Source organism: Plectropomus leopardus, chromosome 13 (assembly GCF_008729295.1).
Source record: "Plectropomus leopardus isolate mb chromosome 13, YSFRI_Pleo_2.0, whole genome shotgun sequence".
Classification (NCBI taxonomy): Eukaryota; Metazoa; Chordata; class Actinopteri; order Perciformes; family Serranidae; genus Plectropomus; species Plectropomus leopardus.
Window position 1 is genome coordinate 6,181,266 of NC_056475.1, and position 121,896 is coordinate 6,303,161.

Below are 121,896 nucleotides of genomic sequence, written 5' to 3' on the forward strand. Positions count from 1 at the left end.
CAGTGCGATTCTCCTTTTGGACACTAGATGGAGCTATTTAGTCATTTCTGCTTCTGAAAGGACTTGAGGACACTAAAATGTTCTGTGAAACAGAAAATCTGTATTAATTTTGTTGCAGCTGCTCCCTACATCCTACTGCAAATTTGATTTAAGCCATGTTGACTTTTTATAACACCCTAACATGATTTCCATGTTATTTTAATCTCATTTAAATGAAATATAAACAATAGGACAAGTGTGAAATAACTCCAGATATCTGATTTGAGCTGCATCTTTTTATTCTAGAGCAGTGGTTCCCAACTTATTTTTCCTTAAGACTACTTATAGTCCAAAAAAAACAAATGTAAACTGACCAAACTTTGGGAAATTTGTCATTTTTTGGGAGTAATTTGACAGTTTAATTTCTCAGATTGTCAAAATGGTTCTGAATTCAGATTCAGATATAAAATATTAAGTTTGTTTTTAAAAGTCCAGCATGCAGTACTCAGTAGTATAACTGGAAAATAAATAAGAAAATATCTAAAACACAATACAGTAATTAAAGTCCTGTTGATTTATTGTGTATATTTTTGGGGGGACTTTGTCCTTTTTCCCCCCTCAGATAGCATTTCTCCACATAACTGTTTCACCTTAAGGCATTTAACATTTGACCTCTAACATAACACAGCCATGTAAAGTCCCCCAACCGTCCACCCAGCACTCTCAAACTGACTCTTCATCACTCTCTAGTGGCATGAGCCACAAACTACATCTTCCTCCTCAGGAAGAATCAGAGCTGTTCAAACTTTTCAAGATCCCTCTTTTTTTTCTGAGCCCACATTTATTGCATTCAATGAGAGGACGAAGTTAAAACAATATCGGAAACTTTGAACATCCTACTGAGCACCATAAAATCCTTTATTACAAAAAGAGAAAAAAATGCAAACATCACAACAAAAACTCACAGACAAGGAGAGAAGGGAGAGAGACAACAAAGACACCAAAGATCCCCCTGAAGGAGTCCGACAGCTCCACAGTGGAGACTGGAGCGCCTGTGGCCAGAAAGTTAAATTTTAGTTCCATATGACCAGAGTGCCTTCTTCAATAAAGCTGGAAAGTCTCCTACAGGCTTTCCAATGAAGTCCAAACATGTTCTTATTGTTTTCTTTAAGTTTTTGGGGGTTTTTTTTGGCCACTCGTTTACAAAGCCAAGCTCTGTGGAGTGTACAGTTTAAAGATGTTCTATGGACAGATAATCCAGTCTCAGTTGTGGAGTGGAGCATGTTTTTATTATTATTATTATTATTATATTATTATTATTATTATTATTATTAATTGTATGGTTTACTTTTTGTAGTTAGAGAGTCTGGTGTGTAAAATTTGATACCAGAAAATGTTCAGTAAATTTCTATTAAACTTCCAAAACATTTTTTTCTCAGATCTTTTTATTGATTTTAAACAAGTATTGTGGACATCGAGCAAAGACATATCTGACATGGCAAAATAAGCTGGTCAAGGCATACAACAAGAACATGAGCTGAACCAATTCTATTGATTTGTACCCGAATTTTCACATACCCCACACTTACTCTAAATCCCTCTGGCTGTTTACAGACTTAAACAAATGAAATTGCAAAAAAAACCAAAAAAAAAACAAAACAGAAATTAATTCAATTTTTAATAAAATGTAAAATAAATGAACAAAAAAATAAAAAAAATGAATAAATAAAATAAATGAATATACTGCATCTACATCTATCACCTTTGGTGAGAACTGACACGCTGCTGCTGAGTCAGATCTGATCATTTAACATCAGTGCATGACTGCACTAATGTTCTTGCAGCTGAATGGAAGCAAATCCCTGCAGGTTCGGAAATCTTGTAGTAAGCTTTCCCGGAGGAGTAGATGTTATGTCAGCAAATCATTGCCCATGACTTTGGAATGACATGTTTAACAATTACATAGAGGATTCATGTGATGGTGTCAGCACATTTTTGGCCATATATTGCATGTTTTGGAGTACTTTACAAAGTTAGACCACCCAGAGTTTGCCGGATTTCGATGTGTTTTAGCTTGCTGTGATTGGCCCAGCAGCCAGTCACAACAGTGTGTAACAAAGAGTCACAGGCCAACCTGAGCTGCTCATTAGTATGCACTGTGTCCAGATAATGCCCCTCTGTGATTTATAATAATGGCTCAGTGTTTCTGAGTGTGTGGACGTTGCCCTCTCATTCTGCTTCTTAGGGGAAGTGACTGGATTACATGCTAATCCCATTATGATGCTGCTGCTGCAATGTGAGGGCCGGTTGGAAGGATTACAAGCCAAAGGCTCGAGCTTCAGGACAGGATCAGCAGCAAACTGGGCGACCGTAACCGCTGACACCGATAGAGACACTGATGGCACATGTAAACAGTTTAGATGGCACTGCCAATGAGCGACTGGGGAGGGCACATCAGGAGACACACTGACATGGTATGTATTATTTGTTGTTTTATAGCTCTCAGCATCAGCAGTGTTTCAAAAGGACAGCCCAGCAAACAGTTGATGGATGATGACGTGCAGCAGGCGGCCAAGTTTGGCGTCAGCTTAAATGAGCAGTAAATTCACAAGATGTTCTGGCAAGTTTTTGTATGGAGTCTGAAATGTGCCCAAAAAATAATATATATATATATATTCAATGACAATAAAATACTAATGATTAAAAAAAAAAAAGTCTCGTAAAAACTGATCAGAAATTAAATGTGCAAAAGCAAAGAATATTTTTTAAAAGTTTTAAAATGTTATTTATTTAATTTAGAAATTCTGCTGTCCTTCATATTCCATTTTGCACCTTATTTGTTGCTCACTTTAACATTCACACTTTACATTTTGTTATTGCTGAAATTAAAACAGCCCTTCTCTCCTTTCTAAACTGGTCACTTTGTATATCTGTTATTTTCATTTTTAAAATAATGCTAGTTTTCATTGATATTTTGTTAACATCCATATGATATTTTCTCATATTTACAATGATGCTCATTTTCTTTTAATATTTTGATAACATCAATAAAATGTACATTCTTTTTTAAAATAAAACTAATTTTCATTTAATGTTTTTGTTAACGTCAATAGATTATTTTCTCATTGAAAAAAATGCCAATTGTTATTGTGGTAAGTTCAAGCGTTAACATGGGGGGGGGGTCATCTCGTGTCAGTTGGATGAGTTGGTATAAAAACAACACTGATTATAAAAAGAAAATCTGTTTTTGAGTTCTGTATAATGCCAAAAACATACTGAGTCATCAGAACTGTACTAATTAACAACTTTACTCAATTATTTCAAATAAAACAACAATTAGTGAAAATGAACTGAATCTATGAACAAAGTAATAATTTCACTTAGTGGGTGAATAATAAGAGAGAATGAAGTAATAAAAGAAGGGAACAACAAATGAAAATTACAGTAACACATTGTTTACATTTCGCCAATTGTCTTTCTTCACCATCATGTGTCACACAGAGGTCTCTATCGAAAATCCCAAAATTAAAAAAAACAAAGTAAAATAAAACGCAAAACTAGATTAAATTAAATTATGATTCAAACAAATTATTTCAGAAGCATTATAATCACTCCCCATTTTCTTGCTTCGGGCTGGTTTATTCCTTTGCTGACTTTAATTAAAAGTAAAATGCTCACAAGCAATTTTTGGGGTTTCTGCAGACTGAACAGAGACATGAAAGGATAACAGTTTTTGAGCTCTTTTCATTGAAGTAATATGACACTTAAATCTTTTGCTGAATTAAACATTTTTCACTCAACTACAGAGAACTGATATTCTGAAATATTCATACTCTTACAGGCTGGACGGACCGAGCTGCTGCCGTCTGTGTACCACCTGTTTTGGAGAAATGACGGATGAGCGAATGATTAACCTGCCTGGCAGTGATGATGTATGTGTGTGTGTGTGTGTTTTTGTCAGTGTGTACATGACAGGAGGTGAAGGTCTGGATGAGGGACAGAGATCACACACTTCAACAGAGACCAGAGACGGTGACAGAGAGATAATGTGCAGGAGCTCACTCTAAAAGTGTCTGTTGTCCTGCATATTGGTATTTTAAGAGGAAAGATTTTTTGTGACGGGCATATGTTGAACTCAAAAGATTTTTTAAAAAGTGTAAAAGTGTTTTCTGGCTCTTTCGGTCCAATGCAGCCAGCAGAGTAAGTGCTCATTAAAAGTACAGCAGCGGCACAACAGCTGCGACGATGTCAAGGTCTGAGGAGGCAGTCAGAGTCTGATACAGCAAGCAAAAAAGAAAAAGACTTTTTTTTTTGGACTGGAGAAGCAGGGGCAGGTTCAACAGAATTAGCAGCAGTGGTGAACACAATCTGTAAAGGCTGCAGGCTCTGTTGTGTCTTCATCCTCTACCTCCTCATCCTCTGCTCCAGCTGCAACTTCAGCTCCTGCAGCAAACCAACATAATCAGATCCTCAAATTGTCCAGCGTCTGGCTCTCCCATCTGCAGCAGTATCAGGTATTGCATGAAAGTGTGTGTGTGTGTGTGTGTGTTGTGTGTGTGAGGTGTATATTATTGTATTTTCAGGTGTTAAGATGTTTTAAGCATACAAACAGTAGACGTAAGGACCTGAACTTTGAAATGATACATTTATACCATTAAAAAAAGAGGAATGTTTTTGGCTTAAATGCCAATTAGCATAATTTAAGGATGTCTGGCAATCAGCACTTGAGTTTTGAAATCAACATGGGACTTTTGGCAGTGATTTGAAGGAGCCAAATCATCAGCTGTATCTGTGTTTGTCCAAAACAAGGTATAATTCAGGGAACAAATCGTAAAATAATGTCATCTTGCACATCTTTGTGTGTGTTTGTGTGTGTGGTGTAAATTACTGTATTATGTAATTACATGTTAGGATGTTTTGACCGTACAAACAGTAGACGTTAAAATAATACATTTATACCATTAAAAAAGATGGATTTTTTTTTTGTTTTTAAAAGCACTACTAGCAGAGTTTTTAAGAGGCTATACCATGGACTGCAGCTGCATTTGTCTAAAACGATGCATAATTTGGGGAACATATCATAAAATAATGTGATTTTACACATCTCTGTGTTTGTGTGTGTGGTTTATATATTTTCAGGTGTCAGGATGTTTTGCACATACAAAGTGTAGACATAAGGACTTTGAAATAATACAGTTTTACCATTAAAAAAAAAAAAAAGAAAAATCTGTGTTTTTCGATTGAATGCCAATTAGCAGCATTTAAATAATTTCTGGCATCAGCACTTGAGTTTTCAAATCAACTTTGGACTACCAGCACATTTTCCAAAAAGCCAAATCATCAGCTGCAGCTGCACTGGTCCATTACAAAGATAATTAGCGGAATCAATCAGAAAAAAATTACATAAACTTACATCAAACACAAACTGTCAAAAAGTTAAGCTCACTGATGTGATATTTCACAACACATAGTGTGTATGCTGTACAAACAGAAGTGTTTTTCAGTGTTGCAAAGTTGAATTTGTTAATCACAGTTAGTTTTTCATTAAGTATTTATGTGAATTTGTCTACCCAGTCTCATTTACAAGTAATAACTGGTTTGATTTGCAACGTATTGTTGTCCTATCACTGTTTGTTGGAGTTGTTTTTAGCTTATTGTTAACTAGGTCAGTGCCAGTATCTGGACTTTGCTACATAGAAGTTTTTCAGAGTTTCCCAGACACACAGGTAATGCCACCTTAACGTCATATCCCGCAGACTGTCATCACGGATAGCCATGCAAAGACCTTTCAAATTAACTTCTTCATTGTAAACAGTAATTTTGAGTCAGAGATAATAGGGATTTCTAACGGCTCACGCTATCTACCGCTTGGCTCTTTTATAAGTATCAACAAACCAGACTGGCAAAATGGCCACTTAGGTGTAACTGCCACCTTGGCCGGCAGTAACACCTAAAACTTCACATCAACACTAATACAGCTGATTCAGCTGATTTAAAAGGAGCTACAGGTTATACTGTTTGTATGTGATTTCACTTGTTAACAGTTATCAGTGGAATATGCCAACGTAATTTTACTACGTACTGATAACTGTAGTTAGTTATGGCTAAATTAAAGGGACACTCCATCTCTAAATCAAAAAATACATATTTTTATTCTTACCTGCAGTGCTGTTTGTCTTGTTTTGGTGTGAGCTGCCGAGTGTTGGAGATATCGGCCACAGAGATGTCGGCCTTCTGTCCATGGCACTCAGCTTTCGGTGCTCAAAGCACTAAAAATGAATTTGTTCTTAATATTTTATAACTATATTTTCTCTTTAGTTGTCTGTCACCGGACAATATGGCCCATTAAATTTGGGTTTAATTACCTTGAACAACTGACTTTGGCTGATGTGAGGCATCCATATTTGTTTTTCTTCTTGTGGTAATTTTGATGTGGATGTTGAAACTCTAGAAACTCAAAGAAACAAACATAGCCTCTGCTACAGACAAAGTATTATTTTCGGGTTGCTCTCACTGGATCAGTTTATTCACCTCTTCTTTGTCTTTGCTTTTAGGTCTCCTCCATCACAGTTGTTGGGATGGCGTCAGCAGCTCTGGAGCTGATGGGCTTCTTCCTGGGCCTGCTGGGGATGCTGGGCACCATGGTTGCCACAGTGCTACCATACTGGCAGATTTCTGCCCACATCGGCTCCAACATAGTCACAGCTGTGGCCAACATGAGGGGCCTGTGGATGGAGTGTGTCTACCAGAGCACAGGGGCCTTCCAGTGCGAGACCTACAACTCCATGCTGGCCCTGCCCTCCGACCTGCAGGCCTCTCGTGCTCTCATGGTCATCTCCATTGTACTGTCTATCCTCGCCATAGCCATGGCAGCCCTGGGAATGCAGTGCACTCTCTGCTTGGAGGGCTCGGGTACAGTTAAAAGTCGTGTGGCAGGTGCCAGTGGGGGTTTATTTCTCGCTGCAGGCTTCCTGTCACTCATACCGGTGTCATGGACCACACACGAGGTCGTGCAGACCTTCTACCAACCCAGTGTACCTACCAGCATGAAGTTTGAGCTCGGGGAGTGTCTGTATGTCGGTCTGGCCTCTGCGCTTATCACCATGATGGGTGGAGCGATGCTGTGTGTGTCATGCTGCGATGAGCAGAACGGCGGCCGCGGGAGACGGCACGGCGGAGGGTATCCATACCCAGTAGGAGGCGGCATGCCAGGAACAGGGGTACGGACAACCTCACAGACCTACCACAACCCCACAATGCAGGTGGGGGGCATCAACGCAGCCAGCAGGAGGCAGACGCTGGTCCGCAGTACCAGTCACAGCTCCCAGTCCAGTGCACATGGAGTCCAGGGGCCCAAAAAGCCCACTGCGGCAGGATATGACATCACAGGATATGTCTGAGGTGACTGTCACTCCATCACACCTTTATATGACAACTTACTTTCAGTTACATGTATTTATGTAGTATATTTAATCAAATGTTGTCACTGTGTGCTTGACGGAGCAACAGGACAAATTAAATACACAACATAAAAAATGAGTCAAGAACCCAGCTTTTCACAGTGTGATTGATGGCCTTTGTGTAGCCTGAGGTGGGTCATTTTTTTATGGAAAGGTTGTCGATTTAAGTGGAACTGTGGCGTTTCAGTGGAGGACAGTTTCAGTAAACTATGACAACCAAAAACACAATTAGACTGTTGCAGTTTTACAGTTTTACTTTTCTCCGTAAAAGTCTGATCTTCTTGTAGGATGTTGCACATTACCTTGATGCAACTCTTGTTATGCAGAAAAGTCACATTAAGTAAAAAGCTACACACATGCACACTGATGAAAAATTAAACTACCCTTTGATCATATTGTTTTATTGTTTTCATAAAGCATGGCTGGCTCTGTCTGTGATAACCGGGAGTTTTGTGTGCGTGCAGGACTGAAACTGTTGCAGCAAAGTGTGAAAAATGAAACTCATTTGAGGGTGCTCACAGCCTCACTGCTGCATATTCCAACTTTAAATGTTCATAATAGTTTAGTAGCACTTGGTCTCTATTTGCAAAGTAAACAATGTTTTAATGTAAAGAATACAGTTCTACATTACACAAATACATTTCCAAAGATTTATATAGCGCTGCAGAAATTTGCTGCAACATGAATCTCTGCCCGCTGTTTTTTCTATATGTCAAGCCAACAAATGCAGTTATTGTTTTTTGCTGCATGATGGCAATTAGTATTTTAAGAAAATACAAATAATTAGCAAAAATTTTGAAACTATTGTGTGTTTAAAATCAATTATAAGCATGTCAAAATTCTTTTCAATTTGGTCTCATGGATTTTTGGGTAGCCTAAACATGTTAGTATATCTAAGAACCATTTTGACTTTCAATGGATTTTTATTAAGTTTTCATTATTTGAACAGTTCAATGTTGATACTCAACTATTTGTTGCATTTGTGAATATTCGTCCTCGTTTTTCAGTGTAAAACCTGAACCGAACATTTCTCACCGTACTGTACCACCTAAAACGCAGACACTGGACAAAATTTAATTGTCCTCCTAATTACAATTCAGAAACAATAAGTTTTAATGCTGTTTTCATACCAAATTATATTGTGCCTTATTGTAGTGTGAAGATGTTGTGTGTGTTTGGGTTGATGTGCAGTTTAGCATTTGCAGGCTGAAATATGAATAATGTTTTCTGGGTGTTGGTGCTCAGCAGTGGGGGTTTTGCCTGAACTTGGCATGTTTTGGACGTATATTTATATGTATATTGTCAGAAGTGTGAAAATCCATTTGAAAATTTTTTTTTTTTAACCAGTCTGAGGATCTGTGTGCACCTGCAAAGTTGCCTGCAAACACTTCATATGTTCACAGTGCAAAATGCATTTCACTATATTGAATACATTGCTAAAAAATCAAAATCATTGTGGTGTGTTTGATGTTTTCTGCTGATTATCAGGGATATATTCACAGAACATAAAGCATTTTTTTTTGTAAACAAAGCACCACAAAAATTAATTTTTAATTGGAAATAAATTGTAACTTTTGTTATTGTCATTTATTGTCATTTTTTACATTATGTCACACCTTGAAGGGTTATAAATATACTTGGAAATAGCTGCATTAAAAAGTGTGACCCATATATTAAAAGTAGAGCAGAGAATAACCAGTTTCTGCAGCATATACCTGATGTAGGATTTGCATGTACTGGAAACGTAACAAAATGATGATTTTTGAGTTTGATATATTGACAGAAACTATTGTCGCAACAGAGAAACTGCTCGCAGACTTTTAAACTGCAGATTTTGGCAAGATAGCTGAAGGAATATATAAAAACAGGACGTGCTTCAGTATAGACATTTTTGTTTTTGTATTTTATAAAATGATGACCTTATGAACCAAAAAAGCACTTTTATAGAGCAACTGTTAAATATAGAGTGTTGGTGTTAGAGTTGAGTCTCTGCTGGTGTTTATAATGGGGAAAAGATCACAGCCCTGAACTGAGGGCAAACAGAGGATCGACACAAACAAACCTAAACAAACAAAGCCACAAGTTTAGTCTAATCAATACACAGTTTCAGGAAGATCGTGAGACCAAAATGCACGTCTTCTGGGTTAGTTTACAGTCCGAAACTGTGATAACGCATTTGAGATTTGTGGCTTGAAAGGCCATTCTCATAAGATAATCATTCCTCTTTTAACTTACAATCTGTGGCACAGGCTCTATTTGAAACTGTGCAGTTCCTGAGTGAAATTTTTTATTGGGTCTTAAGAGGACTTGAGAACAGTGATCACATGAGCCGCAGATTATGTACTGTTTTAGGCTTCGTCATATCAGAGTATAGCATTGCAGAACTCCATATAGGCCTATATGAATATATCTGTGTAGTCTTTATGTGCATTACTGTCAGGAAAAAAAAACAATAAATGAGACTAAGTTTTGATTTATTTGATACAGAAATTGAAATTTTAAAGTACCTACCAGTTAATTTTAAACTTCTGATTTTCCCCAACTGCAAGTACAATGCAGTCCGCATGAGCTTTGATAAATTAGAGGCACTACAATATTTAATGGCTGTTAGATTTGTTAAAGTCGACTCAGTGAACGGGCCAATAGTGGAGGAATAGTTAAGGTGCAGTTTGACAGAGCCCAGAGGGCAACTGGAATCCTGTCAGGAGCTGAACCGGTTCAGCTAACACATATTGACCAAAAGAACACAAGCGATAAGTGGACTAAGGACACACACACACACACACACACACACACACACACACACACACACACACACTAAAGACTGTGGGAAAGACAAACACAATCTCAAAAACATACAGTCTGATCCAGAGCATCTTTTAGGACACATACAGTCTGTGCAACTTCGACAAATTAGGTTAGACAAATAAGTACATATACAGTGTGTACTTACTTGTACATACAGTATGCCTATACAGCAGGCCTATATTTAGCATCTTATTAATTTCTGTGAAGAAAACTTAATGAAATTGTTATTTTTAAAGTTGCTGTGTTTTTTTTTTATTATGTATTGAATAATAATTTAATGTCATGGGGCAGAGTGAAGACCTGAAGCATCGAGTCTTATAATAACCAAAGAGCAAATAGAACAATGGACCAAGCAAAAGGAAGAAGATACATTGACTTTCTCAAAATAAAATAAGCCTTTTAAGTATGTTTGATTGCTAAAAATTAAAAATGAATACATACCACAGAGATTCCTACAAATATCAGGAAAACTCATCAGTGATGCAATATTTGTTCTGCTTATAATTATTATAAATTCATAATTGCTCATTTTACACAAACGTCCTGCAGTGGTTTGGATTAATTGCACAGTTTATCAGGTGTTCTGCTCTGTTATTGTTATGCACTGAATATAATATTAATAAAATATGTCACTAAGTCAGGGGTCCTCAGCCTATTCAATGAGAGAAAAAGAGTGCCTTAGTGATGTGAAATGTTTTGTCATTTGAAAAGCCAGGAAAAGGAATCACAGTTATTGATATTTTGTTGTATTAATGGCAAAATACAGAGATGATTTTATTTACCTTGTGTGTCTGTGACAGAAGTTGAGCATAAATAATATACTGTTATTAATTTATATTCAGAACTTGAGTGACCTCTAGTGGTCAACACAAAAGCTGCAACATTTCACAGCTGTTTGACAGTTATTGTGGACAGACTCAAATTTGGTTTACAAACCCATTCACTCTTTTTAATCTTTCAACAAACTGCTTAACATTTATTTCTAGATTGTGTCCAAAATATCATCTGTTGTCATTCCTGCCACATTTGAGAGTGAGAGTATGTTGCCACTACCTGTAAAGATATACGAGGCTGTGGGAACGATGTTAAAAGACTTCTTTGTTCCCTCCAAATTTATGCACATCAGTGTCAATTTTGGCAGCAATCTCAGATTTAGTCTTTGGATCGAAAAAAAAATCCTTATTAGTTTTAGTCATATTTTAGTCATTTTTATTCTTTATAGTTTTAGTTGACGAAAATTCATGACGTTTTCGTCAAGATGTTTTTTTCTGTTTTTAACTAATCCCATTAGGTTAATACAGGTCCCAGAAATTAGAATCAGTGTGACATTCAGAAGTAATGTGGCAAAAAATGGGTCTGAAATTTAATATGAAAAGCTCAAAATCTCTCTATTTATGGTCCAAACACCACAAATAACAAATTTGATTGTGCCTATTCATTGTAAACTCTGACTTATTGATCTCACTGTGAAGAAGCAGAAAAAACAATTTAATTTCAGCCTGACTTCTTTCTGAAACTGCAACATGTTAATCTGGAAGTTGAAACTGAGGTCCTCTCACAGAGTTTGTGTTTCAATCTAAACTTTCGGCTGTCAGTGCATGACCACGAAGGCTCGGCTGATATGATAAAGGTCACAAACACATCTAGCACACAAACATTAGTTATCGTGTCTGTGGTTACCTGATCAATGAACAGCTAACTTTGTCTGTCTTCTTTATTGTACTGGATGGGTAGCATACAAAGGGATTATCAAAGCTTTTTCACTGAAAACAGCAACCTCATGTGGCTGGAAATGGAGCTGACGGGAGCAGTGAACAGTATGCTTACATGCTGGAAACTGCAGAGTTTATGATAATTCTCTGTGGTTGCCCACCTTTAATAATAGAATAGGGTAATAACATAATAGTATTGATTAGTGCAACTTTAAGATCCCCATGATCAAAACACGTTTACAGGAGCAGTTGCCAGACAACCATCAACCCCGACTCCAAGGAAAACTCCAGGAAGCTGCAAGGAAAAGTTGCATTGCAGTGTAAGACATTAATTAACTCTTAGCAAGAACAGAGTAACGGTATTTCCCAAAACTGTGGAACTGGTCCCTAAATTTTACACTAGTACATGAAGCCTATGAAACGTGTATAGGCTACAAAGCTACCAGAAAATGTGCAAAGCACATTGCAAGGTAAAGAATCAAAACAAATGGTGTTATTTTGGAACAAATAACATTTTTTAAAATCAATCAGTGAATCCAGTGCAGCTCTAGAGGTCTCTATTTCGCGGCACAGCTGTCAAACTGGGGCACTCCCAGTAGCAGACAATCTGACCAATCACAGTGTTCTCCAGTGTGGACTTTTTGGGGTGACCAATCCGAACGTTTCAAATCGATCCGGAAAAGGCGAGGTGATCCATATACACGGCTTTGACCCCACCCACAGTATCAGAGAAAACGAGAATGAATCGCCCACGCGTTTAAAAGGGTTCACGTGCTGGCAACTGAGTGTTAGCTGTTAAATTGGCCCTATCATTCTTCCATATACACCTTTTGTTTCTGTCTCAAATCTGTCTGTAACCAATCTACAATTTGCCTGTGTTCGGTATCAAAGAGAGTCTCACACCAAACTCCAGTCAGAATTTTCGCTATTTAATGTTTCCTTACTTATTACTGTATGTGCATGAGCAGTTTTGTAAAGTATAATGGTATTATGGGATATTAGAATTTATATTTAAATTCGGCATGCCTAGAATTTTTATATTGCGCTGCTTTTGTTTAAAAATGTGACTTTAATCATTAGGACGTCAGATGTTTTCCGATTAAGGACGCGCTGTCGAAGGCGGATAAAGAACAGAGGGAGCCTATCATAAGTGTGGCATGTTTTTGCAAAAACAATGTTGTTTTTTCGATTTTACTAAAGCCGAACTAAGATATAGCACCAATGATTTGACATGGCGTTGAGTCATGCTCTATGAGTCATGTATTTTGACCGATAATAACACGCGAGTTAAAAACCCCGTATTTCCAAACGGAGTACGTCACTGCGAGGAGCTAGACTGTAGTTGACTCTCATCTTTCCCCCAGGAGGCTCTGCTTCCCCAGCCCCTTTGTTCAGTCTAGCCGGTGGGTTGAGTCACAGGGAGGCTGTGCTAACCCAACAAACCCAAACCACCGTGGGAACACCAAGAGACAAGAGTGAGAAGAGGCCGAAAAAATAGTGAGCCGGGAGTCCAGACTGGAGCTGTTTAATCAGAGCCAGACAACAAAAAAGTTGTTTTTGAGTGTTGCTGATGCTGCGTGTCGTTTCGGGGGGAAACCGTCAAGACCCGTGTGCCAGTTTTCGGCTACTAAAACAGCGATATATGTCGACTATCTCCGCTCTTTGGCTTTAGCTGAAAAAATGAACCGGCAGGCTAACTGCTAAAGCCATCACCGGTCTGTTGCTGACACCGTGCAGTTGTTGCCATCATCCACGCTGACTCTCCCTTTCAGTTTCTGCTCAGCATCCATATTTGCATCCCAGGGAGTGGCAACCACTAATCCCCCTCTCCTGGCAAGAAAATTGAAAGTTGGCCGGTGGTCGGACACCCCTCGGACGCTCTAATTTCACACAGAAAGGTGAGTATTTTCCTGCATGAATGTGCTTTTGTGTCATTTTTGTTGCTGGGGGGGACTGTAAGTGAAGGGCAGTCTGGACCACGTTGCCGCAGTAGCTACAACAATGGATCAAACTGGCGTTGTGTTACATTTTGTGGAGGTGCGCATTATCATCCCATCGCTTTCATCTCGCTTTCACCAAAATCAGGTTAGAAAATGAATTCAAGCCTATATGAATAGCTTAGCCTTTATTAAAACCACAGCAGTCGATACTCCAGGGCCTTATTGTAGACTTCACTTATACCAAAAGCATCATTCTCGACACCTTTAATAGCACTGATTGCTCTAAAATGGAAATACCTCTCCTTTTTTATTATCTAAATGAGGCTAAATATTATAGAAAATGATTAAAAAAGCCTAAAATCTGCTTGCTGTCTTTCCTAATAAACAGTATTCAGCTAAAAGCCTCAACCAGATGTGTTGTTTATTGTAGGCTATAACAGCATTATATCTTCTCAATGGCCTTTGGGCCATGATTTGTAGGCCATGCTCCACTTGGGCACCGGCCTACATTAACTCTCAGTCTTATCATTAAATTTATTAGTTGATCATTAAAGAATATAAAGGAATGAGGTGTTATTAGCAGTGATCAATTTACTGTGACAAATGTAATCATAATCACAATAGTAATAGGCCTATCGTGATAAGATGTTATCATTGGATTTCCAGGTGTTAAATAGTTAACCTGGATATATAAAAACTGTCAAAAATAGATTTTAAAGGTGCAGTGTGAAGGATTTAGGTGAATATATTGGCAGAAATGGAATATGATGTAATACTTTTTTTTAGTGTATAATCACCTGAAAATAAGAGTAGTTTTGTTTTCGTAACTGTAGAATGAGCCGTTTATATTTAAACATGGAGCAGGTAACTCGTCTACGGTCTGCCATATTGCCATCTTTCTACAGTAGCCCAGAATGGACAAAACAAGCATTGGCTTTAGACAATCGACAGCCACCGTGCAGCCCCTTCACACAAGCCGACAATGTTGGAATAACACGGATTGTTACTGTAAAAGTACTGTAAAAGTAAAAGTTACTGTATTCGTTGTTTTTAATGGTTTTAGTCACCTGGTCTGTTTGTTCTGCGGGTAATTAAGCTCCAGGTAAAAACTTCCTGGACGTCTGGATCTTAAGTTATTCGAGAAAAACGGGGAGCAGACATTAGCAGGTGCTGGACCGGCGGTCCATCTGCAATGTACCAAACAACATTAGAGAAACACAGATTTGTAATGTGAAACTGATTTATTCGGTGCTCACCGTGTCTGCTTGTTTTGGAGAGGACGAGACCTCTGTGGATAATTCGGCTCCTGGTAAAAACCTCCTGAACACTGAAGAAAATCTAACCAGGAGACGTTTTGACTGGTTGCATTCTGCAGATCTCACTCCTAAATCCTCCTGAATCTGACACTCTGTTCCTTTAACGTAGGTAACATATAAATAGAAAAACTTAAAACACACCAGCTTTGATGTGTAGGAGTTTCTTTGTGCTACTACAGCATTTGGTTGTTCATTAATGAGATGCTCCAGCTGAGGACTCCTTGCCTTGCTCAGGGGCATTACAGTGGTACTTAAATATTTTGGAATAGAGCCTACATCTCATTAATTTCAACTTTTAGCTTTGCTATAAGGATCAACAAGAGTGTGAATATATATGCAGCCAGAAATAAGCTGCTTAGATATTATTCTGACTCAACAGTGACAGTGAAACCGAACACAACTTGTCAAATACTGACGTGTGTCCCATAGGTACTCCTCCTGTGCCAATTTTGGATGTTCAGGGACGGTGTGTCAATGTCCGATTGTTACGTGCATCATCTTTTTTTCAAAATAAGCTTTAAAAGCATAGTCTTTTTGACTGCCTTAGGTTTAGCCAAGAAAAGAAAATTGTTAGGCTTTTACTAAAGTAAGGTAACCTCATGTGACATACGTCACTTGCATAATATGCTAAAAATATTAGCACGCCACATTGTTATTAAAACAACTCATTTAACTTTTGCTTTTACACAGGAAACTGCGGCCTCCTGAGTGAAAGTGCAGAGTTTTTGCAGAGATATTTGCCCTGAGCATAAACAAATGCCGCCTGGCTTATCTCACACTGATGTTAAAGGGTGCATCTGTGCGTCTGTGTCTGATGCGGACGAGCTGCTGACCAAGTGTCGGTATTTGACGAGTTCGCTTGAGACCAGATCGTGAAGCCTTTTACATTATTGGTGCCAGCTGAGCATGGTCTGGAGGAGTATTTTTAGACTCCTAAATGGAAACAAATTTCATAATAATTCCTATTTTTTTGTCATTTATGTTTTAGAGTAAAGTAGAAATAAAAATATAAATGAAACTGTAAAAACCAAAGAGGACCATGGTTTCTTTAACTGGAGACCCCTTATCATGATTTATGGCCAATAGTGTGCAAAGTTTCCTTATCAAGTTGTGTCATTTGAAGGATTTCAGAAGCCTGAAAAGAAAAATGAGTGCACTTTTCTTTCCATCTTATCGATCATGAGCCCTCAGATTTATGTACTGACTCCTCAGTTGGCCCTGACCCCCATTTTGCTCCCCAAAAGTGATCCTCAAGGCAGTAAACCATGTGTCCCTGCACAGATCTGAGGTATGCACAAAATAGTCAAGTCATGATAAGAGTAGAAATTGTGCAATTTTTAAAAAACATTTTGAAAAAGACCCTTTCATTGTTCATTGTCACATTTTATGCACCTTGATATCTCACATGCTGTAGTTGACAACCAGCTTTAACCCTTTAAAACCTAGTTCAACATCAGTTTTCATGTGCTGTGTTTAGACGCCTCTCACAAGCTGTTAAACTTTTGAAACCTGAACTCATTGGTTGGACTTCTTTCAAAAACATGGGGAAAAACCGCAATGACCAACATGGCAAAAGATGTCCCACTTATTGCCATAAACTGGCAAAAGGCGATGAAGGAAATTACCTAAAAAAATGTTTTTAATAGGGGCCAATTTTTCGAATATTATCAAAAACTAGGGAAAATCTTAAAATTATCTTACAGAAAAAAGGAATATATTTTTTAAATTTTCTGCATTTCTTGCTATTTTTAACCATGTGTTGATAAGTTTCTCATTGCCTTTTCACCATGTTTTTGAAAGAAAACAAACCGATTTGCTTATGTTTGACCTAGAATTAGATTTCTTTTAAAGGGGGAAAATTATTAGAAAATTCCAGAAAAGTATATTTTAATCATTCTAATTCTGTTTTTTAAAATTATGTGACAGAAAAAACATGCATTTTTGGGGGATTTTCTGCATTTTTTGGGTCATTTTTTGCTTGTTTTTTATTACTTTTCTTTTGTGGCTTATTTCCAGGCAATTTTCTTGAAACCTTTTAAATAATCTCTTGCTATATTTTCTTGTTAAGTTTCTCATTGTCCTCTCACCTTTTTTTTTAAAGAAAACAAACAAATAAGCTCAGGTTTGAAAGGGTTACGTTGTTCGACTTTAACAGTCTGGTCCGTTCCTACAGGTTTGGAGGTTAGAGGACACATGAGTTTACACTTAAAGCATGCATCTTCTAGATCACCCCTCAATCTGCCCATTTACCTGTTATATCATTTACCTGTTCCTATAATTATGGCTGTCTTATCCCAGCAGCTAACATGGAGAGCGACAGCCACCACTCCCACATCTAGTGCCTGAGCCACAAGCCTTCATCACCCAGGGAGGAGCTCTCAGGTCCCGGCCGTCTCCCTGCTTCTGTAGAATGAATATGCTCAAGTCCAGTGGACTGAAAATCCCTGGCCGGGGGCCCAAGCATTCCAGCCCAGTGGGAAGGACCTCAGCGGGTGGAACCTCCAGCCCTGTCGTCCCTAAAGACAGTAAGTTACTTCCTGCTTCTGACATGTGGAAAGTATAATAATTTCTTTCTCCCAGCTATTCCCTCCCATCACCGGAAATGGCTTAGATCATTTATTTGTGTTAATGACTCAGTAAAGTGCAGCTGCATTAGATTTCACACACACAGAAGCTGTTTTCTTAAACTTAATCATCCAGTGGATCCCAAGTGCAACTTTTTTTCTTGTTAGCTTTCAGCAGTTTGAGTAGGTGCCATATATATTCAGCCAGAGAGACTATACACTCAGTCTCAGTCCAACTTGGCCAAAAATGCGTCTCGCTGTTTTGTGTGGGGACTGTTCTTTTCATACTTTGTGGTTTTATGCAGCTTTTCTTTTATGTGGTGATTTTTTTCAAAGCTGCTCTAGATTTTGTTGTTTTTTTTTTTGGTTAAATAGATTTGAAATAAGTTGTTATTTCACTGTGATTAACCCCCACTGAATTGTCACATTACTCTGCCGTTGCCTTCACCTCTATGGAGCGCTTATGTGTCTTTCAGGGTGTTTTTTGTACTTCTGTACCTCACATATCCAGCACAATTCATTTCTGCGTTGGGTCGCACACATAACTCAGCATCAAAACATCACACCCGTCCAGCCCGTGTCACGTCCTGCTGGCTGCCCCTTTTACCCAGAAATAGTTTGGACATTGTTACTACCTCCACAGGTGAGACAACTCCCCATCCTGCAGTTATGTCGGTTATACATAGAGAGGCAAGACATGCAATATTCCCGCCTTGAGCAGGCAGTGTAAAAGGGACAATTGAAAACAACAGATTTGAAGGCGTAAAAAATGTGGCATGTGTATAAGCCACTTTGTGCTAATACGTTGGAATTAACTTATTTATGAGATCAATATCACTGTTTACTGCTTGTTTTTGCTTTAAACTCAATAAGACTTTCGCTTATTTATATTCAGACAGCATTTTTTTGTGTGGAAGGGAAAAGAATATAAAAAAATACCTTTTCAATTTTAAGTAATTTGTAATTTATTTATTTAAGAGGGGAGAATAAACATGAAGCCACATTTAAACAAACTGATATGTACCCGAGTAAGCTGGGGAGCTACTTTTCATTGGTTGTCCCTTGCCTGATGTTAATAGGCATCTTAAAATAATACAAAAAAACAAAACAATGTGAAGATAAAATATGCACACAAGTAAAGACAAACATTGCATTCAGATACAATTTGACAATATGAGTGGAAAATATCCAAAAAGCAGTATGAGGATTGTTAATAAGATGCCTTTTAGGGAAATATGTTTTATGACCCAAAGTACCAAAACAGAAGACTTGATTTTATGTGTTTCCAAAGCATACTGCAGCTTCTTCTTCTGTGCTACAGAGCTCAATTGTTGTCCAAAAAACTATTAAAAACACATAAACAAGGCACACAGTTGCACTGGGTGACATGTTCCTTCACTGAGAAAGTCATAAAGTATTGAAAGACAGACTCTCTTTGTTTCTTTTGGTCTCTTTATGGTGTTTGTTAACAATAATAAAAATATAAATCGTCACCTCTCAAGCCATATTCTTAATCAGAAATGAAAAGGTGAATTGTTGACACTTGACTTTTGCACAACTTTGACCTTACAGCCACGGAAAAACTGAGTACTAACAAAAAATTGTCCTTCTCCGAAAAACGCTCCAAATCTAAATGACAACCCCCCCGCCTCCCAAAAGTAATCACAGCTGTTCTCACTCTTAAATGCAGCCGCGCTGTTTATCCTCCCCGGTTTTTAGCTCACATGACAGCGCCATCCCACCAACCTCACACGCACACGTTAGTTCTGTTTCTGCTAAATTACAGCCTCGGTCCCAGCGAGCAGCAGAACAGCCAGCCTTCTTTGGCTGATAGTATTCTTGTGTCTCATTAGCATCAGTAGTAGGGGAGGCTTTCTTATCAGACGCAGCTACCAGTGTGTCACGGTTCGTGGTGACTGTGGAATTTCATGAGAGCGAGGGGAGGAAAAAAAACAGAGCTGCTGCTATTTAAGTCGTTCCAACACAGGAAGTGTTTAGTTTACTGAATTTTACACCGTTTATAATTATTTTAGTGCGCAGTCAGCAGAGTTATTTGATATTATGTTAATAGTTTCTTTAGTTTTAACTGTAACAGTGGCCAACCTAAGCTGGATAGATGCATATTAAGACTGCTTGCAAAGAGCTTCTTTCCTTCTATGTGCTGTGATGTAAGATTAACCCTTTGAAGCCCGAGCAACTTGGTTTGATCTCTTTCAAAAACATGGTGAGAAGGCAACAAGCAACTTAGCAAGACATGGCCCAAAAATGTGCAAAAAATTTGTAAAAAGTTAAAATTACCTACAAATGAGCAAACCTACGGGGGCAAAAAGACAAAAAAAAAAAACATATATATATATATATTATTATATTTTTTATGTAGCACCAGTTAAGTCATTATTATGAAAAATATAATTTCCTGGACATTTTTCTATATTGCTTGGATGATTTTCTAATAATCCTCCCTTCTTTTTGTCAAGCTAATTTTAGGTAATTTTCTTGTCACCTTTTACTAATTTCTTGCAACTTGTGGGAGATATTTTGCCAAGCTGGTTATTGCCTTTTTCCCGCTTGTTTTTAAAACCAATTTGATCAGGTTTCAAAGATTCAAATAGCTCATGAGAGGCGTCTGAACGCAGCACAAGAAAACTGTTGTCAATCCAGGTTTCAGATGGTTAAAGAAACATTTTAAATATGAAGAAGAAAATACAAAAAAACTACATATTCCCAGCTTTAATATGACTTTGAAAATTGTTTAGATATTGTAAAATAATAATAAAATATGAATACGTGTCCAAAATTGCGCCTTACAACATCAGCAATCACTGTAAATCTGAAAGACTTGATGTAAAAAGCAATTTGAATATTCTAAAAAAACATCTCTAAGCATAATTGTTTTCCTTCTCTCTGTGTGGAAGACGCTTCAGCTCAAATTGTGTATGAAATCATCCTGAGCTCGGCCATTACCAGCTCAAAAAGATAATCCCTTAATGTTGCATCAGGGCTCGTCAGCTGTTAGGTGGATGTCCTAATGTGACCAGCAGTGCTCATCGAAATTCTTGCGTGCAGTTTAAACAGTTTGTCTCTACCACACATGTACTCATTACGTTGCTCACATCCTGTTTATCCAGAAAAGAAAATACACAGTCATGATGCATAAAGAGCTGCTTTCATTTCCCAGTACCGTCCTTTTTGCATGTTATTTCATCAGATTTTAAGATTATGTCACGATTTCATGGACATCATCGACACCATTAGTATTAGATTATTGAGAAATACACATTACAGATGTCCGCAATTAATTTATGACTAAATACAATTTATTTTGGGAATTAATGTTCTGAATTGCAAGAATGCAGTTGCAGATAATATCTAATATCTAATCTCCCTCATTTTAATTTTCACTGGTCATATTGTAGGTATGAAAAGTCAGAGTTTGTATTTATTTGTAGATATATGAACCATAAGTAAGGATAATCACCCATACTTTTTCTTTTGGATTCACTTACGTAAATAACTTTTTTTAGGATACCCAAAATGTCTTTGTAGATATCTTAAAGGAGCTGTATGCAACATTCAGAACTTTAATGCAGCAGCAAACCACTATTTGCTAGGTAAAGATATAGTGGTGTTACAGCGTCCTGCGCAGATAACTAAGTCTTGCTACCTCTGTATGTGTTGTAATCCAAGCTTCTCTAGCCGATGTTGTGATAGACTGTCTGGCTGTGCGTGCATGTCAGTGCATCTGAATCCTTTTGAGTGTCTCCCACTGGTTTTCTCTGCAGTGTGCTCTTACAGCGGTCACGGCTGATATTGGGACTCTTTTGTTGTGGAAGCATAACACCTATAGCACCATTAGCTGCTACCTGGTGGTGCAGGTGTAGAGTGGTGTAGGAATGAGTCCTAAAACCCAGAGATGAGTTAGCAGCTTTGCATTTTCAGTTCCCTTGTCTTGAAATCAATGGGTTTTTGGGATGGGTTTTTGGTTAGAAGCCAGTCAGCCCACCTCTGTGTAATAGGAGGATGACTTATACCCCTCATTATGATGATTAATTTATCATTTTTCAATGATATCCCTCTTGTCACCCCAAGCTGTCTATAATACACTATTTAGATAGCAGAGGGACGATACTGATGCCTCAGTGAGTAGATGAAGGATTAGTTTTCTGCCCCAGATAGTCTTAACACTGACCTGGCCTCGTACTCCAAATCTAAACCTCCTGTTTGTTGGTTTTAGCCGGAAACATTGTGAGAGGGGGCCACTGTGTCGGAAGTTGGCAGTGTTTACTCTGCTGAATCTAAAGAACTGTTTCAGCCTCCAGAAGAAGCTGCAGTCAATGAGCGAACACAAGAAAAGTATCAGTCTTTTTTTCTAGCTGTTTTTGATGTGAAAATAACAGAGCTGTGCCGGCGCTTGTGATGCCACGTCTCCTGTGACCTTGGAAGAGAGTTTTCTCAGCAGAAATATCTCTGTCACAGTCGTGGGCTGTTGCCTTTTTTTGAGAAATACAGCTTACTCCATTTGTTTGTGTAGCTCACCGTCTCCATACAGTATACACCTGCACCTTCTCCACCTCAAATCAATCTGTAATTCCACTAGTTTGTTTGGTTGCGTGTGACTTGTGCTTTGAAGCCGCAATAACAGCTCTGATGTTTACAGTCCTTTGGGTGCGTCCTATAATATATAACAGGGCAGTACAGTCTCTCTAAATCAGTGGTTCCCAACTGGTCCAGTGACGTGGTCCAGATTAGTTCAAGGTCCACACATTAGATAAATTACCACATATTCTATTTAATTTCACAAAATATCAATAAAACTTTGGCTTAGAACACAAATAAATAAACATGTTACAAAAATAAACAGACACGGCACTTCGAAATTAAAGCTTTGTGCTGGAAATTCATTGCAATTCAAAATAAAGTTTGTTTTTACAAACTTTATATGGTTATAAGTCTATTGTGGTTCATTCAGAATGGACCCATGACCCACTTTTGGACCGCAACCCACCAGTTGGGAACCACTGCTCTAAATTATGCTACAAAAGACAAATTCACTAACTTGATAATGGTAGAGCCATTTACACAACAGCATCTATGAACCTTTGGCTCTGGTGAGCAGCAACATTTTCACTCCATCTCTGAAACACTTTGCCAGTAAACAAAACAGAACGTGTGCCAATATTGACACAGGTTTTATTTTGTTTATTGCCAGACTTTATTTTTAGACTCTTGTTTTGATAAGTCCGTCTTTCTCTTTTGGTTGTTTTGCGGTGTAGGCAGTGAGCAATAGCAACTTTCTCTGAAGGATTCTCCATCATTGAACAGATATACACACATATCTGCATTTATAAAGTAGCCAATAGGAGCGCCCTCTTACTAAAATGACTTGTGACTGGCTACAGTTTACTGTCACAGCCTAGATTTTTAAAAAGCCCGACAACACAGTCAATAGGAGGGGCAGAAGTCTATTTTTCTCTTAGTCCACTTGAATTACAATATGTTCAAAAGGATTTTTTGCGCAGTGATGCTAAAATGAATCTTCCTAGCCCAGCTTTAACTGAATGTCAAAGAAGATAAATCAGGGTGCAGAACTCATACCTGTGACGTGACAGAGATTACAGTCAGTTTTGTTTTGATCCCTCTTGCTTGCTCTACCACTCATCTGCAACCACCGAAGCCAAATTCTCTTAAACTCTGTTGTTACAGGCTTGTAGGCGACCCATGTGAGTCCATGTGAAGCTCTCGCTCTCTCGTAACTTGGCAGCATGAGACAAAATTAACCAAAATACAAAGACTGGAAATACAGAAAAATAAAGCAAATACAGAAAAGTAGACCTAACAAATATGATTGTAAGAGATAATAACACTGTTAAAAATAAGAAATTGTGTTAAATGTAGGACATGAAAGTTTAGATCTGGATTTCCTGTGTATCTTTTGACCTTGACACAGTACATTTGAAAGCAACTAATGGATCAAAAGTCAAAAAGGAGCTCAGCCCCCTCCATCTGTTAGTGTCTGCGCTGCTCGGCCTTACACAGCTGCCACAACCACTGCTGACGACAACAAGACAATATCAGCCTTGATAAGTCCCATTTAAGACAAAAAGAACAAGCTGCAGGGAGATGATAGCCATTGTGGAACATGATCATAAAGAGGACAGAGAAAGAGGTGTGTGTGTGTGTGTGTGTGTGTACCAAAGTAGGGAGAGATCGGAGGGGGTGATTGGGAGGGAGGAGGAGGGACGGGAGGAAGCTGTGGAGGTTTCATTGTGCAGAGCTGATGAATAGTGGGATTCAGATGGTGGTGGGAGGTGGCCAAGCACAATAGTGAAAGTAAGGGCTGTGTTTCCAGTCTTCCTTCTGCTGAGGATCCTTTTGCCCTCGCTCTCCTGTTGCCCCAGCAACCCAAAATCATGGGTTAGCTCAGGTTTGAGACGCCGCTCTGGGCATGCTGGCCACGATCACATGTCGCGACGCTTGATCCGATGTTTCCACTCACAAAAACATAACTGTACGTCTTCTGCCCTCACTGTGTGTGAAGGTGCACAGGCATGCAGTGAGCTAAACACACTTCAAATAAATGATGATTCCTTTTAACTATATACTTGAGGCAACTGTGAAACTGTGAAAGACTTTAAAGACAACAACTACTGTAGTAGTGTAGTGTAAACATACAGTAGAAGTACAGTAGAAAGGAAAAAAACTTGATTCACAAATTTATAAGCTGAGTGTTAGTTGCGTTTTGCTTCATCCTTAGGTCCTGACAGGAAGTAAAGCACAGTAATTAATGTTGTAAACAATCAAAGTCCATTAAAGTAAAGACAAAAAAAACAGGAAATACAAAACAGCTATTTCAACCTTAATTCAAGAGTTACTCAGAATGTTGTATTAGCAACACAGATGAATTTAATAAAGAATAGCTACAGATAAGGCTTGAATATCCAAAATCACTCATTCCCCTATGCAATGGACACTCATTCCTTGCTAAAAAAGTAAGCAGTAAGTTTAGATTTTCTTACACTGACTTGTCATCATTTTGCATCATCACTGACAGATGTTGCAACTGTAATTTTCTTGTCAGGAGAAAGTATGCTGCATGCCACGAACGCTACTTAATTCGTTCCACTGGAATATATGGTGTTGGCACAATATAGTGGATTCCTGCTCACAATTAGTGTGCAGTACAGTACACTATACAATATCAACAGAACATCCAACTGAAAACCATCTGCTGGGTTGTGTCAGTATTAAACAGTAGTTAACGGACGGCGACAGTGAGACATAGATTTAAAAAAACAACAACCATTGCAATGTCAGCAAATTGGTCCCGAAAATTGTAAAAATGCACATGCAAGAGAGAATTTCATTTCAAAATGATCAAAAAACTAGGGAAAAATATCAAGAAAACTATGTCAGCATTATAATTCTGAAAATCAGGTTTCAGAATATAATAATTGCATTTATTATTATTATTACTATTATTATTATTATTATTATTTCTATGTATTTATTTATTTTAGGTTATTTTCTTGTGACTTACTCATTTTTTTGTAACATTTAATATCCTCATACTGTGTGCGTTGGAACACCTGTATTCACCTTCTGTGTGCAATTCTCTGTTTCAGTGTCTGTCTCTTTAAACCCCCATCCCCAAAAAGCTCACTGTGCTCTGACTGGTTAGCCTTTCCAGGTCTTCTGTATCTCTGCATCTCTGCACCATCATTGCCGCCTGGGAATTACTGTAATCGAATATACCGACACTTTCTACTGTGAAAAACTCACCAATAAATGCTTCTAAACACAACCAAACATGTTCCAGCTGGATATGATCCGAAATTGTGGAGAAATGTACAACATTTGCATCCAAGATACTATGTTTCACTGATGTTTGCATGTAGCCACATGTAGCACACACCTGCAGTAGTGTGCCTGGAGCAGATGACAATATAAAGAAATTCGGCAAACTATGGTGTTATACTGCAGCCAGAGAAGAAAAAAAACTGTTTGAAACAGAGTGTTCAGAAGGGCCAGAATGCTGAGATTTTTGCTCACAGGGATATTTTTACTATGATTAAGCTCATAATTTAAAACTTTGGCAATATTTACGATGAATATCCATCATTATAAAACTATATTTAAGACACAAAATTCAGAAAGACATAATAGGTCGCCTTTAATAAAAGTGAAGTCAAACTGAATCTTGACCAAACATGTTAGACCATGACCTTGTTAGCAGGATGCTCTCTCAGATACATTTCCAAACCATCTCTGGTGCTTAGGATGGATTTTATAATCCAGCTGTGGTTCCAGCTGCAGATATGGGTCAAACACAGAGTGACCTCTGGCTGATGTTGATGCAGTATGTCAGTTTGCTCTGGGCAACATTCATTTTCACACATTACTGATCAATATAGGACCTGAGTACTCTCGTGCTCTGATCATCAATATCTTTGGGTCAGCTGATGCGTTTGTTGTTAACAGTGCCAACTGTTCCTCACCTTTTAAAATGTTTCAGACTGCCTCTCCGAAATACCAGGCAGCGTATTGCAGTTGTGCAGTTCATCTTTAAGATGTGCAAAATTTTCAGCAACAGTTTTTCCCCCCAAATAAACATCTACTGGAAGCAGCACATTCCTAAAAACTCCCAAACTGTATCATGAAGTTAAAACCCCTTTGAAGTTCCACCCATTTGCATTTCTGCCGAATGCGTCTCACATCACAACATATGGGAGCAATTGAGGCATAAAGCCCAACCGTTGGGGCCCACAAAGCCCCGGGCCCTCTCTCAGGGTGTCGGGGAGACAGCCCTGGCACCAACAATTCCTGCACGCACACACACACACACACACATACAGATAAACACAGACTTTTACTGGCAGTGCGGTGCAGCAGACCGCGTGCTAATGGTGCCCTGCTCAGTTTACAGGCTGCTGTGGAAAAACACCGAGAACCAGCTCATCTATGTGTCAAACAGGCAATATCACAGGGCTGCATGGCAGGGTTAATCACCGGCACATCACAGATACCGTCTCTCTGACCCACTTTTCAGGAGGAATTAGAGTAACGCCTAATCTTGCACAAACTGCACCGTTGTGCTGGATGCTGCCACACAAGCAGTTTTTTTCTGTCTTTTTTTTTTTTTTTGGCCGAAATGACATGGTCAAACGGGATGAATAGTGTGAAGACAATTCTGCCGGACTGTGAATGAGGATGATCTCACAATGTAGGCAGTGTTACAACTTGACCCTCCAATAAAGAGGGTTTTAGTTAAGAGAATGTGATTACAATAAGAAGTACTGATGTAATCTCAGCACACGTTTTACTACAGTAGTTTTTTTTACAGTAATGCTCATGTTTCTTGCATTTTTTTCCTGTTTTCATTTTTGTTCCTGCTCTGCAATATGCTAAATATTATGTTTTTCTTTTTCTCCAGATGCTCCACTCAAGCCCACCACGCCAACGAAAATCTCTGAGGAAGGCGACGATGTTTTGGGGGATTACACAGTGGGCGAGCAGGTCTGGGTCAACGGTGTCAAACTCGGAGTAATCGCCTACCTTGGGGAGACCCAGTTTGCCCCCGGACAGTGGGCAGGCGTGATTCTGAATGACCTAGTTGGCAAGAACGATGGGTCAGTGGGTGGCGTGCGCTACTTTGAGTGCCAGCCCCTCCAGGGCATCTTCACGCGACCCTCCAAGCTCACCCGACAGCCGGTCGGAGAGGGAAGTGACAGCCACTCCACTGACTCCATCTCTGCCCAGAATCAGACTCAGCAGGGCGGCAGCGGCGCCCCCCCTGGCCAGCGGGTGGTAGTGCCACTGAGGGAGGGCCTGCTCAACAGTGCAGTGAAAACGGGCAACGAGTCGGGGTCCAACATGTCTGACAGCGGTTCGGTTAAGAAAGCTGGGGATAAGGATCTCCGAGTTGGAGATCGAGTTTTGGTGAGTAATTCTCTGTTGTGTTTTTTTATTTTTTCTATAGACTAGGTTCCTTCTTGGGATTTAATTAAAAGATTTAATATCAGACGCAAATGTCTGTAAACCTGTACATATAGCAGAATATATTTTTCAGACTATTTATCATAGGAGCCACGGTGTTTACATGTCAGCAGTCCAGGATGAAAGAACACATTCACACTATGTGACTTTTCCTGAACTAATGCTTGTGGAAAAGTCGTGGAAAATACACATGTTCCATGACGGGAAGTTTGAGTACCATACATCCATCGCTAGCCGTGTTTCCATTCAGTTGTCAAGCAAATTTTCAAGATCCAGTGTGTAGGATTTTGGGGGATATATTGGCAGGAATACAATATAATATTCATCGCTTTGTTTTCACACGTGTATTATCACCTGTAACTAAAAATCATTATGTTTTTGTAACCTTGAGCCGTCTGTATCTTCATACAGAGCGGGTCCTCCTCCACTGAGCTCGCCATGTTTCTACAGTAACTCAGAAGGGACAATCGAACATTGTCTCTAGATAGGACCTTTTCGTTTTTGCGTCGACCGCTGTAGTTTTCTTTCACACTTTGGAGGAGTTTCAGTTGGTTAAAATGTTGTAACCTCACTGCTAGATGCTGCTAAATCCTGAGAATTTGACCTTTAAGTGAACTTTTGAAATGTCCCAAAAATGAAAGAATGATTAAATATAAATAATTTTACTTTTATAGTTAACTTTATTTTCTGAAAACACTCAAAACCGCCATAATGATCTGTAGGAGTTTAAAGTATTTAGATGAGCGTCCCAGTGGATGGCTAATTACAGTTTTGTGAGGCCCTCAGTAAAGATGGATTTATGCGGTGTAATGTGATACATGTTTGATCCCCACAGGGAAGTTCTGCCTTTCCTTTTTTTGTCTGTTAGTTGAATTTGGCCTTCATCCGTCCTCTTTATTTGCTTTTATTTTTTAATCTACCATTGCCAATCAAATGATGGTCAAAGTGTCCACGTCAGGAAGAATATTTTTATCTTCCTTTCTGCTTTTGACCCCATATTGGTGTATACGATGTCCACTGCATGGAATTATTGGCCTTGGGTCACATTGCTTTCCATTTACTGATGGGCACAAGGGATCGTTACATCAGATCCTGTGCAGTTTGAAAACGGGGAGCAGGAGATGCCTTCCTCCTGGTCAATATTGTAAATCACTCCGGATTACTTTCAGCACTTACGAGAGAAGAGACCACTGCTGACACATTGATCAGTGAATCCATCTATTTCCTAAGCCTCTCCTGTGTAATCTATCTCACTGATGCTGCCGCGCAGTTGTGTCACGCCCCTCCACTGCTGCTGCTGGAAATAAAACACCGCCTCAAAAAATCTGGTGAAACGAGCACAAAGTGTGAAACTCAGATTACGCTTTGTGGACATAAAACGAAGACTATTTTTCTCCGCTTGGTATTGAATTATGTGAGAGTGTGACACTGTTTTTACACACATTTAGCTGAACTGGAGGCATCTTTGGCACTTTTAACAGCAGCCAGGTCCTTTTGCAGAGGAGTAATCTTGAACTAAGGTCAAACTTTGCCAATGCTGCTGACTAAATAGCAGCCATCTAGAGATTGCGTAAAAGAGAATTTTATGCAGTTTATTTCAAAGAATGAATTGCAGAAATGTTTCCCAATAGAGAGACAGCCTCAGAGGCCAAACACATGATTTGCTTTGGCACCTTTTGAAGTCTGAGCAGCCACAGGAAGAACAGAACTGCCTCCCCTCTGCTGGCTTTAGTGTTTAACCAGAGGCCGTCTCTGCTACTGGAGCGTTTGGTGCAGGCTGAATGACTGTTCTCTTTCGGTGCATGTGTTTATTTGGATAGTCTGAAAGCCACTTACTTGCCTGCTAGTTGATGAAATTGTTCCTTAATGCAAACATAAGAGGACTGTAATAGTATCAACTGGGTGTACATGGAGTCTGAATGCTTTTATTAAAGAGGATAAGAGAGAAATTAAAATGTTATCGTGTCCCTTTCCAAATTTAATTTCATGCAGTACGAGATTAGAACAAGCAAACAAGATTACACTGGCTGATAATTTTTTATTATAACTTTATTCAAAACAAGTCTTTTTCAACACTAATCCTTATGACATGCTTTGTTATAAAGATCACGACCCCTATTTTAACAATCTATAGCGCATGGTCGAAAGAGCTTAGCGTAAGTGCATTTCAGCCACGTCCAGCTCCACTTTTGCAAGTTAAATGATGCATAATGTTGGCGCAAAGTAAGATGCAAGAAGCAATGGGGTTTAATTTAGCCCCTTAATTAGTCATAATTGTGTCGTTGGTGTAATGTAAATTAAATCATTTACAGTATTGTCTTCCATTCCTGTTAAAAGTCAAGTATTCGCATGGTACATTTGACAAATTGGACAAGTGAGCTGCAGCTGAGACTAGTGCAATAAGTCACTGCAGCAAATTTCATGGGACATTTAACCAGCCGAACTAAAAACTGTAGTTATTAACTTGACAGAGGAAACAGGACTAATCTTTTAGCTTCTGAAATAATCATTTAGTTACAGCATCTCTCTGTATGAGAGGACTGACTGACAACCCTGAAGCCATGACGCTAGCAAGGCTACAAAACACGCCATCAGAGCGTCAAATATCAAAGCAAAGTTTCCATTCAGAGTCACAAGAAATTCACAAAGGAGATGCTCCACATGTTAGGAGTTCATCTTCAGTGTAACATTTTTATAAAAGTATGGATATTTCGAGCCAAAGATAACCCTAAGACAAAGTGCTTTGTGCCACTTTTGGAGTCCAGCTTTAACATGAGATTGGCACCAACAGGAGCCAAGACGGGGCTTGTGCTGACTGGCTGTCTTAGCACTGCGAGCACTTTGACACTGAGTCAGTGAGACATCACGCAGTCATGCTGACAGCAGACCACCTCAGTTTAATGTCTCGTGACACCGCAGTGTTTCTTCACACATTTTCCTCAGTGATTCAGGAGAAGGACAGTCAGAGGAATATTACTTTGACAATAAAAAGATGAAGAGCGACTCACCACACCCCTTTATGGTTTATCTTTGTATCCAGTAGTGAGTCAGATTTATAGATGATGCGTTTTTGAAACGTCATGGTTCTTAAAAAAAAAAAAAAAGCAGATGTGGTGCTGAAACATCTGCACTGCTCTTTGCATTTTCCCACGGTCTGTACATTCTGCTCATATTAATTTGACAACTGCCTGTAAACAGGATTACGGTAGTGGAGTTAGAGTTGCAGGCGAAAAAAAATACATCTTAAATAATGAGGCGGCAAATATTTGAGTAATCAATTACAGTAATCACACGAGAAAAAATGTGTTTCCAGATTCTCCCATGTGATGTTTTTGCTACTTTTCTCATTCTTATATAATTAACAATGAAATATTTTGCTGTTTCGGACTGTTGTTGAAACAAGACAGCAAAAAGGTTATTGGTTAATTGTTGAATTATGAATAAAGAAAGGGCACATTTTTCTTTGTCACAAAGACAATTTTTATAATTGATCAGTGAAGTCAAATGTACTCAAAGCAATACCTTATGTGTTCTGTTTGTATTAGTTGGCCTGCTTTGGTATTTCTTTTATGCTAAGCGTTTCCCTTCGTCATTTTAGGAAATAGTGACCAGTGAGACATTTCGATGAGTTTTTGTGTCTCATACATGTGGTCACCACGTGTGAATCCCATTCAGCAGCTGTACTTGTCAGTTTTGCATGTTGGCTGACCCCAGTGGCAGCGTGTGTGGATTTTAGACCGTCTTCCTGACAGGAAACCGGTGTTCCTGACTGCACAGAGCTGCAAGACGTGGCACCCTAAATATACCACAGCGGGCAGATGATTTTTTCCTTTTTGCTCGTTGTGCACACTTCTTGAAACCTGAAAAATTCAGGCATTACAAATTCAAGTTTTTAGTTGTCGTTGCTGCTCTATGCCTTCATAGGACCAAATGTTTTGGGAAATCTCTGTTTTTGCTTTTATATAGTAAACTGCTGGGTGTGTATTATACTGGAAGAAGTCATGGATGTATAAAGAGAGCTGGATACAATCTTACATGGCATTTTTTATCATGTGGCTCTTCTAGACTACAAAATGACTCATTTCACTATTGCGATACGATCCACTCAGTCAGATAAAATTTCGGAAATTTAGAAGAGCCACACAATTAAGTAATTTTATCCCCATTCAAGTTGGCAGAGATCTAAACCAGTTAGCTGCTCGGCTCATGAAAATCTGTTGTATGCTCGCTCCATGCGCCCAAAGATGTGAAAGATTCAGGTCGCTTTATACCTGGGAAGTCAACATTTTTGGCTTCATGAGCTGAACAACTTTCACAGGAATGAACATGGTCCCACCTTTAACGCCTATGCGATTCTCTGTGTATATCCATGCCCTGCAGAAAGCGCAGCGTTATACCATTATAACGCTGTGCTTATTTCATTTTACTTTAACCTGTTTTATTTTATTTTAATTATGTTAAACACTTTGAGTCACACTTGCTGTATAAACTGTGCCACACAAGTAGAGTTGTTGTTGTTCCCATTATTACTATAATAATAATGATTATTATTATTATTATTATAAGCAACCTCCTTTTTGCTACAGAGATAAAGGCGATCATGAGAACTGTGGTGCAGAATTTTGCAAAATGCTAGCCTATGCAATGTAAAAAAAATATGGCATTAAAGCTGCCAATCTCAATCAAAACTGTTTGTTCAATCACGTTTTCATTAACTAAACACATCCTACTTTGATGTCCCTTTTATGGAATATAAAAGTTTCTAAGAACTAATCGTTTCAGTAAGAGCTTTCAGTCAGACCTTCTCTGCTGCAGGTGGGAGGCTCTAAAATGGGAGTCATACGCTACATGGGAGAGACGGACTTCGCCAAGGGTGAATGGTGCGGGGTCGAGCTGGATGAGCCTCTGGGGAAGAATGATGGTGCAGTGGCTGGTACAAGGTACACACACACACACACACACACACACACACACACACACACACACACATACATATTATGTATGCTTCAAGCTCTCCAAATTCCTTCGCTTTTACCCTTTAAAGGGAAATTGGGGGGAAGACTGTGGCTCCATCTGTTCAGCTGTTTGTTCTTTGTTCTTTCATCTGTTTGTCCATGAAATTACACTGACTGACCCACGAGCCCTGAGCTGGTCTGGGGTTTTATTTTATACTTTACATTTATTACATTTATCACATTTATGATTTGCATTTGCTCACCTCACAAAATCCAACAACATTTTTCATAGCACAGCACACATAGCACACTACCCTCCAACAAATGAAGACTGCTTAAAATAGAGAAAATGTGGCTGCAGACATTTTGGAGTACTGCTTAAACTTTAAAGCCATCGGGGGACAAAAAGTCTGTGAAGTAGCCTCGTCACTGATACATCTCTCATGAAGAAAGCCCAGACTCAGAAGCAGATGTTTATTTATTTATTTATCTAAAGATTTGCTCCAACATTTGGTCTCGTATGTGACTTTCCCTTCCAGTATATTTGTAGAAAAGTTTAGGATTCAAAGTTTATTTTTTCAACTTTGTATAAAAACAAAATTTGAACAACAGGCTACAGTGTTCAAAAAGGGAACAAAACCAGAGGGGCTTCATTACTTCTTAGTATGTTCACAATATGAAAAATCGATGTCGATAAGGAAGAGAAAGAAAACAGCAAAACAAAGAGAAACAGAAGTAAAACTTAACATGTTTTGTTTAAAAAAACTGTTAAGTTAAATAAAAAAAGAAAACATGGTCATAACGGTAACTTTTAAACTATTTATGTAATGACAATGTTATGCTGCATCAAAATACAACGGATCCATGAAATAACTGATAGTTAGATGTTTCTTTAGACATTAATTAATCCAAGTTTTGTGTTGCTGCAGCTAAAGCTTACTCTCATTATTAGTTAATCTGCTGGTTATGTTGTTGATTAGTGAACTTTAGTGAATTAATAATGAATTGTTTCGTCAGTAAAATGTTGGCAAATTGGGAAAAATGCCTCTCACAATGTCCCTGGCCTGGAGGTGACTTACTCAGATGACTTGTTTTGTTTGTTCATCAGTCCCAAAACCAAAGATACTTTATTGTCACTCGTATATGACAACAACAAAAAGCAGCACATCCCTACATTTTAGAGGCTGGAAACAGCAAATTTCAGCCATTTTTTCTTGTAAAACTACTAAGAAGCTCAGTCATTTATCGGCGTATTTGACAATTAATTTTCTGTTGAGTGACTGATTATTCAACTAGTCATTTCAGCTCTGTGTATGAGCAACTAGTAATGCTGTAGCTAACAATTATCTTTAAATATTTATTGTTGTTATTCTTTTCTCCATGTACAATATTGGGCATTTAAAGTCACCATAATGGCTATTTTAAATTGGTTTCTTGATCTATAGTGCCACAGCTGACTTGCATTTGCTATACTGGATTTTGTTTTAGTATTTTTTTGAGCAGTTTAAAGTTTTCTATTTAATTAGTTACGAAGCAGAGTGTTAAGATAAATTTGGACCTGTTTTGAAAAGAAAATACTTTTTTCCTTCAGACTGTGAGCATTTTTTTCATGCTTAGAAATGTCAGCGTTAGTACCTAGTAACAATCTTTTCTGAATCCCCAAACTAAACACAAAGAGGCACAATATGAAAAACACATATCGTATTGGTAATGTATTTGTAAAGCAGTTGCATCTCCTCTCTCTCCCTCTCATCCTTCAGATACTTTCAGTGTCTTCCCAAGTTCGGCCTGTTTGCTCCGATCCACAAGGTGATCCGCATCGGCTTCCCCTCCACCAGCCCGGCCAAGGCCAAGAAGAGCAAGCGCATGGCCATGGGGGTTTCCTCTCTGGCCCACAGCCCCAGCAGCTCCTCCATCAGTTCAGTCAGCTCGGTGGCCTCCTCTGTGGGTGGACGACCGAGCCGAACTGGACTGGTAAGATGACGGCAGTGTGAGCAGCTGGATGAGTAGATTGATATCACCGTTATATATCTGAGAGTCGTATCAATCCTCTCATCTGCAAGTTACTCCTAAAGCAAATAGCTGTTTTCCCCAAATTTTCCTTTAAAGAAATAAGTCAGTAAGTAAACTTTATATCTATAGTGCCTTTCAAAACCAGAGTTAGAAACTGCAATACCATAAAATAAAACAAGAATGGGGAATGACCTGAGCATAAAAACATGAGTTAAAATAAAAAATGTCCCCAAAAAATGAAGAAAATAATAGACATGAAAGACTTTTAGTGCTTCTATCCTTGAAGATAAGTTTTTAAAAAGAAAAAAATCTTGAACATAATTAAAGTATCAAGTAAAAAAGTTAAGAAAAAATGTTTCCAATATTTTGATCACCAAGAATAGTTACTAATATATATATTGGGTTTTTTTTATTCATTTTTATTTATAAAAAGTCTATTACAGTGTCTGATTTTAGGTAACTTTCTTTGAATTCACATTGAGAAATTATTCTGTCTACAAATTCAAACAGCAGGATAATAAATTGGGTCATTGTATTGAGATGCTCCCTTATCTGCTGAGCAGTTAATAATTTGCATGTTGCTGCTGTGCAGCGTGAAGCTCTGATTCACTGACTTTGCATTTTGTTACAAAGAGCTTGAGTATCTCTTTCTAACACATGGTGTCTTTAAGTCTAATAACCGTAGGAACAGTTGGCAACAAACTTAAATGAATGGGACATCAGGATATCTCATTGATTTTAGCTCCTGGTTGCAGGCCAGATCTTGGATGGACAACCCTCCCCTTTACTTCCCTTAATTGTTGGCAGCAGTGTCAGACGGCGCTGAGAGCAGCCACTCTGAATTATCAAGCTAATCACGCTGCACAAAATATTCTGACTCACTGTCAGTCCTAAAGATCTTTGGTGCACCGCAGCTCATGTTGTTAAATAATAAGAAAGTAGGATCTTTAATACTAACAACAGCCATCGAAGTATAAAAGACTTGCCTGCAGTCCTGGCTGCAGTACACAATAGAGGTGTGTTCACAAAAACAAGAATTCATGATGTTTTCAACATGCAGCAGCCATGCATGTTGAAGCCTCTGAAGCTTCTGAGTTTTTCACCTGTTTTCTTCAAAATCTCTGTAACAGAAACGCTGCAGAGAAAAACTAATCAGGGTTATTTGTGACACATTATTGATTTTTTATGTACACAACATTATCACTAAGAACTACTTTGGCTTTTAACCAGCATGTTTGTGTTAAAGAAAACTCCATTTTTAATATGATTCTGTTATAAAATAAATGCTAAATAAACTGTATTGAATTGATTTCATACAGTAGGTCAGGCAGGAATCCTGTCAATGAGTGGCCTCTAGTGGTCAAAAGAAATGTTACATCTTTGAGGATTTGATTAACTTATTCCCAAGAACTCAAATATTCCCTGGGAGGATGAAAGGGGTAAAAAAAATCAAACCAGCAGTTTTTAAAGGTTAATAAACACTTGTGTAGCCCATATTATAGAAAATAAGTCTAAAAAGTTCACTTCAGTGTTTACCCAAGATCTTATGCTGCAAAATATGAATTAATAAAACGTTTATTACCATCAAACAAACATTTACTTTTGTCTGCCATGTTCCTACATATATGACATCAACTAGACAACTCACGTACCAAAATTTTGCCAACTTTCTAGTCGTTTTTTATGCAGTCACCACATGAATGCAGTGTTACTCTTGTGTGGACAGCAGAGCTACTCATACAGAAGAATGCGCATTTGCAATTTTATGTGCATAATGACAGTGAAATCACATGAATTTTAACGTAACACATTTTTCTCTTGGGGGTAGCAAGCTTTGCCTTTTCATGAACAACTTACATGAAAGCAGTTGTTATGTCAGGCTCAGTAAATAGGTGTTTTTGATGATGAAGCCTGTGTTTGACTTTACGTTTTCTCATAATCATGAAATATTACCTGCATATCAAAAGGAGGCAAAGCCTGTGACAGTGAGATCAAAGCTGTTTGCCCTTCATCATTAAATAATGATATTATTATCTAAAAAAAAAAACAGTTTGTGTCAGAGAAATAAACATTTCAATCTCAACCAGATGTGATCTGAGGGGAAAATATGAAGCTGATTAATTTGTGTCCAATATTTCTAAATTATAAATATAATCTGATCTTATTCCTACTTCATCAATTTTTCTGCCAACATTTTGATCTCTCCACATTTCATACCTTTTTTAACCCTCTCTACCCTTTTCCTCCTGGTTCCCTCATATTCTTTTCTTTCCCTCACCCGCTTTGAGTTATTCTCCATTCTTCTGTTCACCTTTCCTACTGTTTTATGTCTTTTCTCTTTCCAGCTGACAGAGACATCATCACGCTACGCCCGCAAGATCTCTGGCACCACCGCGCTCCAGGAAGCCCTGAAGGAGAAGCAGCAGCACATCGAGCAGCTGCTGGCCGAGAGGGACCTGGAGCGAGCCGAGATGGCCAAGGCCACCAGCCACATCTGTGAGGTGGAGAAGGAGCTGAGCGTCCTCAAGGCGCAGCATGTGCAGGTAGGAGACGGACACAGTGACGATATATCACAATAAAAGCCCTAAACTGAGCCATATACCCTTCTGGTATTCGGTCGTTGCTCAGTGACTTATGCAACACCAATCTGTTGTTTGTCTCATGAACGCCTTTCGTCTTCCGATCCACAGTATGTAACGGAGAATGAGGGCAACCTCCAGCAAGTCAGAGCCATGTTGGCCAGCACACAGAAAGACAAACAGGAACTGGCCAATCAGCTTGAAGAGGAGAAAAGGTAATATCATAGAGTTGTGTTACTTTAACCCTCAGAGATGCTACTTAAATCTAAATATGAATCATTGTTCTGTGTGTATTTAAAATTAAATAAACTCAAATTAGTTTTCATTAAATTGTAGGTTTTTGTTCTCCTTATCTTAGATGTCAAACTTAGTTTTCACATTTTCAGAATTTTACATAATTTGAAATATGGATCATGATCTCTTTCAGACGTTCTTCATTCCACTATAGAGTCTCTAGAATGTATTTTAAATAAACAATTCAACATTTCAGGGGGAAAAAAACTGGACCGAATTTCATTAGGTAAAGAATTAAGGTTTAGGACACGGTTAGCCTGGCTTCGTCCAAGTGAACAAAGCCCAGCAACACATGAGGGATGGATGTTGTAAAAAAATAAATGCCCATCAGTGAAATCTGGGCTCGATTTCCTTCACCCGTGTTACAAAAACAAACATGGGGCTTCCATTGCCATCTCTCACCATGGATGCAGATTCACACGATTTGGATGAAATGACTCTGAAGAACAAAGTGAAGAAAATCTAGTCCAAATATCAGTGATGGGTGTGGTGTATGATTGACAGATAGAGGCTACAAATCAAAGTTATATTGCATTAAAGTACAGTGCATTGATATTTTAAAGAAATGCACGATAACATCAGTTTGTCATCGGCATCGGCAGATATTGGTTTTAAAATGAAATATTGCAAGTGCTTAATATGCTGATTTCTGCTGATATGGCGAACCAATATATATTTATTTATTAATTTTTATCGACAAAGTGAACATGTACAAAACATCAACCCTAAGTTGAAGTATTTTTTCTTATTTTGCACAATGAATGAATATTACTGACACTAAAAAGCATTGTGTTTTATGTCTCCATCTGCTGGTGAGCATGTATGCATGGTATGATGTTCATTTCACTACAGAAGAGACATGATAATTACTAAAATTAGGCAGGGGAAAAAAATTGATGTATCGGTACCAGTTATTGGCCAAATTAGTTGTTGTATATGGGCCTATCAGGTTTAAAAAATCTAATTATCTACATCCCTAATATTTCATCTGAAATTAAGTATATTTTATGTATCAAATGTTACACTTTATTTAATACCCATAAAATTATATCTTATTTAAAAAGTAAAAATATACAACTTCTCACCATTAGTTTTCATTAAAAAACATTTTTATAACATCCACCCCTCATAAGCAACATATCTAAAGCAGATTCATTAACATGTATGTTTCTTTTTTATCTGTACATAAACAGAAATACAGAAAGGGAAATTCATTACACTGAGGTTGCCAGTTTTGGTACCGTTGTGCCTTTATAGATACCAAAATTTGTGCTCACCATGCGAATTTGGCAGGCTGTAATATAACCAGAGATAGTGAACAAAAGCACTGAGTGAAAAGATAAACTACTGTTTGTCAAGAAATACTTTTAGCACTAATCTTTCTGTGAAATCAGAGCTTGTTTTACATTTCTGTTTGTGTACAGATTAAACTGAGACACATTGTGTAACTGAAACAGTTAGAGTCACGTTTAGTTACATTTGACAGAGCCAAAAACAGATCCAGTCTGTAAAGCAAGCTTACTTATTTGCTCCAGCTCTCGCAAATAAGCCTTTTTCCCAGAATATTGACTTATTCCTGTAAAGGAATGCAGACAGCCGCATTGCCTCTCATGACTGTTGGGGCAAAATTTCGGCAGTAGAAACCACAAACAAACCACAAGACAGTGTGAGGTTGAGAGATAAATGTTGTCAAGCTGTACTTTATTAGAGCCTGATGAAAACTGCACAGCTTTACGTTTCTGATGTTTTCATCCTCGATCTCACATAACTTTTTTACAGGAAAGTGGAGGACCTCCAGTTCAGAGTAGAGGAGGAATCCATCACCAAAGGAGACCTGGAGGTATTTTTTGCATTATTAATAGCCATAAACAGTTGTGTGGTGGTAGCTGATCAGATGGATGCACTTCTAGTTAGATGGATAGGTTACTAAGGAGGATTTGGGTATACTCTTATATATATTTCATTGGCTTTTGAGCTGATAGGTGGGTATACTGTAAACTACGAGACCTGCATACCCGCGTATATCCTCCACTCCACCACTATCTATAAACTCTATCAGTAATGGAATATATGTCCTTTCACATACTCAGATCCAGTGCATCCTTAAATGTCATGATCACTGTGAAGTTAGAAAGATGATTCGTAAGGGGTTTATGCATGCAGAGAAATATTATAATGTCATCATTTCTGAAGACCACACACACAAACATTTTAAAAGTTTTAATGAGAGGACGATCTGGTTTTGAACCCCTCTACATTGCTGATTGTCAGCTTCTCCTGCAGTGCAGATATTTCATGAAAAGAGAGCAGCAGCTCTCAGTTGCAGCATATTTCAGGATGCAAAAGTCCAGCAGAGGGAGAGGATTTAAAAACTATAAATAATTGTCTGACTTCAGTGAAGGTATCAATTGCAACTTATTTTTAAGCTATAGAAAAGTCTGAAATCCATTAAGTGAGGAACACCGTCTGTCCTTTGTCCTGAGTGTCTCTATAGAAAGAACCTGAGTCGAAGGTGAATGAAATTCGTTCACTTGGATGTGCTCTTGGCTGTCCACTCAAATGTCTGTTTGCTCAGTCTATAGTGACTGAAGTATTCTCAAGACATTTTTTAACAAGTCCTTTAGACAAGAGGCTTGAGACAAAACATGAAAACACAATTTTTTAAAAACTTTAATACTAGAACATTCATTGGCTTCTTTATTAAGGAGCATAATTTTCCAACATGAGTGGAGACCATCGTTACACAAGGAGACGATCTCACTTAAAAATAATGTTTTGTAATGAGAATAAATTAATTAATTAAATGTTAAGTATATCAATGCTGTGCCCATCCACAAATTGATGGTTAATTTTTACCATAAAACCTTGTATATGAGTGCACATTGTACTTCATTCATGCAGGGCTCACAAGGTTTGAACAGTAAAGAGTTACATGTTTTAAGCAGAGTTGTCCCTCCCTGACACTTCCTAACTGCAAAATGAACATCAGCTCAGAGTCTGAAGATTAACTGACCTAAATCTTCAGCGTCCTCTCGGCAAGGCTCCTCGTCATATGATCAGCTCATTTCAGAGTCTGCGCTCTGATCATATGTTGACTGTCGTTCTGATCTCTATCACTCCCACTTGGATCTGTATGAGTCTCTCTCCCTTTGAGTCTTCTCCTTTTCTATCAGTCTTTTGTTCCTTCCTGCCTCTTTCTTTGTCTCTCTCTGTAGACTCAGAGGAAATTGGAGCGCGCCCATATTCGTCAGCTCGAGCAGAGCCTGCTCCACGAAAAGTCGAGAGTAGAGTTGCTTCAGAAAGACTTAGAGAAGAGGAGGGTAAAGAGCACGAGCCCTCTGCCTGTAGCCTGTGTGGTTCTGCTCCCGTTTGCTTCTTTGTCGATATAACATAAGCAACTCATACTCCACCTGTCTTTGGTGTGCAAAGGCACATCTCATCAAACTATATTTTTATCTAGAATAACTTAGAATCAACACACATTCATTTGTCAGTCTGACCTGCTGTGTCAGTTTGCAGTTTCCAAAGAGCAGTACAGTTACAGTCACACCTGGTGGGGACAATCAGCCTCGGGGCTAATTCTGGCATCTTTACAGTAATGTTTATTATTATCCACTGCCAATGAGGAATAAACTGAATAAAAAACAAATTCAGATTTGATTTAAGGATGCCAACTGCAAGAATGTCCGCATTGTACCCCAGCTGGCCACCAATGTAACTAGATGTTGATACTTTGGTTTTAACATCAGGTGACCAAAATTCAATGTCAGGACAATGTCCAATGGCAACATCAATGTGACACAGAATACTGCAACAGATGATGTTGATATTTTGTTGGTTAAAAGTCTCATGCAAATATCATGATATGTAGGATCACGACATTTAACTGTAATGTTTAATCCACACAACCTGAAATTACATTGGATACATCATCAACCCAATTTTCATTCCAAACAAAATGTACGTGTCTGACGTAAGAGTCCGGCATCTTTCGGATGTCATATTGATGTCTGGTGCTAGCTGGGTTGTTTCTGCAAAACAGGGGTATGTTACATTTGCATGTAAATTTGTATTAGACATGTTGAAACTTAAAGTTTCTCAACAACGCTGCGGTGAAGGTGTGATAAGGTTTAGGCACAAAATCCACTTGGCGAGGAAGGGGTCATTTTTTGGCTGTAAGCACCCACATTTGGTGGCACAAATGCCACCAGGAAATGCCATGCTGTGCCAGTGAAAAAACACCCATATTTATGCAAACTTTGATGGAAACACAGCAAAAAAAGAAAGACAATGACCAGTGTTGTTTATTGGTCTCAAACGGTGGTCTGCAGCTTGGCAGCCATCTCAAATAGGTGACATACCATCCAGCAGTTTTATGTCACTCTAGAGACATTGATGGGATAAATATGAAATGTGCAAGTATAACGTTTTTTTCTGGTGACTGGGTTGGGCTTTGGTTACACAGACCAGGATCAGTTTATTATTGGTTCTAGGCCTTTTCTTTCACTAGATTTGTTAAAATAAGAAAAACATAGAATATTATTAGTTTTATCCTTTAAAATATATATATGAAATCTGTTGGTTTGTAAAGTGTTGGGTGCCCCATGTTCTGCACTTTTGCAAAAATAATAACAGTCAGAAAAAGCCTAAATGTCAGTAGTGGCTCTAGATATCCAACATGTCACTTATAGACACATTATTTTTACCTTTTACACTATGAAATCTGACAAGTTGATCCTACATAAAATAATCTAGGAAACTGATTTCCTCAAAAAAATGTAAGTAAATATAACTATAAGTATTCATTTATTTAAGATCAACTTGTCAGATTGTACAGTGTATGAGGGCAGAAGAATAAAACAGAAAAATAATGCTAAATCACATGAACATGTATGCAGAATCACTTCATCTGTCCTCTCCTTCATTCTTTCACTATCATATCGTGAATCTCAGTGACAAGTCTCCTCACTGTTGACCCATCAGCTGCTTCAGCTTTATACATGTCTTCTGTTGCAGTAGCTGCTGCTGATTTTCTTTAAAATGATGATTTATCCTGTTTATTCAGGTTGGCCTTCAGATCAGTTGCCAGCTGCATTTTGAAATTGCCAATACGTAACATTTATAGCATCCTTTCCTTTTAGTTCTGGTAAAAGTAGTGGGTGAATCCCCTCAAGCTCCATGCTAATGTTTTGAGCAGTTATGTAATTAATAACACATTAGAAAATGATAAATTGTTAATGGGATCCATCGCTGATTCTTAGATAGATGTTTTGAGATAAATCATGGTGGTCATGCCCATTTACCGTCAGCAGCTGAGTGTGGCAGCGGATGTCCTTTACGCCACTTTGACATGCAGTGCTGCACTCCAGAGAGGAAGCTTCTTCAATAATAGACAATGGTATCACAAATCAAAGCGTACAAGCTTGTGCTGTCAATTTTCAGGCATCAAAACATAACAAAACACTTTGAAATGCTGGATTCCTGTATGCAGTAAGGTCTGCTTCTGCCAACAGGGAAGATGCTCTCATGATGCAGTATCCTTGAGGTTGGGTAAGAGAACCAAGGTGAAAAAACGATTTGATCTTGTTTTGGCTTTGATCCGCTGCTGAGCTATCTCAATTCTTGACTTCAAATCGACTTCAGATGCTGACATCGACTTCAGATGCTGTCAAGGACATTAACCTTGCATAGACTCTTTTTTTTACTCTCTTACTCCTGTGTGTTGTTGTGCCATAATCTGAATGTTATTCAGGCTTTGACATGAATCGACTAGCAACTACGATGTACGGTAGATTGTTTTCCCAGATGGTTGAAATTAACATCTTTGCACTGTGCAGCAGGTCTTCTCTCTTAATCTCCTTTTTTATGTTAATTGGATGCAAGTGTGGAGGATGTTTGCTGTAGTGTGTGTGTGTGTGTGTGCAGTGCAGCTGTGTGGAGGTTTGCTGTTGGCTTTATTATATTTGCTTGGCTGCTTCTAGATGATCAGAGAATGGCTGTGCTCTCTTCTCATCTTCCATGTCTTTGCATATACAGTGAGCTGCACAAATATTTGGACAGTGACAAGTTGACCCCTTGGCTCCTTAGCTTCATGTCTTTGGTTGAAAATGATACAATGACTGACTGACTGTCAACTTTAATTTGAGGACAGCGGGATCATAAAATGATTATAATGGCTTGTTTGGACTTTTTAATCAGTCTGTGAAATGCAAACCCTTCAAGGTGCCATTGCTTTGATGGTACTCCTCTTAAATAATAAGCAACTATATTTTTGGCTTGCTAGAGATAACGTGTGTGTGTGTTTGTGTGTGTGTGTGTGTGCTCTCAGCAGGACAGCGACTCTGTCACACTACAGTCCTGTCCAAAACAATCTGTTTTCTGGGCCATCTGCCGGCTCCCCTTAAGGTCACCAATTAGCATGTTTAATCTTTTTTTGTTTGTTTTTTTTTTTTTAAATGTATTTAATACGTACAAAAAAGAATGGGGGAAAAATGGAAGTTTGGGCTTTTAGGGGAAGCTAGTGTAACTAATTTATCTAACACAACAAATTCCCATTAATATTTAAACACATAGGAGCTGTTTAAATACTGACATCTTAGTTGGATAAAATGTCAGTTTTTGTATCATCTTGTGTCTAAGGAGTCCAACAGGGAGCCAGAACGTAACACAGTTTGTCACTGTCCACATGCTTAATGTCATTTATTTGTACTGTATATTCACTGGAATGCACTTGACCGTCTCCGTCTCTTGCAAGGACCTTCAGGTTTTTTTTTTTTTTCTGATTTCATTTTTTCTTCTGTTAAATTCAGTCTCACCCTGCGACTGATGATGTCATTTCAAAGAAATGACATCATCAGTCGCAGGGTCTCCCACCTGCTACGTTTATGTCATTCTTTTAAAAGGCTGTTTTCTTTCTGTTATGGTCACCTGTCAGCAGCAGTGATGGATGTTGTTTCTTTTTCCTCAGCAAACCACTGTTGAGGAGCAGAGTCGTATCATGCAGCTGGAGGAGGAGCTCAGCCTCAGGAGAGCTGAGATCGACAACCTCCAGGCAAAAGTCCGAGGATCTGACACAAACTCGCAGCAAGCCAACGACAGCGACGCTGCCCCGGGTGCAGACACCCAGTCGGAGACAGCTGTCCCGCACAAGCAGCCGGTGTCTGCGGGCCACGAGCACTACAAGGAGAGCAGCGAGCTTAAAGAGAAGTACGAGGCGGCCTTAGCAGCGAGCCAGCAGGAGATCGAGTCGCTGAAGGCGTTGGTGGATAATAAGAACCAGGAGGTCAGTGAGATGAAGCAGAAAGTTCAACAGGCCACCAAGGAAAACATGGAAATGATGGACACCTGGAAGGTATTTTGCTACTTTCTTTTTAACTTTAACACAAACTGTTCTAAGAGCTTTAGTGAGTGCAGCAGGGTTCACTGGAGCTCATGAAAGTCCTGAAAGTATGTATGCTCACACTCGCTACCCTTGAGACCTCAAATATAGGGGGGATTTCAAAAACCAAGTCTGGGGTCTTAGGGTCCTCCCCCAGCAAAATCTGAGTTTCAGAGACTTTGTTTTCTGCACTCAGATGACTTTTAAAGAATATAAATAACAATATAACAAGTATTCCAGCAGCTTTTTTTTCTTTAAAATACTTATAATTTAGTTTAGTTTTTGGTTTATTCCTCTGGTGCTCTGAAAGTGTAGCTAGGAGAGATGGAAACCAGGCTGTGGTCTCTGAAAAACAGCTGGGTACCCACCAAAGAAAATAAATGTTTAAAAAAAACAATAGAATGTTAAAAAAAAATAGATGGTGAAAATAATTAGATGTCGTTAAAAAATTAGATGGTGTTAAATAGATGGTAAAAAAAAAAATAGATGGCGTTAAAATTAAATGGTGAGAGAAAATAAGATGGTGAAAAAAATACTGAGGTTTCAGTGCTTCCTTAGAGCAGAGTGGAAAAGCAAAAGCATAGAAAACTTACATTTTGACCACGGAAACAAAGGATAAAATGAATCAAGCATGTTGATTTTAATCATGTTTTCAAATTTCAATCATTTTGAATTATTGGCTGTCCAAACAATACAATAAACAATTCGTCTTACTTTTCTTTGCAGGGTAAATTTGACACTTTAGTGGTCGACCACCAGCGTTCTTTGGAGGAACTGAAAGCCTCATTGAGTAGCGGTCATACCACTCCAGCAGGCCAAGAGCAGGACGTCCAGGAGCTGCGAGCCGCTCTGGAGAGTCTGAAGATGGAGCACCAGCTGGAGGTGGAGAACCTCAAAGCCAAACATAAGATCGAAGCCGCCATTCTGACCAAGGAGCGTGAAGACTTCTACACTCGTCTTCACGAGGCCAAAGACCAGCTGGCCGAGGGCAACCAGACGTGGAGGACCGAGGCGGAGGCAAAAAGCAGTAAGCAGGCCCTGGAGGAGGCCACCGATAAGCTACAGAAGGCGGAGCAGAGGCTGGCGGAGGTGGAGAAGCTCCGGATGGAGCAGGACAGAAGCACAGAGGAGCTGAGAGAGAGACTGGAGCTGTCAGAGAAGAAGATGACGGACTATCAGGCTCTGCAGAAGGCCCAGGCCGAGAGCCAAGAGGAGATCCAGAAACTGGAGGAGAAGCTGAGGGTGACGGCGAACCAGCTTCAGGCCATCCAGGCAGACCGCTACACGTCCCATGATGCAAATGTGAGTGCCTGTGAAAGAGTGATAAGTGACAAATCCGAAATCCAGCACCAGTCATAGAAATGATGTCATTGCTATGATTTAAGATCAGCTGTCTCAACACTTTGTCTTTTTTTCAGGTGATAGAGGATAATGAAATTTCAGATGAGAAGATGAAGCTAAAACAGAATATCGAAGGTATCAACATCCATTTGTTTAATTACTAACTACAGTTCCATAAAACAAACCATTCATATACTTTTCTTATATGATTATATATTAATCTTCATATGATTGCTCCCCTAATTTTAAAAAAAGCTAAGTGATATTTGTATTTTTTAGTTGAAGAATTATTAAAACCCCTTCAATGTTCAGTGTAGATTTTATATGAGTTTATAATTGTTTGATCATAATGTTTATTTTTACATGTGAGGACTAAAGAAACATGACCTTTTCTGTCTCTGTGAGCCATAAAAAGGAATAGTCTGACAATTAGTTTTTACAATTAGTTGCTTATTTATTTATTTATTGATATCAAGTGATAAAGTTGCAGACTGCAACCAAGTGAAACTTCACCCGTGCACCAAGCGTTTAGGAGAATTTGGGTGGCTGACACAAAAATGCAAATCACCCTATTTAGAGCCAGTGGCGCAAGGATTTATTAATTAATCGCTTAGTGGTCAACTATTAAATTAATCAACAACTAATATGATATCTGATCAAAAAGTATTTTTAAAAAACCCTCAGAATTCTGATTTTAGCTTCTTAAATGTGAATATTTTCTTTACTCCTTTATGACAGTAAATAAATATCTTTGGGTTGTGGAAAAAACAAGACCTTAGATGACGTCACCGCAGGCTTTGGGAAAAAATTATTAAAAAAATGTTCACTATCTTTTGATATTTTATATATCAAAACTGTTCATGTAGAAAATGATTAACTGACAATGAAAATAATTGTTAGATGCAGTCCTGTCTAGAACTAGTGTTTGTCTCTTCTGGGCTACTGTAGAAACATGTATGTAGATATAAACAGCTCATTCTAAGCTGATGAGAACACAACATTTCTCCGTTTCAGGTGATTATAAACTAATGAAAACATAGTTATGAATATTGTAATCCATTTCTGCCAGTAGTTGCCCCCAAAATCCTACACACAGGACTTTTGAAGGACAGATTGGGAAATGTAGTTGTCCTCTAAAGTGCTCTGATTAAGACATTGCATCTTTTTTGTTTTATTCATAAAAAATCAAAGTGTAAAAACAACAATCTGCTGTTTTAGAGTGGCCACGAGCTGCATTTTTTCTCAGCCAATAACAGTAACTTTAATTTCCCATAAAGAAGAAGTGGCGCTCTTTTTGAATATCAGCATCATGTCTGTCTGTTTAATAAAAGCTGTCAGTGAGCTTCGTTTAGACTAAAGACTGGAGGCAGGGTGAACAGCTGGCCTGGTTATGTACTGGCACCACGAAAGGATTATTTTTTGTCTTTAAACTTTTGCCAGGTAACCAGCAGCAGCTGACGAAAGTTAGTGTGCTCGGCCAGAAAATAACCTGATACATAACCCCTTAAAAACAGCAACTTGTCATTTTACTCTTTTGATTTTGTACCAAATAAACAAACAAGAGTCATGATGTCAATTAGAAACTAATCCTTTCAGGGAAACCAAAGAATTATGGTTACTAAAATTATGACACTAAAATGCACACAGAAGATTTTTAATCTACCAGTATTGAGCAGTTTGCTTTATATTCATCTCTTAAGTTAGTAAAGTCGATTTTCAAGCAGTCTTAACAGCTGGAATAAAGATGTTAATGGTCTAAAGGCTACAAAAAACATATACTTTTACATATTTTATGTCATGTCAAGTGAAAGATCCCTGCAGTGACATTAGGTGAAAATATGTACCTTTAAACCTTACTTAAAAAGCCTTACATTTGTCCAAAAGCCTGTATCTGTGTGCACTTGTTGTGGTTTGTTTAATATTGTATTCTTCATGCACTTACTGCTGTTTTTTTTTCTTCAGAAACAATGGAGAAGCTGTTGAAAAGGGAAAAAGAGGTTTCGACTCTCACTTCGCAGGTTGAAGCCCTCAAATCCCAGATGGGAGGTAAATGTCATTGTCCGAAAGCGGTCAGCGACCTTTTGCAAGCTCTCATGTCTTTTTCTTGACAGCTTTTATCAAAATAATTAAATATTCAACAGACTGTGTACAAAGATCGTGTCTTTTCACACACAATAATAACAGCGCTAATAAAAACGGTGACAATGCACGTCACGTCTGCATTTCCTCATCAGCCGATTTGGGATTTGTTTTGGAAAAAATCTGACACGTCCTCAATCTATAAACTTGTTGTTTGCGTCATAATGACCTTCATTAGTGTCGTTCTATCATCTCTCTGTACTTCAGTGCAGTGCCCTGTATGTGTCGTGCTGTGTGATGTGCGGTGACTGCAGGCTTCACTTCATTTTCCAGTAGTCATGCTGAGTTCACTGCACAGCGGTTTGTGTTCATCGCCACCGTTACATTCTTTGATCATCGCCGAGAAATCTGTCAAGCGGCTGTCTTTTGAAAACCTAAAATTCCATCACATCAAAAGGATCCAAAACACACTTCATGTAGTTCAGATAATCAAAATGACACACGAGACACACAAGAATACATTGTGAATAATTGAAGAAAAAAAAGAACAATATGAGACACAAAGTGAAGAAATTCTTTCATTGCTCTACTCTGTAAACCTCATCTGTGCGGTTCCAGCTGGGGATTCCTATGTTAGCGTTCGGAGTAAAAGTTAGTCCTCTTACTAAGAAGTTCCCTCTTTGTGTTTTTTTTGGATAGTGATGCTCAGCTACAGTGGAGGAATAGTAACACAAAGAGTTATTTTCACACCAGGAAGACGCTAACATTATTTATTTAGCTAACTCAGACTGCTGAAGCCACATTAAATACTTTTTTTTTACACAGAATGAGGAATGTGGATTTTATCCCTCATCACTTACATTGGAAGGTATATAGGAAGGTATTTCTTAACCCTTTGAAACCTGGATAAATTGTCTTGATTTATTTCAAAGGCATGGGAGAAAGGCAATAAACAACGTAAGAAGAAATGACCTAGAAATTAAGAAATGAGTAAAAAGCACAAGCACATTACCTGAAAGTTAGCAGAATTAACATATATTGATTGAACGATTTTCAGCACCTTTTTGGGATATTTTGTAGTATTTTTCTTCTTATTTTTCTCATTTGTGTTGTCATGTCTGCATATACAGTTATTCAGATGTACTAATCATTACCAGATTGTTTATTAATATTTAAATGTAATATTTAAATTTCACGGGCGGTGAGTTAATTCTTAACTCACTGCCCACGTTTCCTCTGGAGCTCTCTGTCACATCTTGTGTGATACTTACTTTATATTTAAATATATATACATGATTACAGCTGTGATTGATCACCTGTTCTGCTTCGGAGGTGAAGTTACGGATGTGGACATACACATAAACACTAAGAAATCTGCTTAAATGTGCACACTACAGTATAGTTTGTTAGTTTACATTTTATTAAGTGTTATTATAGATAATATAATAAATTCTGAATAAAGTGTTACCAACAAGTCAAATTCACTGCAAAAACTTTCTTCTCATTCCTCTTCCACCAGCACTGGAGGGCAAAGTTCGCTCAGGGGAAAAGAAAGCAGAAACCCTGGCCAAGGAGAAGATGCGTGTGGAGGCAGAGCTGGAGTCCATGACCAAGAAGTCCCACGATGCCTCTGGGCAGCTGGTCAATATTAGCCAGGAGCTGCTGAAAAAAGAGAGGTATGGAGACTAGGCTGCATTGATTTTACAATCTGCCTCAGCACTTATTGGGAAACTGGAGTGAAAAATGATATCTCTGTACATGCAAACATGATGCACAAAAATACATTACATTATCAATTTTATAATGGATAGGTACGTGGAGCAAACCAGAAATGTATTGATTTTATTGCACGTATTGTCAACTTGAACATTATTATTTGAAGTGGGCTATTTCATTTTATGTTTCATCTGGATAATCGATATTGCTTATTAGCTCAGCAGGAGTTTCATTGCTTTCAGCATCTACAACAAGAGTTTTTATTTCCCACCCTGCACGATGCACTGTGGTGCAATCAGGACTAGCTTTGTTGTGATGTTGTTGTACAAGTACCAGCGTTTGTTGCATTCATTTGTGAGCAAAGTGAAATACAACGAACTGTCCAGCGCAGGTCGTAATGAGGACGCAGGGAGTTCAGACTCATTGCACTTTCATTTAAATCCTTAAAACACAAGGGAAATGTATTCTGCATTTAAAAAAATCAACATAATAAAACATATGGTGGAGGAGTAATGCAAAGCAATAAACTTTATAAACATATTCAGCAAGATGAGATGAGCTCAATAGCTGCAGTCAGGAAGGCTAAAGAACCTCGTTATGAATATCCTGCGTACACGGTTCATGTGTCATTAAGTGTTAATGGCACCTATAGGGCCCCCCCCCCCATGGCTTATCAGAACTCAACAGTCCTATGAAATTGTATTATAGTCATATATATCATATCATATATCATATATCACATATATCATATAAAATCTTTAATACACTGCGGTAAAATGTCAGCCTTAATAATATGATAGATAAAAAGTGGGAAAAGAAATACTACTTCTGTTCCGACTATTACTATTACAACTAGTGCTACTAATGCCGATAAATAAGAAATGTCCTAAATTACTTCAGAGGTCTTTTAATTTTCTATCAATGTTAAAAAAGACACACACAGTTGTGATAAAACAAATGTATGTTTTACTTCTTGGGCAAGACACGAAACCCCAAATTGCTCCTGGTGGTCATGGCAGCACCCTGCATGGTAGCTGTTAGCCCTTTTCTACAAACATGGAAAAGCTTAAGTTCAGGTTCCTGCATCTAATTTTAAATAATTTGGGGCAGTGGTAATTATAGCATATGTATTGTGGTATGTGTACTGCAATATGTGTATTGTAGTTTGTGCATTGTGGTACATGCATTTTATTGTGTTTTCCATGTTTATAGTGTACTTTATTATCTTAACACTGTCGGTGTATTTGTAAAAGCCCAACTATGGACACGAATTGAAAATTAGCAATTGCTATAAACTGTCTGTGTGGTACATCAGTGTCATACTCTGTATTGGAACTATGCTAAATTGCATCCTGCCCATCAATAAATAAAATAAAAATAAATACATTCAAATTCATTTCCACCAAAAAAATTTAATTGAACCCGAGAAGTTGGTTCCCAGCTGGAACAAAAAAATGGTACTTTTTCTTGTGACAACATCGCTGAGCGTGTCATAATTTACAGGTAAAAAGTAGATGGGGAAGACAACAATAGATACATTAAGTGGGAAATCATGGGAAATGCAGTGGGTAATTTGTGGTGGATTTTTAACTTGACAAATTATGATCATTGCAAATTTGCATGAAATTAAAATCACAGACGACCTTCAAATTACTAGATGTCCCAGGTATTACTATTTGTCTAATACTAGAGTACATTTAGACATTTAGACTCAAAAGAACTGAAAGGAACTGCAGACTTGGTTGGAATTTTGGGGGGGATTTGTCACTGCACGTGACCCCTTCCACATTTTGAAACCCAGGAAGATTGGCTTGATTTCTTTCAAAAACATGAAGAAGGCAATGAGCAACTTCAGAAGAAATCACCCAAAAATCACCAAGAAAATAGTAAAGAAAGTTACCAGGAAATTAGCAAAACAAACACCAAAAAAGAAACTGCTTGGAAAAAAATGCTCAAAAATATAATAATAAAAATAGTTTTCTAAGCATTTTCCCTTGTTTTTTTTAAATTAATTATTTCAATGATAGTTTTTTGCAGTTTGCGGGACATTTCATGCCAAGTTGCTCAATGCTTTGTTTTTAAAAGAAATCAAACTAATTTGCTCAAGATTCCAAGGTTAACATGCTTGTGAAGGTGTCTGAATGAAACACAACCAGCAGGTGTGATATAGAAACATTGATTAGTGCAGCTTTCAAATGACGCCCTTTTCTCCTCAGATTTCTCTCAGCAGCTGCAGGTTATTATTTCTTGCCTGGCGGCTGATACATTACAGAGGTGAACTGAAATTCTGCAGCTTAAGTTCTGTTAAACTTAATGAGCTCCATTATATTAGCAGCTGAGATGGCAGGTTTGGGAACAACGCACAGAGCTTATTATTTTAAGCTAGCCCCACCTTTTCAGTCTCAACCCACTTTGCACAGAACGCAGCACCACACTGATGCGACACTAGAGGCCAGAGTCTCGAGGTCTCTTCCTCTTGAGTTTAGGGAGCAGCCAGCAGAGGGAAACAACAACTGAGACATCCACTTCTCACAGATTGCATTTAGTTGTTTTTGGCACACTTTTCACCAAACTCCCAAAACCATTATCATTGCTTAAACCCAATCTGCCAAATCTGGCAACATTTAGTAAAACTGTGATAATTGAGGTCATTATTGAACAACCCAAGCGTAAAAAGAAAGTTGTCACAGTATCTTTGCAGACGTGCAGGGCTTTATCAACCATAGTCTTGCTTTGTTTGAAGTCCAAACACGTTCACATTCAGTAGGAACTATACAAATCAGTCTAATTGTATTGCATTACTGGCTGTCTAATATGATGCAGTTCTTACATTATTGATTATTATGATGTTAGTAAATGCTACAAGGCACTAAAAATAAGTGCTCCTGGCTGTAGCGGAATATGTTCTTGTGCCTCATCACTGCAGCAATTATGGTGCATGCAATAAAAGTATGTACCATACATTGAAAGATTCTGTGGGTGGCTCCTTGAGTTAATGTTACTGGATGGTGGTATCATTAGCTTCCTTAATGTTCCTGCTGCTATTTCAGTCTGTGACATCCTTTTAGGAAAACAAACCAGTGCATTGCCTCAGGACAGTCAACTCTGAACATTGTTTCACATTTCTATCTGTAGAAGTTGACAAGAAAATTCTAGAAAACCACTCACTAGCATGTGTTAGAAGACATAATGATTTTTGTAAGCTAACAAAAATAAAGTTCAATATATCTGTACATGTCACTGATTAAAAAAAAATAGAAAAATCAATGTTGCTCAGCACAGCCCTGCTGTAGCCTGGTCTAAGTTTGGGAAAGGTTAGAATGGCAGCGTGCCTGAGGCAAGAAACAGTAAAGAAACAGGAAGAATACATTATTGTTAAGATGGAGGATGTTGCTCCAATAATGAAAAATCAAACCCACTTTCACTTTTATGAAATTTGCTTCTTTTTTGTTTATCCACTTGGGGGCAGCAGAAATTAGCTATGAACACAACATTTACATAATATCATCTTATAAACTTTCCTGTGCATTGTTAATATAAAAATATTAATTAGAGCAGCTTAAAAAGATGCTCTAATCATTTTAAGCATAAAAAGTCTGGCCACTGAGACTTCTTATATAAAAGAAAAAGATGCACGCATGTATGTACAAATGAACAGCGCCTTAAATAAGGGCAGAAGTTAATTTAGCTAACCCACTTGGGTAATATGTGGTACCCTGATAACTGAAGACTATCGCCCAGTGCATATGTGGTTCACTGATATTAGTATGCAGGAAAACAGCCAAATATGCACGGACAGTTTGACTATGGGAACGTGGCATCCATCCACCAGCCACTCTGACATGTATAGAGAAAAGGCTGCCTCCACAATCCCCAACGGCCAGACTGACTAATATATTATTCACATCGTGAGTTGGTAAGCTTTTAAATGATAATGACCTTTGTGCAAGGTCTGAGCAGATGTACGAGCCATATAATCCTTGACAGAGAAATTGCACTGCTTCTCCATCATTATTGCTCTGCAGAGCGGTCCAGTTTGTAGTAACACTTGTGGAAAATTAGTTCTGTCTTCTCAGGATTACTCTCAAGGTTTCGTTGTTTATAATGTTATTAATATGTTATTCTGATTATTCCAGGAGTCTGAATGAACTGAGGGTTTTACTCCTGGAATCACATCGCCATTCACGTGACATGGAGAAAGATCTGAACCGAGAAGTGCACAAAGCCGAGTGGAAGCTCAAAGAGCAGAAACTTCAGGAAGACATAAAAACCCTGCGTGAAAAGTTGCTTCTGCTGGTGAGAAGGAGGGACTTTGTAGTGATAAGTTGACATTGCTTATGGGGTGAATCAACCCCAACAGTTAAATCAATATCAGCTTTTGACCCTTTTACTCTTTTCACATTCTAGAAATTCCCAATTTGCCTGCAAGTGTAATGTAACATGCAGACAAGTGTTTGCCCTAGAAAATCACTTGGTGACCAAAGTGAGATTTCATATTATAAAATAAATTGTTTGGGAAGCAAGAAAGTAGACAAATATATGCTGGAAACAGATAACATTGAGCTGCCATCATTTCAGTGCTGACAAATTATTGACTCTCTCTGGCAGCCTCCATCAGTATAATATTAGTAGACATTTGGTGACTTTTTTATGATGTTGTCCATTATGCAGATACACAGTCAAAGGAATAGTTCAACATTTTGGGAAATGGCCAATGTTAAGATAAGCTTAGGGCTTCCTGGCTTCAGCTTCATATTGAAATGACAAAAAGCTTATGTCAAACTGTTCCTTTAACCAGCTGATGATTTACAAATGCCATCACCAGAAAAAAATGATGACATTGTATGTTTCTACAAATCAGGGTTTTGTTGCATTTGCACGTTATTATGTTGTGGATGTATTTGCGCAAAAATTTATTTATGGTTTGGAGAAAAAAATGTTTTGGCTTAAGATACCTGGTTAGGGAGTCAAAAACAGCAATGTCCCAATAAAAAAAAAACTCTTTTCATGCCACTATCCATGCAGGAAAAGCAGTGGTGTCTTGCTAAAAAAGACAAAAGCTTTTCTTGCCTAAAATTTGCAGGAAACAAGGCAACAGATTGCTACAAAACACAGAGATTTGGTGCCTAAAAGTTGCTGGAAAAGTTGCAATGACTTACTAAATCACAAATGATTTTGTTGTTTGTTGGTCTTCAGTGGCCTGCAGCTGGGTGTCACACCATCCACCACCCCCTGCATCTCCCAATAACAAAGTCAGCTTATATACTACATCACTTTAGAAACGCTGATATGATACTCATGAAACATTCAAGTGTATATGTGGTTTGCAGAAATTTAAATGCCAGCATTAACTTATGGCGACTGGGCTGGAAACACTATTGTGAATGATGCATGAGGTCTGTACAGACTGCGGTGAAGGCAGCTGTTAGTTTATGTATTCACTGCATAATCTGTGTCATGATCCCTGGGAGGAAATTTAATATGTTTGAATATGAAAATGTGCTCTTTATATATACTGTGTAATGATCTTTTAATCTCAGGTGTTAATCACACATAATGTAGCATGATGAGAATGATTTAACATCAGGCATTATCTTATTGCTGTTTGTGCATTTCAGGGTCGGGAACGGTCCTCGCCTGACCACCGGCGGTACTCCATGCTGGACCCCTCTGTTCTGGACTCAGAGGTGAACCGCCTTCGCCAGCGGCTGCTCAGCACTGAGGACGCCCTGAGGAACGCCATGGAGCACAACCAGCAGGTCGACCAGCTGGTTCAGGCCATGCGCAGGCATCCAGATAAAAGCCCGGTAAAACCTCACTCTCACAGATTCAACTAGGAAAAGCATGAAAATGATTTTGACAACTTGGGAAGAAATGTGATGACAGGATGTGAGTTGACATGGAAAAGCTAACGGATTTATTACCATTTTTAAATGATGTAAATATTACAAAGAAAGTTGTGCAGTTATGTGTGTTTTTGTACAGAGAAAATTGATTTAAATGTAAATTGTTTATCAATAAGAATGGTTCAACAATTATGGAAAGTTGCTCATTTGGCTGTGTTTGACGAACTAACATAATCATACATCACCCACGGTTCCTCTTGAGCTGGAAGTAGGGCTGTACCCGACTCAGAAATTTGCAAGTCGATCAGATTTGGCAGTTCAATACGAATATTAGATGATTCAAGGTTTCTCCATATAAAGTTTGAAAGTTTGCACAGGCTCAGCGGGCTGTTCATTGTGACAGCAGCATTCACTTAATATAGTAAACAAGCTAATGGCACTAATGACTGGTTGCACATGTTCAACAACATTTTTTTTTTACAACACTAGATATCTTTCAAAAGCCAGAGACTGTATCTTATTAAGTTGCTGTGCCAGTAAATTTCTAAGCAGAAGACAGAAGATAATGTTATCTCAGAGCCTCACAGCGCAGAGTCTCTCTTCCTGTCAGTGCAGCTGCATCACGTCAGCTGCAGCTTTTATCAAAGAGTATCACAAAAGTCAAGAGCGTTCACTCTGCAGCAAAATCTAGGAGCCAAAATGTCCCCAGAAGTACACTGCACAGCACACTGACTAGAAGCTATCTCAGTGGACTGAGAGTCCAGTCTGAGAATACTATCAACCTTCTCATCTAATTCTCAGCAAGAAAGCAAAGAGAATATCCAGAAATTGTTGAAATGTTTCATTTCACTTATAAAAAAGCTAAATCATTCCCAGAGTAGAACTACGTTGACAATTGGTGACTGTTGTTTTTCAGGTGCATGGTGCAAATTCAGCCAATGGAATTCATCATCAGGAGTCAGGCAGTACTGGAGATGTTGGTATTATTTCATTACAGTACTTTAAACCATTATGTATGTGGTGATTTCGTTAAAGCGATTCGGTGCTAAAACATCTTGTTATTTGGCTTTTCAGGAACAACACTGATATGAGCAGAAGAGATAAGACTGAACTGGGACACGCAGAGGCACATCTTAAAGAAAAGCTCGACCTCCTGATCCTGCGACGGACGCCCGAAGAACATTTCAGTTTACAGTTAATACCAAAACAGCGAATCTCTATCTCAAGTGAATTTATGTGTTGTTGCAGAAAGCACCTATTAGCCAATCATGAAGACCGCTTAAAGTACTATAAAATATAAACAGGAAATGGGACATGGACATGAAGAGATATTATCGGTACAACTGCTGAGAACATACAGTATGGCAACTTTTGATGCTTTACAGTAGTTAGAAAATTTCAATCTGCGAGTTGCCGGGGACTCTGTGACAATTATTCATTTCGAACCGGATGGCGAAACGGCTGATGGACGAAGATGCGAAGAACTAAAGAACTGGGTCTCAGTCGATTTGTTTGTTTTATTTATTACTTTGCTCCTCAGCTTTGTTATAATCCTTCATGGGTGAGCTGTCTTGGCCAGTGATACTCAGAACAACTCTTCAAGGAAGACTTACTTATTTTTAGGAAGTTTGGCTCAGTTGTTACTTTACTTCATACCCGATGAGAGATTTGGAAGGAAACTCATAACAGCCAGCTCTGTCCAGTGTTCATGCTCCCCCTTTAGTGTATAATATGAGTAAATGTGGGTGATTGCCGTTAATGGAAGTATTAAAAAAGACCTTTAATACTTCCCAAAAATCTGTCTTTTGATTGTAAAACACAAACACAGCAGGCTTGCAGTAACTTTAAAAAGGTTGTTGTTTCATACCTCTTGGTTGTGATTCGGTTAAATCAATTTTTGTTATGATGGTTTCCAATGGTTTTTTTGGTTGGAAATTATTTTTAAACTGTCCACAAAACCACCTCCCACAACATAATCCACCTCTCTAGCCTCCAAGTGCTGTGTCTGTTCCAAACACTATTTTTTTCCACCAGTCCACAGCAAAATACTTGGCTTCAGTCTGAATCCTCTAGTACCTTTTAATACTGAAAAAGACTCATTTTAAGCAGTCCAATATTGTTTTTTGTGTGTGTTTTTTGATTTGTAAACAACATTCCACGCTTCAAAGGTACAGTGTGTAGAATTTAGGGGGATTAATTGGCAAAAATGGAATACAACCAGCATGTTAAATTTAGTGTATAGAATAACAATCATGTTTTCGTTACCTTAGAATGAGACTTTTATATCTATGTGGAGCAGATCATCGTCCAAGGAGATTGCCATGTAGCACCGCCATGTTTCTACAGTAGCCCAGAACTGAAAACAAACTCTGGCTTTAGATAGGGCCATTCATGTTTCTGTCAGCTGCTGTGGTTAGCAGCCTCTCTGTGACGAGCAGCATCAAAAAGACACTGATTTGTAACATATAGCTGCTTTATTCAATGTTTTTACCAGTTTAAACCCTCAGGCCTGTTTGTTTGGAGAGGAAGAGACCTCTGAAGGTACTCTGGCTCCCTGTAAAAACCTCCTGAACGTCTTGATGCCTCGCACCGTCTGCAATGTGCCGAACAACATCAGAGAAATACTGATTTTAACGTTAAACTGATGTAGTCTGTCTTTTAAACGGTTTTAATCACCTTTTCCTTTTTCTCTGAGAGCAGGAGATCTCTGTGGACAATTCGACAACTCCTCCTCAACTATGAACACTGGACAATTTTCAGCTGGTTGAAATTTGCAATTCTCGCCACTAGATGCCACTAAATCCCCCTAAATGTTACACATTATATGAATCACATGAAGTCAGTTACACAAAAAAAACTGCTGTGCAAAACATCAAGAGAAAATTACAGTCCTCTTGAAATTTCCTAAATGAGTATTTTATAATCTCTGAAAACTGTTTCAAAATTTAGATTTGGGTTTTTAAGTGAGAAAACTCAGTATGGTGCCTATATATCAGCAAAAAGATGGAGAAGGAGGCACCACAAAAAGCAGGGTGTTATTCCCTCTGTTGCCCTTTAAGCTCATTGTCATGCTTATATAAAAGCCACATTGAAGAAAACATTACAAGAAAATCTACTTTTTAACATTTATGTAGAATAATTGATTTAACTCTTTGTTTATAACATCCACCACAGCATCAGTCCTGTTGCCTTTGCTATTGGCAGTTGAATAGGAGCTAAATAATCACTAGAACCACTGTAGAAAAGTGGTTAAACCGTTGACTTGAACTATGTTTAAGGTGTTTCAGGAACGCGACAAATCACACAGTTATTTCAGTGCTACCGACGTCACATTAATCAACCATTCAGCCTTAAAGCTGCCAAAAGTTTCTATATATCACCAACAACTGTTTATTATAATGTTTTCTAAATAATCAGTGTGTACATTGACAAGAGAGTTCTCTGTTGCAGGACTGATAGAGGTGATTTCAACCACCAATCCTGTCTTTGCATTTTGGGCAAGGTTGCTATTATTGGGCCAATCTTCCTAAAAAGAAATAGTCCTTTTTAGCTGTTGCACATCAGTGGACTCCCTGCTAGGACTAACCTGGGAGGCCTCATGAATTAAGCTCTGATTTACATTACGGTATGTTGATAGGATGAATATAGTGAATTATTCTAGACTTTTGCGTTCTATTAAGCTCTGTCTGACCCCAATACACCTCTTTTCAGTCAATATTAGCTATTTTATTTACTGTGGACTACATATCAGACTCCATCCATACTCTAGTATTAATTAACTCTACATGGTACAACATAGCAGCCCTATTTGATGCCCTCATTGAGCCTGCTTTGATGCTGTATCTAAATGTTCCTGGATTACTTTATTGACCTTTTGTTAATTGGGGCTACTGAAGGGCTGTCACAGAAGCTAAAACCCAAAACAGATGTAAAATGTTACTCATAAATCCCCGGGTTGATGCCATTTGCAGAAATGTTATCAACACATATAGAATTCATACTGTAAGTCTTCCAAATATTGTTTTATCCATAACTAAGATAGGGGATCCTGTTTTGTAGTCGGTCATAGGTTGCTATTGCTGTACAGGAGACAATACACAGAGGTTTGGAAAGTTTTGGGGGAAGTGTCTCCTGAGCAGAGCATGTAGGGCAGGCACTGGTCAGCTGAGGTAAAACCTAAATTTTCCATTGGATATTGTACATGGCCTTTTCAGCTGGAGGGTTCATACCCTTTGGATTATTGCTGCAATGGTTTTGGAGATTGAGTCATTAAATATTAACAATGTGGGCAAGGGCTGGTGGTGTTTTATTTCACACTCTTTCCTACTTGTGTCACTTCTGTATGTTTGTTTTTGAGGGCAAAGCACAGATAATAAGTATATTTTTTTACAGAGCTGATTCAAAGTGGTGTCAGATTTCATACCGCTAAGAAGTCGGTGGTTTGGGAAATTATGCCAGCAGCCATAACCATTTATCCATTGCTCAGCCACACACACATACACAGAGAGAGAGGGAGGAATTCTGTTTTAAATATCTCATCTCGGGCAAATATTTGGTATTAAAATGACTTGATGAGAGGAGGAGGCAATAATTCATTTATGTGGGAAAGGGGCCAAGCTCCTGACATCCAGACATTGCATGTTTATTTACAATCTTTGGATTTCTAACCTCCACACAGATCACTTCTACTTGTTGGCCTTGGCAAATGTCAGGTCTTATCCACACGTTCCAGTTTTTTTGCTAGAGGGCAGATTGGTTATTCCGGTGACATTTGAATAAATAAGTGATTACTTATTTACAGAAGCAAGCAAAAAAAAGTACAGCATATGTGAAGCAGAGGCACAAATCAGATTTTCGCTCTTGGTGAAACATAGTTTAACTTAATATTTCATAGTGATTTGGGAACAAATTAATGCAAAAGTAACTGAAACTAACTAGATTAAAGTGATGTAGAGGATTATATATGATTATGTTTATTATAAATGGTTTCAGGCGACATTTATTATAAGATAACTATTTGTTCCTGTCCCCTAGGATATGAACTTTCCCCTATATTAAACTGACAAGCTATTTTAGGCAATCACTAGAGCTATGGCATAACTATCATGACAAGAATATGCATGTAGCTTCTGTATACACTTTGAATAAATCATTAAAAAAAATAATTTGGAGCTATCACATAACCACCTTCATGCAGTTTATGAGGGATTTCTAGCAAAACTGACAGTGTGAAGTTGCAGCCAAGTGGCAGACAGTGATTTGGACTGTCACAGTCCTAATAAAATAAGAAATCGCACTTGGAATATTTCCTTTTATATAAATGTTGTCGCCTGAGGGTATTTCCAGAGGTTCCTCCGTTAATCCTGTATGTAAATTGCAGCCAATAGATGCTGTTGTTGAGTTGGGCTGGGATTAGCAGGAGGCGAATGAGTTTCAATTTTACTGGATTACAGAACAAAGAAAGGGGAAAGGGACACCCTGCTCTGTTAAGGGAAAAAAGAGAAATAAACTAAGAAAAAATACACAAATAATAGAGTGCAAAGCGTGCGATCGGAGTCAACATTGTGATGTTTCGGATTACGATGTTTTAGCAGGCGGCACAGCTACATTGTGGATGGGAATTGTGAGCGTTTCTGATGGATTAAAACGGGGGAATAAACCTATTCCGGGATTGACAGCAGCAACAAGGCTATTTAATCGCTAATTAAGGTGAGATTTCGCTGTCCCTTTTAATATTCATGAGCTGTTATGTAGTTTGTTGTCGTAGATCGTGTTGCTTTTTGCGACTGTACATGTAGAAATTACAGATTATAACCTAATTTCTGGACTGGGGGAGGAGATGAAAGGAAAGTGCTAGCGCTAGCTAGCAAGACGGCTAACGCTGTGAAGCTAACGAGTGTAAGCTAGCTAGTTAGCAACGTTATTATGATACCGTTAGCTAATTAGCCGGCGTTGATTAGTTAGACACACGGTAAGTAGCGAGAAAGGTTGCTGTTAGTTAACAGTTAAGTCAGCCTACAGGGACTTCTCCCTGTAACCTTGCGAGTGGAGTGCTAGCCTTTATTTACGATTGGGATACAGCGTCTGTCTGCTTGCTAAATTACCCCCCACATATTGCTATCACTGATAAGGTTACCGAGCTAATACAACAAAGCCAGCTAGCTAACGTAGCGAATGTAAACGAGAAGGCAAACAAGACATTTGAACTTCAGCAAAACAAATTAAATATAGACCAACAGTCCTGCTGAGTTAATATCCAACCGTGTTTTACAGTATAAAGCTGCAGCAAACTTAAACAATGGGTTACTGATTGCTTTATCGTTAATTATGATCTTGTACTGAAAGTAGCAAGGTTGGATGAGTGTTTTTAAGACTAAAAAGCTGTATATAATGGGGAAAAACAGACACGACTCTAGATAACGCAACCTTGAAGTGTTTGGTGTTTGTTACTGTGAATCCAGACAGCTCAGTTTTCTCATTTTTGCTCTCAGTTGTTTGCTTGTAGTTGGTACAAGAAGCGTCAAAGTTTATAAAAAGCTGGCTGTGATAAAACTTTGTCAGCTGCAACCGTCTGCCGGATTGAATTCACCAAAGGGCACGAACGAAATAAGACGGATTTGTACACACGCTCATTTCCTTTGGAGGAACAGACTTTTATTTATTGCACCCAGGTCTCATATCCTGTGGTTTCAAGCTTTTTCTCCTGGGTCCAGCTTTTCAAAGTAATTCCTATCCCCTCTCATGTGATGTGAACTTAATAGTAGTTCTCCTGCCAGCATTTCCAGAAGCTTTCACCACAACTCCTGGCTCTCTATGTGCCTTAAAATATCTTGTATGACTGCAACATCATGCCAGCTCAATTCAAAATATGGCAGTATAGAGTTACTCTGTTTGTAAATATGACTTTGACCAAATATATTAGTTGTTCATATATCATGTGATCCCTAGTGAAAATGTATTATGGCTACATTAACCCTTTGAAACATGGATTGACATCAGTTTTCTTGTGCTGCGTTCAGATGCCTTTTGCGAGATAAATGACGCTTTGAAAGCAAATTGGTCTGACTTCTTTTACAACCATCGGGAAAAAAGGCAATGACCAACTTGGCAAGAAATGTTTCACTAATTGCAAAAAAAATGTACCTAAAAAATTGTTTTAGAAAAGAGGGGTGGATTGTTAGAAATTAGTCAGAAAATTAGGGAAAATGTCCTGAAAACTATATTTGAGTGATAATGTTATATTTAAAATTATGTTACAAAATAGTACCTTATATTATATTATGCACTTTTTCAATGTCATTTTCTTGTTTCTTTTTACTGATTTTTATTTGATTTTCTTGTAACTTTTTTGCTATGTCTTGGGCCATGTGTTGTTATGTTTTTGATAGAAATCAACAATTTGCTCAGGTTTCAAAGGGTTAACCTATGGTACACCCAGTGGATTGGTAGTATGATATATCACAATTATCCCCATACACACTCATTTAAAAAAAAAAAAAAAAGCAATGTCTGGTGAAGAAAGGGGAAATGTTTAAAACGCCATCCTTCTTGTATGTTTATTTATGTTACTGTGTTTTCAGTCTTAGAACAGTAACCATGCAGGGCTCAAAAGATAACTGGTCTCACATGACTTAATGACTACAAATGTTGTATACCATTTTGCCAAACAATATATAGCTTTGATTTAGTCAATTTTGAGCTTGTGTTGAATGATCGAACATTGTATTCCTCACATGTGGAGCTGATCTCTGTTGTCCTGTGTGTACAATTTAATCCTGCCTAGCATTGTAGCAGTTAAAAATCATAACGTCAGTGATGACATTCCCAAAAGGCCATGGCCTCAGGCACAGGGTGTAAACAAAAGGATTATGTTGTCGTTGGCTTTAATGATAAGTTGGATAGTAGATGTCAAACCGCACCCTGACTTACTGCAAATTGTTGTTAGGACAAAATTGCAGTCGTCCTTTTTTCTTCCTTCAAGAAATGAACCGTCATCCATCATTGAGTTAGTGGAGTGACAGATGTATTATCAAGACTGATGCTCATTTTGCTTTTAAAGTCATACAGTTATTCACTTACTTTAGCCATCAAACTAGCAACAGAGGAGCCACAGATCTTTAAAATACACGCAAGGTTTATGCACAGAACATTTGTCTTCAGGACCCTTTATACCTGTGAAATTCCCTCACATAATCCCACCTAATTACACCTCCTTTGAGGACTGTCGGCATGTACAGACTACACTTAACTGACATCGCTCTGACCCTCCTATTAGTTACATTTTTATTTTTATCAAGCTTGCTACAGAGTGCTAGTTTAAGCCAGTTGGGCCAGTTGGGCATAGTTTCCTCTCCATCTCAAAACAGCATGCTGACCTGAATCTATGGCACCGTGCGGCACGCAATCAAAATATCACGTGTGCCAACAGCAATATAAATGACAGGGACAAATAAACACATACGTCACATGTCTTTCCTTGGATGAATCCAGCTAAAAATGTGCTATACTGCCAACACGTAAAAAAAAAGATGAGATGAAAGGTACCCTGTGGAGTTATCTTGTCAACAAACACAGTTTCTGTTTATATTCAGTGCTCTTCACCAAAGGGGATTTTGTGTATCCTTGAGACTTAACAAAATGTGTCGAATGCACGTCCTCCCTCATGAAACATCACTAATGCTGTTTCTAGGTGTCTTACTGCCACCTGTAGATCAAAGGGGGGGTGTGAAACCATTTGCATGAATGTTCATTTCATTATTTGCATGATCATGCGTGTGCATGTGTGTCCTGATTCACATGCACAAGATACAAAGATACAAACAAAACCAGCATCCACTAATAAAATCCTAAAAGTTGTTAAAAATAAAAACCCAAACTCCTCAAGGTACCTTCAAAGCTTACCATAGTATTTCCACTACCTGCTGCTGTTTGACCAGCTGATAGAGTTAACATCACATGCCACAAATTGAATTGCAGCCATTTATTTTGTGTTGTGGAGTTTGCGTTCTCACCTAATTTTAGCTTTGCCCTGCCCATTGTCAACTGAAGCAGGAGTCTATAATTATCAAGAATAACTGAAACACTCGTGTAGGTGTGCAGGGCGTTTAAAGTCCCAATAAACTTCTTGGAATACTTTTAACATTGTGTGAAACCATACGCAGGCAATGATGACCTTGTGTGTTAACATGTTATCATGTTTTTTGAGTAGGGCTGGTCATTACACAGATATATTGATATCATGATATGAGACTAGATGTCGTCCTAGATTTTGGAAATCGTAACACAGTAAATGTTGTCTTTTCGTGGTTTTAACGATGCCACATTACAGGAAACTGATGTAAATTTCAGAGCTTACCAGACTGTTCTAGGGTTGCAGCGGTATACCAGTTTCAAGGTATACTGTTGTATAAAAATTGCTAACTACAATATTATACCATGAAAATTTTAAACTGTTGCCTTCCTAGACTGCTCTAGCTTTTATATTATTTGCCTTTACCTACTTAATCATTATATCCACATTACTGATAATTAATTCTCAAGAAGCTAGATGTATAGCCTAAATATTTTGTGAAAGCACTAATTATAAACCCTGCAATATTGATATCAAGATAATTGATTTTCTCCATATTGTCCAGCACTGTTATAAATGATATATAATTACATTTATATTGCCAACACATCTTTTCTGCAGCTGAGGTGAGACAGAACTTGAGAGTGTGACAGGTCCCATATCAGGCCAGCAGACTTCATTTTCAGTCATTTGACTTTAGACGCTAAATTTACTACTATTTAGAGAAGAGTAAACATATGTAAAGTTGGTGTAATTGCTTCAAAAACAGTGGTTTTAAATCTTGGTTAATTGCTAGTGTATATATAGACTTTTTGACTCCATGTGGTCATAGTTTGCTGTTTTTCAGAACTCCAAAGACCCGGTCCCTAACTGTGTGACATAGAGCTGTCATAGCATCCTTTTTATATGAATATAAAAACTTCCTCGGTCACCTTGACTGACTTGTGTCGATATTGATATTATTTAGATTTATAGCCAAAGTGCCCCTCTGTCAGTAAACAGCTCCATCCCATTACAGACCTTTTGGGGTCTTCTTAAACAGGTTTTATGCAGTTTCTGAGCAAATGTAAATTCACTTAGTGGTTAGCTCCAAATGGCCCTCCGGCATTTTGCCCAGGATTTTAAGATGTAGGAAAAAACCTGCAAGATGCATACATCGTAATAAGACATCAGTAGAAATGTTTTTAAAAAGAGTGAAAGCGGTTTCTAGTTCATCTGTTTCTGCTTATTGTCTTTTTATCAAACATTTTCCAAAACACACCTTAGTGTGTTTTACATGCTCATGAAGTCCATCAGAAATACCTGTTATTTTACCAGTCTGACTGTCTGTTTAAATTACCCTAAACAGTATATGAAGCGCTTTGTCCTAAAGACAGAAACTACAAGTTCCAAAACCTGTAGCTCCCACCAAAAAGGATTGCTGGCAGATTTTTGCAGCCTCGGAGAATAAGTGAGCTTTTGTCAAAGTGATGGTTTGGATGAAATCACAGTGAATAGCGTTGGCATGTCCACAAAGTTTGCGTCATTCACTATCAACAAAGCCACTGTGGGATTTGCATCTAAAATCTTTTTTTTATGTTTGTTCTTTAGCCTCTTGATTCATTGTTTGTTGCTTTATTTATTAATGTCGTCGCACACCGAGCTGTTCAATATTCAGAGCGCCATAACAGGACCGTGACATTGTGCTTGTGCTTTCTCTTGCAGAGTAATTGACATGGCATTATCCTGAGCCCGTGCTTATCCCCACCTTTCTCCTCCTTGCTACTTTCCTTTTGCCTTTTAAATATGTGAGGGAAAGAGGCCATCTATTTCGAGGCCGTAATAATTTAGGAGGGGGCTAATGTTTGCTGTGGCCTCAGGGGAGGCAGATTTAGATGGCCAATAGACTTGGCACGTTCAGACTGGTGCAGCTGAACCCCACCACACCCACCCTCCTCTTTCTCTCCCTGCCTCTGTCTGTCTCTCTACCTCTCTGTCCTCTCTCTATTGAGTCAGTGGTTTGGGCTTGCCAGAGGCTCGTATAATGGTTCCCAGTGTCTGGAGAGATTAAAGGCCAGAGCTGCATTGTTCAAATGCCCCGAGATTAGTTTCCAAGGAGACGGGTTTCAGTTGCCATGAGAACATAGTGCCTGGCTGTAGCCGAGCGGTTTTTCTTTAACAATTCCTATCTGTTTGCCTCTTTACTTTAATTTACATTGTCTGTCTTGTTATTTGGAGTTTAGCTGTTTTGGTTAGGAAGTGTCTGTTCAAATGTGTTACGCAATTAGACCATGCTACTCTACTTGCAGTGCTGGTGAAATCTTTAGCAGTAATCTTCATCATCAGTATAAGTTTTTTTCCTATGCCATCTCTCAAAGAGAGAAAGTACATTATAAAGGGACTCATTTGACATCATGCAAGTGCTCTGATTAGCCTCAAATGACAAAAGCAAAACATAAGTTGCTGAATTCAAATGGATTTGGCTTTTAGCCACGCTAGCGGCGTGGCTTTGGGGATGGCAGTGTTGGTCGGTCGACCACTTTGGCCCAGACTTGAATATTTTAATAGCTATTGGATAGATGATTTATGTTAATCCCCTGACTTTTTCTCAAGCACTACCAGCAGCACAAAGTTTTTACACATCCTTTTAAATATCAACATCAGGACATATGCGTGAGTTTCTCTATTTATAGATATTTTTTTTGTACCCAAAAAAAAGTATGTACCAACTTAAAACTGCCATGTAAACATTGTAATTGTGAGCATGTTAACATGATGTTGTTCAAAGCACAGCTGTGTATGAGAAACGTTTCACATAGCCATCAGCGTGGCTGTAGAATCGGTCTCAACATAATACGCAAAGTGTACAAGCACATCTACGTGAAATGTGCATCCTAGGTGATAAAAAGTGTCTATTCTGTCTTATTTCATTCATCTCCCAGCCTCCAGCATGAGATTGATGGCCTGAATGCACGCTTATATTTGCTTAAAGTTAAACCAAATGATGTCAGCAGAAACTGCTTTGAATGCAGGTCACTGCTGCATGTGTACATAAATGCATGCTCACGTACGGATTTTGTCTGTGTCGCACCGTGGCTTCCTGCCTAAACTGTGTTCATCTGGTTCCCCGCAGAGGCATGGCTCAGATGAGGAAGCTGGCATGTGATGGCATCAGGACAAACTCCCGGGGCGACCCACAGGCCCCGCTGGTGTCAGCCAGACAGGAGATACTCACCAGCCTGGTGTCTGCCCTCGACTCAGTGGTACGTCCCAGATCAAGCCTCACGCAATGTCATTTCATTTTTATTCAATCTGTCATGTCAAGATTATAAACTGCTCTTAGCAAATTACTGAAAATACACACAGACATTTTAATAAACAGCTACACTGCATTTCTGAACCAGTTTTGTGGTGAATATTTCTTACTTTGTGAATATGGAGTATACACCAGAAATTGATTATACACACAGAAGTGTGAGAGTGTATGAGGGTTGAATTAAGTATCTTGTTGCCATAACAGAATCAAAAAAGCTCCTCTAGTTCCTAGATTGTTTTAATGAACTAATGTCTTCTTCAGAGTTTATGGTAATGGCTTATGAGTAAATGATGCCTCCTTATGTTGCAGTGCATGGCGATGTCTAAGCTCAATGCAGAGGTGGCGTGTGTCACCGTACACGAGGACAGTGTGATTGCTGTGGGCACAGATAAGGGCAGAGTGTTTCTCAACTCCAGGAGGGAAATCCAAACAGACTTCTACAAGTTTTGCCGTAAGTTCTACTCTCCTGTGTACCTAATTGTGAATGTTGTTTTCCATTATTCATTCACGATAGAGCATTGACCAGTCTCATTATAGCTACAGCTGCGAGGCACTTCGATAAAATGCACTCGTGTCAGACTTCTCCCTATAGGATTTTACAGTTTTGTGAGCGCACAAATGCAGATTCAGCCAAAAGCTTCAATAACTGCAGCAGCTTGCCAGTTTTCTCAATGTCAGATTACTTCAACGGAAAACAAAGTAGTTGCAGTTTCACACATTTTTATCACACTTCATTGGATAAAACGATATATTAGCCACTAGTCTTCTCACATCTCATTTGGCAAAACCACGCAACATGTTAAGTTTGCAAATAACTCACTAAATTGCTATAACTCTTTGAACAGTGATAGTGTCAGAGGCTGAGCAGAAATAGGTTTAAGTTAATGTTGCAATGCTTGTAACTAATAGAGGTAGGTTTACTGCATTTAAATGTAATGCGTTATATAGCACTTTTCTACCTTAATGGACAAAGCACTTAACAATATCCCTCTCATTTACTTATTCACACTCACACACTGACAGTGACAGAGCTACCTTGTGAGAAAAGATTTCATTACATCTCCTATCCGAATTGTACCACTTCATTTCCTACAAACAAACTCACATGGAAGTTTGTATGCTGAGCCGTATTTCAGAAATCCGCATTGGGACATTAAGTCCCACCTGTTAACCTTGACTGCCAAAGTAAAAAAGCAAATCATTTTCTCAGACTCAACAATGTTTCCCAGCTAATAAACCCAATTTGAGGGGTGTTGACCTCCCGTTACACAGTTAGATTTTATCAGGCTGGTTATTCAAGGTGAAATGAGTTTTTCCCAAAAGTTAGAGGGAACAGTAGCTGCAGTTTGCTTTGTTAAGTGAAGAAATAGAATAGAAATAATGGCCTTCAACTACAACAAATTAGAAGTATTTGATCCGAGTGGATACACCAATTGTTGGAGATGCTTTACATGTATCTGCACGTTAAAGGACTTACAAGTCATTTATATTATATGGCAATTTCAAAAGGTGACCTAAGTTTGGTTTCCATCCAAATGTACTGCAAATTTTAACCAAACTTGCAGAAATTAAGCAAAAGAAAGTGCACATTTATGTGCTCTTCCATCCACTACGGTTATGTGAATATTTGAGGTAAGACTGTAAAGATAAGCAGTTGCTGGAGCTTAACCTCCAACTTGGTGCAACAACATGGTGTACTTAAAAGAGCACCAGTCAAACCTCAAATAAATGAAAACAGTGGATGTGTAATAAAGCAGACCACTCTGTACATGGGAAACAGACCGTTTTTAATAACTAACATAACAACTATGTGCTCTTGGAAGAGTTTTGGTAACAGCCTTGTGTGCGATAGTGTCTTAAAAGCCATTTGTAGACGACATTTATTTGCTTAATCTGTTTCCATTGCACATAGCTGCATTTTGCTTTTATTAACACACCAACTTTTCCAGCTCCCCAAAGTGCAAAAATGTTTTTGCGATATTATGAGATTTTGTTGAACTTTTGGCTTTTCAACCCAAATTGAAAATGTGCATAAACAGAGGTGGATGGAAATGCATCTCTATAGTTATAATTTTTCAGGAACCAGACTGTCTTTCTCTTGAACCCTTAAAGTCATTGACTCCTTTACAGTAAAAAAAAACAACAGTAATGGAAGTTAAATATATGTAATATATGTCTTCAAACCTATAACATTTGAAATGTTCTTGTGCACTTTTTTATTATTTTCAATGTTTCCACAATTTTCAAGATGTGACTTTTGTCATTTTGCTTTAGGGGGGCCATGTCTGCAGAATCTGACCATAGCAAATGCCCATACCAAAGACCAGGAAGGCGATCTCAGCAAACTGAGCAAGGATGGCGAGCATGGGAAACCACGAGCTCCATCAGATGCCCAGTCCAACATCTTTGTTCTGAGAAAGATGGTGGAGGAAGTCTTCACTGTACTGTACAGTAAGGATTAACCAAGTGCAACGTGTTTTCTCTTTTACCTAATCATAATTATTGGCTATTCAAGAGCAGAGCAGGAGCTCTTTTATGTAAGCTTTTATTCTGCCTTTCATAAATTTTACTCATACTCAGTACGTTTACATGCACAGATAAGTGGCGCTATGGTTATAGCTTGATTGGGCCATTTAATTGGACTACTGTTCTTGTCCCAGTGTACAAGCACTGAGGGAGAATCGATTTATTGACAGAAGTGTGTCCAACTCCGCCACAGATAGTGGCAGTGTGCCACCTAGTTGCTATGGACCCATTTTATTTATACAGTCTATTCTATAGACCGAATTACAATCAAAACTGTTTATTTCCACTAACTTCGGAGTAGAAAACTGCCACTTCACGTGCATACAATCAGATGGTGTTAAGCAAACTCTGTCTTAATTGATAAGTTTTAAGCCACCTAAAAAGTTAGTTTAAGTTTATGCTATATTTAGGATATTGTCACCGCTTTACCTTACCAAAAGACAGCCCTTACTGAAAATACAGTCATTTTATTTTTTAACAGAACGGCAGAGTTGCTGCTTTACTGCTGCCTGGATCACTTAGTGGTGAAGTGGAGTAAACATTCAAATATAACAAATAACAAATAACTAATATAACAAATAACTTTATTTAGCATAGGAAGGGGATTGGCTGGGGGGGTGCCTTTTTTTATTTATTAAAAATAGATACAAAAGTTGTATGTCCCTCTCCTAAGCCAAAATTGAACACACAAATCCCCCCTCAGTTCTTAATTATTTTTTTAAATGCCTGAAAAATGTAGCACCCCTTCCCCCCTCACAAGTAATGAACAGTCCCTATCCCTAACTAAAGAGGGAGGCCAGCCTGGAGCATTTGGAGAAGCCTGAGTCCAGTTAAACTTTGACTGAGGTGCATACATCACGGAGTAAATCCATTTCCAATGAAATTCTCTGGGTGCAACTTTGTGAAATTTGATTAAGTACGATTTCAGTTGGACCAACATGTTTACATGTATGTTAAAAGTCCAGTTTTAGTCGCGCTAACACAATAATTGGCTTCTGCCTCGTGCAATGTGCAGGTGAGGCAGTGGGAAAGAGCAGCCTGGTCCCTGTGCCTTATGAGTGGATCCAGAAGGACCCTAGCTGTGTGGTGGCCCATGGTTTGCCTGAAGGAGTCACCCTGAAGAAGCCCTCTGAGTATGACACCAAGACACTGATGAAGATCTTGGAGCAGAGCCACCGCATCCAGTTCACCGTAAAAAGGTCTGTGAAGACCAAATCTGTTGTCTGTTAGTGTGTAATGCACTGCTGTTTGGGATAACAGATTGCTGTTTGAACGCTTGCATCAGATTATGAAACCAGCTGTTTCACATCTGATCACTCCAGAATGGAAAAAAAGAAGTTTGGCATTTGGGCTAAGTCTCTAATGCTTTCCAGATATAGATACTTGTGTATGGCTGAAAGCACATAGCTATCCTGGCATGTTTTGTAGCTGGTTATTGGTAGCAGACAGGCTGTAGTGCATTAGTGAGGGATAGACAGGGTTTTAATTCAGCTGTGGAAAAACACTCTCTCAGGTTTCATATTAGTGTCTCCAGAACATGTTTGGAGTAAGATTTATATTATCATAGTGGTGCCAAAGCAGAGTAATCCAGCAGATAAAGCTGAATCTGGCTCTACTTTCAAGTGAAACAGCATTTTTTCACACAGTGCTGATGTCTCTCTGAACAAAGCCTAAGCCTGGCGAGTGGTACTTGTCGAAGGACTTCAGGTTAAGTCAACTTTAATTTGGGAAGTCGGCTCAGTCACTCAGCTCATAAACAGAACATAATGAACAGGTGACAGCAAGGACAGAAGCTGGAACATCATGTGAGGACAGACTAATGTGGACTTTGAACCTGTTGACGGCGTGCTCTGATTATGGTATGTAGGTATGGTGTGATTGAATATACATTTATGTCAGGCTGATTAAGGTCAATCAGCCACAAGACTCAGTACATATTTCGATCCATACAAAGTGATCAGATAACTTTGGTATTTTCCATCCTGGACCCAATTTTCCCATGTTTTAGGGTCTGAGTGACTGTTTGGAACAACAATTTTTTTAATTGGTCCAGTATGGAGCGAAAGCGTTGCAGCCGGCAGCTCACATTATTAAGTATGCGAGAATTTATGAAAAGGATTCCTACAGAGATAGACTTTGTTAGAGATTATTTGTGTTTAATCAAAAACAAACCACCAAAATTGCTCTCTAACAACAAGGTCTATCTCTGTAGGAATCCTTTAAATAATGTTGTCAGACATTTAAAATAATAAACTGAGCCTGTCAGTGGCAAAAACAAGTACTTTTAGTGGATGTAAAGTATAGTTGACGGTGCTCAAACTTCATTACTGTGCCGCCTTTTTTGATGCAGCTGGCTGTCGCGCTTTTGCTCAACACAACTATTTTTAACAATAGCTGTCTCCATTAATCACTTAGACATAAAAACACGGAAAAACATGGTCCATGTTGAAACATGCCAAAGTGTCCCTTTAATGTGAATGCTTCTTTCAAAAGACGAAATATTCTACAGTTACCATGTCATTAAATTAGTAAGTTTTTTTTTCAGTTTTAAGTTTGCCGACTTTGTCGGAGCATAGTTAAAAGTGTGTCTTCTCTGTGTTTGCTCCTCTAATAACTGTCACATGCCTTTGCCCACAAAAAGTTGGGGATTCCTGTGTCTTCATCTGATTATCGAAAACTGATTATGAACAGCCTAAAAATACATGCAACACAGTGTTACTGTTGTTCAGACAGAGACTTTAATTTGTGTTTGGTCTGTTTGCCACTTTTTCTTGAAACAGCACATGCCTAGAGGTAGAGAGAACAACAACAGAAAAAAAGGCAAAGGTGAAGAGCTTAAATTCATCTCATTTCATTTATCTTTCAGTTTCCTTTCCTAAATGTTATCAAGGGGATGTCCTAATCGAAGAGATACATTTTCCCTACTCAAAAAGAGCTGTTGCTGCAGCAAATGTTGGTTTAATCCAAGAGGCACTTGGCAAGCACTCCAGTTTACAAAACGCTTGATGTCAAGCTGTGATGCATGAAACCCTCCAAATGACTTTCTTCTTGATTTTGTGTCTGTGTACAGGCCAGCAGAAGATTTATCTCGTGAAGCCAAGGCCAGCACTGATGTCAATCACAACTCTTCCACCGCCGTCATGACACCGAGCAGCCATGGCGCAGGAAAGACCACCGCCCAGGTAGCCCCGTCATCCAGTCCTGCCACTTCCAGCAACTCTGTTCTGTCGAACTTCCTGTACGGCATGCCCATGTCCTCCAAACCTCACCCGGATGGCAAGCTGGATTTCAAACCCATGTCCCTCCTCAACCTGGGCAAGGACAGACAGGCCAACTGGACAGCGGGGACAGACAAGATAAGCACGGCTGTTAAGGACAGTGCGAATAACGGTAAGATGTTCTTGTGTGGAGGGCTGCACGGTTATAGCAAAAATGAAAAAAATGTATAGCATTTTCACATTTAAAAAAAACAGAGCACTGCTTTCACTTCTATTGAATATAATAATAATTTTAATAATAACAATAATAATAACCTTATTTATATAGCACCTTTAAAAACAGAGTTTAAAAAAACAGAGTGTTTTGACAAACAAAGCAAAAGCAGAAATGGGACACATAGAAAGCAACACAACAACAGAAAGGTAGACAGCCCCACTGAACACAAGCGAGAAGAAACCAGGAAAGCGTTAGGATGAAATTAAAATGAGAGGACAAATAATGCAAGATGCAAAATTTCAATATTAAATACAAACTAAAAGACAATAAAATAAAATAAATAAAGCATAAAAACAGCAGGTAAAATGAATAATAAGAATAAGAAATAAGTAATGTACTAATGTATGGTTGTGGTACTGTGATGCACTGTGCAGCATCGTTTTGGATGTCTTAGTTGGATTTAATTAGCTAACTATAGCAGTGGTATTCTTTTTGGTCTCATGCATTTAATGCACTGCAGATTGTGGTGTTTTTTTAAGGTGGTTTAAAAAGTTGATTGTGTTGCATTGCAGCGCAGACACAAGTTTCATGAACTCTAAATCCAAATTACTTCCAAACAATGGATGCTGATGAATTGATGATTTTTGTTAAGCTCGTTTGCTGTTTCAATATTCAGGAAAGGTTTTCACTCGCTGCACCTGCAGGGTGCACGGTAGCGGCATGACAGCTCTACAAAGTTGAGGCTGGCCATTAGTTTAGTATGCCCTTACTTTGATGTGCACTGGAGTTTTCTGTGAGACAGGCAGGCATTTCAACCATCAATATTGCAGTCGATCACGTTCATTTAACTGGGGGAATTTAAATTCGTAATCATGATTAATATTCGATTAATTGTGCAGCTCTAGTGAAGGGTGGGTTTCAACTATGGATGTATAAAGAGAACTGCATTCAGGATGGGGCCCTGATCATTCCTTTGAAAGTTGCACAGTGGTGCATGAAGCCAAACAGGTTCAACTTCTCAGTATAAAATTACCCAGATCTCTGAGACCCATTGGGATTTCCTTTCCTCTTAGCCTCATGGTCTTGGACTCATTTACATGGATGACATTAGAAAAATAACTCTGAATGCGGCTACTTTCACAATCTAAGTGTAAGATAAGAAGTTATCAATCCCAAACTCAGGGAATCCACTAGTCTATGGGGGAAAAAGTCTTTTTGGGCCCCATGCCATAACAATTCAGACCTAGAGCTAACATTGACACGGTTGGGCCGCTATGGCAAATTAGCTTCAAAACCCGGCACTGTTCCCATAACCAGTTCTCTTTTTACCGCCATGGTTTCAACGGTGGAATATGATTTTCGGGTGGCTTTTCCACAATCACAGCATTAACAGAGAATACTTGCTATTATAAAACAGCCAGAGATTGACTGCAAGCTGCCAAACATCGGCTCTTTCTCAGACAATATTGTGCGAATTTCAAAAGATTCCTTTTGTGAATAGAAGTAAAATTCAAGATTGACATAACATTCACAATAATGATCATAACGATAATGAAAAGTTAAATCTCTGTATGAAAAAATGTATTTCAGACTAAGTGCTTCATCCTACGCCTCCGGTGAGCCCAGAAAACTGGTAAATTTGCAGTGTGCTTTAAAGTCTGATTATTATACCGCTCATTATTTCATCCAAAGCAGCACTTAAGTTTTATAGCACATTTCCTTGTTATCCTCAGGTCTCTAAATGAGTCATTTAACTCGCAGCCACCAGTCGTCAGGTGGACTTGTTTACCAACTGTTCATTTGAAATGCTAGAGAAGAAGTCATACCTCCAAAATGTAGAGCGCGTGTTGTCAAGTTGTAATGAATGCTGGGGAAGCTAATTACTGAATATCTACTGAACATCTCTGACTGAAACGAAAGTGAATTGAACTGAACATATTTAATTTGTCTTACATTTTCAGATGAGACAACACGGCTACCTGCTGAGCAAGGTCAGAGCCCTCCTGGCATCCACATCTCCAAGAGGCTACTATTCTCCATAGTGCATGAAAAATCAGGTAAGATTGAACATATTACTACGATGATATATAACTCTATATGTTACACGTGAATGTAGGCAGTTTACATTATTTAAATTCATTGCACAGGTTGTTCCAACCATTAAAGACAAAGTTAAACAGACTGAGCATGTGTACCCCTCATCACGTTTTGTCTCAGCTAACAGTTATATATTTAGATGTATAATTTAATTTTTCACACTATGTTTAAAAAATGACTAATAAATCTATCTTGTGCCTTGTATAAATGAGCAATTAACTTCTGAGTTAGATATATCAACTGTGAGAACGTTTTGCACTTGCTTTGACAGTTATTACAGAAGAGCAGCATTTCATTTATTTTTAAAGATGTGGGCGATTTTAACTGCACATTTCCAATATTGCCCTCAGATTGCCTCTTTAATTAGCTTCAAAGTGAAATGTCAGTGCTTCACTGACATTGTTTCACACCTGCACTGAGTAAAATGCTCAGCTTCAGGGCTCTACTTTTTATGGCTGCAGCATTATGCAAAATTCTAGATATATTGTATATTGTTATTTTCATGTTTTTTGGTGATTGGCATTATACAGTATACAGGTTGGCTTTTGAAACCCTTGCTCATCTCACACATTTTGCAAAGTCAGAATTCTTAATAACCAAATTAACTGGATCCTCAAAAAAAAAAAGATTGAGGGTCTTCAAACTCTTACACATATTATATATAAATACAATGTGAGTCCCATCCCATTCCATCCCATTGTTCTTCATAAACACCTTGGTCAAGTCGAATAAAAATTAAACATTCAAGACAAAACAACACCAAAAAAGATCAATCTGAATCAAGTACACACACACACACACACCAAAAAACAACAACAACAAACAAAAGCAAAAAATACCAGGTTCAGCCTCAAAACTACCGCATCAGTCGTCCGTGTCGTCACAAATGAATATTCTAAACCATGATAGCAGTCCAAATCTGCTGTCCCAGCGTGGGATTTTGTTCATTCTGTGTAACCTCTTCACTTGTGTTTTCCTGTGCACTGCTTGGATTTGCATGTTCATACAGTAGCCAAGCATTGTTTGCTGAACAAAGGCTAAACTAAACTAAACCGCAACCATTAAGGGCTAAGCTACTAAGACGTCAAGAGTAAGCCTATAAGTAGATTGCACTTATTTCCCAAGTTGACATTGAGTAGATGGAGAAGATTAATTTCAGATCTTTGGCGCTCCAAAGAAATAAAGCTCATTTGAATGTTAAAGCTCTAAAAGACTTTAATCAAAGAAGGCGGTTTCTGTTTCAGTGTGCGTAAAGCATTGACAGAAATAGTTTCTTATGCTTTTTTTTTTTTTCATGCAGAAAAATGGGATTCTTTCATTCGGGAAACTGAGGACATCAACACGCTGAGGGAATGTGTTCAGATCTTGTTCAACAGCAGATATGGTAAGGAAAGCTTCTCTTTTTTTTAATCTTTAATTTTATTTGGGCCTCAGTTTCATATTTAGGCGGCAATTTACCAAGGTATCCCTGCCTCCTCACGCAATTTTTCATGCACAGTGATTATTCTGTGCATATCTATGGATGTTGATGGATTGGGGTCAGTGCTTTGGTTTGATCATCTTTTCCTACATAAGACATGTATTTGTAGCCACAGCACACTGTTCATTCCTTCAAAAACATGTCAGAAGAAGAGCTCAGCCAGAGGAAATATACAGCTGATTACAAGTTCACTTCTGAAATTATTTGCATTGTGCTGCCACTTATTTGAAAATATTCAAAAGATGCTTTACAAGCAATTCAACTGCAGTGCACTTATTCAGTGCGTACTTTGTGTCTACAAGCAGTCTCTCCACAAATTAAGGGGAAAAAGCATTTGCACATTATGGCTCATGGGATCTGTTTCAAGATTTTTTTTTTATCCAAGTCCACAGCACCGATTATCATTCCCTTAAAGTTTAATTTCTCATTTAGCTGGAATTATCTTCACTTCTATAAACCTTTACATGGGTTGTGCATTTCACCAGAGGCTGCTTCTCCTTATGCAAATTCATGTTTGGAGAGTAACAAATGCACGAGGAGGAATAAAGCACTACTTATAGTTGAAGTTAATATTTAAAGCTCGGGTAGGCAGAAATCTGGAAAAGGCACCTCTGTGATTGGCCAAAGTCTCCTGTCACAGACTATATTTTCTAAAGCCTGGAAACAGAGCCAAGAGGTGCAAATTTATTGTTCTCTCTCTCTCTCTCACACACACAAACACCAAAAATAACAACAAACAAAAGCAAGAAATACCAGTACCAATCAGTTGTCCGTGTCGTCTACTTGATTTACAATATACCCAAAGTTTATTATGGAATTTTTGCCCAATGAAACCAAAATAAAACTGCCTACCCCAGCTTTGAGTGATAATATTTCAAGAGCATCACATTGTTTTTTTTGTTTTGTTTTTATTTTAAAAACTGGTTGTGTCTGGTGTCCTCCCTCCAGCTGAGGCCCTGGGTCTAGATCACATGGTGCCTGTCCCCTACCGCAAAATAGCCTGCGACCCAGGGGCTGTGGAGATCATTGGCATTCCTGACCAGATCCCCTTCAAGAGACCCTGCACCTACGGAGTCCCAAAGCTCAAACGCATCCTGGACGAGCGCCATGGAATCCGCTTCATTGTCAAACGGTAACCAACGCTTTAAGTCCTATTTTTAACGTTTTCAGCATGATGTACCTTTTAAGGCAGATATAATTCTTTAGGATAAATTCAAAGTATGAGGCTGATGTAATTCACAGACTAGATTTTCGAGGAAACGTTGGCTTCCATGTCTAATTAAGTCTAATTTAGTCAGAGTGCCGATCATAGTTTACCCACTTGGCACTTCATTATCGTCCACAAAACAAAAGTATGGAATTGCCTCAGAAAGTTTTATTTAGAAAAGATTTTTTAATAAGCGGCCACCAAGCGAGCCAGCCTATACCATCTGTCTGTTAAACGTCTGTTTCTTCAGCACACTACATCCCGCTGACTGGTAAACCATTTCCATTCATGTCCCAAATGACTTTCCCTTTCCAGCATATTGTGCTAACGGCTGCTCTTCCATCCATTTGTTTAAGCTAATTTAAATGAGCCACCATGCCTTGTTTGAGATAACACATCTTTTAACGAATCCTGCAGGCAGCTCATTAGTGCTAATAGAATTAGGAAAGATTGAAAATGTGATTAATTCAGAATTACATCACATTCCCATTGTCATTGAGAGATGTTCCAGATGCAGGCCCTGATGTTCTTTTTTGGCATGTTCTTTGTTGACAGAGTGCGTTCATTTTTAAACCAACCGATCGTTCATCCTAATGGTTGGCTGCTTTAGCTGGTGCCAAAATTTGGTTGTCATTTAAAAGCTGCAGCCTTGCTATTAATTATGCTCCGATGATATCACATGTAATAAAAACCTAATTTTAGATCCATATTGTGAGCTATTTAATTCCAAAATTACAGGCAAATAGATCAGCGCTTGTGGTAATAACAAAAATCTCATAACCATAAAGGAACGCAATGTGGTCGCCAAGTTTGTCTGGTCCAGAGTGAAATATCAAAAAAGCAAATTGAAGGATTCAATTTTGCACAGATATTTATGGTCACCAGATGACGGATTTTGATGACTTTGGTGATTCTGTCACTTTTTATCAAGTGACAGCAACTTCAGAATTCCCACTTTTCCAATTCTGCTTCATGTTATCAAAACATACCTGAATTGTTTTGACTATATTCCTAATACCCTTAGTTGTACTGCGAGGTAAAGGGGAACAATGGCTAATATTTAAAATTAGATATTATTCTGGAGGCTGTATAACATGCAAAAATACTGCAACCAGCTTATGTATGTGTGTATGGCAAAGGTTTCCCAGGAAACCAGTAGGCTGTGACAGTGTCATCACAGTAAACAGGAAGTGCCTGCCAGTGACATTATGAATGGAGTATGGAATTACAACTTTTACCACATAAATAAGCATGCTGTCAATGTCTGAATCTATTTTATGTTAACTATAACACTCATAACAGAAAAACAGTGTTATATCTGGAAGAATCATGACAGGATTTGAGCACATGTTGTGTCAAGCACCAGGCATTGCATATTATGTTTTTGGTAGCTTGTTAGATAGTAAAATAACTTTAGCTATAGCTAGAACTTTGTTAAAGAAATAGAACATGGATGAGAATAGTTCAAGATGCCTTCTGGAGTGCTTTTTTCAATGTGGAAACTACAAGCGAGCTGCTTCGTTTCAGTTGATTTCTCCTCTCCAGTGGACAGCTTTTGCATAAACTTTTAAGTACTGGAAGATGAAGCAGGTCAGAAAGGTATGAGTCTGTTTTCCTGTCTTTTAAGTGTTTATTGTTAACATAAAATACATTTAAAAAAGTGACCGAATGTTTATTTAAACTGCAAATGTCAGCCGTTTTCCCCCTTAAAATCATAAAATCCTCGAGAGAACAATAACATGCCAAAGTAAACATGCTAACAAGGTAGTAATCCTTAAGGATAACGGTGGCATTACTGTATATTTTTATTGTCAATATTCAGACATCCCAGCCCTGTCTGACTCACCCAGCCCCCAAGTTCATTCATTCCTACTTAAAATGTAAATCTATAAGAACAGGTCACAAATATAAAACTTTAAAAAGGCTCACTCCTTCAATACAGGAGCAATTTAAAAAATAGTCAATCCCATTACTCACTTAGACACAAAATATAGGGTAAACATGGGAAATGAAGTCCAAGTTGAAAAATACTGAAGCTTTCCTTAAATAAATCAGGTTGTTAATTAACTATAGAAGAAAATACCCATAAAGAGTACCCATTTTGACCAGTTCAAAGTTTCAGGAGTTCCATCTTATGATCAAAAAGTTCACCAGAGTGATGTAAATAAACACAACTTAAATGAATAGTTGTGTGTACAGATTAATTATGATCACAGCAGGAGAGGAATGTCTCGGTGGCAGAATCATGTGCCAGAGGGAGGGGAAGTATAGTTCACATCCACACAGTTATTTTTAATCTGAGGGATTCAGTGATAACAAAGGGATGACTCATTTACTTGACTGTCTGACTGCGACTGATTGTGTAAAGAGCAGTTAATGTGCTTAAAAAAGCTGCTAATGATGTGTTCCTCCACATGCGCAGTGTTTGCATCATGACTTCTGCCCTGAGAGCTGAAACACTCTTTGAACTTGGTGACTAATGGCCTGTTTTGTTTTTTTTATGTTCCAGAATGTTTGATGAAAGGATTTTCACTGGTAAGAGCGTGATTAATTTTGTTTTTGTTTTAATACAATTTTCTCATGCATATGAGCTGTGATTTTGCCTCATTAATAAAACACTGCAGATCTGTCTCTCTATGACTTCTCGCGCCACTGTCTTTAATTAAACATGAAAATGTGCCAATCCGTCTATCCTTTGTATCTTCACAGGCTAAATTCATTATAAAAATAGCATATACATGTATTGCAGGCAATATCCCCCAGTTGCCAGTTTATTGTGCGCGCCCAGCTGAAAGTAATGTGGTCTTATGAGACAAAATCAGAGCTAATTTGGCTCAATGCCAAAGTGTAGCCTGCATTTTCATTAAAATGAAAAATGATCTCCATCTTTTCAAAGGGGAACTTTGGGTAAAATGTAATTATTTTGGTAGGATTCCATGTGTGCTCTGTGCGCGGCTCGAGTCGGGCATTAGCAGTACAATATTTGTCAGGATCTTTACAATTAATTACAGTAACTGGCTAACAGAAAAGTCCTCTGTCAAGTCTTTATTTATATATTTACACCCCACAGATGTTCCTCGCTAATGGGATGCAGTGTTTGTTTATCGTCTGTGTCTTGTTTGTTGAAGCTGCTGGCAAAATTGCAAGGGAGGAGGGCAAGCATGACCTGGGCTCCATGCCTGAAGACGGCTTCCTTGACAATCTGAGCATCCCGCCCACCACGGCCGAGTTGGTCAGCAATCCTCACAGCAGCAGGTCAGAGCACGGCCCACACAGATATTTAGCATCACCCTGCAGGATTTTTTTGTAATGCGGAAATATGAGATAGTGGCATGCAGCCAAATGTAATGGCATTTATAAGAAAAACAAAAGTGGGTATGTATTTTTAATGAGTCCGTTTTGAAATTTCGGTAATCACCTGAGTGTGTTTTATTCAATCGTGCAGATCAGCAAGTGCATGCGTGAGTCCCTTGGCTGACTGTGAAGCAGGTATGTGCAAATAAAAAGCATTTCTGCATTGTTAAAAAAAATGTTGTTAAGATTTTTAACAAAACATTCAAGCCCTGAGTATCAAATTAAACTTTTGAAGCATTGTTAACAGTCCCTGGAAGTCCCTCAAGAAGATTTCCCATCATGTTTTGCAGTCCAGTCAGTTCACACATTCTATCACCCACTTAAATCTGTTTAACGCAGCCATAAAACACAGTGCCGCACACTGATGGGAACTCAGGCAGAATGAACTGTTCAATCCCCGCAGGTCCTTCAGGAGATTGCATTCCTTTGAAAAGGATTAAAACAGAGCCTCCAGATGGGGAAATCATTCAAGTTACAGTGCCAGGTAAGTGAGCGCACGCTCTCCAGCTATTGGCTGCTAAATTTGCTCATTTAGATTATAAACACAGTATCCAGAGACATTTTCAGAGAATGTTGCTTGTATATAGCAGGTGTGTGATGCAGTGTCACTTATCCAAATTCTAAAACTATAATGTCCTCAGCAAAACTTAAATACAGCGTATTTAACTTTTCGCAAGAACTGAGAGCCACAGTTGCAGTGGATAGCCCTTAGGAGGTGGCTTGGTGTATAAGACGAAAAAAAAGAAAAAAGACCTCCTGGAAAATATACTTGGGACCACCCACACAAATAGTTATTTTACACTACAGGAACTTAATGGCTTCCTTTAGGGGTGAGTTTGTGAACCAGCTCTGCTCAGGAGGTAGTTCAAGGTCCAGCGACTCTCAGCAGCACTGTCAGTGTAATCGAGCCATGCCATCGCTGCATGGGCAACACTACAAAAAAAACACAAAATGCAACATTTAAGTCCAGAAAAAGCAAAAAATAAATGTTTTCTGAGTTTGTCACACCACAGAAAAATGTTATTAACTGCCCAGCCAAAGTACTGAAAAGAGTTTCCTACTGGTGGCGGGCTTTTTGGACTCTCTCTTTCCTCCCCTCACCTTCTTGAAAAGGTCGCTGTTTTGAAATTTGCAAATATCAAAAACGGGTTTGATGTGCAAGTCTTTCATGATCTTCGAAAGCAGGTGTGTTTCCCCTTCCAACCAAAAATGTTCTTTTGCACCCATCTCTGTTTTTGTACAAGTTATCCAAGACAGCGCATAGACCTGCCCGTAAACAGAAAAGTGGCAGTGTGTTACAAACTGCTGTAACAACCCCTGTTGAGACTCAGATCAGACTTCCGAATTGGCTGCATACATGCCCAAATAATCCTCCTAACACCCGAGTAATACTGGCATATTCCACGGCTTAATCGGAAAATGCAAAATTTGGAAAACAGCCTAATTCGGAATTTTTATATGGAATATGCTTTTTATGTGACCTGCAGCAAATTCAGAATATTGTCAAGTTACGAATATTAGGGAACTATTGGTGCTTATGTAACCATAGCCACAGTAGATGAGACAGTCCAGTACATGGCTGCTTTGGTTTTGTCTAAAACTTAAATCTTAATAAACTAAAACCAGTGACAGGAAATATTAACAAGTCACAGGAAATATCAGCAACCTCATACTTCCTGTTTATCTTGAGTCTCAATCTTGAGTTTCAAGTTCAGTGAAACGTGTAAACAGCTTGTGAAAATTATGATCATGTTTGTTTCTCCAGATGCTGGTACAAGTGCGGAGGAGGCCAGTGAGTCTGTGGCCGAGCCGGTCGCAGCTCCAGCGTGTCCACCCACAGCCTCGCCCTCTGCTTCCTCAGCCCCTCCTGCTCCGTCTGCTCCCTCTGCTCCCCATCACCAACTGGAAAACCACGCAGGTAACCTCAGCCACATCAGCCCCCACCTCCATTTCATCTCCTTTTCACCGCAGCCTCTGGAATGCCAGCTCCACCCACAGCCCTTACAGCCACCATGGTGCCACCCAGCGCCCACCACTGCCACCCCACACTCTGGCTGTTTTTTAGGGAGCTAAATAAGCTGCCACACGTATGAAAACACTTTTCTCAGATACTTTTTCTCCCACTCTCCCATCTCCCAAACCTCCCCAGCCCCTTGTAGCTACAACCTCAACCTTAAGAAATCCCACTCCCCAACTCTGGCCCACTGTAGCTCTGCTCTTCTCCCTGTCGTACAAATACCCACTCTCATCTGTGAAAGGCACCATGCATCAGCTGTTTGACTGACTGTCGTTTCGAGTCACCATGTCAGTTTGAAACTTTAACCTTTGGTCATTTTTTAAGGAATTAAGACTGATGCATTGTGCATATTTGCAGATTTGGAGTCATATTGTCCATTAGTCCTGCTGCCCTAAAATGATTAGCTAATGTATTAGAGAGACAAAACTGCTCCTCAAAGACCTTTTCAACTCTCCCAAATCTTACCTCCATCTAACACAGAACTCTTCACCTTTAAAGTAACAGTTACTTAAGTAAGGTTATCAAGACATTTGAGTAGACTATTCTTTCTTTCTAAACCGCAAGAGCCTCATTAACAAACGTTAAAAACATGCAGCGTTTTATTTATAAATTTTTCACATTAAAGGGTTGGTTCACGCAAAGTACTTGAGCCCAGAACACACTGCATGCCTGAGCAGCTCGTGAGCATCAAGGGACCTGTTTATTTATGTTTTTTATCAGCCCCCACGTTACCAGATCAGAGCAGCCGCCTCTCAGCCGCAGTGCCTCTAGAGAAACGGCTCGCCGATTTTCAGCAAGAACGGACAGTAAAATGGTGTTTTGATAATTAAATTGACTCTTTTCCACCTTTTGCTGCAGTTTCCATGTCTTTATCTGTCACAGAAATGAGGAAATACAAATATGTCTGTTTTACTCAACCTTTCATGTTTCCATTTCAAAATAAAAGCCCTCTAACAACATTTCTGTGGACAGAAGTTTTTGCAGGACTGTGTCGTTGAAATTGCAGGAGAATGCAGGGCTTCATAAAAATACAATACTCATGGCAGCAGGCAGCCCTGCAGAAGCATCGCAGCAACAACGCTGCCAGTGTAAGCACCACAAGCGTTTGGCGAGGTTGCCATCATGCATGTAGTGTGTTCTAGGCATTATGTATTTTCTATCCCACAAACGGATACTTTTGATTTTATTTGTCCAAGTTTTAAAATACTTTTTCAGAGATTCCTGTCAATGCCGTAAATGAATTCACCTTCATTATTTTGGGCTGGCACTAGAATGCTGTGCTTTGATTTTGGTGAACTAACCCTTTGACTGTCCTGTCTAAAAGAGACAATAAATAAAGGTTATTAAAATATGCCGTTAATGTCAATAGTTTGTTGGGATATTTTAGAAGCATGTGTATCAAATTAAATGCTAAAATCTTAGCATGTACCTTTGGACACAGATCCTAAAAAATCTGCACTGTCCATCAACATGTGCAGATATCATAATTGGGTTTTATGTTTTTCTTAAATGAAATTAAATTGACATATATATTGTAAGTGAGGCATTTGTTTTCACATTTGGATATAGTGCCACAATGCTACAATGAATGAAGAGTCTACTCAACATGATCTTGGGTTAGTGTACGATGCTTTCAGGAGGCGTTTTGTTTTATTTTGTTGATTTGATTGTGCTTTCTTTAAGTTTTCTTTTCTTTCACAAATGACCACTAAAGGAAATAAAATGAAGGTAAGTGCAGCAAATGTCACATTTAGAATTATGGCTATTTTGCATTATCGGCCTGTAGAAGCATTTCATAGAAAAGGAAAATAGATAAGGGATTTTGAGTAGATCGGCACTGAGTACGAGAGATTTCCCACAGAAGAAGTCATGCTTCTGCAGTGTTGAAACTCCCAACAATATAAATGATGCAGAGTTAAGTAGTTCTATACATGAAGCTGATATGAGTATCTCCTACTCAAGTAGACATCATTTCCTACAAGAGAACAAATGGATTCTTGTTAGTCAGTAACAAGTGCTTCTTGCATAACTTAACAAAATGATGCCAAAATAAAAACACAGATTCCTTTTTTTTTAATTCAGTAGCTGACGAGTGGACATTTTTTAGATGAAAATTGTTACAGTTATCAGAGGCAATAAACTGGAGACTGGAATAAATTATGTATCAGAGATACTTTTAAGGAAGTTGTTGATCAAATGTATAAGCCAGAAAATGTAACGAGCTTTTTGACAGCACTACACTGAGTTAAAATCATAGTGGGACATGTAACAATCAAAAGTCGCACAATATTTAGTTCCTAGCCTGTTTTGATTTTATCTGAAGTCAACAGGACAGACTTTGATGTCTGTGGGATGTTTGTGCTGTTGAAGGTTCACATCAGGACCTGCGGTGATTCTGTAGAGATTACATTTCTCCAGGTCTAAATACAGCTGCTAAATTAATGATTGTCATAAAATGTGCGTGTCCTGAGTTGTAAATGTCTCTGAATATGAACAAAAAGGGCAAAAATTAGCATTTTAATGAAGTCCAAAGACAGCTCCAAGCAATATAAACCCAATTGCATTACATTGTAATAGGATTATGCAATATGGTTGCAGTGAATATCACAGTAATAATACAGATATTGTCCTTAGCACTGTATATCACACCTAGAGGAGTTATGGAGAATTACAATGTTTGGAATGTAACACAATATGATAATGCTGAATAATTGCAGCTTTATATTGTGACTTGGGCTTGTTACTTTGCACATTCCCTGTATATACACCAGTTGAATTTCTAAAAATATAATAATCACTGCAACAACAAAAACAGACAGGAATGCTTTAGTCACATAAGCTTCGTTAACAGTATACCATGAACACTATAAGAACCTTAGTTTAGTCTTTTACCTGTATAATATATCACATATTTGAAGTCTTTGTTCTGTCGCTGTTTGAAAGCAGCTGTGTTTTGCTCTCCTCATGTTTTTTCTTTCATCTCGCAGCTGAAGCTCTGTCACCCAGTGCGGCCTCCCAGAGCATCAGAAGATCCTCTGAAGGTACCGACTCATTTGGCATGTTTTGTGCATTTTCCATGATCTTTCACTGTGTGCAAAATGTCCTGTTGGAAAGACGGACTGGAATACAAAAACTGTTCAAATCTCAACAAAAAGGTTCTTTCAGCTATCGTAAATCTTTCCTGAATGCAGTTTTGAACCTGCAGTTACGAAAAACTTTACTAGTTGTTTTTACCTTAGGTGCAGCACAGTTTGTTTTTGGCTTTCCGTTATATCCACCTCAAAAATATTTTCTACTTTGTTTTTCGCCCCATTTTTGCACCTTTTTGTGATTCTTCTTTCCTCTGTCCATTTGTTATGGTCTCTGGTGATTAATTCACCACACAGTCCGTTTGTCATTACCAGGTCAGTGTAGGGCAGGTGGAATTTATCAAGATAAAGTTGGAGAGCGAAGAAGTAGTACTGGTCACAGGTGAGAAGACTTCCTCAAACTGAGCTGTCCTCGCGCCATAATTCTCCTTTAATGTTCTTGGTGTACTGTGATGGAGGAAATATTCACATCCTTTACTTAAGTGAAAGTACTAATATCAGACTGTGAAAATACTCTGTTACAAGTAAAAGTCCTGCATTGAAAATGGCATTTAAAGCAAGTAAATAATATCAGGAAAATGTGCTTGAAGTATTAAAAGTACCCAATGCAGAAAAATATTTCAAAAGAAACAACCCACACCAAAAAAAACCCAACTCAGAATTATAAAAAATGAAAAACACTACAAAATGTTTTTTTTAATTAAGAAAATTAAAAATTTTAAAATTTTAAAAAAGAACAAAAAAAAACACTTAAACTCAAAATTATTAAAAGAAGATAAAAAAAACACCCCAAACAAAACTATTATTAAAAATAGAAAAACACCTCAAAAACTCAAAACTACTTTAAAAAAGCAGGAAAAAAATCTCAATTTGTAATGTAACTAAAGCTGTCAGATAAATGTAATGAAGTAAAAGGAAGTGACATGAAGAAAATACTCAAGTAAAGGACAAGTACATCAAATTCATACTTAACGACAGTACTTGAGTAAACCTACTTAGTTACATTCCACCAGCGTTGGGTGTAAAGGTTTTTCATGTGTTTGACTCGTTCAGCAGGGAGTTTGGTGGAGGACATTGGTGAAATGATTCTTCAGCTTCGGAGACAAGTGGAGAGCCTCTTCAGCATTAAGTACGGTAAGCCACCTGTAGCTGCGCGCAGTTTCACCCTCGTTCATACGAGGGCACCAAGTTATGTCAGGCCCGTTAATTTTTGCAGTAAGACTTTAATCTCCTCCGTCATGTACACACCCTTTACCAGTGTACAGCAAGTGCAAAGTTAAGCTTTTTTAGTCTCTTGAAATATTAATATAGTAACATTTAAGTTTCTTAAATATTTTAACGTGTCAGAATTAGTCTGATAAATGTGGGGCAAATCGGACGGGATGAAAAAGATGATCCTTATTTCATGTAAGAGGAGTTTAAGTAAAGCCGTACAAGGCTTTAGTATTTTGGACGTGGGGTTACTGTTATTTTGAATTACTGTATGAAGGAAACAGCTGGTGGAAACCATCATATGACTCTAAGGTGAGCACGGTGGTGCCTGTGAACAAGATTAAAGCAGAATAGTGTTTGCTTTTACTTTTATTAACAAACTAGCAACCAGTGATCTTTTTCCGTCTCCTCGTCCTCAGCTGAGGCTCTGGGCCTGCCTGAACCAGCCAAGGTGCCCTACTCCAAGTTCCAGATGTACCCGGAGGATCTGAGCGTCACCGGGCTGCCCGAGGGAATCTCCCTCCGAAGCCCAACTGTTTTGGAGCGGCCAAACTGCGCAAGATCTTAGCTGCTAGCAGCCAGATTCAGTTTGTCATCAAAAGGTGAGAGCACATTTTATTTAGGTAACAAATTATTTATTATTATTATTATTATTATTATTATTATTATTATTATATTATTATTATTTATTATTTTAATAAGGTTTAGAATTATTATTATTTATTATTATTATTATTATATAAGTATTATGGGTATTATTATTTTATTAGATTTTTGGTTTAAATTGTTATGTATTCGAACATAGATGTAATTAAATAATGGGTTTTCTTTAAGTATTATATTATCATTATTATCATTATTATCATTATCATTATTATTATTATTATTATTATTATTATTATTATTATTTAATTTAGAAATTAAGATGAGAATTTTTTTTTATCTATAATTGGTACATGTTTGTCGAAGTCTCCATTTCTTCCTCTTTTTCTCCATATTTCTCTGTTGGCTACTACAGACAGTGAAGTGTAGTTTTCATATGACCTGTTTGACTAGCTAGTCGCCCAAAGTCTCATATGTTTGGTAAATATTGTGATGATTGTTTGTCTCTAGGCCCGAGCTGTTAACTGAGCAAGTAAAACAAGAGATGCCTTCCATGCCCATCTGTGATGCAGGTATGTCGGCCGGACACTTGTGCTATATTTGGCTTGCATGTTTAAATGTAAATAACTGAAAAATGACATCACATTATTTTTTGCCCTTTTTAGCAAGATTAAATGCTTTGTTAAGTAGGGTTGAGCCATATACTATTGACAATAATAGGTCTAATTTTTAACATGATAAGAAAAAATCATATCGTGATAATGGCAATATTTCGGCTGTGTAGATGAGTAACTGATTTTATTTTTTTAACTGTTAAAATTTCACAGAATCTGAATCTCACTCTGAATTACTATTGTTGTTTATAAACTGATGAAACAAGATCGAATTTTTTAGTTTTTACTAAACATTAAATATTTGAAAGCTGTTGACTTACTTAAAAACATATTTTGTTACAAATACATGTTGTTGATGTAAATAATAAAATATCTTTTAGTATTTTGTCATATCATCAAACTATCATCATCACAAAGAATCCCCTGATATTTCATGGTATCATTTTGGAGCTGTGTCGCCTACCTCTACTGTTAAGTATTTTGTGGAAATTCGGGGATAGTTATTTTTCTGCGGAGAGTGCATCAAAATACCACCAGAACAAAATCAGGAAGCCATGTCATTTACTAAACTTCAGCAGTAAAATGAGAAGTTTGTCTTAAAAACTTGGTAAAAAATCATAGCCACTCTGTGCATTTCATGATCATGAATATGTAATTATTTGTTTATGTTTATTATTTTAGAGTTATTTAACATTTAGATACTGCAGATTGTTGCAGGAGCAGCCCTCCTAAAAGGACATCTCCATGCAAGATTATACAGTTTGTTTTCAATAGCTTTTAAATTCAGCAATCCAGAACACTACATTTACCATGATGCTTTTGGGTTCGAGGCTGTGATACTCGGTGGATGAATGCTGGCAGTCGCTCTGTACTTTTGAGGGTTTGTTTGCAGCAATATTTTGTGGACAAGAAAACTCCTTTTCAGAGGTCAAAAATTTGGACCCGCAAGCAAAGTCGCTTTTTATTTTATTATGAATGCCGAATACATTTCAAAATGATGTCGCCATTCCACATATTGCATTATTGAAAGCGCTGAAGATAAAGTATTATCTTAGCAGAGAGAAGGGAGGCTGTGTGCAGACTATTCCGCCATCTGGAAAGCTCATAATGCAGGTTTAAGATGCTATTTGCTCTGTCCTCTGCGCGCTTGAAATTATGAGGTTAAATCCAGTTCATGCGCTATTTTTAAAACAGCTCTTCTAAGGGAAAAAGAAAGTCCTTGCAGGGATTTCCTGCAGCTGTCTCAACCTTTTTATTTGTGACAAAGCTCAGCTGCTGGAACAAGGAGCAGCTCTTAACGTTTGTTGTTGTCAGTAAATCGACAAAAACAAAAGTTTAACCTTTTAAATGTTTTTTTCCCACAGAGTTGGATGCCAAGGATGCAGCGCCAGTAACAGAGGACACTGCAGCTATATCTAAGAGACCTGGTTTCTCAGGTGTGCTCAGGGTCCAAGTTTCACCTTCAGTCATATCTTTGAAGCTTAGATTCAATGCTGTGTTTGGATGTTAATCTTCTTCACCTCTAAACTGTGTAAAATGGTGTTTAACAACAGCAGACTCTAAAGAAACAGCGTGCTGGAAATGATATTTGTCTCCTGTCTCCAGAGTGCCTGGAGTCCAAGCTGTCCAGGATCGACCTGGCCAACACGCTGCGAGAGCAGGTCCAAGATCTGTTCAACAGGAAGTATGGGGAGGCATTGGGTATTAAATACCCTGTCCAAGTGCCTTACAAGAGGATCAAGAACAACCCGGACTCGGTCATCATCGAGGGCCTTCCCCCCGGCATCCCCTTCAGGAAGCCCTGCACGTTCGGCTCCCAGAACCTCGAGAGGATCCTGGCGGTCGCTGACAAAATCAGTTTTACCATCACCAGGTGGGAGTTCCCGGTCACATGATCACAGTTATTCTGTGTCCCTCCCAGTGAACTCATGTTTAAAGGAACCAATAACCCCCAAACGACCTTTTATACATCAGTTACTTGCCCTGTCGAATTTGTGAAAAAAAGTCTTTTCTTGCATGCCGCTCGTGAATAAAGGTCATAGGTGGCTGCATTTAACAACAGCAAAGATTTCCCAAACAGGAAAATCAACTAAAAGTGAAACTTGTTTATGCTCTTTTCAATGCAAGAATCCATCGACAGAAACAGTCATTTACTTCACTGAACATGTGAGCTTAGTTAGTCAGTAGTTTGTTTGAGTTAGGGGTCGATCACTCCGAACAAAACCGCTCCAAAAACAGCCTGGAAGCGCATCTGGAAAACCAGCTGGGAGGGTCTGTGCAGCGGGGCTGCGTGTGCGCGGCCAAAAGTGGCACTGACAAGCGTTATTCCACGCCTTGAGTGGAAAAGTTAAAAATATTTTATTATTTATGCGCACCCAAAAGCCACCAGAAAAACGCGTAGCACAGCAGCAAAGTAATAGCGCTCGACATGCACGCTGTGCTGTAGGGAAACAATGGTTTTCAGGCGACGGAGGCCCTTTATTGTGTGACAATGCTGAATGTGAACTAATCATTTAAACACAAACTAACTGATGGAGGCAGACCAGCAGCTCCTGTGTTTAACGAAGTGAAATTACAGTTTTTGTCAAAGGATTCTGGGTTTGAAGAGATGACAGATGAGTTTCACTTAAGTTCAGTTCCCTGTCGGAAAGGGCTGTTGGTTCAAATAATACGCCTCACGTGATACTGTGGCGTGTCATGATAATATCCTTGCTTGAATAACACATAATTAAATAACATATTACAGTTCAACTTTCAAGTTTAAATTATATGTGCTCAGGTATTTTTAAATGTTTGTTATATCACAACTCTACAATGACCTGCTCATATCACTTTCTCCTTGCAGACCTTTTCAAGGACTCATTCCAAAACCAGGTAAGAACAAAAAAATCATCATAAATTCAGATCACATAACCATCATGAAGCATGCAAAACTAATAAGAATGTCTTGTAACATTAATTATATATATATATAATTCTTAATTTGTACCAGCACCTCGACGCGTCACTTTACTAAAGAAGGCCTACGCCTCGATAAGTGGTAAGTCGGAAATGTTTAATGACACTTGACCAGGAACTTTATTTTGAAAGCTGTTGTTGACTTGATTCTCTTCGCCTGACAGATGACGACGACATTAACCGCATGGGGGAGAAAGTAGTCCTTCGAGAGCAAGTCAAGGAACTGTTTAACAAGAAATACGGTAAATAGATTTAGATTCTTGTGACACCTCAGCTTGAGTTTTTGTTATATTGAATTTAAGCAGCTTCCGCTGAGTATTTAATGATCAGGAATAATGGGCCTTTTGGCAAGAACCACTAGTACAAACTGATTTTTTGTGGCTGCATGTTTGGAGAAGCTCAAATGTAATTCACAATCAAAATTGAAGGTTGTATTTTTGCACTAAACTGTAACATCATTAACCCTCTATATGCTTATTTGCATGTGATTAATAGCTACTGTTAGGTTGTTTGGTATTTTTTATGTATGGTAGTTTCAAGTTGTTGTGTCTAAGTGACCATGGACAGGCTCAGAATTATTGTAAGTGTCTGACAACATTATGGAAAGGATCCAAACAGCAATAGATCTTTTTGTTTTATAGTAAAAACATTTTTATTTAACCAGAAACAGACCTGGAATCGCTATTGTTAAGCCCACCAGACTCCATTTAAATAAACAGTAATTTTGTCTCTGTAAAACACACTTTATTCAAAGTCAACAAAAAAAAGAAAACTCAAAAATCATCTTGATTTGTCTTTCCACTGTTAGAACAATAACCAACTCAGGTTTGGTTGAAATAAAATCTTAATTCACACAGGTAGGTGTGAAAATATGCTGGCTCTATACACACTAAAATTACTGATTTTTTAAATGGAATCTGGTGGGTTTGGCGATATCGATTTTGGGGCCGTTTCTGGTAAAACAAAAATGGTCTTAAAAAAAGGTGTATCTCTGTATAGATCATTTTTAGGATAATTTCAGACATTTAAAATAATAAACTCAGCCTGTCAGTGGCAAAAACAAATACTTTCAGTCGAAGTAAATTAATGTGCGAAAATGCCCCAAATGCTCGTACCCATTAGTCAAAACATGAGAAAATAGTGTCCAGGTTGAAAAATATCAAAATAACCCTTTAGATGAACGTTAATGTAAATATGTGAGCAGTATCACACTACAAAAACAGTAAAAATGCCTCATATATTACACACAAATGCAAAGTGTTTTTCAGCACAGCAGCACACATTGTCACACAGTTAATTAGTATCACATGTTCACCTCGTTTTTTTCCCCTCAAGCAGTTCTGCTTTATCTTTCCCACAGTAAAAAGAGTTTAAAGGTGCTTTCACTTACACACATTTCAAATCTATCATTTCAGATAAAGTCGTGAGTTAACACTTTAATTACAGGAACATTTGCATCTATTTTAAATGTATTTCTTTGCCCTTTTGTGGTCAAAAAGCTTCATTTCTGCCGTGCTGTGTGTTCTTGATCATATTGTCGTGTTGTGTGTTCAGGTGAGGCTCTGGGTTTAGACCGCTCCGTCGTGGTCCCGTACAAGCTAATCCGTGGCAGTCCGGAGTCTGTAGAAGTCAGTGGCCTTCCAGACGACATCCCTTTCCGAAACCCCAACACCTACGACATCGTGTGCCTGGAGAAAATCCTTCAAGCCGCAGATAAAATAACATTCAACATCAAGAGCCAGCTACAGTGAGTGTGGAGGCACCTGAATATTCAGCAGCCTGTTCGCTGTCACCACACTGTATATTTCAGTGGGAGTTTCGGGTTCGCCTCTCGGTAGTTAAGCTCATTATGGTTTATTTATGCGTTGGATTTAAATCCAGCCTCTGAGATGTCAAAGAATAAATCTCCCTCAGCAGCAAATGTAAATAATTTGAAATAGTGAACAATATTTTGACACTGAAGCAGTTAAGCTATGATGAAAGCATGGAGGCAGAGACTTACATCGTGCAGAATTTCAGGTATAAAATGAGCGCAGTCTGAGCAGTGATGCAAATTACCTGATTGTTTTTTATTGTGAAAAAATATTTTTATTTGGCCGTTATAAAATATGCTTTCCTCTCTCTCGCAGACCTTTTGCAGAAATCTGTAGCCAAGCTTGTAACACAGGTGGGTGTCTGAACTTCCTGGTGTTAGTCAAAGCAGAGCTCTCTGCTCTGAAACCGCATGGACGTAAAAACCTCTGTGTCTCCAGCAGGAACAGACGCCTCCACCAACCGACGAAAGCGCAAGAGAGTTCAGGAGAGCAACCGCGTACCCGCCTCCTCTGACCTCGGTTTATCAACCAATCAGATTCCAGTGATGGTGAGTTGGAAAAACACATAACTGCTGATTGTAACATGATGTGCGATAGGTGTAGTTTTTCAAATGTGTAGCTGATTTGATCGGGACAATGCAAATTAACATCGTACAACTTTAGCTCGTTACAAACCAGCTGTATTAACTCACATATGAGATTATAGCTGTTGCTAGTTTCTAGCTTCTGGCTTTTAGTATAGAGAAAGAAAAACAAAAAAACAAAGATGTCAAGGTTATATATAATAATGTGCACACAATAATAGTTATGGTAAAACTAAGAGAAAAAGGTTTACATTTTCATCAAGATTACACAGAATCACAACACAAACAGACATTATAAAATGGTTAAAAATGAAAAGTAAAAAAAAAAAAAATGTCAAAAATGCTTACATCTCTGATTTTGCTTCAGCCAATTCTTTTGTTAAAACTCTTAATATCTTCTGTTAATTTATATCAGTAGGTAGTGTGTTCCACATTTTAGAGCCGTTTATGAAAAAAGTCGACTGCCCCGAGGAGCTCGTTACGTGTGCGATTTTACGTTTGCTGCTCGCTGTGCCTCTGGTGGTCCTACCACTATTTTGCCTGCTGATAAATTTGCATAAAATATCCAGTGCTTAGTTTTGAAGGCATTTAAAAAACAGTTTGAGGGATGAGAATTTTAGAAAATTATCAAAACTGAGGAAATTATATATCAGAGAGAAGGCAGAAAACTCTACGGCCGATATCTCCAACACTCGACTCACAGCAAAACAATCTCGACTGATAAACAGCGCTCCAGGTAAGAGGAATAATATGGACCTTTGATTTGCAAAATATCGTAATGTGGAGTCTAATCTAGCTTGAAGCTGTTATACAATTTCACCTCTTCATGAAAAACACTTGGTATGAGATGTACCGCAAACTGAAAAAAAAAGGTGACGGGAAAATGATGTGAAACTTGAAAAAAGAAATAATTAACAAAATAACTAGGGGGAAAATCAATTAAAACTACACTAATAATACATTTAAAATGAGGTTACAGAAAAAAATATACTTATTATTACTATGATTTACATTTATTATTTTATTTTTTGTTGTTCGGGTCACGTTTTTGAAAGAAATCAAGTCAATCTGCTCAGGCTCCAAAGGGTTAACTGTAATTCCTGAAATCCAATATTAAAGCTGCGTTTTGAGGCAAGGTCAACAACCTCTTTGTACTAATGAAAGCATTATCTCCACCGTTAGGACTGACTTTTCCTCTGCCATTGTCTGTGTGTGTGTGTGTGTGTGTGTGTGTGTGTGTCTGTGTCTGTGTGTGTGTGTGTGTGTGTGTGTGTGTGCGTGTGCGTGTGCGTGTGTGTGTGTCCGCCTGCAGCAGTGGCCCATGTACATGGTGGACTACAGCGGAGTGAATGTGCAGGTTCCCGGGAAAGTCAACTACTGAAGGACGGACCTGGACTGCAGCAAAGGGATAAAAGGCGGAGGGCGTCAGTGATATTGGACTCCTGACTCCACGTGCGACACTAACACTTTGTCAGTGCTCAGACTGAAAACGGTCTCTGCAGGCTGGATACAGAGAGCTGGAGTTGTGACTCTGTGAATGACGTCCTGAGTGTTGAGAAACAACAGAATGTATGTGGATCAGAAATGTTGCAGGGCAAAAGCTTTCTGCCTCCCGCCGCCACACGGTGTCGGCACGACAGAAACCACTTTTTGTTTCCCCTCTGAAGCTGATCATGACGGTAATATTGTTTTTAAAAGTCATGTTTCTGCCCTTGCATTTACGACTTGTCCATCCACCGAGTCATGTTGTTGTATCCAGCATTTGGTTGCAATGTATTACTGACAAAAAAAAATGTCTTTGATAACGATCTGGTTCCATAATATTCAGATATTTGTACTTTTTATTTATTATATTTATTGAAATATAACATTATGTGCAGGGATGTAAAATACATTATTCTGTTATACAGCTCCTCGAGGAACTACCACAACGCTAACACACGCTACTAGTCACTCTTACAGGTAACCGCTGAGATCAGATTAAACAGCAGCAACAAAGTGTCTTAATTGGGCGTTGTGGCGACCACAAGCCGTCAGAAATTAAAGGAGACAAAACGGACCCGCCCGACAGGTAGAACCTGTGCTCGCACGGCGGCAGGAAGCACCTGCAGTAAACACAAGACCTTCAGCAAACAGCCTTTTCATGTTAGCACCACATTAACAACATGTAAAATATCTCATTTAAAGTCAGCCTGAATGTATCTGTAAAGGAAAGAATGGTATGTTATTCTGCGATGACTGTCTCTGGACTAACGATATTTAATATGCTGTACCTTAACGCCAATTAGGCCTTTGAAATAAAATGTGTTGCCTTGCACTTTTATTTTGTTGTTTATTTTTGATTGTGCAGTAACGCGCTGTGGGACGTCTCATCTGCAGGACCACAGTTTGTCTCTGTCACAGTCCCAGTGAGAGGGACTAACCTGTCACAGAGATTCAGGCTGTTAGCTGTACAAAGGCGGAGGTAGCCAATTACAGTTTTGCAGCTGCAATCAGGCCAGAACTAACAGCTGGTAAAATGTACAACTATGCAATATAATGAAAAGGATGTCAGTATGGTGTAAGGTTTGTGTACCTTGACATAAGTTGCAGATACCTTTTTAACCCTTTGAAAAAACGCTTTGGAAAACACGGGAAGAAGGCAATGAAATAAAAGAAAAAAGAAGAAATTACACAAAAAAATTGCAAGAAATCAGTAAATAAATAAATTAAATTACCTTATATTATTATTTTTTTATCCAAGAAAAAACAAGACTTGGAAAAATGCTTAAAATATGTAATAAATCTGTAACAGTTTTAAATATGTAATTTTGATAATTATAAATATAGTTTTTCCCTAACTTAAAAAGTACAATAAAATTCGAATTTCTTGCAGTTTGTTGCACATTTCTTACCAAGTGGCTCATTACTTTTTCCCAATGTTGTTCAGAGAAATTGCACCAATTCACTCAGGTTTCAAAGATTTAAATACTTGTGAAAGCAGCATGAAAAAAGTTATGTTATTCCAGGTTTCAAAGGGTTAAGACTTTTTTTAATGCCACTCAGATTGAAATTTAACACGCAATTTTACACAAAACAAAGTTGAAGGGAGAAAAAAATGTTTATTATAATATAAAACATGACTTTATTAGGGAGAAAGGCAATGAGCATCTCGGTATGAAATGTGCCACAAATTGCAAGAAATTAGCAGAGCTTGAAAAATTTGTTCTTTTAAAAAAGCTAGGGAAAAACTATATTTATAATGATCAAAATTACATATTTAAAATTATGTTACAGGTTTACTGTACATTATTATCTAAGTCTTGTTTGCCTTGTTTGTTTTTTGTTTTTTGTTTTTTTGTATTTTACTAATTTAAGATAATTTTATTATTCTTTTTTAATAATTTCTTGCTCATTTTTGTGTCATTTATTAATTCTTTCTTTACTTGCCTTCTTCCCATGTTATTAAAAGAAAACAAGCCAATTTGCTCATTTTTCAAAGGCTTAAAAAGTATTAAAGTATTCACTTTTCCTTGAGCTGCAGGAAAAGCGCAGGTGTTCCTGCACTCAGGTGAGCTGGTTTTTTAGGACTCTGCTGTTGTGAGTGTTGATGAGTTTCACCTGTGCTGTTCCTGCCATGACAACTCTGCAGACATGTTGTCTGCAGTGGAAAAAGGTCTACTCTTCACTTTTTTGATTCAAATCAACTAGCAAGTGACCCAAATCAACAACAACAGATGCATGCTGGGTGTGACAGACGTGGTGACTTTTACCTTGTGTGTGAGCACGGCGACTTTCTGCTGTGTGTGACAGTTCATTTCTGTCACAGTTGTGACTGCAGAGCATCGTTCAAAGTGTTTGTGAGGAACGCAGTGGGACACAGACTGAGTGGACAGGTGATACTGGGAATAAACCAGCAGAGACGTTAAAGCTGGAGCAGATTGTGCTCTGAAGATATTCATCCTCTGCAGACCGGTGAGTACAACAACACTCTGTTTTGTCTAAAAAAATGTTGAATTTTTGTCCTGCTTTGGTTTGGAAATACTGTTTGACTTTATATTTTTATATTGCCTTTGATTTTTCTTTGCTTTGTTTGACAAAGCGCTTTGTCAGCTTTGTTTTTAAAGGTGCTTTATAAATTATTATAGATTCCAGAGGGGAGCAGCAATTTATATATGTTTATTCATGTTTATGTGTTCTGCTTTGTTGATGTTTTATTCTGCTGTTGATGCAAGAAAAAGTAGCAGATTATTTTTTGATCCTGAGCACAAAGTTCTTTCATAAACATGGCAGGGCGACAAGCAACAACTCCACAAGAAATGGCCCAAAAATTAACAAGAAATTAGTAAAACATTAGATAGAAGAATACCTGAAAATAATCAAAAAAAAAAGTAAAACAGAAAAAAAATGAGAAAATGACATTGAGAAAGTGCAATAAGTATTTTTATTTTTTCCTGTAACTTATTTTAAGTAAATAATTAATAAAAGTAGAAAAATAGTTTTCTTAAATTTTTTATTTTTTTTTAATCCTATCTACTAACCATAACCAGATAATTTTCAGATAATTTTCTTTCCCTTTCATTCATTTGTTTGTATTTTAAGGGACATTTCTTACTGAGGTGCTCATGTTTTTTTGTGCATGTTTTCTCAAAGGACTCAAATTTTCTCAGATTTCAGAGGTTAAAATCTGAATGGTGTCTGAATGCAGCACAAAAAACTGATGTCAGTTCAGCTGTTAAATGATTATCTCCTGTGGTTAAATAATTCTTGCTGCACCCGCCGCGGTGTCCAGATGTCTTTTATTGACAGACAGTTTTGCTGAATTGTCTCTTTACTGGTTCATGCTGGTGAAGTTAGTCAGGTCGGTTGATCAGTTGTGTGTCTGCAGAGCGTCATCTAGAAAGAGTCGGCTCTGGTGCTGGTTTGGACTTATTTTGTGTTGACTACAACAACTCTAACATATTATATCATTATATTTTGTTTTGCACTTTATGTGTTTGCATTCTTTCCCACTCTGCAGTGCAGCTGCTGCACAACAGTGCCCCTCAGGATTAAAAAAGTGTCACTGACGCCCGTCCTCTTCCTCTTATAAATGTAACACAGTAACGTTTACTCAGGGTACATTATAATTGATCTCTTTTATTTTTATCCGAGCACATTTTTTACCAAAGCAATTTTACTTTTTGCTTAAGTAAAAATGATTTAACCCTTTTGAAACCTAAGCATCTGACTTGATTACTTACAAAAATATGGGAAGAAAGCAAAAAGTACAAGAAAAAAAATTAAAAGAAAGAATGTTTAAAAACAAACCTGCATGGAGATGACCTGGGAAACTTGTTCAAGAAATTCTAATAATTTTGTAACATAATTTCAAATACATGTGTGTGTATATAAATTCCTAAATCTTATTTCTTGCAATTTTTAAGAATTACTTACTTACTCATCTCAAAATCCTTTTTATCTTCAAAAATTGTAGTAATTTCATCTCTGTTAAACGTCTTTGAGCATTGTGAAAAACGCTCTATAAATAAAATTTATTATCATAATAATTATTTATTAATTAGTGTCTCAAAACAATGAGAAACTCCTTATTTTGAGTCTTTTCTTGAGGGTTTATTATTTTGAGACACTAACTCATTTTTTCAAGTTCTTCCCAACAAGTTAATTGTTGATCTGTAATCTGTAATGCTACTGGCATTAATTGAAACATTTTTCATGATCTGGATACTAATACTAATAATATCGTTAAAAATAAACTACTAAAAAATGTAATAATAATAATAATAAGAAGAAGAAGAAGAAGAGTAATAATAAAGTAATAGTAGTAAAATAAAAACTTTAAAAAATATTCTAGTAGGAAAATAAAAACAAAAAATTATGAACAATAAAATATAGTTATTAAAAACTAAATGAAATATTAGTAATATGTTTAAAAAATTATTAAAACTATCAATGACAATAAAATAAAACAATTTTAATCAAAGATAAAGATAAAAATAAAAGAATATTAATAGCAAAACAAAAACAACTAATGGAAAAGAAATAAGTAATTGAACTAATAATACAATAATAATCGTACACCAAACAAATAAGACTATCAATATTAGTAAAAAAGTAAAATAATAATGGTAAAATAAAAACTACTAATAAAAATATATGATATTAAAAAATAGTATTAATAGTAGTAGTTAAATAAAAAAAATAAATAAATAAACAGCATCAGTCAGAAAAAACTGAGACAGGCTTCATTTTGCCTTATTTCTTTATTGCAGAGACTTTTTTCAGTTTTGCTTGTATACATGTCAAGACTCAGTTCAGCGACTGTACTGCAGTACTGTGAGCAGAATAATGCATGTGAATACAGGAGGTGAGTTTGCAGCCGGCGGGAACATTATCATGCCCTCCGCGGCTTCAAGTGTCTTGTTTAATCAAGACGAGTTCGATGACCTTTGATTGTCACACTGTAAAATTTTCTTAACCGGAGTGTCTTTTTTTTTTTTTTCCTTAATATCTCCGCGGTCCTTCCCGTCCATTCGGACAAAAGGATTGAGGTCTTCAAGCTATATACGATGTTAACCTTTGTCCCTTCACACAAACTTTAACGTACTAAGTGAGGAAAACAATGTCTGCAGAATGCCGGCGGGCACAGTTACTGCAAATCCAAAACATGAAAAATCACCATGTGAGTGCATCAGACATCGGCTTATCAAATTAGGTTAGGGAGTAAAACATAACAACAGATGATCAAATCAGAATTAGTGTTAAAATGTTAAAAAATACACGACTTTATTCTCCTCGACTGGCATTTGTGGACACGTTTGTTGTTTTTTGTACAATATTTTTTTTGTTTCATTCACGTTTTTTTCTTTTTTTTTAATTATTATTTACATCAGTTAAGTATTGCCTCTTCTCATCAAATAGGCTAATATAGTATATTCACTTTGCTACTAGAGGTTTCAGTGTGACTTTGTGTCAAACACAAAGGTTTTCAGCAGAAACACGTTAATTGCATAACTTCCCAATTTGAAAACAAGTTCACTGCCCTTTACCGGGAAATCACACATTGTCGGCTAAATGCACTGTCAGAACTAAAGTGCTTAATGAGAGAGATTTTTATCCCCAATGCGAGCTGCCATTGTCATGGCAGCCGGACACGGGGATTCAGATGAGGCTCTTGATGGAAAAAAAGAAAGCAAAAAAACACAATCTCCGGTTTGTGGAGGTTTGATAAAAGAGGCTCAGAGTTCGAGGAGCTCCACTTTTCTCTGAGTTCAGTCTCGTGGAATATGTGATGAGCAGGAACGTAGTGGAGCAGAAACCGTTTCCAAAGAGGCCTCGAGACCTTTTTTTTTCAGCTCACTTCTCCCCCTTTGCTCACTCCATGAGGTTTGGGTAGATGCTGAATGAACTGAAGAACAGACAGAGGGTGCGGGAGCTCCGCGCGGCCACAGAGGTGGGTTTGAACTCAGCAGTGAGTGGAAGTGTGCGAGGCTCGGAGCCGTGACCTAGCTGCTGCCGCCGCCGCCGCCGCCGCCGCCGCCGCTCGGAGGTTTGAAGCAGTCCTCTGTCACGCCCTGAGAGGCCAGCTCAGACAGAACATTGTCCAAATAGTTGGGGTCGGGGTAGCCGTGGCCCGACAGGTTGGACATCATCTCGGTTTTGTGGTGGATGCCGTTCCACACCACCGTGTCGGGCTCTCCCGTGGTGCTGGACGTTCCCACGGTGAAGATGAGGCGTCGCATCCACGCCACCTTCAGCAGCTCCAGCACCTTTTCAAGAAAGAGACATGGAGCCAATATTAAGGAGCTTTACTCAGAAACCCACAAAGCGTTAACGGATTTGATTTATTTCCAACATTTAAAAAAGGAAATACAGAAATTATTATTCAAAAGCAAACAGACCAAAAAAGTAAAATTATGGATAATAAAAACATAAAAGAAATGGTCAAACACACGATGGCTTAGTTTACATAATTAAACCAATCTAAATTAGTCTACACAATAATTTTTAGCTGCAGCCCTGATTAGAGATGTCCAGATTTAGTTATTTTGCTCCTAATCTGAGTTATTTGATTTTCCCGGGTCCTGATCCGATGTTTTGATCTTCTTAGATAATAATACTGCTGCAAAATGCAAACTTTAAGTACATTAAAATTATTAAGATTCATTCAATATATAGCTCTGCAACACAATCAGCAAAAAAATGGCCCACCCCTGCCCATGAATAAGAATATAATAGGAAATACTAATGTGCTTCCATTTACTGAACTCTGATGATTAAAGGCAGGTAGATAATCACAGTTCAAAGTTGTGTATATTTTTCTATTTTTGAAAAAACTAATACAAAGATTATTACCAATCTGTGAGAGAAAGAGGAAAAATACATTTAATATTTGTAGACATTTAGTATGACAGAGTTTAGGACCATACTGAGGGGGGAACTGGAGAATAAGGCATGATTAAAACCATAATTTTGAGGGGGGAAAAATCATTTTATGAGGATAATGTCATAATTTAATGACAATAAAATCTGACTCCGTAAAGAAAAAAAAGTCTTGTTACCAGAATTAAAGTCATAATTTTATGGAAAAACAGTTGTAATATCATGCCATTTAATTCTTAAATTTCTAATAAAAAGATGTAAGCCTAACAAAGACAAGACATCGTGGATGAATGGAGGCCAGAAAAACGCATTAATGGCAATAAAACACAGGAAAAATAGTTAGAGTAATAATTTAAAAATAACAGATTATTTAAAAACGTTAAAACATTACTGAAAACCTCGACTCAGTGAGTTCTCGTCAGTCGCTTTGTTTATACAGAAGGTTACAGCGGTTGCAACAGGAATAAAGAGCCGCCCAATTTGACCATCCTGCTATGCTGATTTGAATGGGAACGTCCGTTCCTCTCTCCTAAAACTACGATCCTAATTTATGGAAGAGAACAGTGTTTTCCAACTGTTTAGTACACTGAAGGACAAGCTGTGTGTCCGCTCTTAAATCCACGTTCTGCGGGGAACATCCTCACACCAGCAGGGACTCTGATGATGGGAGCGAGTCTGCGGCACAGATACACTACAACTGGAATAATTTAATCCAATTTTCCATTACTGCATTACATCGGAGATTATTTATAGACGCTGAAGTGTGCAGCCGCAGTTGCCAGCCAGCAGGAAATGAGCTTCCTAATTCACCATGGAAACAACACAACTTTATAATGAGCACAAAATGTTCCTAATTTAATCGCAGTGAAACACTACAATCCTGATGGAGCGTTAAGCGGCGTTTTGTGTTGGCGGTATCGAGCCGTGTGCACCTGATGTGTCACGTTGGCTCCACTCTGCTTGTCTGGTAATGATGTGACTGAACGTATTGATTGTGTGTTCCTGTGGTCGGGTTGAAATGAGTGTTTGTTTACGATGCTGCGAGGTGTGCTTTCTTTTTACCTTCCGGCCCTTGTCGTTGTCTGGTAGAAAACAGAAGCGAGGGAAGCCTCTACAGGTGTACGGCTGTCCCGGGTTCGGGTGTTCGGGACCCTGGGGAGAGGAGGACGAAAACGGACTGATTAATGGAAAGACATTACATTTAATACCAGTTGGAACAATACAATAATCTAATAACTGTGTTTTGGAGATAACGGCGGACAAACAGCTCAATACAAATCCGATTTGAGTTCTTGTAACTTTTGATACATGCGCTGCAATTTATCCACACGCATGGTTACAGCAAAGAAAGAAATGAAGCTTTTCCAAAAAGAAACAAACAGACCCCTGTAACAGAGGAGGGTGTCACTGCGCACACAGGACAGTCGAGCCCGAGCATCAGTCTGTTAAAAACACTTCTTTGAGAGTGAATTAGCTTCAGTGCAGACTGCAGTTTCTCCTCCAGGAATTTTATATTGAGATACTATTGTCCAAAGAGAAGAGTCCTCGTCCTCGAAGCCTCTTCTCTCATTAAAGTAAAACATGAAACTTTTCCATGATGCACATCACACATTTAAGATGTCTTCAGTGATAAGACATTTACTTCCGGCTCCTCGCTCACAGCAAAGTAGTGCACACGTTTGCAGATGCAAAACGTGCACAGGTATATGTTGGATTCCCCCTCTGGGATTAATAAAGTATATAAAATATACTTTACAAATGAGTAAAATGAGTAAAGAAGCTATTTTTAGCTTGGGATCTTGCTAAGTTCGTTAACTGATCGCCTGTAGTCACATCTGACTGCAGACATTTTGCCAAGCTTTACTTTTCCTCACCAGATAATGTTGTGTTACAGAGTTTGGGAAACTCTGAAACTGAGGATTGCTCTACTTCCCTTGCTTACACATGTTGCTTTTGTCACGTACAGCCAAAATAGTTTAAATAATTTGAACTTTTCTCGCTCACTCCTACAGCTCTCTGCCTCTCACAGGCAGAAACAAAACAGAAAATCCTCCTAAAAGCCGTCTTGCTTCATCTTTCTACTGTTCCCCAATCAGCAACGCTGGTTTGGTTAAAATGAAACCTCAAGTCATCCAGTTAGATGGGAAAATATGCTGACTTTGTACACGCTGAAATTGCTGTTTATCTAAATGGAGTCTGGTGGGTTTGGCTGTAGCAATTTTGGGGCTTTTTTCCTGGTTGAACAAACAGGAATCTACTCTGTTAACTTAGAATAATGATCTGAGCCTGTCAGAGGCAAAATAAGCACTTTGAGTGGTCATAAACTGACGGTGCCAAATGCTCTGAGTGGTTTCATCGCAGCCTGTTTCGCCTCTGCCGTCTGCAGCCATTCGGCTCAATACTGGGCCAATTTAAAAAATTGTTGTTCCCATTAGTCCCTTAAACACACAAACATGGGTGAAAAACACCCAAGTTACCCTTTAAGGCTACAAACAACCCATAATGCAACACTCTCTGTAAAAGCCAGAACTGTCAGTACCGACTACTTAACTATAATATGACCCCCAATTTTTTCAAATAATAATTTTGTTTCAGTAGACAAATTGTGGTTTCTAGTGTCCTAAAAACACTGTTTTCATGTTGTGATTTTGCAGCCCAGATAGGAAAAAAACTGCAACATAAAAGAGTGGTAACAAATGAAAATGCAGGGCTGGATTTCTACTCCTCGTTGTTGGCAGAGCGGGAGCTCAGTGTGCAGACGTACCTGTATGCCAGGTGGTATGCTGTAGATGATCTGGATGGTGCCACAGTCTGGGTGGCCTGGCAGCGACTGGGCGATGCTGTAAATTTCCATCTTGCCTTTGGGCTGCGTGCCGGTCTTCTCTCCGTAGATTGTCTTACACGAGGGGCACTGCAGACTGCCGTCCTGACAAGAAAACACGAGCAGAGAGCCTTTTAAACGATCAATATAAACTGGGTTACATGCTGATCAAATATTCATCGATCTGCTGATGAGACTTTTGTTTTGTGTTCTCTTCCCTCAACAAGTCACCGTGCCTCTAACTTCCATCAACCAGCACTTGATTGTCATTTGTTTATATGATGTTGATATTTGGTATAAATACTACACCTTAAGTAAATGCTTGTTTAATAAAAAGCAATAAACACTAAAAAAAACATATTGTGGGCAGGAAAGGAGCTCATTTCCTCACATTTTATGGGACCATTCATCAGTTTCTCTATTCATTTTATACATTAAAGCAACTATTTCTAAAAACACATTGTTGTATTTTAGTTGCCAGACTGTGATTTTAGAAAGAAATACAAAAAGAAAGGTGCTTTGTACCTGAAGTTAGTTTGGCCAAGATAAGCACAGACATGTGGAATATCTGTGGTTAAGTGGTTATTGGATTGTGTACTGTCGATACAAAATTTAAACAAGAGAAGAGGTAGTTTGAAAACTGGAACTTTACAGATGAAGATCAGAAGGTGATTATTTTCTTCTTGTCAGTGAGATGAGACGACGGCATCTGTGATGTATGTGGCCAGAGCCAGGAGGCGATCAGCTTCGCATTTACACTTTACACTGATTTCTTTCAGAAACATGGGAAGAAGGCAATGAGCAACATAAGAAAAATAATCACCCAAAAATTACCGAGACACCTGTAAAAAGTTACAAAAACAAATACCTGAACATCACCAGAAAAAAAAGAAAGAAGAGTAAAAAAAAAAAGCCCAGAAACAGAGACAAACAAGGAACTGACCTGAAAAATGAATAATTCTGTAAAATAATTTTAATTATGTAATTATGATAATAATGAATACAGTTTTCTGAACATTTTTCCTAGCTTTGGAAAAAAAATCTAGATCTTGCAGGACATTTCTTTGCTCATTGCCTTTTATACCATGTTTTTAGGAAGGATCAAATCAACTTTAAGTTTGAACGTCTGAATGTAGCACAAGAAAAGTGATGTTGATCCAGGTTTCAAAGGGTTAAGATTGAAAGCAGGGTAAACGGCATGCGTGGGCTCTGTTAAAGTTTACAAAATGCCTACTGGCACTTTTTAAGTTCATTAATTAAAGAATTGGGTTGTACCAAAGTAAGGTACAAGAGGCAAACGGGAATGTATTTACTCCCTAAATTAATCATAGGTGTTTTAGGCGAAACATGAATTAAACCAATCAGTGTCATGTCTCATTCCCCTTAAAAGCCAGGTGCACCTGCACCTGGTGCACTGCTTATTCAGATGACGGATTTGACAAATTGGAGAAGTAAACGGTTTTCTTCTGAGTTGTGCACTGTAGTCGTTACAAACTTGAGAGAGGAAACACAACTAAACTTTTATGTTCTAAAATGATCAATTAGGTTACGCTGCTCCTCGTGAATAAATGTACACAGCGTCCCTCTTAGGCCACGTGTAGACGAGAACAGCCCTACTAAAAACGGAAAAGTCTTTCCTTTGCGTTTAAAAATAAAACGCCGTTGTGTGAATGAAAAGCCAAACCACAACAAAAGTTTAACATTTCACGCGAGAACCCTTGTCATGTAAACGGCCCCCCAATGGGTAATATATAATAATAATAATAACAACAATAAACTCTACTTGTATAGCACCTTTCATACCAGAAATGCAGCCCAACGTGCTTCACAAGAAGGAAATTAAAAGCACCAAACACTTCACATCAAAACACATAAAAGACCAAAAAGGCATAATAAAGCCTACATGTAAAAATAAAATAAAATCAGAACAGAATACACAACAATGCATCTTCAAATGGATAAAATCCATTTGATAATACTACTAAAAGATAAAATAAGGATAAAAATTTAGTGCACAGAATGCATAACAAAATAGAAAATAAAATAATAATCGAATAGCAGCTCTATTCTGCTCTCTGTGTTCAAATTCTAGAGAATGTCATCGACATTTTCCTTATTAATCTAATGATGTATAATTTCACCTTTCCGCAACACCGCCAGTCCCTGTGTGTCTTTAACTTCAGTCCAACTGTTGCGTTCATGTTGTACTTCAAGGCAGATTAATTTGTACATATAAAGTATATAATAGTACAAGTATTTGGTTTTAATCACAATCTAACTTTGTCAACATTTTGTCCACGTCATAAATGAACGAGTTTCCATGCTGCCAGTAACAGTCGTGTACCTTCGTTCCGTTGTTGTACATGGCCAGCATGCAGAGCATATGCAGGGTGTGTCCACATTTGATGAATTTCCCCACAGTGTCTGGCAGGATGCTCTGGCCTCCCTCCTCTGTGGACGGTGTCTCGTAGCCGGACGGATTGGACAGTTGATCCATGCAGATAATGCAGTCCTGAGGGAAACCCGGGAAATGCGTGTTTAGTGTCAGAGTTGCAAAATGAAAATTGATTCCTCGCTTTAAGGCCAGAAACAGCATACGGCCATATGAACAATCTTGCAAAATGCTTTGTCAAAATTTCTCTATTTATTTTGAAAACTGAAACTTTGTAGTTTTGCGAAATCTGGGAGGAAAATAAAAACCTGACCATGAAACATTTACCTCATCTGGTGCTCCGGCAACTACCTCCATGTAGCGCTGAATCACCTCCTCGGGTCTCTGAGCTGAGGCTAAAAGAGGGATAAAAGAGAGAGCACAGAGAGATGAATGAGCTGCAACGGGCCACACACTAAAACGGTGATTTCCAACAAACTGCCACACAAAAAGATGAGACTCTGGTGAGATGAAAGGAAATGATTTTCTTCACAACATCAAATAATTCACAACCTCATTTTAGATTTTCAGTCAAACATTAGCTGCATAAGCTCTGAATTTCGGCTCTTTCTGCATCTGCTACATACAAATAAATCTGCACAAGATACAAAACATGCAAACACATGAAGGCACAGAGACAACTTGAACGCATGATGACAGAAAGAAGCACACAGTGTTCACATGATGGGCAGCATGAGGGATGGATACAGATACTTAATGCATGTACCATATTTTCTCACACACACACACACGTGAGCGTCAAGTCTGTTTAGGAAGCAGATTTCTGGAGGCTAATTAAATGTTAAAATGTCTTAGAGTTTATCGCAAAGGACAGCTCCATTTAAATCCAGATTGTGAAAGGTTAGGAGGCTGTTTTCTCCCAGCTGAGAAATAAGAAAGAATATATTCGCTGATAAGTTTGTGGGCATCAACACTTTGTGTAAAGCTTTTTGTGTCTGACATGTCCCCTGTTGATTGCAAGAGCTGGAATGTCAAGTTAAAAGTAGCAGACAATAAGTGTGGAGGAGGTGTAATTTATGGTCATGACAATAGAGAGATGAGAGACGAAAATCAGGCAGAAATAAAGAGGCGGCAATGAAGCGAAGCTTAATATTTCTATTGGAATTTAATCAGTTGAGCTGTGCAACACATACTGTGTTGTTTTTCAATGGCCAACAGTATCATGTATGTGCAAACCCCCTTTAATAAAACACCACATCTGACAGTAAATATCAAGATGTCTTCAGTTTGATTTACTGCTGCAACTTCTGCAATCCTTTTTATTATTTTTTTCTTTTAAGATGTAAGCTGGAACCATCAAAGTCATGGTTTTTTTGCTTGAAAAATTACTTAAACGACAAATCTTTAAGCAAAATAACACCCTATTTTTATTTATTTTACCGCTATATAACCAGACAAGTCAATTGAGAACTGACGACCCGGCGACCAATTCATTTGATCGACAAATCATTCCAGCTCTATACTGCAGAAGTGGCTCCTGGGATTTCTTTGTTACCTCTTTTTTTAGCGAAATAAAGCCAATTTCTTTTCAGTTCTTGCACCTAATTTTGAACCATTAAGAGCATTTAGACCAAAAATAAATAATTAAATTGGTCCAGAACCAAAAAACGTCAGGTTTTCCTTGACCTGAAGTACAAACATGATGACATCAGCGCGCGTGTCATTGTTCAGGCTGGAAAAAGAGGATGGAGAAATCACTGAGCAAAAACAGATTGTGCAGTGGTCTCATTAACAGTTGGTTCATGCATGTTTTTTGGGTAAAAACAGATCTCTCTCATAAAAGATCAAAAGTTTGCAGGTTATAAATCTGCAATTTTGCTACTAATGTTTAATTTTCTTGTGCATTGTGCAGCGCCCTCCGTTAATGGCACATACTTGTTTACAATGGTTCCGCGTTAAACTGGTTGAAATGTGGGCTGGTTTCACTAATAGCACCGTTCCAAGAATTCTGATTGGAAACAGTTCAAGGACCAATGATCTGGTGGAAAACAGGTGTTTAGGATGTGGAGGCTGTGAAGGCCACAGCATCTGACTGAAGTTTTGTTAATTCTGTTTGCACAGCTTATGGCAGGGTTTGCACTCCGTATTTCTAAAAATCCTGTAACATTTATCGATTTAGATGGTCAAGGAGAAGCTTGTGCAAAAAAAGTGCTGCATGTTACATCTTTGAGAGCTTAAAACTAACTAAAGAGAAGCATTTCATGGCATGTAAGCAGCTGATATTGAGAGCAGAGAGGCTGAATCTGACAGGCCGAGGTTAGAGCACATTGGTCTGTGAAATCTCCTTATTTGTACAAAAAAAGCAGCAGCACTTTTTTCCAACTAACACACAAGTGGAGTAGTGTGAACAACACTGTATGGAGACAAATGAAAGTGAGTTGATGCTGGATGAAATGTTTCTCAAGCCTGTGGTGATGATAAGTGGACCAAAAGTGAAAAATGGAGAAAAAAAGAGGTGGAGGAAGGGCCGGTGGCGTGGTAGCTACCTCTCCTGTGCTGCCTCTTTGCTCTCCTAACTGTACTGCTGCTGCTGCTGCTGCTGCTGCTGCTGCTGTGGGGCTTGCTGGGCCTGCTGGCTGGGGGGAGGAGAGGAGGAGGAAGAGAGAAAGGAGCAGGTTGCTGCTGCGGCTGCTGTTGTTGCTGCTGCTGCTGCTGAGGGAGGGGGGCAGTGGTGAAGTGCACGCCGAGTCCCACTGCTGACATCAAAATGGAGGCCATGCCTGGAGCAGGGGGGGGTGGGGGGGGGGCGGGTTGAGGCGGGATGGGGGGGGGCAGAGTGGGGCAGGTGAGGGTTGAGAGCAAGTGGAGATATGCAGGAGTAGAAAGGAACAAATCAAAGGTATGAGAAATGTAGCAGCGACTGATGTTCCCACTGTGTCGCTTATTCAAACACAAACACTGGAGTCTCATACAGCAGCAAGTACTTTCAGTTTAAACCCAAACTGATCATGTTTAACACAAGGCCTCCGCTTATTTGCCTCTTCTTTTTTGATTAATTAGTGAAGCTGTTTTTGCAATCAGTTGTAAAGCTAGCATTAATCTCACGAGCTAAGTGAAAAGCACAAGTTATCTTGGGCGTCTGGAAAAGATCCACTGAGAATTGATGGCGCTCAGAAGTTGGAAGTCAGACCAATCAATCAGCAGACTATGAGGAATGGTTTACATGATGACAAGCACAATCTTGTGAACAGCTTGGCAGTGCAGACACGGCGTTGCAGATCTAAGATTTATTAGCATGATCATCTAAAGCAACACGATGTACTTTCTAAAGAAAGGAAAGAGAACATTCACTGTTGAAAAGTTGAACATGAAGTTACTTTGACAGCGTGGGCTGTTTCTCTCCCCAAACTGACGACGTGAGATTAGAAGTAGCTTGCTTGTGTGTAGAGCTGCAATGATTTGTCAGCTTATCAATTAGCTGATCAACAGAAAAATAACCAACTACTATTTTGGTAATCATTCAATCATTAACATAATTTTTCCATGCAAATATTGCAGGAAATACTGTTTTCAGCCTCTCAGATATGAAGATTTTCTGGATTTTTTTCTGTGTTATATCATACTAAACAGAATATATTTAAACTTTGAATTACAAAACAAGACATTTAAAGACATCACCCTGGACTTCAGAAACTGGGATGGACATTTCTAACAAATTTTTGACATGTTACAGACCAAACGTCGAAGCTAATAATAATTAGCTGCAGCCCACCTTTTGGGCAGCCAAAACCTGGCAATGTTACCAGAATAGTTGCAATATTTTTTAGTTTGAAAAATTAGAGGCAACACTCACTGACTGTGAATGTACATGTGTAAAATGTTTACAGTGAAAAAGACAATATTAATTTGAATCTGTTCTACAGCTATTAAAATTAATATTCCATTAATATTTAATTTGACTTACCATGCATACTCAGATAACGTGCCCTAACATAATGTCTTTCATGTCAAAATGTATCATTATTTATTTATTTATCAGGGACGATGCGAGACAGGTTAGAAATGTATTCTAACCAATTTATAACCATTTGTTACCCCTGTCCCTGTAAGGCTCTTCTGCTTAAAAAAATGCAAAAGCTACATCATTATTACAATTGTGTTAAAAATTGATCACATGATAAATACCTCTAACTAATATTTACATTACAAGCCTTTTGGAATAAGGCCGAATTCAGAATATCCAGATGGAATATGCTTATTATGTGACTCATCAAATTCAGAATAAAAGTGAAATATTAGTGTGCATGTAAACATAGTCAATGACATTAACGTAAGACTGATTCAGTCACCAAATGTTATTCAATACCTGCTTATGAAAAACTTAACTAAAGCACACACTTAAGAAAAAAGTTAACTAAAGCAAATACCTAATGAACCTTCCTGAACATGTAAATTCGACCTCTAACAGTAACGGAAGCCAAAGTATTTATTGTATGCGTCTAATACTGAAAATGCAAACTAAACAAAGTGCAAAGAAAGAGCTGATGCACTGCTAATTTTCATTACCGACTCATGATCATTAAAACTGTACATTTGGAGAAGACACCGCATGACTGGCCTTCCATTTGAAATGATTCACCAAAGTCATGGTACGGTGCTTTGCACTAATGAGGTTCCGGTCCAGCAGTTTCCTCCGGGCTGATTGTATTGATTCAGTCGGCTTATCACAGCCAAGAAAGGCAGTCATAATTTGAGAAGTGTGCAGCAGAAAAAATAAATAAAAAGACAGAGGGAGCGCTCACTTTGCATGTCAATGTAACAACTTGCCTACCTGCTATATGATGTATAGTATTTTTTTTTAAAAAACTGCAGGGAAAATCAAAGCATTATATATATATATGTGACCATGTGTCATCGAAAAAGGAAACCAGATTACATGCGTGAAATTTTTAAGATAATCATTAGTGGCCTTGTATGCAATAATTTCAAACTGGTTCGTCATGATTAAAAAGCGAATGTGAGTGCACCAGCTACATCGGACAGGTCACAGGTTACACAGAGAACAAGCTTCAGAAGTGTTAATGAGCCCCAGACAGTAACAAGGTGACCACAGTGTTAGAGCTCAGCGCACCGAGAATACAAAATCCAAATTAAGTCAGTGGTATTATCATGATTTACTCAAAAGGAATAAATCACCATAAATTATTTCACTGTTGAGTACCTCTATTGAGATTTGCTTTATTTTATTTTTTTATTACCTCAGTTGCCCATCATCTTGAGCTAATATAATATTCTGCTTCACCAAAAAAAACTAAGTGAAAACAAACTGTAAATGTATCTGATAAATATACACACTTGGAATAACTGAGCTCTTTAAATAGCTCTGCCTTATTGTCACTCAGTGGGAACGTGAATCCTCCTGAATTAAACTGACGTTCATTGTCAGATCTGAGTGATATTTAAACATGATGAAATGATGGGGAAAAAAAAGTTTTGCATCATGATGAAACTAGTGATTTGGACGTGATGAACAGGCGACGCATTAGGAATAGTTTCTATGGAAGTTCAGGCACACTGTTTTAATTTGAAGACTTGAGATTTGATTTTGTGTTCAGCCTAATGTTTCCTTTTATGGAGAAGAATGCAGACGTGTTTGAGGGAAAGCTCGGAAAACAGGAATCTAAAAACAAGCATGTTTGAGGATAGAAGGAGGCTAAAAGAAAACCTTATAAAAAAAATGAAAACCTTGAATTAATCTATAAGGCACAAGAAGCATGCAGACAATGTGATGAGAGGAAAAAGCCAAAATACGCATTGATGCCTATGTCAGGTATCTTTGGATTTAAAAATGTAAAACATTCAACAATAATTGCTGAAATGCAATTAAGGATTTAATTGATTTGTGTCACATTTTTAAAATAACATATTTTGAAATATGTGGGCTTGTGCAAAGGTATCAGGTATTTTGGGGTCCAATGCTCAAAAGGAAATTACAAGTCACTGGTGTTAAAGTCAAAGTCGAGCTGCGAGTGTTTTTTGATTTTGTTGAGTCTAAAGTAATCAAATTTGGGATTTGAGTCTGACCGCAGACCAAGTAATGTGACTGGAGTCCAAACCTCTGGTGATCAGGATCACAGCTATATTTTATCATCATAATTTAAGTTATTTGAAATGCAGATCTGCTGAGTTAATGTATTCCACTTACGTAGGTGTACTGCATCTGTCAGTCGTAGTCCCTTCTATTATGTGTTTTAGCTTTGAGTCAGGTGGACCTGTGGGACAGCAGTTGTCTTACAGGATAAAGACTGAAAACTACAGTCAATCACTTTTTTGAATCCAGGGCCAAATGCTTTGTACAGCATGAAGAAACTTGTGTAGGCTCATAAAAACAAGCCTGTGTGGAGGCTGCTTTTTAATGTCCTGTGTTGTAACAGGATAAAATCACTTTTGTTTCTCGCTGAATAGAAGCCTCTCTCTGATGGTTTAAACAATAAAAGCGACATCGTTTTCCCCTTTTTTTAAGTTAGGGAGTGTACTATTTTTATTTATTTAACCCCCTCCTTCCAGCTTTTTGCTGTTCCTTAACAGACTGACACTCACATGGCAAACGCAGAGAAAAAAGCACATGAGCCTCAAACACTGTACTGAATGAAACCTGCAGCCAAGTCACAAGTGTGGTGCAGAACAGAGCAGAAGTAACAGTCAGGATGGATGGTTAGTGACCCGTTTACCTGCCAGGGCAGAGCTTACACTGGTCGATCCATTCAGCTGCACAGAGATGGAAGGAACACTGCAGGACAGGAAACAAGGACAGGGACAGTCAGTCAGTAAAAACAGCAACAATGAGCCAGGCAGGAAGAGCAAAACAAAGACTAAAAACGATTTCAGTTTCCAATCCACTTCACAGGATTAGAACATTTAACCACAGTGGCATTAGGAATAGCTTTGGCCCCAGATCAAGACGAGAAAATAAAAAAACCTGCCTGTGAATTAACTGCTAGGTTTATTTACCTTTTACTTAAGGAGCTACAAAATGCAACCACATCCAGACTGGCCAGTAAATAACTGGGAGGTTCTGAGATTGATTAACAACAACTTAACATTGACTGCATGAGTGTGATGCAACTAGCGAGCGTGACTCAACACCCCATTTATTGATGAATATGCGCCCAACGAATCTGCTTACTTTGCAAAACAGCCTTCACGGAAAATAAATTTGCAGTCGTTAGTACTGACATATAATGGAGCTTAAAACCAAATAGAGTTTTAGGGCTGAAACTAGGAAAGAGGGAAAAAATCATGCAGCATAGTATTGCAATATGTTGCTCGGCAATATTATGGATTATTGACGCACGAACAGCAAGTATCTTTTTCTTAATTAGCCTATATAAATGCAAATACGGTTTAAATAATTTCTTTAATTGAGTTTAAGTAAAATCTCTAATTCCAGCTTCTTAATGTGAATATTTTCATCGAGTTTCTTTACTCTTTGACAGTGAACTTGATATCTTCAGGTTGTGGACAGGCTTTTCAGGATGTCATCTTGGGTTTTGGGATACAGTGATTAACATTTTACAGTATTTTCTAACACTGTGTAGACTAAAATACTCATCAATTAATCAAGAAAATAATCAACAGATTGTTTGAATAAACAGTTAAGTCTACAAAATGCTGAACAACAGTGAAAAGTGGCCAGCAGAATCTTCCAGCATTTAAAGTGACGTCTTTAAACTGCTTTTTTCATTTGACAAAGAGTCAAAAACAAATTTACAATCCTGTAAAATGGGGAAAAGCAGCAATCATTAGAACTGAGAAAACAGAGACTTAAAAAATCAGGCCATTACCAAAATAACTGTCTGCATTTTTATCAATCGACTAATCAGTTCATCCTCCAAGTGTTTCAACACTATTCCTGTTTATATCTATTTTTGTGATCAGGGAAGCCAAAACGCCACACAAGCGTAAAAAACATGGCAAAATGTTATCGGCTTGAAAAAACGCAGACATATGACACAACATTCAAATTACTTTAAAAAAAATCTCTGTGCAGATGTTTAACTCGTTAGATCGCTTACAAGCCAAATAAGAAGACACAGTAACACAATAGGAGGAAATGTGTCACTGATAATGACGCTTCTTGACATCAGCTAAGCTACTGTCAAAAGGAACCTGCAACATGATTAAAAATCCCTGTATGGAGTATTAAAAGTAACCAACATTTTTAGAAAACATCTTTTCTGAGCTTAGTAGCACATTACAGACAGCCTCGATTAGACAGCTTAATACATGTGGTTATTTGTTGTTTATAGTTGCACCTTCAGTAATCACTGAGAAGTGTGAGCAATCACTGCACAAATGAACAGCTTCATAACACAGACCACAGTGTGCGCATCCAGCATTTTACTATCCTATTATTAATTTCCGGTGGCGGTGAAACACTAAATGAAACTTAACACAGCCCAGAGAAACTGAAAGTGAACTGCAGATCCATTATACCACTTAAGTAAGCAATTCTTTACAAAGCACTTTTATGCCATCAGGGACAAAAAAGAAGGAAAGCTGAAGATGACACCGACAAGAGTCACAGGAACTGAGCCAAAGCAAACATACCACTGCAGGGCTTGGAGCTACAGATCATGTTTCTGGCGTTCCTGTTTTACAAGACAGGTCAAAGTGGAGACAGACAGGAAGACAAAGAAGAAGGGGAGGAAAGGGTGGAAAGGGGCCCATCACATGCATCCCCTCTCGGCCGACTGAGCCACAGGGACGTCATTGTGATGCTGTTTTACCAACCCGACTGTTGGGGTGTGCCATATCATGTCGTTCATGATTTAATCCGTAACGTTAACATCACTGATGCCGATATGCTTATTTCACACGTGTAATTGCAGCAGTAGTAACATTTAGTAGTGCAATTTGCTTGTGTACATTTTTATATGGTTTATTGTTGTGTTTCATGTATAAAAGAGATAATTTTATTTATTTTTGTGTTTCTTCAGCTCTTACAGTGGTTCTGAAGGTGGTTTGGACGGCGTGTTTTGAAAGGCGTGTTTTGGGCACGGTTGTAAGAAAAACAGTGATGGTGAAAGAAAATAAAAACTTTTTAACACCATCAGTACACTCAGCCATTGTCTGGCTGGGGTTTGCTACAACCCATATAATTTCATAACATGATAAGAAAATTCATATCAAAATAATGGAAATATTTCAACTTGTTGACATAATGACTGTTACTCACGGCAACAACAAGCATTGCTAAAGACGAAATTGCTACTTCAAAGGTAAATTTTAGGTATATTTTAAGGTATTTGGCAAATGTTTAGATGTGCAATTTGCACATGATTTGATTTTGTTGTAATATTTCTATTAATACAGAATGAGTTTCTGCTGTTGTTTACATACTTAAGAAATCAGAGATAATTTGTTCTGTTTTTAGTGCATATTTTTAGGCAAGCTTTCATTTCTAGCAACTATAGCAATAGTGTTGTTATTGTTGTTTTTGAAATTAAAACTAAAATATTTTTTAGTATTTTGTCATATCCTCAAGAATATCGTCATTGCAGAAATACCCCAAAATATTGTGATATTATTTTAGAGCCACATCAACTAGCCTTACGGGATTGTATAACACTGAAAACCAAATCACAATCCAAATATCAGATACCAACCTTAACCCATTTGTACTGGTTGAGCTGGTCAGTAGTGGTGTGGACAGTTGACTACCAGAGGGTGGTGGAGGCCAGGGGCTGCCCCAGGACATCCCCCCCACAGAGAGGGGTCTCCTGGGGTACGGCGAGTACACAGATGTGGGGTGAGCAGCTGCAGCCCTTCCTGTCCCCTGCAGACTGGGCCGGTTCAGACTGCCCGACGAAAAGGAATGTCGTGAACGGCTGGGCATGGGTCCTGTGCTGCTGTGGCTCAAACACTGCTGGCAGGAGCAGGCAGGGCCCGAGGGGATGGCCGGGGGGCCGGCGGAGGCCAGTGGGTAGGGTAGGTTACACTGCCGTCTGACCTGCCGTCTGAAGCCCGTCGCTTTGTTAACTTGGGCCAAGGAGGTGAGATCCACTATGTAATTGTATCCATGGGGGCCCAAGTCTGCCGTTCCCTGGCGGGCCTGATAGCTGTGCTCCAAAAGGATAGAGGTTCGGGTCTCATATGGGGTCCATCCTCCTTCATCGTTGAGCCATTCCCAATAAACACCACTGCCGAGGCCCGAGGACTGGGCAAACAGGGACCGTCGAACTGACCGTGTCTTTCCTGAAAATACAGAGATGATTTTTATTGAATATACTAATCATCAAAGCCTTTCTCCGATCAGCTAAAACATTTAAACCACCGGCAGCAAAAGTGATTAGCAATGATCATCTTGTTACAGTTTAATGTCCTGATTGGAAACCTTGAGTCCTGGCTTTTGTGTGGATGCCACTTGACACGCTCAAACCATCGTTGTGTACCATGTACCTCCCATAAGGGCAGCGGCACTCTCCGATGGCCCTCCAGTAGGACAATGCACCATGCAACACCACATCACAGTTCAGAAATGGCCCAAAGATCTTTACAAAGAGCTTAAGGTGTTAACCTGGCCTTCAGATTCCTCAGATCTCAATCCAGCTTTGACAAGTCAGAGCCAAATCCAATCCAACAAGGCCCCAATGTGGATCAGGGGTACCTCTGGGGTACTGGCACATCCATGAATGTTCAATCAGATCAGGATCTGGGAAATTTGGAGAGCAGATCAATACCTTGAGCTCTTTGTCATGCTCCTCAGGCCTTTTCTGTGCAGTTTTTGCGGTGTGACACGGTGCACTGTCCTGCTGGGGGACCACTGTGATCAGGGAATGCCGTTGCCATGAGCTGTTCCTTGGTCTGAAACGGTATCTGGGTGGGCACAGCATGTCAGGTGGCGCCCACATGAATGCGAAGATCCAACACAGAACATTGCATTGTAAGAAGATTATCAATGTTACTCACTTCACCTGGTTGTAATGTTTTGAATGATCAGTTCATTTGTAAGACCAAAAGCATGTGTTGAGCCAAAATCCCAATGTGGGGCCATAACACATACAAGTGCCAAGTTCAGAAACCTTATTTTTAAATCGTAAATGCATTAATCGTGATATGATTAAGGTCCGTGCATACCATGCTTTTTTTTTTTAAATTCCCGTCTTTGAGAGGCTGTACCAGGCTGAATTTTGAAGACAGAGTGATGGTATTGGTATCATATTAAACTAGACAGCCATTTCAAGCTAGCTTCTCAGGAAGTGGACTTAATAACACCCCAAAATTAGGTTAAATTATGGCAATGGAAAAACAGCATGGTCATCTCACAAGGGTCCCTTGACCTTTAACCTCAAAATATCTGAATGCAAATGGGTTCTATGGATATCCACAAGTCTCCCTTTTACAGAAATGCCCACTTAATGCTGGCCCCATGCAGTTGTTTGTTGTTATTTGATTCCTAATCAAGAACCGGTAAGAACTGCTTTCTTGTCAGTTAGAACATTAAAACTGATTTGTTTTGATACGTTAAATGATGGAATCGAAAACATGTGCTAAAGATGCAACTACTTCCGATTAACTATATAAATGCTGGGGTTAATCGCGAATGAAAAAAAGTGTATCGTTTGACGGCCCTAGTCAATACTGTAAACATCATAATCCTTGCCTTAGTGCAAGCTTATCTCTAATGGCAGCCAGTTCAGATGTCAAGCTAATGTTTCTACTTTATTGTACTTCTTGCATTATCTAGAAGAGCACTGACACTGCTACAAGTGTGTCATAACAATTATTTTTCTTTAACTTGCAAGCTCTGTTGCTCTTCATTCAAACTAGTTAGCACGAATCAAGTGAGCACAGAGGCAAAACAACAATGTTACAAGCGTCAACAATGTAGAAATGGAAACGTTAGCTAACGTTAGAGGGTAAAAAAGCATTTATGAAAGTCGGCTGTATTTCATAACTCAATCCTGGATAGCCTACTTTGCTAATCTTAGCTTGTAGCTATGTAAACACTCATCAAAACAACAGCGCCTCAGTGAGCTAAGCAGCTAGCTATCTGTTAGCCTGGCCTGATAACTGTAACGGCTCGAGGCATAACGTCAAAAAAATCATTCATAATGTGACGTTAAGTTTATGCGGGAGTATAAAATGTCATATCGTGTTTTACCTGTGTCCTGTCGAAACTGTTTTAAGCTCGGTATGTCGATGAGATAAGGCGACAGGCTGGGGTCTGATTGTCCGAGGCAGATGCTCGTTGAGCCGGGTCCTCCTCCTCTCTGGCCCCGCGGTGTCAGACACCGCTCGATGTAGGCGCTCACTTGGCCGCTGTAAGGCCGCCAGTAACCCAAGTCGTCCTGCCATTCCCACACCGCTATCATGGGCTGAGCTTGTCCAACGGATCCGGAGGGAGTAGCTGATACAGACGGCCCATTTCTAGACCCGTTTACCCTGGCACAGGAGCCAGACACAATCGCCATATTCACCGAGCTAACAACAACTCGTTCTGGTTAGCTGGTCAACTGATTGTGGCTACGACGGAGAAAAAGGTCTGCTAGCTCGGCTCGTTGAAAAACTCCATTGTGAATTTGTTAACACGCTTCAGGGGAAGTAGAGATCAAACGGTAGAAAGCCTTGGTGGACATTTAAGTGCATGTTGACAAAGCTGAAGCATCCAGGGGGGCTTAGCAGGAACACGGTTACCGTTAGCTTTGTGACAGCGTTGCCAGGGTTCCTTCCTCCTCTGCGGCTGCCTTCAGGGACCGTCGGGAAAATCGCAATTCAAGGCACGTTTATGAGAACCAACCATAGATAGGAACTTTTAAACGCTGTTAAGTGTGTAAATGCAAGATACGGACGCATTTATGGAAATTTTGGTGATGGTGATTTAGAATTTCGCTGTCTGTTTACACAGTATTAGTGCGTTAACATTTTAAAGCTTTATTTCACATATAAACATGGGTAGGCTTACAGTCAAGCTTTTTTAGGGACTGCTCTT

The 121,896-nt window shown here is 38.5% G+C and overlaps 4 protein-coding genes across 9 annotated transcripts; 3 read left to right on the forward strand and 1 right to left on the reverse strand.

Moving 5' to 3' along the window:
• Window positions 1-3,969: 3,969 nt before the first annotated feature.
• Window positions 3,970-8,970, forward strand: cldn2 (claudin 2). Its single transcript, XM_042499531.1, has 2 exons — window positions 3,970-4,493; window positions 6,534-8,970. Exon 2 carries the CDS (start codon window positions 6,558-6,560, stop codon window positions 7,377-7,379), a length of 822 nt encoding a protein of 273 aa, XP_042355465.1. The 5' UTR covers window positions 3,970-4,493; window positions 6,534-6,557; the 3' UTR covers window positions 7,380-8,970.
• Window positions 8,971-13,005: 4,035 nt separating this feature from the next.
• Window positions 13,006-57,770, forward strand: clip2 (CAP-GLY domain containing linker protein 2). Of its 5 annotated transcripts, none has more exons than XM_042498818.1 (18): window positions 13,006-13,857; window positions 17,514-17,740; window positions 27,210-27,715; window positions 32,588-32,712; window positions 34,488-34,701; window positions 37,086-37,283; window positions 37,431-37,534; window positions 39,393-39,453; window positions 40,829-40,933; window positions 44,581-44,964; window positions 45,718-46,293; window positions 46,410-46,467; window positions 48,295-48,378; window positions 49,931-50,087; window positions 54,264-54,423; window positions 55,746-55,934; window positions 56,890-56,953; window positions 57,048-57,770. In XM_042498818.1, the coding sequence occupies exons 2-18, from the start codon at window positions 17,626-17,628 to the stop codon at window positions 57,062-57,064; spliced, it is 3,117 nt and encodes a 1,038-aa protein (XP_042354752.1). In that variant the 5' UTR covers window positions 13,006-13,857; window positions 17,514-17,625; the 3' UTR covers window positions 57,065-57,770. The 5 variants fall into 5 exon arrangements, with proteins under 5 accessions (XP_042354752.1, XP_042354754.1, XP_042354755.1 ...); XM_042498820.1 differs by having other exon boundaries at window positions 56,890-56,949; XM_042498821.1 differs by lacking the exon at window positions 40,829-40,933 and adding an exon at window positions 43,127-43,177.
• Window positions 57,771-61,410: 3,640 nt separating this feature from the next.
• gtf2ird1 (GTF2I repeat domain containing 1) lies at window positions 61,411-97,645 on the forward strand. The gene is given in 28 exon segments (XM_042499028.1): window positions 61,411-61,682; window positions 68,156-68,285; window positions 68,648-68,789; window positions 70,613-70,789; window positions 71,880-72,063; window positions 73,935-74,254; window positions 76,261-76,356; window positions 77,697-77,780; window positions 78,825-79,008; window positions 81,593-81,618; window positions 82,212-82,338; window positions 82,529-82,572; window positions 82,841-82,921; window positions 84,203-84,355; window positions 87,442-87,495; window positions 88,597-88,677; window positions 89,175-89,279; window positions 89,282-89,357; window positions 89,869-89,930; window positions 91,337-91,408; window positions 91,578-91,845; window positions 92,818-92,846; window positions 92,965-93,012; window positions 93,095-93,172; window positions 94,485-94,677; window positions 95,060-95,097; window positions 95,186-95,292; window positions 96,641-97,645. Coding segments are annotated over 27 exon segments (3,024 nt in total). The 5' UTR covers window positions 61,411-61,682; window positions 68,156-68,159; the 3' UTR covers window positions 96,710-97,645.
• A 3,906-nt stretch (window positions 97,646-101,551) lies between these two features.
• dtx2 (deltex 2, E3 ubiquitin ligase) lies at window positions 101,552-121,629 on the reverse strand. Of its 2 annotated transcripts, XM_042499116.1 has the most exons (9): window positions 121,069-121,629; window positions 118,571-119,159; window positions 115,634-115,692; window positions 111,449-111,682; window positions 109,230-109,297; window positions 108,855-109,022; window positions 106,454-106,615; window positions 104,752-104,841; window positions 101,552-103,076 (listed from the first exon to the last, which is right to left on the reverse strand). In XM_042499116.1, exons 1-9 carry the CDS (start codon window positions 121,376-121,378, stop codon window positions 102,813-102,815), a joined length of 1,944 nt encoding a protein of 647 aa, XP_042355050.1. In that variant the 5' UTR covers window positions 121,379-121,629; the 3' UTR covers window positions 101,552-102,812. The 2 variants fall into 2 exon arrangements, with proteins under 2 accessions (XP_042355050.1, XP_042355051.1); XM_042499117.1 differs by lacking the exon at window positions 111,449-111,682.
• Window positions 121,630-121,896: the final 267 nt, after the last annotated feature.

Bases quoted from the DNA above. Each gene is read 5' to 3' on its own strand.
- cldn2 (XM_042499531.1), top strand. From the start codon at position 6,558: ATGGCGTCAGCAGCTCTGGAGCTGATGGGCTTCTTCCTGGGCCTGCTG.
- clip2 (XM_042498818.1), top strand. From the start codon at position 17,626: ATGAATATGCTCAAGTCCAGTGGACTGAAAATCCCTGGCCGGGGGCCC. The intron at 44,965-45,717 runs GTATTTTGCTAC...TTTTCTTTGCAG, and splicing joins AAATGATGGACACCTGGAAG to GGTAAATTTGACACTTTAGT. The intron at 46,294-46,409 runs GTGAGTGCCTGT...TCTTTTTTTCAG, and splicing joins ACACGTCCCATGATGCAAAT to GTGATAGAGGATAATGAAAT.
- dtx2 (XM_042499116.1), bottom strand. From the start codon at position 121,378: ATGGCGATTGTGTCTGGCTCCTGTGCCAGGGTAAACGGGTCTAGAAAT. The intron at 111,683-115,633 runs GTAAACGGGTCA...CCCCTGCTCCAG, and splicing joins TGTAAGCTCTGCCCTGGCAG to GCATGGCCTCCATTTTGATG. The intron at 109,023-109,229 runs GTAAATGTTTCA...GGTTTCCCTCAG, and splicing joins TTGCCGGAGCACCAGATGAG to GACTGCATTATCTGCATGGA.